The sequence below is a fragment of the Micromesistius poutassou genome (assembly GCF_964030765.1).
Source record: "Micromesistius poutassou genome assembly, chromosome: 13".
Classification (NCBI taxonomy): Eukaryota; Metazoa; Chordata; class Actinopteri; order Gadiformes; family Gadidae; genus Micromesistius; species Micromesistius poutassou.
Window position 1 is genome coordinate 8,864,192 of NC_140283.1, and position 140,398 is coordinate 9,004,589.

General features: G+C 44.5%; 15 protein-coding genes, 1 non-coding gene and 1 pseudogene across 24 annotated transcripts in view; 7 read left to right on the forward strand and 10 right to left on the reverse strand.

Moving 5' to 3' along the window:
* Positions 1-2,508: 2,508 nt before the first annotated feature.
* On the reverse strand, positions 2,509-3,373 carry LOC311357930 (annotated as a pseudogene). The gene has a single exon. The product of its transcript is annotated as an uncharacterized misc_RNA (transcript).
* Positions 3,374-12,636: 9,263 nt separating this feature from the next.
* lsm14aa (LSM14A mRNA processing body assembly factor a) lies at positions 12,637-20,408 on the reverse strand. 5 transcript variants are annotated; one of them, XM_084477208.1, is made up of 9 exons: positions 20,135-20,408; positions 19,315-19,475; positions 18,701-18,860; positions 18,336-18,551; positions 17,557-17,736; positions 16,286-16,460; positions 15,954-15,992; positions 15,437-15,674; positions 12,637-15,232 (listed from the first exon to the last, which is right to left on the reverse strand). In XM_084477208.1, the coding sequence occupies exons 1-9, from the start codon at positions 20,253-20,255 to the stop codon at positions 15,209-15,211; spliced, it is 1,314 nt and encodes a 437-aa protein (XP_084333334.1). In that variant the 5' UTR covers positions 20,256-20,408; the 3' UTR covers positions 12,637-15,208. The 5 variants fall into 5 exon arrangements, with proteins under 5 accessions (XP_084333334.1, XP_084333333.1, XP_084333331.1 ...); XM_084477207.1 differs by having other exon boundaries at positions 17,557-17,739; XM_084477205.1 differs by having other exon boundaries at positions 18,207-18,551.
* Positions 20,409-21,110: 702 nt separating this feature from the next.
* Positions 21,111-36,367, forward strand: LOC311356974 (transcription initiation factor TFIID subunit 4-like; the record flags this gene model as incomplete). Of its 2 annotated transcripts, XM_084476841.1 has the most annotated exons (16): positions 21,127-21,155; positions 22,016-22,290; positions 22,743-22,909; positions 23,592-23,681; positions 24,169-24,366; positions 25,103-25,225; positions 25,349-25,438; positions 27,602-27,781; positions 28,243-28,318; positions 28,578-28,680; positions 28,850-29,019; positions 29,574-29,704; positions 30,007-30,132; positions 30,510-30,566; positions 32,620-32,742; positions 36,148-36,367. In XM_084476841.1, the coding sequence occupies 16 exons, from the start codon at positions 21,151-21,153 to the stop codon at positions 36,310-36,312; spliced, it is 2,079 nt and encodes a 692-aa protein (XP_084332967.1). In that variant the 3' UTR covers positions 36,313-36,367. The 2 variants fall into 2 exon arrangements, with proteins under 2 accessions (XP_084332966.1, XP_084332967.1); XM_084476840.1 differs by having other exon boundaries at positions 21,111-22,290.
* Positions 36,368-39,306: 2,939 nt separating this feature from the next.
* LOC311357325 (BTB/POZ domain-containing protein kctd15) lies at positions 39,307-45,876 on the reverse strand (the record flags this gene model as incomplete). The annotated part of the gene is made up of 5 exons (XM_084477229.1): positions 45,793-45,876; positions 43,793-43,968; positions 42,088-42,232; positions 40,292-40,594; positions 39,307-39,468 (listed from the first exon to the last, which is right to left on the reverse strand). Exons 1-5 carry the CDS (start codon positions 45,817-45,819, stop codon positions 39,307-39,309), a joined length of 813 nt encoding a protein of 270 aa, XP_084333355.1. The 5' UTR covers positions 45,820-45,876.
* Positions 45,877-48,146: 2,270 nt separating this feature from the next.
* LOC311357384 (carbohydrate sulfotransferase 8-like) lies at positions 48,147-85,706 on the reverse strand. Its single transcript, XM_084477319.1, has 4 exons — positions 85,413-85,706; positions 71,936-72,150; positions 50,675-50,715; positions 48,147-50,182 (listed from the first exon to the last, which is right to left on the reverse strand). Exons 2-4 carry the CDS (start codon positions 72,123-72,125, stop codon positions 49,121-49,123), a joined length of 1,293 nt encoding a protein of 430 aa, XP_084333445.1. The 5' UTR covers positions 72,126-72,150; positions 85,413-85,706; the 3' UTR covers positions 48,147-49,120.
* Positions 85,707-91,503: 5,797 nt separating this feature from the next.
* Positions 91,504-96,018, forward strand: hdhd5 (haloacid dehalogenase like hydrolase domain containing 5). Its single transcript, XM_084477921.1, has 8 exons — positions 91,504-91,751; positions 92,089-92,292; positions 92,376-92,488; positions 92,688-92,781; positions 92,853-92,886; positions 92,999-93,173; positions 94,194-94,382; positions 94,854-96,018. Exons 1-8 carry the CDS (start codon positions 91,653-91,655, stop codon positions 95,293-95,295), a joined length of 1,350 nt encoding a protein of 449 aa, XP_084334047.1. The 5' UTR covers positions 91,504-91,652; the 3' UTR covers positions 95,296-96,018.
* A 188-nt stretch (positions 96,019-96,206) lies between these two features.
* On the reverse strand, positions 96,207-98,897 carry LOC311357692 (ras-related protein Rab-19-like; the record flags this gene model as incomplete). The annotated part of the gene is made up of 4 exons (XM_084477721.1): positions 96,207-96,484; positions 96,796-96,979; positions 98,051-98,239; positions 98,847-98,897. The coding sequence occupies 4 exons, from the start codon at positions 98,895-98,897 to the stop codon at positions 96,207-96,209; spliced, it is 702 nt and encodes a 233-aa protein (XP_084333847.1).
* A 953-nt stretch (positions 98,898-99,850) lies between these two features.
* ccdc34 (coiled-coil domain containing 34) lies at positions 99,851-102,688 on the reverse strand. 2 transcript variants are annotated; one of them, XM_084477426.1, is made up of 7 exons: positions 102,620-102,688; positions 101,971-102,270; positions 101,548-101,680; positions 101,261-101,368; positions 100,971-101,129; positions 100,634-100,769; positions 99,851-100,425 (listed from the first exon to the last, which is right to left on the reverse strand). In XM_084477426.1, the coding sequence occupies exons 2-7, from the start codon at positions 102,252-102,254 to the stop codon at positions 100,220-100,222; spliced, it is 1,026 nt and encodes a 341-aa protein (XP_084333552.1). In that variant the 5' UTR covers positions 102,255-102,270; positions 102,620-102,688; the 3' UTR covers positions 99,851-100,219. The 2 variants fall into 2 exon arrangements, with proteins under 2 accessions (XP_084333552.1, XP_084333553.1); XM_084477427.1 differs by having other exon boundaries at positions 100,312-100,425; positions 100,537-100,769.
* Positions 102,689-103,777: 1,089 nt separating this feature from the next.
* slc15a5 (solute carrier family 15 member 5) lies at positions 103,778-107,475 on the forward strand (the record flags this gene model as incomplete). Its single annotated transcript, XM_084477868.1, has 9 exons — positions 103,778-104,165; positions 104,533-104,749; positions 104,961-105,130; positions 105,308-105,528; positions 105,675-105,861; positions 106,019-106,207; positions 106,840-106,971; positions 107,121-107,229; positions 107,334-107,475. 9 exons carry the CDS (start codon positions 103,778-103,780, stop codon positions 107,473-107,475), a joined length of 1,755 nt encoding a protein of 584 aa, XP_084333994.1.
* Positions 107,476-108,528: 1,053 nt separating this feature from the next.
* On the forward strand, positions 108,529-110,002 carry tmem17 (transmembrane protein 17). The gene is made up of 5 exons (XM_084477029.1): positions 108,529-108,666; positions 108,835-108,938; positions 109,091-109,204; positions 109,364-109,507; positions 109,888-110,002. Exons 1-5 carry the CDS (start codon positions 108,552-108,554, stop codon positions 109,963-109,965), a joined length of 555 nt encoding a protein of 184 aa, XP_084333155.1. The 5' UTR covers positions 108,529-108,551; the 3' UTR covers positions 109,966-110,002.
* Positions 110,003-110,848: 846 nt separating this feature from the next.
* agbl2 (AGBL carboxypeptidase 2) lies at positions 110,849-118,613 on the reverse strand (the record flags this gene model as incomplete). The annotated part of the gene is made up of 22 exons (XM_084477869.1): positions 110,849-110,919; positions 111,092-111,282; positions 111,424-111,460; positions 111,929-112,072; positions 112,503-112,596; positions 112,733-112,787; positions 112,933-113,015; positions 113,155-113,232; positions 113,380-113,446; positions 113,561-113,661; positions 113,843-113,943; positions 114,046-114,172; positions 114,555-114,714; positions 114,815-114,957; positions 115,059-115,469; positions 116,313-116,568; positions 116,735-116,885; positions 117,133-117,240; positions 117,771-117,956; positions 118,073-118,201; positions 118,426-118,483; positions 118,584-118,613. 22 exons carry the CDS (start codon positions 118,611-118,613, stop codon positions 110,849-110,851), a joined length of 2,781 nt encoding a protein of 926 aa, XP_084333995.1.
* AC3HAE_027818 (transfer RNA alanine (anticodon UGC)) lies at positions 115,522-115,593 on the forward strand. The gene has a single exon. It is a non-coding gene; the product is annotated as a tRNA-Ala (tRNA).
* Positions 118,614-119,092: 479 nt separating the features above from the next.
* On the reverse strand, positions 119,093-126,215 carry fnbp4 (formin binding protein 4). 2 transcript variants are annotated; one of them, XM_084476844.1, is made up of 17 exons: positions 126,074-126,215; positions 125,544-125,627; positions 125,315-125,436; positions 124,930-125,110; positions 124,642-124,789; positions 124,305-124,407; positions 123,857-124,201; positions 123,558-123,750; positions 123,301-123,425; positions 123,098-123,202; positions 122,720-122,853; positions 121,515-121,651; positions 121,103-121,386; positions 120,748-120,865; positions 120,420-120,613; positions 120,133-120,290; positions 119,093-119,785 (listed from the first exon to the last, which is right to left on the reverse strand). In XM_084476844.1, the coding sequence occupies exons 1-17, from the start codon at positions 126,195-126,197 to the stop codon at positions 119,695-119,697; spliced, it is 2,646 nt and encodes an 881-aa protein (XP_084332970.1). In that variant the 5' UTR covers positions 126,198-126,215; the 3' UTR covers positions 119,093-119,694. The 2 variants fall into 2 exon arrangements, with proteins under 2 accessions (XP_084332970.1, XP_084332969.1); XM_084476843.1 differs by having other exon boundaries at positions 125,315-125,439.
* A 129-nt stretch (positions 126,216-126,344) lies between these two features.
* On the forward strand, positions 126,345-128,808 carry LOC311356874 (seipin-like). The gene has a single exon (XM_084476729.1). The coding sequence runs from the start codon at positions 126,634-126,636 to the stop codon at positions 127,783-127,785; it is 1,152 nt and encodes a 383-aa protein (XP_084332855.1). The 5' UTR covers positions 126,345-126,633; the 3' UTR covers positions 127,786-128,808.
* A 1,521-nt stretch (positions 128,809-130,329) lies between these two features.
* lrrc10 (leucine rich repeat containing 10) lies at positions 130,330-131,154 on the reverse strand (the record flags this gene model as incomplete). Its single annotated transcript, XM_084477870.1, has 1 exon — positions 130,330-131,154. One exon carries the CDS (start codon positions 131,152-131,154, stop codon positions 130,330-130,332), a length of 825 nt encoding a protein of 274 aa, XP_084333996.1.
* Positions 131,155-133,044: 1,890 nt separating this feature from the next.
* Positions 133,045-139,527, forward strand: cnot2 (CCR4-NOT transcription complex, subunit 2). The gene is made up of 15 exons (XM_084477453.1): positions 133,045-133,078; positions 133,955-134,082; positions 134,183-134,255; positions 134,627-134,774; positions 135,013-135,195; positions 135,360-135,439; positions 135,666-135,791; positions 135,950-136,074; positions 136,259-136,379; positions 136,728-136,884; positions 137,018-137,079; positions 137,462-137,511; positions 137,624-137,724; positions 137,964-138,108; positions 138,272-139,527. Exons 2-15 carry the CDS (start codon positions 133,966-133,968, stop codon positions 138,356-138,358), a joined length of 1,575 nt encoding a protein of 524 aa, XP_084333579.1. The 5' UTR covers positions 133,045-133,078; positions 133,955-133,965; the 3' UTR covers positions 138,359-139,527.
* The window catches only part of washc4 (WASH complex subunit 4), a 16,663-nt gene continuing 14,842 nt past the window's right edge, over positions 138,578-140,398 (reverse strand). The window contains exon 33 of the mRNA XM_084477452.1: positions 138,578-140,398. This exon is cut by the window's right edge and continues 555 nt beyond it. The gene's annotated coding sequence lies outside the window, so the exon portion shown is untranslated.

Sequence of the window (140,398 nt, forward strand, 5' to 3'; positions counted from 1 at the left end):
ACACCACAAGGACTGCTGCGCCTCAGATAGCCGTCAGACCTCAACAGCAGACTACCATTAAACTTCCTCCAGGTAAGAAAAAAGAAGTGTACCGCCGGTAGATCAGTGCTGCTGCTGATGCAGGTAATATAGGTCACCCATATGTGCGTTCTGTCATTAAAAGGTATCAATCTATGGCAAACTCTGTCTGGAAACATCACAATCCTTAATCTCAAAACATGTAACTGCATCGTATTATACATTCACTGATCCTTCAAGACATAGACCAGTGTTTCCTCTAGGATTGGTTACACTCTTTTAATTAGCGGGTTATGTGAGTGCCAAGCTCCTAATGAACTGAGTTAAGAAGACTATCATACTGTAATGAGACAGATTATTAAGAAAATGTTAATGGTTGTCACCTAGCCGTTTTCCCACCTAAAATGAGATGAGTCTTTCCTCCCAAAATAATTGCATCTTTGTTGTGATGATGTGCTAACATCACTTCAAACTGAACGGTACAGAACAGCTTGTCTCTCTCCCTCCCCTCCCAGGCATGGTTCTGGTGCGTACTGAGACGGGCCAGTTGGTGATGGTCCCCCAGCAGGTTCTGGCCCAGGCCCAGGCAAAGAGCCAACAGGGCCAGGCGGTGTCCAACATCTCCCCTAGGCCTGCCACCCCAACAGCCGGCGCCACCATCCGAGTCAGCGCCCCCAGTCCGGTAAGGAAAGCATATCCCCTGTGTGTGTCTGTGTGTCTGTGTGTCAGGCTTCTATAACCCTCCAGGAGTATTTACAGTGGGTCGTACTGTGTATCAGACAAAACTACAGCCCTCTAGTTCTGACATGTAAACAGGATGAAAAAAGAAAAATGCTATATGCAAACAACAGCACATGCCTATTTGTCCAACATTCCTTTATTCCTTGCCATCTAACTTCACCTTGGGGAGAAATGTGCACGTGGTTGAGAAGAACACGCAGCAGCCTATGCACTTCAACGTCCCCTTTACCCAAACGTCTTTTGGCAAAAAATAAAACTCGGACCAATTGCATGATGTTGAAACAATCAAATATCACAATATCATAACGGATAAAATTGAGCAAAACCTGGCCTTTCTGGGGGTGTTTATATGAATGCTTGTATAACATATTTATTAGCACAGGCTTAAACATAAATATGATGAAAGATTTTTTCTTAAATGCATTCACTCACTGAGAAGATTTGAAAAATATAACACATTTATTATATTGTTAAGAAGGAATGGAGACTTAATGTAACAATAAAGAAATAGGGTTAGGGTAACCAAATCTCTGTCAAGAGATGTCAACATCACATGCAAAGCAAAAGACCTATCCTTGAGTGTATGAGTGATGGCGTTTTTGTCCTCATTCCATCCTCCTCTCCTCCTACAGCTTCCTGGTACAACCCAGACTGTCCGCCTGGCCTCCCCAAATCAGCCCAGAATGGTTCAGGCCGGTTCTCCCTCTCCCTCTGTTGTACAGGTGCGTGCATTTGTATAGGTAACACTCACATCGGATATCAACAGATCAAGTTAAAGTGATGGAAAAACATCTTGAAGCAATACGAGGAACTAGATGGATTAGAAGAAGAATAATTAGAAGAATTACCTGAAATTGCAAGGGTAATCTGATGCGTAATGTACACCTTTATAACCCCCAACAACTTAATTAGAAGTAAATTACAGATTTCTGTTGTCATCACTTCAAGATTTAGGAAAAAGTGCATCGCTAGATCTACCACCCGTTCTGAACTCTCTTCAAACTCCCATTTTATTTGAAAAATTTATATCAGATTCCTGTGACCAGTATTTACAAGCATGATATTTAGAGTCACTGCGTATCTCCGCTTCTTCCCACGCAACTCTTCTTCCCTGTGAGCCACTGCGCTAAGAGCTGTGCCTGCTGACACCAAACTGTGGATCTCGTTCTATCCATGGCACCATCGTATCATTGTCCCATCTCCCACCAGGCCATCACAGTGGCGCCCGCTGGAGCCGGCGTCTCGGGGAAGATCAGCAACCCTCCCCCCATGCCCGGAACGGTGATCACTGCGGGGGGGCACGCACTGGCCAAGCCTGTGGGTGTCCAGCCCGGCATCGCCATGGCCGGTGGGACGCCAGGGATGGGCGTCGCCCCCGCTGCCCCCTGCACACCCATAGTGTCACAAGTACGTACCCACACCCACAACATGCCTTGTTTATGAATTTGATAATTGTAATAATTTGGGCTTGACCCTGGTTTTGTAGGATGGAGGACACACATGGCCCTTGTTTCTCCTCGACAGAAATTGCAAACCTAACCAAAGCAAGCCAGATTCTCTACATGATCGTATTGTCAAAGAACAGTTAATAAGCATTAGTTCATGGAAAATTAATGGTCATTGACAAATAGAAATGGCATATAGGAAGACCATGGTATTCATACATTTCCAACCCACTTTAAGTCCTTGCTTTTGAAATGTGGTCCTCTACCAATTATGGTCTTTGGTTTCAATAATAAATAATAATAATAAATTTTATTTGTAATGCACTTTATATTTAAGCAATCTCAAAGTGCTACAGTACAAGCTTAATTTAAAAAGGGACACAAGTTAAGAAAAGTTAAGAGAAGACAAAGTGTACTAAAATTTAGCAAAAAGCTTTCCTGAATAAATAGGTCTTCAGGTTTCGTTTAAAAGCATCAGTGGTCTGTGGGGCCCTCAGGTGGTCTGGGAGGGCGTTCCACAGCCTTGGAGCTGCAGAGCAGAAGGCCCGGTCACCCATAGTGCGGAGCTTGGTTCTCGGGGTTTTGAGGGTGTTTGAATTAGCGGATCGGAGGGTGCGTGTGGTGGGGTGGGGGGTGAGGAGTTCTTTGAGGTATTGGGGGGCATGTCCGTGAATGCACTGGTGGGTGAGGAGAGAGACCTTGTACTCAATTCTGAGTGGGACAGGGAGCCAGTGGAGGGTTTTGAGGATGGGGGTGATATGATCGTATTTGCGCACCCTCATCAGGATCCTGGCAGCGCTGTTCTGGATGTATTGCAGTCTCTGTAAGCTCCTGCCAGAGATCCCGATGAGGAGTGCGTTACAATAGTCCAGCCTGGAGGAGACAAAGGCGTGGACGAGCTTCTCTGCATCAGCCAGGGTGAGAGTTGGACGGAGTTTGGCAATGTTCCTGAGGTGATAGAATGATGTTTTGCAAAGATGTTTGATGTGGGTGTCAAAAGTGAGTTGTGGATCAATTTTGACACCTAGGTTGGTGACAGAAGTGGAGAGGGGGATGTTTTGACCGGTGAAAGTGATGCTGGTGATGGTGGAAGAGTGGAGTTGATGTGGAGTGCCAACTAGAATGGCTTCTGTTTTGGAACTATTGAGTTGAAGGAAATTTAGCTTCATCCACGCCTCTATCTCCTCCAGGCAGGTGGTCAGTGTGGATGTTGGCAGGGGAGCAGTGGCAGTGGGATTTGTGCGTAGGTAGAGTTGTGTGTCGTCAGCGTAGCAATGGTAGGCTATCCCATGCTTGCTGATGACCTTACCTAGGGGAAGCAGGTAGAGGGTGAAAAGGGTGGGGCCTAGCACAGATCCCTGGGGGACACCACAGATGACCTTGTGGGTGTTTCACTCTACATATTAAGTAATATGGAAATGAGCAATGTATATGAAGCCGCCTTAATGTGTTAAAACTAAGTTGCAAGTGTTTTAAAGTAATTTCCTTGGAGGTATTGAAATGTGTTTCACATAATGAGGAAGGGTTTGTACACTCATGACTTTTCATGAAATGTAGAACTCAATATAGTGCATATAGCATTCAGTACAAATTGTAATTTCGCTACCCACCCTGTCAACTTTATGAAAACAATGTGTATCTATTCTCTATTAGGTACCCTCATGCCTTTAGGTCAAAGAAATATCCTGTATTTCAGTCTGGATATATATCTACAAAGGAGAATGAACTGTGCCTTGGTGCTGGAAAGTTAAATGTGGAATGACCTTTTTAATTTGTTTAACTCTGATGTTTCACATTACAGGAGATGCAGGAAAACATGAAGAAATGTAAAAACTTCCTGGCGACGCTGATCAAGCTGGCATCCCATAATTCCCCCTCCCCGGATACCTCCAAGAATGTGAAGACCCTGGTGCAGGATCTACTCGTAAGGCCGGAGCATTACCCTTTAACCCATACCATTAGTATTCAACGGACTGAGGCTTTTATTGTGAAGTTAGTGCCTTCTGTGTGGTTGTTCCTGTTAAACGGCCTCTTCTTTGTTCCCCAGGATGCGAAGATTGAGCCCGAGGAGTTCACCAGCCGACTGTATGCTGAACTCAAGTCCTCACCTCAACCCTACCTCATCCCCTTCCTCAAGGTACTCCCAACAAAGACTCTGAAGGAATAAATAGAGCAACCACAAATGACATACATTGTGTTTGTGTTTATACTCTATATGCATAATGTATTATTGCATAAATGCATAAATAATTATTGTGCAAACTTTTTATTTTGTTTTAGAAAGCACTGCTTTCCCATGTGCATTGCTAATCATTCCTAAATGCCAGCTTGAGTTATGTTGCGGTCATTTAATTTGTGCCATATCAAACTGTAAGAGTAGTATAGGAAATGCTATTTTGCCTAATAAGAATCTACAGAGTTGAGTTGGCTGATCCTATTTTCCATTTGATTGGTTGGTAATACATAAATTTCCTGGTCACCAAAATCTATACATGGAAATTTGGTCATAAATTTGTTGTCCAGGACAACCGTTCTCCTTAATGTGTTTAAACTACCAGGAAGGAGATTTTGCACGCACACAGCAAAACTTTTAATTGTTTGTTAAAGGTTTTGCTCACAACACTTATTATGGGTCTTCTACTGTTATATGCCAGGGCAGTAGGCTGATCCCCACAAGTTTAGTCTACTTCCCATACCCTGGTACATCATTTGTTATTTTATAGTTAACCAGGGAGGAAATTGTTTTCCACAAAACTGTACATCACCGGGAGTAAACCAACAATACACTTCACACACATCATGTCACAACAATAACCTACAGTAACTGTATATCAAGGTTATCCTAAGGTGACGCCTCTGTTAAAAAGAACAGTCTAGTATGCCAGCCAATCTATGTCAAATGTTTTGTCAAGGGTGTGGGACCGGGACAAGTCGGCTAATGTTTGTGATTGGTCAGGCTTATGATTAGTGCCATTGGTCAATTAGGTATGAGGTCACTTCAATTGGAGATATCACAACTGTATAATATCCATTTATCGATACATATATATATTTTTCTATGCCAGTATCTACAGATTGCCTGGAAAACATTAGTTTCACTTTGATTATGCACACTTGAAGCCAACAAGACCAGAACAAACCTAATTCGAAGCAAATGGCAGATTTGGGCTCAGATTTTACCTGCCTGTGTATTTGTGACAGTAGTATAATGCATCGTTAACGCAGGTGTGTTTTTGTAGCTGTGCTCTTATACATATAAACACAGGTGTTTATATGTGGCACTGTTCTTTATCAGTGATATGATTTTGTTTATTGTGGGCATCCACAGAAAAGCGTCCCCGCGCTGCGCCAGTTTCAGCCCAACATCCAGCAGTTTCTGCTGGCCTCCGGCAACGCCCCCAAAAGGTGCTGGTTTGAGCCCCTGATAGCCACTGTCTACTTGGTGGACTCCTTGAGCAAGATGCCTAATCCATACCTGCTCATCAATTACTGAGCTTAAACAAATATTCGAAAGCCCTTTAAGATATTTGGATCAAAGGTAAATGGTAATCGATTGAGTAAAACAACAATTTGATTGAAACTTTTGTTGAACCACAGTATAAAAGGGTGGATGGCAACGTAGCTCTCTTTGGTTGTAATGTCATGGTGTGTGTCCTGTCATGTGACATTTATCCTCTGCCCTCTTAGGATCTTAGGAGACAAGGACCCACGGCAATCTAGTCCCTCAGAACCCAAGGTAAATGCATACAGGCACACACACCCATACAGTCTGATTAAATGGCTTAATAATAGAATGGTTTCAAAAACAATATATCATATAATTCCACATCCACTATCTATGGTAGTACACAACATGCACTATTGTCATAGAATGCAGCCAACTATCACATAATACCAAATCCACTTTCTATCATAGAATACATCCCTATCATGGAATACCACATCCACCATCTATCATAGAACACAACACACCCTATTATCCTAAAATGCATCCAACTACCTACCAAATAATACCACATCCAACAACCTTTCATAGAGCACCACATCATAGAAAACATATATAATGGCATACCACATCCACTTTCTATCATAGAATACTAAATACACTATCTATCATAGAATGCCACATCCATTGCCTATCATATAATTCCACATCCACTACATATCATAGTATACCATGATCCTTGAATACAGCCAACTATCTATCATGTAATACTACATCCACTGTCTATCATGGAACACCACATCTACTATCTATCATAGAATACATCCCCATCATATAATCCCACTATCTAACATAGTAAAACACACAATACTATATACTAGAATGCAGCAAACTATCCTACATATATCAGATTCTTTGTTTGTTGTAAAATCTTTAATTGGGAGTCTGTTTACCACCACAACTGACTTTTTGAGGACAGTGCCTCCTCTGCTGGACATTGTAGACCATTGCTTAGTAGTAGAACATACAGTCAAGGACTTTGTCTTGACCGCCGGAAGCATTAGACCATTGCTCAGTAGTACAACTTAGACAAGCTGTTTCATCAGACCATATTGGTTTCCTGGTGGGATTCAAACCATGGACCTTATACTTGACAACCCCACAATCAACAAACCAACCAATCAACAAGGCAGGAGGAGGTGCGAGTCAGACCCACCGCCGGTATAAAACCCATGTTCAGAGGCTTCTCTTGTTCTGCAGCTGGTCTAGGTCACAGCTAAGACACATGGTGGTTTGTGTATTTAGAAACATGTGTATGATGATTAATAGTGATGTTTTTTCTTTGTGTTTTGAAATCAAGACCATGAAAAAACAAAGAGTGATCGAGGTCCAGGGGTACCTCCATGAAGTATCAGAAATCCTGGAGGAAGTGTCCTCCAGAAGGTACTTCACCGCTGTCCTCCAGCAAGAAATGCATCGTTCCAGGTTGGTGGTGTTTGACCATCAGTGGCATCCATGGTACCAGGCTGCCGCGAAGGACCAGTGAGTGATATCTAATTAATTAACACATTTACACAATTGTGGGTTTCTGTTTTACTGATTATGTGAATTCCTTATCTTTAAAGCACTGCCATCAGCCTCATTAATGTGAGACGGGCTCCTTCCCACCATCATATAAGCCGCCTGGAGATTCTAACGATTAGGACGTGCAGAGCCAAACGCTTGCCCCATGTGGACTTTTCTTATGACTCGCAGATGCACGATGATGTCCCTCATAGGGACTTGAAAGAAGTTATTCTCAGCCCCAGAAAGGGACAAATGGTAAGGCAATGCAAATTTCTTTCTTAAATGGGATTGCACTAAATATGATGGCTGTATGCTTTGAAGTTGTGAATGGTGAAGTCTAATGTAGCATATTGTTTTTCTACCTAACAAGCTGTATCTGTAGCCAGCTGTAGGCATTAATGCTACTTGTGTATTGATGTCTATTGGGATGTATTCTTAGGTCAACATCATCTGTCGGCTGATGGAGGAGTGGGAGAGTGGCGAGAGAACTACCCGGGCCGGACAGGTGATGCAGAAGCGGGTCTTTGCTGTGTCTGATAAGACTGCATCCCTGCTTCTCACAGTCTGGGGTAGAATACCACTGAAACTTGGCCAGTGGTATGTGGTGGCCAATGCCTCCGTCCGCATTTATTCGGGCAAGGTGCTACTTACCACCACACCCGAGACTGTCTTTACACCTTCCAGTGATGCTGGGGATGCTTTCCCTGTGGAGGAAGATGTGATTGACATTGTCAGGGGTGAGGTCGCTAGTGGTAATGTGGTCAGTGAGCATCTGTGTCTCAATGGCCACAGCTTGCCTCAAATTAACCCAGATGCCCTCATGACTTGGTGCCAGTTCTGTGACTGCTTCATCAAAAATACAAAGTTGATGAGGCAGTATAAGGGAACCTTAACACTGTTGGTTGGGCAAGGGGAACAGAGGACGTTCTACATGAACAACTCTGTTCTCCAAAGCAGCTTGCATCTGGTTGATGTCGACACGCCTGAGCAACTGACTGCTCAACTACTGGCACATGATATGGCAGAGGTGTTATTGGCAGATAACGGTGTCAAGAAAATTAGATTTGGACTACCCGACGATAAGGTACCTGCGATATCTGACGCTGCGACATGCATGAGGTCAAATGTCAGTGTTAAGGTTGAAAACTCCTCTTGAAAGTGGCTACAAAAAAGACTTATACTGAAAACATTGATGCATCTGATAGTTTTCTGTTTTTGAAATAAAGTTAAATAAAGTATAAAGTTGGATAAAGGCAGATTACTCTTGTATTGCATTAGCCTCAAAGGTCCCTATACTATATGCTGTTTGGGAGAAGTGGTGGCATTGTTCACATTTAAGACTAAGATTGATAGCCTCTTTTTGGAAATAGCTGCTTCAGACTCTCTGGTGATATGCAATCTAGATATAAACACACACACACACACACACACGGACGAAACCCCTGACTAGTGGCATTTGGAATGAGTACAATCAGAGAATACTGAAATATTTCTTCTCCTAACTTACTTACTGCCATATTTAATAAACCAGTAACAATGTTTTCCATAAATAGACCTATTGATGAATTTCATGACCAGGATTGTCATTCTGTAAACCAATAAAATAAAATGTTCACACAGGAACACACCGGAAAATCTTTCAAGTTCAACCAATATATAAATCTTTAGTATGCTATAAAGCCCAGTTCAGACCAAAGATTCGCGACGCAACGACTTGCAACGAGACGGTTTTAGAACGTCGCAGGGGAAAAGTTGCAGCAGTGTGAACTGGTCGTCGCAAGGCGTCGCAAGGCGTTGCAAGGAGTCGCCAAAGATTGAACATGTCAAATCGCCAGGTCCAGTTTTAGAACGCAACGATGTGGCTATTTCTCTTCAGCCAATCAGGACACAGCACAGAACAATTTAGGCTTATTAAATAGGCCTACAAGTTGTAGATCCTTATCTTTGGTTCCAGAACAACGATTGTAGATAACGTTAGGCTTGAGCTGATTCATTGACATTATTTTAACGGGACCACCGTTACCGTTACACGTTAGCCGTTGTTATGGTTACATGCTGTCAGTCCGACGTGATCCCATTCCTACAGTCCTGTGCGCGTATGCAAATTAGCCATGTGCGCCAAACAGAAGAAGGGCCCTATCTTGCGCCCTGCGCAATTTACTTTCTACACCGACGCATGTGTCGTTGCTAGTTTGCACCCGGCGCAAAGCTGATTTTCCCCCGCAGCAACCAGGCACCACTACACTTGCATGTTAAATATTATGATGTCAAAGATTATGCATATTTTGTGAAACTGCATAGAAATAGCGTGTGGATTGTGGAAACATTTTTTTCCATAGGGCTGCATGAATGAACATGAATGAAGTATAGTAAGCTATGCCATGCGTTAAAATAATAATAATAATGATAATAACAATAATACATTCGAGAAAGTATATTCCAGGCTTCCAAAACAAAATCTAGTTTTAGGGTAAATGATTGGTTAAATGATTTGGGAAAGAACAGCTGATACAGCGGTAAATTGTAGGCCTACTTTTAAATCAATGCATCTGCAAACACCTTACAGCAAACACATATGTTCTTGACAAAGACATCGTGTACAAGCCCATTTCTTTTAGGATTGATGAGTATTTGATCGTGAGAAAACATAGTTTTACCGCGAGTGAGTGTTTAAAATAATGAATGAATGCGGGTGATGCTTGGTGCGTGTGTGTGTGCACGCCCATCTGTCTAAACACACGCAAATTAAACACGTAAGTGTATGAGAAGGAAATCGAGTCAGTCGACCTGCGATAAGCAGCTGATTCTGAACGAACTCGTCTTCGAGATGGACGTGTTCTAACGCATTTTTAATCAATGAAATGTTAACACAACAGTATATATCTGACCATTTAATTTTCGGGGAATTTTAGGGGAAGCCGAGCTTCCCTTGCAGTCGAGAAGTCGCCACTACGAAAGAATGCAATGTATCCAACTAGCGGGATCTAAACAAACTAAGCTCCAGCGAATTACTACAATGCAGAAGTAGTGGAGAATGGCGAAACACAGCAACTCTAGCCGACTCTCAACCAAAATAAAACTAATCGCAAACCTAAGTTAGGTTACTTTTTAGCAGGATGGAAGTGATGCTGATGCGGCTCTCAGCTGTGCCAGAGCGTTCACAGTTGCTAGGGAGACGCCCGGTGCAGCAGTGTGAACTGCCCCGTTTTTAGAACGTCTCAGCCCGTCTCGCCGCAAGGAGTCGCAAGGAGTTGCGAGTTGCAAGCAGTTGCGTCGCGAATCTTTGGTCTGAACTGGGCTTAAATGTTGACTGTGGGGGGGGGGGGGGGGGCGATCGTGATTGTTGACGGGGGGGACGGACGGACCGACGATCGGGATTGACGGGGGGGGGGGGACGGGACGCGTGTTTTTTGTTTTTTTGGCCGTGAGAAATTGGATGTGTGGCGTGTGTAAGCAGGCAAAAACGTGTGTCACACGGTGCACCGTGCAAGTTGGCAGCTCTGAAATGTATAAATCGAATTACGTGGGAGCCAGAGGGAACCAAGCTCCCAAAAAGTCAAAAAACTGAGGGGGTCTCTCATATATCTGAAGGTGTCTGCCATATTTGGCATTGTAATTTCATCTCATTATCGCTCATTATCCACGCTCATTATCCATCCCCGTGCGGTCTTACCTATTATTAAATAATAATAAAAAATAATAATTATATATATATATATATATATATAAACAGATTAAAAAATATATATAAAAAAAATATGAAAAAAAATTATATAAAAAAATTATTTAAAAAAAATAAAAAAAATTGGACCTGCGCACAAATGTTTTTTTTGGTCCTGCGCGCGCATCTTTTTTTTTGGTCCTGCGCGCGCATCCACAACCAATGCGACCATTGGTTGTGTGTTGTGTGTTTGGGTTCCTTAGTCTTACCATAACAGGCCATCTGTGTTCTCCATGGGAGGTCAGGAAGTCAGTATATATTGATATCAAAGCTTTTGATACAATCAATCATGACATTTTATTCAATAAATTAGAAAGGTATGGGATAAGGGGGATGGTGTTGGGTTAAAAGCTATTTTAGCAGAAGGCAGCAGTTTGTGAAGTTGGGAAATTGTTCATGTTTGGACATTGCTTTCACCCAGGGGTCAATGTGGGGTCAGAAACTGTTCATCTTGTATATCAATTTGTAATGTTTCCAATGCCTTGAGGTTGGTTTTTTGCTGATGTCACTAATATCTTCTGTTCTGGGGAGAATTTAAAACAACTGGAAGAAAACATTACTAAAAATGAGCAAAATAAAAACATGGTTTGATAAAACAAACTCAATAAACTTAAGCAAAACAAATAATGTTATTTTGTAAGTATAGAATGACATGTACAGATAAATGGATTTGAAATTGAAAGAGTTTACCAAAATACATTTCTTGGGGTTATAAAAGAGATTCAGCTGGAAATCACACATTACACAGGTTCTAGACCAAAAATCAACCCTTATTCTCTACTGTTCAATGGTCACCATACCTGAGTTACTGTATGGAAGTCTGGGGCAACACTTAACAAAACTTCATTACATTCACTAACTATATTCAAAATGATTTAAATTCACAGATCTAGTGGAATAATGTTTAAGGCTAAAATGAACATATAACCTTTACATATTCAAAAATGATTCGGTGATTCTGAGGGGGGTTATACTTTTTTGGGCGGAGGGTGGCCTAGGAAGCTCTTTTCTAGCCTCATTTATCAACCGTACTTACGCACAGATTTGTGCGCAAGGAGTGCGTACGAACCTTGCCATGCAAAGTATGGAATTTACCAAAATGTAAGTATACGTAGGAGTGTGTGTAAATATAAGCACAGCTCTGGCCATGCGTACGAACAGAATCTTGTGGTATCACGGTTGATAAATGGGGGGGGGGGGGGGTTGGGGTGGGTCGTGGCCCCGGTCCACATCGCCCTCTGCTGGATGGCCCGTGTCAAAATCCAAAATGGAATGGACAAATTACAATGGGTCAAATTAGATGATTAACGTATGCATCGATTTTGTTAAAAAAGAAAAGTGGTCTAAAAAAGAGCCTTTGCTTGTTTTTGTTTATTTATAGGATTGCAGAAAGCATATTTTATTTTTTGGTTTACAATCAAGCCCAAACGATTGTGAATGCTTTGCTATGTCAAAACTGATATAATCCCAATATATGCATGATCAGTTTCACTAGCGAGACGGGTAGTTTAAATGAAGTATAAATATATATATATATAGAATAATTTATATTTGTATTTATATATAATATAAGACTATATGCAGATAAATATTTTTACCCTGTGGCCAATGTAAAATATACAAACAACCATGTCTAATTGTACTCGTATACCTAAAGGTACCATGAATGTAGAGCAGAAGACCAAAGCAAACACACCACATTGTAATGAATTGCTGTTTATTGTATGCTCTTGATAAAAACATTGCTCTACCAAAAACCACAGAGCAGCACGTCATGCTGAGTTTCAGGACAAAAAGGTGTTGCTGGCACCCCAAGGAGCAGTGGAGGCAGCAGGGTCAGAGACAGGGCTGTGGCCTGTCAGAGCAAAACCTCCACATGATAGCATTCAGTTATTGCAACAGAATCTCTCCTTTTTGATCACATAAAACAGAACTACCATGCAGTGTGGTGCCCATTGTACAGCACTGTTTGTGTGATTTATTATAAGTCAGGCATTCAACACCATCTCTCACTCACTCACACACACATTTGTATTTGGCCATGGCATCAACAGTCAATGCTCAAACGTTTTAGTTTTTTGCTTTTTCAGTTTTTCTTTGTCAACAAGAGTGGTATACATGTGTGGTATACATTTTGGTTTGCCCATGTACATTTTTTTGTTTGCAAACATTTTCATCCCAACAACACATGAATAGAGAAATAAAGATTTAAGGACCGCTTTCTGCAAAGGTGGTGAAATGTGATACTTTCTTGCTGAAATGTGTTGCAGCACTGAAGCAGTTAAAAATACTCTTCAGGTAATTCTTGGGACTATTGAGCTTTTAGTAAGATCGCCGAACAAATTGGCAAGGCGTCTCTACTCATCACAGCAATACAATGGCTATGATCTATGGGAAATTATTAAACATGGGTTTTATTGTTGGATCACATAATGTTGACATCATCCAAAGTTACGTGTAAAACTGGAATTCTATCATTGTTTAGTGTCTTAACAGAATAAATAAATACTTTATAAGCCAACAAGTCATAGTGGCCATTCATTTAAGTAGAAACTGCTTTTCAATTACTGTGGTTCAGTTTAATAAATCATACAAAAATGGTTCATCTTGCCCAGTTCCTAACTAAAATCATGAGTTGTATAGCTTTAAGGCAGATCAAGGAAAGCGTTGCACATCTGAGTATAGTTATGTACTTTAAAGGTAGCTTTGCATGTCAAGTTGACATATTTTCAGAAAATGTGAGTATTTTCCCCTTTCTGGTGCAAAAATGTATGCAGACATCTTCATAATAAAGCAAGAGTAGAATCAAGATGTACAAATACAGAGCGGGTCATTAACAGGACATTAGCATTGGGCTTTTCAACCCTATCATTTAACTTATAGAGATGCTATGGTACAACTTAACATTTTTGAACCAACTAAATTGTCTAATGGTATAATTACTTAATACACTGCGGGGGGGGGGGGGGGGGGCATGAGGGGATCTTATCATTGTCAACGTTTATGCAATCAATCATTGCATTGGGGCCAAAACACTCAATGTTTCCAAAATAAATATCCACATTGCTAAGAAAATGCACTTGCTACATCAATACAGAATAGTCTTGCTTATTTGATATATATATAGTTCTGTTCATCACAGTTGTAAACTTCACCACTGTCAACTACCGCACAGTACCATTATGTCAAGCTAGTGTCCTTTCTAAAAGGAAAAGCAGTTTACTGTGCAGGGTACTAAATCCAGAATCAAAAGGGCCTTACTATGTGCACTTTCAGTTTGCTGTTTGATATACAAGGGAATAATTAATCCCAACAGTTTATACAAGTTATTGTGCCTGTAAGACTTCTCCAATTACAAATAATGGTACTGTATATGCAAAGAAAAAAAACACAATTCCCCGTTCACAAAGTGCAGTCAGCTTCAACTGGCTTATTGGCAGGGGAGCCTATTGAGATGATCTGCTCTAGCTTGCCATTTAACACCAAACTATCAAAAGAACAAGCTACTGCATCTCACCCCGGCCGCATGTTTACCAGCGGGGCTTAGCTGTAGCATATTGACCATTGACACAGGACCCCTTATGGCCTTGAGCCTAGCTGGTTGTAGACTACAAACAAGTAGAACAAATAGACAGCAGAGAACCTGTGAAATCATAAAGGAAGTGCCTTCCTATACCATAATGCGACCAGTAGTGAAGATCTATCCTGTAGTTGATACCATAAGTAAATACATGAGCTAAAAGAAGGTATATAAACAGTATGGGCAGCATAGTTTGGAGGATCTGGTGAATAAAGAAAACCAGGACTGGAATTGAGGGTAGTTAATGGGGTATTAACTCAAGGTTAAAATATGTAGTTGAGAAAAGAACATCACTGGACTCAAGAGATTTAGTTAACTTTGGGAGTGACATTAGAGGGGCTTATCTTACTTTAAAACAAAATAAATGGTTTTGAGTACACGTCTTAACAAAAATACTAACATCCCTCGAAAATATGAGATAACTTTTCAGTCCCCTGGAAATATAAATATTTGCAGAAATCGGGACTTCAGTTTGTTTCCCGATGGACAGGCGTCTTTGAACTATAAGGAAAGGAAGGCTTCATTCGAGCAGTCTGCCCCAGTGCTGGTGACAAATATATAGCTAGTACACAATCTTCATTCTTTTAATCAAGGTTACAAAAAGCAAAAACCAATTTTTTTAAAATTTTTCTTTCTCTGTGGAGGAAGTGCGAGGGGCTGCACACCTCTGCGTGGATCCTTCCTCTCTGGGGCTACGCAGCCACTTTACTGTCCTTCTGGGGCACAAACACAAACACACCAGGGGTTACTACCATGCAGAGCCAACACTTTAGCAGGCAAGAGCCTTTACATTTTTTGTTGTTTTATTTAGCATACGGTTAACTTCATTCAAGAGGCTAAACCCTGTTCCATCCCTCATTAGAGATCGGGACACAATAACTAGTAAGAGCAGTCTGCGAGAAGAACGGCTAACACATTACCCTGAATTCCGGGAGGTCGCCAAACTCCCGTCCGCCCTGGCTGCCTCTGTAAATTCCCCTGTATCCTCCTCCGTGGGGAGGCCCGAAAGACCCCCGGCTGGCCGAGCGCCCCCTGCCCCCGCGGAACCCCATGCTGCCGCGGCCTCTGTAGCCCCCGCGGCCGCGATTCGACCGCATGGGGATGCCGAATGTCTCTGCGTTCATCCGTCTCTCCTCTGCCCATGTCTGCCGCCGTTCCCTGCAGGAGAGATTTCATTTCATTTCAAACCTTTATTTATACTCGTAGGGCATTGAGGTTTCCCTCATTTACAATGTCGACGAGTTTACATCAGAGGACATGCAAAAATAAACTAAGAAAGTAAGATAGGATCCAGCGGTGGATTAGTGATACTGCTACCATCAGCCTGCTATTGGACAATGTCTAAGCAGTTTGGCTGTCCAGCAGGGACTAATTAGTGTAGTAGTACGAGGAGCTGTTGGCTGCTGCCACAACCAAAGCTCTAGGATAAAACCGTACCTTGGGAAAACAGAAATGCCAGATTTCTCGTTCGCCTTTCTGTAAAAGAAAAAAATAGATATTTGTAGACACGTATGTACAATCAATGTCAATCACTTACAAAATTGTTCATTTAATTGTGACATGATCTTGATGCTCGGCTACCATTTGCCATCCCACAATGAAAATCACACGTTAATACCAGTATCATGAAAATGTAACATGGCATTCGCCACAAAGTGCCAATAGCTCAACTCCATAAACTATAAAAAATAATGTGAAGGATTAGAAGATCGATACCAATGCCGGAGCCCTAAATATACCGGTGGTTGCATGTCTAGTGTCGGGTTTACCTGGTGTCGTCACAGGAGATGTTGTCGAAGAAAGACTTGGTCTTGTCGTAGTAACAGTTGGGTCCCAGTGGATCCCCCTCTTCCTCGGCAGGACCCTCGCTGGTTTGGGTCTCCACACCGGAGTCCGGCTTTTCCTCTCCGTTCACCGCCTTTTCCGTTTTGACGACCTTATCGTCTGGGCATAAATCACATCTTAATGGTGAGCGGGATTCCCCAAAGGGATGTACAGCACAGCCGATCAACCATGCAAAAACAGACCACTTTGAGAAGCACTGAAGTAGTGCTGGGCGGTATGGCCAAAAATTTATATCACTGTATTTTTCTAAATTCTAACGGTTTTACGGTATATGACTGTTTTTTTTTCATGCATTATCAGGTGTTCACTAGTGCTGCCACTAAGGACTAATTTTATAACGACTAATCTAAACGATTAATTTAAAAGAAATTGTTTAAAAAAACGATAATTAAAAAAAAGAAAATACACACTGAAAGCAGGCAGTCACGCAGCTTTGCTGCTCGCGTTTACACTTGCGTGCATGGTGTTTAAACATAACTTCCAACGTAATATTAAGTAATATAACGAAGGTGCGCAAGGCAGCCACAGGAGACACCAACATTGTTTTCAACCGCTAGGTACCGCGCTGTATTGAAAAGAAAGTTTTGAAAAGAAAATAAAGTATTTGAAGCGAATAAGCGACGCTGTTTTCGATTTGTTTATTTGGTTTCGAACAAATATTTTTGAGTTGGTTTGGTACTTTAAAATCGCATACGCTTGCAACACACACACGATCTTCAATCAAAACAACATTAGGTAAGTGATGCCGCACTCAGTCATACCATGTGTGTTTAGAAACGCAACATTGAAAAGAGTCCCGTCTGAAACAGTCGCGTGGTGCAGCGTTCCAAACGTTGTGTAATCAAATACCGGTATGGCAGTAAATTAATATTATAACGAAAATACACACCGGTATACCGCCCAGCACTACTCTGAGATTTGTGCAGCCCCCCCACCGAGCTTCTAGGACCTCGGAATGGCCGGCCTTCTGATCTCACTAAGACTTCTGAGAACTATAACCCTTTATGGATTGTGTCATGTACATGTATACATTAGAAAATGATTTGCTAGTCATCTGTGCTAATAATAGTATGACCGATTAGGGCTCATGACAGTTGGTTGGTGGGTTACCATTCTGGCATATCGCATCTGTTGACCCCGCCTATCAAATTCTTGGAATCAAATATCTTAAATTAATTTGACAGCCATGTTGTACCTTTCAGCTTGAGCTTGCTCTGGAACTCTCTGTCGATCTCTTCCTTGTTGAATTGGGCGTTGGCGCTCTCAAAGTCAAAGTCTTTCTCAAACTTCACCGGACCGTCCCGGCGCACGTTGAAACGCCCCCGGCCACGGTGTCCTCCCCCTCGCCCACGGCGGTTGGGTGGGGGTCCTGCAGCTGCTGCGTAAAGGCAAAAGTATTGTTACAAAAGATAGCATTATAGCATTATAAATCATAAAAAAATTGTATGATTTGGGTGAATCCTCTCAGCAAAAGAGTAGGGGGTTGAGAAGAATCAAGGCCGCTAAGCAACAGCTCCTGTGAACTTAAAAACTAAACAAAAGTGGATCGGCAATGGTATGATTTTCACTAAATTAAGAATGAGTACCATCTCCTGCAGTTAAACCTTTTATATGGTTTACCTGCGGAAGGTGTTCTGCTCAGGGTAAAAAAAAATTAAAATCACTAGGAAAGGCCCTGCACTGGGCAACCACAAGACAGCCCGAGCCTCCTACCGTCAGACTCTTGCCTCTTTACCTGTCAAGTGAAACTTTGAGACATCTTATATGAGGTTCCTTTCTGACCATGTAGAGTTCGGTCGTGATGCATTCATGTGTGAGTATGTGTATGCCGAGCAGAGGCCTCACCTGACGAGTTAAAGAAAGAGTGGAATGGCCCTGCGGTGGGAGCCCTATCTACAGCAGGGGTGTGAGCTGCTGAGGTGGGGTGGGGTGCAGGCCAACCCTGGCTGCTGCGGACTCCCCTGACAGGCTCACCCCTCCTTGGGTCCAGGCGTTCCTGGTGTGGGGCCTTCTGTGTGCCGTGGTTGGCCATGGTGGGCGCCGTGCGGCCATGGGCCGGGCTCCGGAGGGCCAGGCCGGGGGCTGGCAGCACTGTAGTGGAGGAGGAGGTGGGGGCTGAGGAGGTGGCCTGCACGGCCTGCTCAAGCGTGGGGCTCTTCCTCAGGGGATCCATATTGGGGCTGCTTCGGCCTGGAGGAGAGCAAGAACTAGACATGAGTGGGGATGCTCAAAATACTGGTTCAATGAATGGAATTTAACACCAATATTGGTTGAGGCGGGCATTTCCTGTTTGGGCAGTCGGCTTTATCGAACACATCGATAGCCCTACTGGTTCTTACCGACGCCAACAGCTCCAAATTGTGGGGAAACCAAGGCGCCACTGCTGAACTGGTTGTAGGATGGCGCAGGGGCCCTGTTGAAGAGGCCATAAGAGCCGGCGGACTGGAATGGGGCAGAGGCAGTGGCTGGAGCAGGTGGTGGAGCAGAGCCCAAGGAAGACTACAGAGAGAACCAGAGTTACTAAGCCATCTGAATCTTGAAACACATAAACCTGTTTTGTCTTGTGAATCCGAGTTATGTTAACTGATTGCATTTAAAATGTGCTGTATGCTAGATTCAAGAGCTGTAAAGAGGCAGAAAAAGTTTGTTGGTGAGCAACATTTTCATAGTTGCCAAAGAGAAAACATCCCCCCTCTCTCTCTCTACATTTCTGTTATTGAGAAGTGTTCCATTTCACACACCTATGCCTGACCGGCTAGATTTATTCCCCCGAACCAATTAGACGCGTTTAGAAAGAAATCAGGTGGAGGCGTCGAAAGGATCGTATTGTTCTCATACAGAGGCGGCCGCAGACGGATATTCTCAAAGCGCATTTCACGAACCAAATAGCCAACGGGTGGCTTGCGATTTCAAATCCTACCTACAGCACGTTTAAGGCATTAAGACTACAAACCTGGACAATGGCTGGATCCTGCGGAGGAGCACTTGACTTCGGGGGCTCACATACGGTGAGGTCCTTGATGTCACTGCCTCTGAAGATGATGTACTCAAAGATCTCATCTCGGGGCGGGATAGGCCTATCGGTGGGGCGGTCTTCAGTGCCAAAGGAACGAACTATAGCAAAGGATGAACAACACATTTAGAAAACGTTAAGTCATACCAACCACAATAATGTTTAGCCGGATATGAACTTACCACCAAGTTATGTTTCGTTAAGTCTTATCATATCATATTCTTATGATAGGGTAGTAAAAACAACTATGATCAGGGGCTAACTTGGGAACACGTTGTAGAATAGGCTGCTTCGCAGACAATATAATAGATAGTAAAGGTGGTGGGAATGTGTTTCGAAAGGAGAACAATGTGATCAACTTCAACAATACACCTGTGCTCGGCCAATTCCCCTGCGTGGGGACCATGCCTATGTAGACAAGCTGGCTCGGGTTAGCAATGGTTCTTAATCCTAGAAAAATAATGCTAAATACGTTAGCTTGTAAACCATATATAAATAATCATGGTTGCAGTTGCATTCTCCTTTGAACCACTGGTTTTACTTTGCTAAACACTTGGGATTGTAACAACTACAGTATCTGTCACTTCCAACTTATTACTGACGCGAAATTAACCCTATGTGCCCCAGACAGCTTATCCTGCATGTCTGGCACAACAACGGATGCATAGCCGTATTTAGAAAGCCGATTACATATTGGCGGTGTTCAATGCTAGTCGACTAACGTAAGAAGAGAATATCTCAATGTGAGCCCATGAGCTACCTCTCGCCAGTGCGACTGTGGAGTTCTCGGTATCGATGGTGTACAGAATCCCTTCGTAGCGGATCTCGGCCTTCGACACCAGGCTGATTTTGCTGCCAAGATAAGGCGTTCCTCCGCTCATCGTGGCGCTCTATCCGACAGTCTCGTTCAAGAAGAAACTCGACGCTTGTCCCAAACCCCGCAACAAAATCAAAAAATATTGCTCCAACTTTCTCCAATTGCTGCTTCTCCAAGCCCCGATTTTACCACTTCAACATGGCTACCTCATTTTCCATCGAATCGTTCTCAGCGCGGGGGTTAATGGGAAATCATAATATCGCGCGTTTACACTCTCGGTGGGAATATAGAGATACACATGTTAGAAAAGACGGTGATCTGCTCCATATTATTTTTGCAGGCAAAAATAAATCATATATTTGTCTACGTCTGTCGAATGCCACATTTTTGAATATCAGGAATGGAAATGATGTAGCTATATTATAAGTGTTACCCTATTATAATCATTATTTATCCGAATAGGGAAACAGCTTATCTCAACCAAAAATATGAGGGCTAGGGTATGACTTGAATGAGTATTGTATATTAATTATAAAGTATTTAGCTATGAGCCTATTGAAATGTATGGATAATACATTGATAAAGGTGCATTTAAATTGTATTATTTAAATATATATTTCATATTGAAATATTTGTATTTTTATATTTTATATCATATCCTATGTTTCATATGTTTTTATATCGTGTTGGTGCATTATATCGTGTTTTTCCATTTAGCGTGTATATTTTGCCTCTATCTAATCAATTAATTCAGACAACGGTCATCATAACATACACAAAAAGCAACGAATGTCTTCCCATTTCGCTAAAAGAATGTGGGTTCTTCTATGTGTTGTAATTCTATAGCCAAAAACAACACCGTTCCTGCGCGCATGCGTACATTCTACGATACGATTTGCACAACGGTCTAACATCAAAGATGGCGGGAGCCTCCGACCCACTGGAGGACATGCTCTTCAATGAGGTAGATGAGAAAGCAGTTAGCGACTTAGTTGGCTCTTTGGAATCACAACTTGGTAATCAAAAGACTTCTACTGCTTCGTATTCCGAGAATAAAGGAGAGGGACCTTCGGGCGCTGTCAAACAGTTCTCAGGGAAAGTGCGTGATCAAGTGGGGTCTCTGGAGCAGCCACAACAAGGGCATCCAAAAGCGGGGTTAAATCAGGAACCTAGCGCCAATGAGGCTCTCCCGAACAAAATACTCGCATCTACTACCTCTTCCGTTACTACCGGGAGCGTAATAAACGCTGGATCTAATTTACAAACACTTGGGGCATCTCCTACTATTTCTCATGTACCCGGATCCGTAACTTTGGCGACTCCGTCTGCAGCTGCTAGCTTCAACAGGGCTACTGCTCTGGGTTCGGCGGGCACATCGGTAGTGACCGCTCCTAACCCAAACATCATCACAACGGCGGGTCTAAGGGCTGCTTCCCCTGGATTACAAAGTTTAAACGGCAACACCGGAGGTGTGAAGTTGGTTAACGCACCCGCTATCGCTTCCCAAGCCGGAGCCAACAGTGTCATAAGTACTGTTAGTGCTGGTAGCTCCAATATTATCGTGTCCATGTCCTCACAGCCTAACTTTACTGTACCACAGTCGTCGGTGGCTTCTCCTACAATCACATTACCGAGACACCCTAGCCCATTGTCCAGTGTGTCCCAGAATGGTTTAGACCCCAAGGGTTCCCCTCTCATTACCCAAGGTGTAGCTTCCTCTACGGTCACTACACCTCAGGTCATGAACCACAACAACCCTCTCATGCATACGAAGATGTTGGTGCCCAATCAACCTGTTTCTGGGAACTCTGTCATTCTCGGCAGTACTCCGCCACCTGCAGCTAACTCCCCCATCAGCCAGACCGTGACCAGTACCACTGTCACACTTGCGGCTGGTATGAAACCAGCCGTCAACGGAGTTGGTCAGCCGGCGGTGACCATCGTGAGGCACCCCACAACGCCTGTAATGGCAACGTCAATCCAGCAGCAGAGACCAGGGCTGGTCGCAAACACCACAAGGACTGCTGCGCCTCAGATAGCCGTCAGACCTCAACAGCAGACTACCATTCAACTTCCTCCGGGATTTACCATACCTCCAGGTAAGAAAAAAGAAGTGTACCGCCGGTAGATCAGTGCTGCTGCTGATGCAGGTAATATAGGTCACCCATATGTGCGTTCTGTCATTAAAAGGTATCAATCTATGGCAAACTCTGTCTGGAAACATCACAATCCTTAATCTCAAAACATGTAACTGCATCGTATTATACATTCACTGATCCTTCAAGACATAGACCAGTGTTTCCTCTAGAATTGGTTACACTCTTTTAATTAGCGGGTTATGTGAGTGCCAAGCCCCTAATGAACTGAGTTAAGAAGACTGTAATGAGACATATTATTAAGAAAATGTTAATGGTTGTCACCTAGCCGTTTTCCCACCTAAAATGAGATAGTCTTTCCTCCCAAAATAATTGCATCTTTGTTGTGATGATGTGCTAACATCACTTCAAACAGAACGGTACAGAACAGCTTGTCTCTCTCCCTCCCCTCCCAGGCATGGTTCTGGTGCGTACTGAGACGGGCCAGTTGGTGATGGTCCCCCAGCAGGTTCTGGCCCAGGCCCAGGCAAAGAGCCAACAGGGCCAGGCGGTGTCCAACATCTCCCCTAGGCCTGCCACCCCAACAGCCGGCGCCACCATCCGAGTCAGCGCCCCCAGTCCGGTAAGGAAAGCATATCCCCTGTGTGTGTCTGTGTGTCTGTGTGTCAGGCTTCTATAACCCTCCAGGAGTATTTACAGTGGGTCGTACTGTGTATCAGACAAAACTACAGCCCTCTAGTTCTGACATGTAAACAGGATGAAAAAAGAAAAATGCTATATGCAAACAACAGCACATGCCTATTTGTCCAACATTCCTTTATTCCTTGCCATCTAACTTCACCTTGGGGAGAAATGTGCACGTGGTTGAGAAGAACACGCAGCAGCCTATGCACTTCAACGTCCCCTTTACCCAAACGTCTTTTGGCAAAAAATAAAACTCGGACCAATTGCATGATGTTGAAACAATCAAATATCACAATATCATAACGGATAAAATTGAGCAAAACCTGGCCTTTCTGGGGGTGTTTATATGAATGCTTGTATAACATATTTATTAGCACAGGCTTAAACATAAATATGATGAAAGATTTTTTCTTAAATGCATTCACTCACTGAGAAGATTTGAAAAATATAACACATTTATTATATTGTTAAGAAGGAATGGAGACTTAATGTAACAATAAAGAAATAGGGTTAGGGTAACCAAATCTCTGTCAAGAAAATGCCAACATCACACGCAAAGCAAAAGACCTATCCTTGAGTGTATGAGCGTTTTTCTCCTCATTCCACCCATCCTCCTACAGCTTCCTGGTACAACCCAGACTGTCCGCCTGGCCTCCCCAAATCAGCCCAGAATGGTTCAGGCCGGTTCTCCCTCTCCCTCTGTTGTACAGGTGCGTGCATTTGTATAGGTAACACTCACATCGGATATCAACAGATCAAGTTAAAGTGATGGAAAAACATCTTGAAGCAATACGAGGAACTAGATGGATTAGAAGAAGAATAATTAGAAGAATTACCTGAAATTGCAAGGGTAATCTGATGCGTAATGTACACCTTTATAACCCCCAACAACTTAATTAGAAGTAAATTACAGATTTCTGTTGTCATCACTTCAAGATTTAGGAAAAAGTGCATCGCTAGATCTACCACCCGTTCTGAACTCTCTTCAAACTCCCATTTTATTTGAAAAATTAATATCAGATTCCTGTGACCAGTATTTACAAGCATGATATTTAGAGTCACTGCATATCTCCGCTTCTTCCCACGCAACTCTTCTTCCCTGTGAGCCACTGCGCTAAGAGCTGTGCCTGCTGACACAAAACTGTGGATCTCGTTCCATCCATGGCGCCATCGTATCATTGTCCCATCTCCCACCAGGCCATCACAGTGGCGCCCGCTGGAGCCGGCGTCTCGGGGAAGATGAGCAACCCTCCCCCCAAGCCCGGAACGGTGATCACTGCGGGGGGGCACGCACTGGCCAAGCCTGTGGGTGTCCAGCCCGGCATCGCCATGGCCGGTGGGACGCCAGGGACGGGCGTCGCCCCCACTGCCCCCCGCACAGCCATAGTGTCACAAGTATGTACCCACACCCACAACATGCCTTGTTTATGAATTTGATAATTGTAATCATTTGGGCTTGACCCTGGTTTTGTAGGATGGAGGACACACATGGCCCTTGTTTCTCCTCGACAGAAATTGCAAACCTAACCAAAGCAAGCCAGATTCTCTACATGATCGTATTGTCAAAGAACAGTTAATAAGCATTAGTTCATGGAAAATGAATGGTCATTGACAAATAGAAATGGCATATACGTATAGGAAGACCATGGTATTCATACATTTCCAACCCACTTTAAGTCCTCGCTTTTGAAATGTGGTCCTCTACCAATTATGGTCTTTGGTTTCACTCTACATATTAAGTAATATGGAAATGAGCATGGAGCCTCCTTAATGTGTTAAAACTAAGTTGCAAGTGTTTTTAAGTAATTTCCTTGGAGGTATTGAAATGTGTTTCACAGAATAAGGAAGGGTTTGTACACATAACTTTTCATGAAATGTAGAACTGAATATAATGCATATAGCATTCAGTACAAATTGTAATTTCGCTACCCACCCTGTCAACTTTATGAAAACAATGTGTATCTATTCTCTATTAGGTACCCTCGCGCCTTTAGGTCAAAGAAATATCCTGTATTTCAGTCTCGATATATATCTACAAAGGAGAATGAACTGTGTCTTGGTGCTGGAAAGTTAAATGTGGAATGACCTTTTTAATTTGATTAACTCTGATGTCTGATGTTTCACATTACAGGAGATGCAGGAAAACGTGAAGAAATGTAAAAACTTCCTGGCGACGCTGATCAAGCTGGCATCCCATAATTCCCCCTCCCCGGATACCTCCAAGAATGTGAAGACCCTGGTGCAGGATCTACTCGTAAGGCCGGAGCATTACCCTTTAACCCATACCATTAGTATTCAACGGACTGAGGCTTTTATTGTGAAGTTAGTGCCTTCCGTGTGGTTGTTCCTGTTAAACGGCCTCTTCTTTGTTCCCCAGGATGCGAAGATTGAGCCCGAGGAGTTCACCAGCCGACTGCAGGCTGAACTCAAGTCCTCACCTCAACCCTACCTCATCCCCTTCCTCAAGGTACTCCCAACAAAGACTCTGAAGGAATAAATAGAGCAACCACAAATTACACACATTGTGTTCGTGTTTATACTCTATATGCATAATGAATAATTATTGAGCAAACTTTTTATTTTGTTTTAGAATGTGCATTGCTAATCATTCCTAAATGCCAGCTTGAGTTATGTTGCAGTCATTTAATTTGTGCCTTATCAAACTGTAAAAGTAGTATAGGAAATGGTAATTTGCCTATTGAGAATCTACAGAGTTGAGTTGGCTAATCCTATTTTCCATTTGATTGGTTGGTTGGTAATGCATAAAGTTCCTGGTCACCAAAATCTATACATACAGGAATGTGTTGAAACAACCATGAAGGAGACTTTGCACGCACACAGCAAAACTTTTTTGTTAAAAGTTTTGCTCACAACACTTATTATGGGTCTTCTACTGTTATATGCCAGGGCAGTAGGCTGATCCCCACCAGTTTCATCTACTCCCCATACCCTGGTACATCAATTGTTATTTTATAGTTTACCGGGGAGGAAATTGTTTTCCACAAAACTGTACATCACCGCGAGTAAACCAACAATACACTTTACACGCATCATGTCACAACAATAACAGTCGGTAACTGTACATCAAGGTTATCCTACGATGATGCCTCTGTTAAAAAAGAAGGGTCTAGTAAGCCAGCCAATCTATGTCAAATGTTTTGTAAAGGGTGTGGAACTGGGACGGTCGGCTAATGTTTGTGATTGGTCAGGCTTATGATTAGCGCCATTGGTCAATTAGGTATGAGGTCACTTCAATTGTGGATATCACAACTGTATAATATCTAGGGATGCATCGATACCGATACCAGTATCGGGTATTCGGCGATACTTCATTAAAATACTCGTACTCGTATTTGTTTTTTAATTGCCGATACCACGCACCAATACCACTATGTCAGTAATCTGAATCTGATCAAGACTATTTCCTGATTCCCGGGAAAGGTTATGATGGGAAATAAAATTAAATAAAAAGCGCAATGAGTGCGCGACTATTGTTGTCATACGGTAACGTTGATCGAGGCGAAACTCAAGCCCTGGTAAAGGAACGACACAAAAACGAAACAGCGAAACGCCGATCCGTGTCCCCCTCGGGAGCGGGTCTGTGGATTCTAGCCACGCCGGACACACACAGTCACTGCGGTTTCTCACTGTCCATGGTTCTGAAGTCTGTCGGTGCTGTGTGCGCGCTGTCATGATACAGCGTGCACAGCATTACATGAAATGTTATGCACATTTACCGTGCATAATGAACGCTGAGTTGGTAAATTTTCAGATTGACTGGTAATTCTGCACAATGACCGTTTTCCCATATAAACCTTAACATACACAAAACAGTGGCAGAGGCGGCCAGAATAAAATCAGTTGGCACGGCGGCCTATACGTTTTTAAATAACTTACCCTTTGATCATCGCATTACTTGAAAACAAAGTCCATCCTCCTGTCCTTTTGGATGAAGTGGTTGATGGCGACTGATCCTTTGCTTTTAATTTAATTTACTTTTGCTCCTTGGTTGATCCCGTCATCCTCGGGTATCGCGTATAGTTGGTGGAGTTGAAATGCCTTTCAAAAGCTTTGGTTTTCTGAACCAATTTTAGCTCTGGTGTGGGTCTTCCTGTTCAGACTAACTCCAACTTTTTATTAAAAGTTAACCTAGAAAACGGCATAGATAATAAATCGGAAACAATGTCCTCCTCACTAAAATTGCACTTCTTTCATAGAGACCAAATCTAGAAAATATCTGTACTCGGTATCGGCAAGTACACAAATAAAAGTATCAGTATCGTATAGGTTTGTAAAAAAGTGGTATCGGTGCATCTCTAATAATATCCAGTTATGAATATATTTCTTTTTCTATGCTAGTATCTACAGATTGCCTGGAAAACATTAGTTATCACTTTGAATATGCACACCAAAGCAACACCAAAACAAAACTAGTTTGAAGCAAATTACAGATTAGGGTGACCATGGACTTTACACACCTGTGTATTTGTGACAGTACTATAATGCATCGTAAACACAGGTTTGTTTTTGTAGCCGTGCTCTTATACATATAAACAGAGGTGTTTTTTTGTGCCATCAGTGATACGCTGTACATTAACCCATTCGTTTTGTTTATTGGGGGCATCCACAGAAAAGCCTCCCCGCGCTGCGCCAGTCTCTGCTCAACAACCAGCAGTCTCTAATGGCCTCCGGCAATGCCCCCACTCAAGTCTCCCCCGCCGCCACCTCCACCATCAGAGCCAGGCTCCCCGCCAGCCCCGTCATGACCCCCGTCCGGACACCCACGCCGCTCGCAAACAACACCACCCTGGTACCCTCAATCGCTGTGACGCGGGTCTTAGGGGTTCGGACCTTACACTAAGGAGGGGTTTTTACTGCGGGACTGAGTTCAGTGTAGTGGGGCAGGCATTGATCCAAAGCGCTGAAACCTGAAGTTAGTGGCATGATAGTCTAGTAAGTGGTGAGGGTGAGTCGGTCTCCAGGCAAAAGCTGCTGTTTCAAGCTCCTTATGGCCGCAGTCTACTTGGAGGTATCCTTGAGGCAGACGCCTAATCCAAAAAAAAACAAATATGGTAACGCCCTGTGAGATGCTTTAAATATAAGGGTCTGGTTAATAGTTTAGTAAATGGTAATCGACGACTGAGTAAAAGAGATTTGATCGAAACTCTTGTTGAACCACCGTATAAAAGTGTGTGTGGCCACATAGCTCTCTTTTGTTGTAATGTCATGGTGTGGATCCCGTCATGTGACCTTTATCCTCTGCCCTCATAGGGTGTCAGGAGACAAGCGCTCCCGGCAGTCCAGTCCCGCATGCCCATGGTCATCACCCAGACCCTCAGAACCCCAGGTAGAGACGCACGCACGCACGCACGCACGCACGCACGCACGCACGCACGCACGCACGCACGCACGCACGCACGCACGCACGCACGCACGCACGCACGCACGCACGCACGCACGCACGCACGCACGCACGCACGCACGCACGCACGCACGCACGCACGCACGCACGCACGCACGCACGTGATAAAATGGCTTCATAGTATAATGTTTTCAAAAACAATCTAAGAAATTGCAGATTATTAATGTGATTGTGTGTTGTTCAGGTGCAGTTGTGAGGGGACCTTCTATCATCGCAGGTAAAAGTCCTGCTAACTTGGCAGTGCAAGCCAATCAGAAGAAGCTGAGTGACCCAGGGGGTGGTTTCAGGTGAGTTCATCTATGTTTAGCTCTTATTTTTTATTTTTTTAGTTGCACAGAACAACCACTAGAGAGCGACCTCTAGCCATCAGGCTCATCCCATAGGATGTGTAGTGACCTCTTCTGTCAACCTGTATGTATGTTTCATGTACCACCCCTGCCCCCCCTCTGTGCTCAGAGATGACGACGACATCAACGACGTGGCGTCCATGGCCGGGGTCAACCTCAACGAGGAGAACGCCCGTATCCTGGCAACCAGCTCGGAGCTGGTGGGCACCAAGATCCGCTCTTGCAAGGACGAGGCCTTCCTGCCCACGGGCCTGCTGCACCGCCGCATCCTGGACACAGGTGTGGGGAGGGCTCTGTGGGACACGGCCCCCGCCACAGTATAACAGAGGGGTCATCCTAGGAGGGTGTAGTTCCAGGGTTTACAGCAGCACCACCCGTAAACAGAGTGTGCAAACAGTGCAAGTCCGTCAGGAGAAGGCGACCACAATAACATCAATGCATATGTACAACTGCTGTACAACATAAATCAAATAGAAAAAATGAATGTGTTAAATATATGGCAGTTACACTTCCCGCTAAATTTAGAGTGCTATCTTGAATGCAGGTTTCATTGATGGCCCAACCACTAATCAGAAAAAGTTACCCACTATCTCAATGATGATGGAGATGAGCAATAGGGAATGGAGAGGTTGTGTCTTTTTTTTTTTGGTCAAAGTTTTGCAACAGAATTTATTTTAGTTTTGCTTTTTCCAAGGAAATTCCCCAGGAGGAGGATAGCTTTTAAAATCTGTTTGTCTAAATGTTGTAATTAACCCACAAATTCATCAATTAAGAGACGTATGAAGAACCCTGCTGTGTTACTTGGTCTTCACTGTGCCCGTCTCTGTCCTCAGCCAAGAAGTTGGGTGTGACCGAGGTGCCGGCGGAGGTCGTGAACTACATTTCCCATGCCACCCAGTCGCGACTGCGCTCCTTGCTGGAGAAGGTGTCGGCGGTGGCTCAGCACCGCGGCGAAGGCGGGAAGGTATGTTCATGTTGTACGCTTAGAAGAGACTCAAACCCCGACGCCACTGATAGATTGGCGGGCATTGTAGACGACTCCCTCTGTAGGTTAAACACATGCTATTGCATGCTGTCCTGTGATTGGCTGATTTAATGCGACACCACCTATGCTCTGCTTATCAATGCTGAAATGAAGGGGCGTTTATAGGGGAACCGGCAGACCTGCCCCAGAATGACACAAAGTCAAAGGTGGGGTCAGAGTATTGGGTATATTGAGTATTGAGTATCTGTTTAACCTTTCACAACGTTCTATTTCTTTTCCAGGATGAGGAGTGGGCGGAGCAGTCCTCGGACGTCCGCGCTCAGCTGCGCTTCTTCGAGCAGCTGGAGCGCATGGAGAAGCAGAGGAAGGACGACCAAGAGCGGGAGATTCTGCTCAAAGCAGCCAAGGTACGTGGAAACACTGAAATCAAAGGGACGTGCGCTACTTTTGAGAAGTTTCATAGATTCCCATTTGTATACACAAAATAGGAGGTTAAAAAAAAAAGGGGGGGCGGTTGACTTTTTAAAGATGCACGCATTTGTTGTTTGTCATCGATAAATCCCCCTCTATACATGTGGTGCAATGACGCCTTGACGCGTGCGTAGGGCAGACGTAACCGTTTCAAACAGTCGTAGCACTTAGTTGATGCATTGCCTGTGCGGGAAGGATCTGGACGGATCACGTGTGCCTTTAGGAACAGGTTGGGATGTAGCTTCCCTCAGGTTCCTCTAGGGGGAGTGGAGGAGCTGCTCCATGTGACATCATGTTCATTTCCCCCACACAGAGTCGTGCCCGGCAGGAAGACCCGGAACAGGCCCGACTCAAGGCTAAGGCTAAAGAGGTAAGTGTGTGTGTGTGTGTGTGTGTGTTCGTGTGATTGTGAGCGTGAACCCAGTGGGCCGCTGGCGTCTGCTGTGTGTTGCTGTGCCCGTTGCTCCATCGTGGAGGGAGTCGTCCCAATTCTCAAGTCCCACAAGGGGCAGTAGAATACAAATGAATTCAGATACTTCCTGAACACAACCACTCGCCAACCAATCAAAGGACACCAGCCAATAGGGGAAACGTTGATTGTTGCCTTCTACGGCTCCAAAATAGTCTGGGACATACATGGGACATACACACACACACACACTGCGTCATCCTCTTGTCATTCTCACTGTCCTACCACGTGTCATAAATTGGACTGTCCAGTACAATCTCCCATCACACACACACACACACACACTCACACATACATGCGTTATACGAAGCAGGGGATGGGGTTTGGGGGGGGCAGGACAGTCAGGGTTTTTCTTGACAGAGCTACTTCAGGCTGGCCCTGGGGAGCCCAGAGGTCAAGGGCCATTACCCATAAGTCCTTCTGCCGGGCCCCAGGGGCCGACGTGGTGGGGAGTCCAGTCCAGACACGTTAATGTCACCTGGAAACCAACACAGCGACACTACCCGAGGGGAAAAACAAAAAACAAAAAAATACCTCATATTGTACGGTGCAGTCCATCCTAACTTTACAATTCGGGAAGATGTGTATAACCGCAGCCTACCAGTTCTCTCCCCTGGATCGTTCCTGCAGGAGTCCCCTCCAGTGCTGCCCCGCCGCCCGAACAAAGGCTGGGTTTCCCTCCGTTCCCTTCTATTCCCCCGTCCCGTTCCTCCAGAGCAGGCCACGCCGCGGGCTACGTCAGCCACTTGAGACAGAGCGTTGCATGCAGCCATTTTACATTTAATTTATCAAATTGGTAAAGGTTGGGTTAGTTTTCACCTGTTTGCATTGTGCAGAGCACATGATGATCCATAGTTTTTTTTATTATTGAAAGCTTTGATCAGACCAGGTCTACTCTGATTCCAGCCCAAGTGTTACCTAGTCCAGTCTAGTGGGTTGAGTTCTCCACGGCAGAGTAGTGTTGCTGGGCATGGCCTTCTGCCACCCCAGGCTTGATCATTTCATCCCAGACAGGGAGAGACAGGAGCCCCTGGCTCAAGTCTGCTTAAGTCAGCATGCAACCTTTGCTCCCCAGTGATATCTGCCCTATCTTATCAGACTCTCGTCTGCAGTGAGGTCCATCGGAATAGAGTGCTTTTTAATAAGGACTCTTATGTATATGTTCTACGTACCAAACACAGAGACTGGCGGTGCATGTTTGGAGCAAACAGAAAGGATAAACCTGCTGGTATTGATCATGATGTAAGACTATAAAGCCAGGATTCTTTGGAGTTGTTTGTAACCATAACGCAACAGTTTAAAATACTATGCGTCATATGTGTTCGTACACAAAACATGAAAATCGACTGAGCTGGCCCCTGGCAATCGACCTTTGTCCAATCATCGATTCAGCTGCCCAGCACCAAGATCCTGTCTGCACAAGTGGGGGGGAGGGGGGCCATTGTATGTGATATAGGTTTTTTGTGTGTGACCACATTTGAATGGCACTTGGCTACCTTATGGGTGAATGTTGCCATGCCAATTACATCTCCCCCCTGCTCCTCCATTGCACTGCAGGGGGTCGGGGGGAAGAGGGGGTCGTATGAAAGATCAGAGCTGTCAGTAGAACCGGACAGGGCAGGGGACAGACGACAGATGACATTGTGTCAAAGGTCTGATGTCAGAAAAGTAATTGTCTCAGCAGGGAAAGAGTCATTGTCAGGGGCCAGCTAAAACAAGAATTGAATATTTCACTTTGAAGAACCAAATACCAAATGTTCAAGCTCTTTTGTACTCTAATTGCACGATATCTCTGAGCAAGTATTATAAAAAATAAACTATTACAAAAAAAAGATGCAGAAATGTGCGTCTGACCATTGTGTAAACCTTTGAATCTGTATTTTGAAAATCATCGTTGGGTGAAAACACATGCTCAACCAGTAACCCGTGTGGTTGTTTTCTGTCCGACCCACAGATGCAGCAGCAGGAGCAGGCTCAGATCCGCCAACGGGACGCCAACCTCACCGCCCTGGCTGCCATCGGGCCCCGGAAGAAACGCAAGATGGACTCACCAGGGTCCTCCAACGCCGGAGCGGAGGTACAGGACACACTCACACACTCACACACTCAGTCACTCTCTCCCTCACACACTCAGTCACTCTCTCCCTCACACACTCGGTCACACACTCGGTCACACACTCGGTCGCTCTCTCCCTCACACACTCCCTCACACTCCTCACCATATAATTGGACAAAGCGAGCTTTATACTTCCACTCCACTGTTCTTAAAGTGTGAGCTCTCATTTGTCAGTGATACATGTGTGTGTGTGTGTCAACACTACATTGTTATTGTGGAGGTTAAAGTGATGCTGATGTCCAAAAAGTGTTGTTCTCTTCAGTCCTGTTTACACACAGTCTGTGTGTTTACTGTGGAAACACCGTTACCATCTCGCCTGGTCTGCTGGCTTCCTACAAGCGGCTTGTGCATGAGTCCTGTCTAGAGTGAGGGTGACCATAGTTGAGTGAAGGGGGCCAGGCTAGGCCCCGGGGCCTGGCTGTGGGTGTGTCAGCCTCTCCTGTCCCTCCCTCTCCCTGAGGGGCAGCCATAGATTTAATCTCTACAGAGAAGAGCCCCAGGCACCACCCGAGGTTAGGGCTACTTCAATGTGACCCTCCCCCCCACCCCGTCCCCCCGTCCCTCCCCTCCCCCCTCGCTCACTCTCTCACGCACATATCAGGCCTCAGGCTCGCCCCCCAGCAACCCCAGACAAAGGCCTATGTGCAAAGAGAGACAGAGAGAGAGAGGGAACAGGATTAGGGGCGGAGGGGCCTTGGGCATATCAAGACTGCGCAAGGTAATGAACTTTAGGAGCTGTTGTGTTGCAGTAGTGCTGTATAGAAGTACTAGTCAATTTAACCAGACTCAGAAACAGAGGCTGAAGACTCACTGTGTGTGTGTGTGTGTGTGTGTGTGTGTGTGTGTGTGTGTGTGTGTGTGTGTGTGTGTGTGTGTGTGTGTGTGTGTGTGTGTGTGTGTGTGTGTGTGTGTGTGTGTGTGTGTGTGTGTGTGTGTGTTGCCATGCCATGCCTACAGGCTGTTGTGGTGCGTGCGTGTGTGTGCAAGCACCCGCCCGGGGCCTCATTCCTATCCTCTAATGTCAGCTCAGCCCTCTGGTCCTGGTGCCCCGGCAGCAACAGTAGCACGTCTGTGTTTCTATGCAGAAGCTCAAAACCAGCAATCGCCAAACTGCAGCAGAAAGCGCAAGCACGGATGGCCCGGGCTTAGGTTTAGATAACCGGTCAAGATGGCTTCCTAAAGAGAACTCCTGGCCATTTGTGCCACCTTTGGCTGTATAGGCCAAGGGTGGAAAAAAAATGAAATGTTAAAAATAATTGAAATCTGAAATTGAGCTTTAGCCTTTACCCCCCCCCCCCGCCTCCAATTAAAACATGCCTCTATCCCCAACACAACGTCCTTGAGGGTTTTTTGATGTTTAATCACAATTAGTTTAGTTGGGTTGATTCTAGCTATTCTTTTCTGGTTAGTGTTAATTGTTCCAATAAGCATTAGCAGCTCACCCACACCTCAAACAGAAATAAGCTCAGAAGATATAATTCACATTTCAAACATATTAAAAGAAATGTGGTTCACTTGTCAATTCACCCTGAAGGCTTAGAAAATACAGCCATAGCCTGGATCTGTGCTAGCGTTCACATTTGCTTCTCACGTACACGCATTCACTTCCAATGGGCTCCTGAGCTACAAACCCAGGGGCGTCCATTGCTCTCACTCTTTATTGACCGTCCTACTGCAGACCCATACCGCCATACATGTGTTCCTGTCGGCCTCTACTGTGACGTTTCTTGTAAATGCTCAATGGCACCTGGGGCAAGCGCCAAACAATGGGAAGAGATGCTTGGAGTTATTGCCACAGTGAGCTTAATTACTGTTCCCAATTCCTGTGGAAGAGGGCTTCTTTCAAAGGCTTTCAATGTATTACCTTATAGAGCTTAACATTTTCTTCATTTTTGGCCTTTTTAAATAATTTTTTTTTTTAAATAAATTAAAAAATGCCCTCCTTGCCCACATTTTACTCCGGGCTTCTTAGTGTATCTGGTCTGAATAGGAGCCTGTGAATGCCTCCATGGCCCCAATACATGATAAACACCTTTGCAAATAATCTTGACTTGACTTGCCTTGAGTGGCTGTCCCGGGGGTGGTGGATACAGTGCAGGGCGGGGCTCCCGCTCACGGCTATTGGCGCACCTGTTCTAATATAAATGTGCGGTAAGCCCTGTGCAGGTCTAGGCTGGGCTAGCCATTCACTGAATGCAGTGGAGTTGAAGGCTATGGCGGCGTTGGTAAAGATGGGTCATCAAGCTGTGCAGAGCAACGCTGCAACAGCAAAGTGTGTGAGGAATGAGACACCTTGGAGCCGGGCGGAACCATGACGCTGTGTGCACATGATTTAATTCAGCTCCGTGCTTGTCATTTGCTACCCTTTGGCCTCGATCATCTCCCCCTTTTTCCCATTCCATCTCATGCATTGAGGCCCATCTCGTGAAGTGCAGTCACCTCCAGTGCCTGCAGATACAAGGGCTGTTTAAAGGGGCAATGGCAAAGGTTTTCTTGTAAATAACTGTTTTATGAGTCGCTATCTATTGCCGAATGGGGCAACACAACAGGGATCGAGCCTCTGGCCCTGAAATGAAAGCCCTGTATTTGCAGTATTGAGAATGTTACACACTGCTTGTCAGTGGTGAGGCTGTTTGCATCTCTGGGGAAAAAAAACTACTTATCTCCAACAAAAACACGAAACGGAAATCTTCAAGATTGCAAATTCAAACCGTCGCCATGCAAGAGCTGCACTTTCTGTGGCCCTGTGCAAAGGGGCACAGAAAGTGTGACCGCATACAAATTATGTTTTCCTCCGATTGGAGAAGCAGCCACTGTGCATCATGACGACCATAACAACACAGAGAACGTTCCCTCTGAAAACGGTCAATACCAACTAGGGCTTGGCCATTTGGCCTAAAAAATAAAATCCCTTTTTATTTTCAAACCAATAGACAATTTGTTACTTGTCATAAAGAAGGTCTGCTGAAAATGCTGCTGCCAAGGTTAGCTGCTTTTTTGCCGGCACTCTGTGGCTTGAGCTGGCATCTGCAATTGAATATAAAAAAACGCCACGCCCTACTACCTACTGCGGATATTAATGTGTTGCCATTTTGTGTCATCTAGGTGTGTGTGTGTGTGTGTGTGTGTGTGTGTGTGTGTGTGTGTGTGTGTGTGTGTGTGTGTGTGTGTGTGTGTGTGTGTGTGTGTGTGTGTGTGTGTGTGTGTGTGTGTGTGTGTGTGTGTGTGTGGATAGATCTATATGGTGTAATAGTATAATGTCAGGGCTGTACGCGTAATGGTCCGCGTGCATCACAAACGCTCCCCCTCTGGCCGCACCTCACCTCTGCTCTGTCTCCCCCCACCCCCCCCCCCCCACCCCTACAGGTGGCCTCAAGCTCCGGCTCCGGCAACTCCCCGGGGGGCGGCTCCTCGCGCCAGCAGCTCCGCACGCGGATCACAAGAGTCAACCTCAGGGACTTCATCTTCTGTCTGGAGCAGGAGCGGACCACGTCCAGGTCCCTGCTGCTCTACAAGGCCTTGCTGAAGTGAGGCGTCCCCCCCCTCAGCCCCCCAGCCCGCCTCAAGGAAGTGGACCCCCTCTCCCCCCCCCCCCCCCAATTCATCCGCAGAAAACTAAAAAACCGGGAACCACCCACCCGCCCACCCCATTAAAACACAGATGCAGTTTTTAAAAGATATTTTTTTAGATAAACATTGATTACGTTGGCCTGTGTCCTGGAGCTATGTGTGCCCCCCCTCGCCCCCCACCTGTACTTCGACGCTCTCGGTTTGCAATACACCCCCCCCCACCACCACCACCACCCCCCTGTTTTCTGGGATTGCTTTCATTCGCCCTGGTTTTTTCGGCGCATCAACACGAGCGGATGACGGACCGCCTGCGACGCATGGGCTGCAGCTCGGTATTTGGAACGTCTTATTTAAAAGAGTAGTCCCGGTGCGTAGGGGGGGGGGGGGGGGGGGGATGGGGACGTGAGAGGACAGAGCCCGGCCTGGTCACACCGCTGCTGGTGGTGGTGGGGTGTTGGGGTCCACGTGAGGCCCCCCCCCTCCCCCCCGCCGCCCGTTACCTCCAGAGCTGCCTTCAGTCTATGAACTCTCAACTCGGCAAACCTGATCATGTTTAGGTGGGGGATGATTCTGTCAGGGGTGCTGTTCTAAACCTCCACCACCCACTCGCGGATGTTCCTCCATCCTCTCCCCTCCCCACCCCACCTCAGGAGGCTAGTTATTTTGAAGATGATCATTTTGTTTGCCCGCCCTGGTCAGCTACTTGGTGTGGTCTCCATCTTACGTTTTTTCTTTATTTTTTTCTTTTCATGTTAAAGTACTCGGTTTGACTCCATTTAAGTTGTCTACAGGGTGAACAGAGTGCTGTGATGTGAACGTCGTTTAAAGTGCTGCCATGTTGTGAGTGTCGAATCTGGACGGCAGTGTTTCCCCCGGCAAAGTACATCCACACAGTATTCGCATAACAAAAATACACATGATTTTAACTGCTTGGCAATTCGTCTCTAGATGCATGTAAGTATTTTTATATGTGTGCGTGCGCGTGCGTGTGTGTGCGTGCGTGTGCGCGTGTGCGTGCGTGTGTGTGTGTGTGTGTGTGTGTGTGTGTGTGTGTGTGTGTGTGTGTGTGTGTGTGTGTGTGTGTGTGTGTGTGTGTGTGTGTGTGTGTGTGTGTGTGTGTGTGTGTGTGTGTGTGTGTGTGTTCATCCAAATTCATCCAATCGTTTTCCAGAATACAGTTCCACATCCCTGACTTTTAAGATGGACACAAACACACACACACTTGGGTAACCCTTTTGTTTCAACGAATCATGTGGCAGTACACCGGGAGCTGGCTCTCTCACGGACAGTGAACTCACTCAGGCTAGTAAACGATGAAAGACAACAATAACACAGCTACGGTCCGAAAAAAAACAAGTTCCTTCATTACCATCATGTTGTGTGTGTGTGTGTGTGTGTGTGTGTGTGTGTGTGTGTGTGTGTGTGTGTGTGTGTGTGTGTGTGTGTGTGTGTGTGTGTGTGTGTGTGTGTGTGTGTGTGTGTGTGTGTGTGTGTGTGTGTGTGTGTGTGCGCACGCGCGCTTAACATGCTATTATAAAACGCTTCAGAACCTCATCACAAATACAATCTCTTTAAAAAAATATATTAATTTTGTCTTTGTAAGTTGTATATGAATTCACTTCACAGTGTCGAAAGATTGTTTTTAAATGGGTGTATTTTGGAATAGTGTACATTGAAAGTTTTAACACTTTAAATGTCTTTTTTTAACTGTAAGAGACATTTGATTTGTATAGCATATAGCTCTAATTGATTACTAAAGATGTGGAGTGTTTACCTTACTGTCGGTTCACAGCCCGGGGTGCGTCACCCAGCAACAGAATCACCCATTGGAAGGATACAATTTTTTTGCGACTATTTATATTTCCTACATACTGTATTCAAGCCTGACACAATTCAGGCAATGCAATTTTACTATTGTTTGTACCTTTGCAGAAAAATTTAAATAAAGAAAATGAGTAAAAGAAGCTTGGCTTGTGTGTCACTGGTGGGATACAGTGTTTAATTGGTTGGGGTGCATAACTGCAGTCTATAGTGCATAAGAGCAGTCTGAGCCTCGTGGGTATTGGGGCAGTCAAATTGGGCTAAAAATCTTTGGATTGTGTCATAATTATATTAATTGATCTGATTTTATTTATTAATGAAAAATTGTTTCCAATGTGAAGAATGTGTATCTGATGCGGGATTGAGGTGGTGTCAGGAAACATTTAGTTTAAGTGGCTTGTCAAGCACAGGCTTGTCTGATCATTTGAATATGATGAAGTTATTGTAAATAGATGGTAGTGATGCTAAATGACAGACACTTTTTTGTTTGGTTGTTTATATCAATTAAACTGTACAAAACAAGGATCCTGACACAAAGATAACAAATACATTAAATATACATCACTTTTTTTTCCAAAATAGTTTATAAAAAAACCAAATTATATTACAGGTTTGGTGCCACCAGGTACATACAAATGAGGTTTCGATCATTTTCTTCCCCCATGCGCACTGATCATTGTGTTGGTATCAAAACGCATTCTGACACGTATAACAAAAAGGTATTTAATCTATTGAGGTTGACATTTTTTATTTACGTTTTAAAACGGACCGGCTATCTATCTACACACTATATCAGCTTCTTTATTTTTTTATCCAACTTTTGTCTTCAGATTTTTCAAACCTCCAAAATAAAGTTGTCAAACATCGCCATCAGAGTCACAGTGGAAGCTGTTCATTTCAAACTGAACATTGCTCGTTTCATTCAGTTTGGCAAATTCTCAAGAAAGTCTAAAGATCCCAGTTCTGTTTCAGCCTTCCTTTGTCTGCGTCTGGTGTGAGTCTGTTGGTCGGAGACCTCAGACTGTGTGGTTCCGTTAGCGTTAACGTTCCTTCCCTCCCAGCGTGGCCGAGGATGTTTCCATCCCGTCGGCGGTCTCGTGGCTGGGCTCTCTCCACGCCGCGCGTCAGCCTGGTCTAGTCCAGTGGTTCCTGTTTGATCCGGAGGGGCGTGCTGGTGATGGACTGGCTCCGGAGGAGGTCGCGACACATGACATACTCGCTGAACTGGGAGGAGTCCACGCCGCCGCCGCACGACCCCTTCATCGTGAAGCCCTTCTGGAACAACCTCTCCAGCACCTGAGGGAAAGGTCAGAGGTCGGTTCTGGCATTGCATAAGCGACTTGTAGCTTGAATTTGATTCTGTTTCCCTCTCTGAAATGGTTGAATGTGTTTATTGTGCGTTCATTAACGTAAGTCGCTTGGGACAAAAGCTTCAGCTAGATTAATGTACTGTAAAGAAACGGTTGTTTAATACGTTTCGGTTTGATTTTGACTAGTTGAGTCCTTTTGCTACACAAAAGCTCTAACCCTAATCACAGCCATTATTTCCCTCTGTTGTGGGGGGGCTGTGCTCGGCTCGCACACGCACGACCAGACGTCACACACAGTGGACACAAAGGAACAAGTCTAACCCGAATCAAGCATGTAACGCTCTCTGGCCGAGGTCCCGACCTCTGTGACCTCATCGCTGGATAACGGGCACGGGCGTACCCAGGGTTTTATTATGTCCTCGTCATACCAGGGTGGAGCACTATGCGCTAACATGTTGAAAGTGACACATTACACCACCAGGCGTGAGTGTGATTAGCCGTTACAAGCCGTTTTCAAAATCGGCCTCCGCTGACATCACAGGTGGGCGTGTCCACCTAGATGCGTGCTGGATATATGAGCAACGTTTGCTACGGTCCACTGGGTAGGCCAGTAGACTGATCTATCCAGCACACATCTGGGTGGACACGCCCACTTGTGATGTCAGAAGAGACCGATTTTCAAAAGGGCTTGCAGCGGCTGATCCCACTCACACCTGGTGGTCCAATATGTCGCCTTTTAACGTCGCCCCTTGCAGCCAGCCCGCCTGACACTCCCATCGGTGGTCCTGACAGAGAGGGGCGCGGCTCACCTGCACAGAGTTCAGCCGGCAGTAGCCGTTGAGGGGGAAGCGGATGACGTGCGTGGGGTCCTGGTTCCAGCCGGCGTTCACCGAGTTGCACATGACGTCGCCCGTCTCGGGGAAGATCTCCTCGATGAGCACCTTCTCCCCGCTGAGGGCGATCCTCTCGCCCAGGTCGGGGGACACGCGGACCACCAGGCACTCCACCGGCGCCGTCCGCTGGGCCTCGCGCTCCACCTGCCAGCGCTCCAGCTCACGCACCATGGGCGTCAGCTGGTAGTAGCGGGCCTCCTCGTAGAGCTGCAGGAAATCCTGCCGCACACACACACACACACACACACACACACACACACACACAGAATCGGGTCAGCTCAGTCTTTGACAAGGGGATGAGGGGAGGACGGTGCGTTACAATGCATGGAGAGGGAGACAGCGACCACTGCAAATGAGCTTGGGATGTTTAAGTTCAAATCATTGTGCTGAGATCATGAGGTGTCAGTGCTGTGGATATGATACAGTTAGAGTTCAGGAGTTGCTAGTTTAAATGCAAGTGGGCTCTATAGCCTGGCTTATTGCTACAGACAAGGGAATATATTTAGCAGAGAAGAACGAAGAAGGAAGCCCTGTTGCTAAAGGCTCTTTTCTACCAGCTAACGCCCCCTGGCTTATCCCATAGTACCCATGTGACATTTGGAGCCACTGCACCGGTGCAAATTCCCAAAAACACAGACAACACCATGACATTAAAACATGCATGTAACAATGTACATACTGCCATTAAACCAACACAATTTGATATTTATATTTACTATTTTCCAGTGATCTCAAACCTCATCTCCTCTCATCTTCCACACACAAGATCCTACAAACCCGATCCATCAAAGCTCTGCAGTGAAGCATGCCATGCTCGCACAGCACTCTGCAGACCAATACATTTGTAATGACTGCGTGTGGAAGGAATACAGAAATACAGACAGACAGACCAACAGAAAGAAAAGAAAAGGTGGAGATAAAGAAGCTTTTTTCCACTCCTTTCTTTTTTTTTTTTCTTACTCAATGCTGATCCTGACCTAGAGCATGCACACACTCAGCCACACACACACACACACACACACACACACACACACACACACACACACACACACACACACACACACACACACACACACAGAGCATGCAGAGGCGTTGTGGCCCCGGGGGCAGTGTGCTGTATCAAAGCCTGCGCTCCTTAGCTCCCTTCCCTTTGTTGGCTCCAAGCAAAGGATAGATGTGTTTTATAAAAAAGGGTCTCTGACTGCGGGCTGTTGTAGTCATCCTGAGCAAAGGCACAGAATTACAGTTTCCCTGCTGGCTAAGTACAGAGAAGGAGACGAGAGCGTTTCAATATGCACACAGACTAACACAAACGCACGCACAACACACTGGCTGCCACGTACACACACACACACACACACACACATACATACACGTACACATATACAGTACATACATATGTTCGCCCAAGAACCCCATCCCCTCACAAGTTAATTTTGTAAAATACACAATCATTTAGAAACCCCACACCACAATATGCATACAAATGAACACACACACACACACACACACACACACACACACACACACACCTCTCTGAGCCAGGAGACCCTGTAGCGCTCAGACAGTGATTCAAAAGGGTGACAGAATTTCCTATACTAAATGACTATACTGAAACACTAAATACTCAAGCAACATAGAGCTACATCACTGTTGTGGAGGCTGTGATAGATCACCAGCTCTCCGGAGCGGGTACGGGGGTGCCCTCATACCTTGAAGTCCTCGGGTAGGAGTAGTCTGCAGGTGCGCAGGAAGCTGAGGATGTAGCGGAAGATCTCCCCGTCCCGGTCGATGAAGTAGTGCTGCTTCAGACTGTCCAGAACGATGGGCTCTGTGCCGTTGAACAGGCGACTGATTCTGGAGGAACGAAAGCGAAGAAAACAAACCAAGAGTTAAATCATAGGAAACAACGTGTAGAACCATGGTTTGCCATGATGTTTAGTAGTAAAGCGTAATTGTTGTAGTTTGTAGTATAGCAATGATAGGATATGAAAATGGGTGGCAAATAGTTGTAGTTGATATTGGATGAATTGTATAGATTTATATTAGTGAGTCTAAGGTAGGTAAATAATATATTAGAAAAGCAATATAATAAAAGAAGAGGAGGAAGATGGAAAAGGAAAAGAAGAAGGATAAGAAGAAGACATCAAAACTCATGTTGGGTATAAACCTTTTGACTCTTTGTTTAGTTTGCCTAGTGTATTATTTGTATTTTTTCTATAGCACTTCAAACATGCTGCAATTGCTAGCCTCTAGGCACTGAGTCAGACTAATACACTGGGAACAGTTATTATGTTACTGACAACGCCGACAGCTGTTTGGAAGTTTGCTCCCTATTACTTTATGTCTTGGCTGGTTACGATTGGATTTTGGGGTATCTGTTATAACTGGTTGTTTTCTCCAAATTTCCTACACTTCGTAAACATTTCAAACATGAATCAGTAGATATAATATAATATAATAATAGTAATAATAATAATAATAATAATAATTATTATTATTATATATATATCTCAGTACATTGACTCAGTATAAAGGAATGGTTGTATATATGCATATAAAGTAACACCATCATAAACTCTATTAGAAGTCGACACGTCTTGACTTGTTCATTATCCTTCCATATATTAGCAGCCTGTGCTACCTCTCAGTCTCTTTCCCTCAGTCAGTGAGTTGAAGCTGCCCTCTACTTTATCTCCCTGATGCTCTTGCAGGAGACTCAGCCTCCAGCTCGTGGCTAACTCCGCCCCCCTGCCCTGTCCTCCCAAACACAATGATATTCAATTCAACTATACTTTGTTCTTCAAAGTGTGTTTATGTGTATGTGTGTGTGTGTGTGTGTGTGTGTGTGTGTGTGTGTGTGTGTGTGTATGCGTGTATATGTACAGTATGTAAGTGTGTGTGTGTGTGTGTGCGTGTATATGTATGTATGTGTGTGTGCATGTGTGTGTGTGTGTGTGTGTGTGTATCTATGTTGTAATTCCATCCATTGTGATTGGCTCATTGTGAGCCACATCATGGTCACTTCTTTGCTTGTTTGCTTTCAGATAGCTTCAGGTTGCGTGGTTAGTAAGTTACATGGCAGAGAGCGAAGATGAGTGTGAAAAGACTAGAGACTAACAAAGAGGCTTCATTTTGTTAATAATAGTGCATAATCATGAACATAATTTGGTTTAAAACTTGACAAATTGTGCCCCCCAGATTGTTGTGATCTCCCGATTCGTAATAACAAGGTCCCTAGTTTCGGTGCCACGGGGATTAGAACTCGCAAACCTGGGACGCATCACTCCCTCGCCCTGCCTCGCCCCACACTGTTTTACACAGGGCAATCACACCAGCACAATCCCCCCCACCCGCTGTGTTCCACTCAGGTCCTTCCCTGACCTGGCCCACCCTACCTCTGGGCGGGGTTCTCACCTGGACTCTGGGTACTTGGTGAGCGTGGCCAGGCTGCTGGTGTACATGTGCCCCCCGACGTCAATGTGGACCGGGGCGTTGGTCTTGGTGAGCTGCGCCGGGGAGGGGATGCCCTGGGTGCTCATGGGAGACACCGGGGACCTGCTCAGAGACATCCGGGACATGCTGCGCCCGTCCTGCCAACGCAAACAGGGAGACCACAAGAACACAGACACACCGGGTGAGCATCCTGCACATCGACAGCCAATCAGCACTTGGGATCCTGCCCCCGTTCAGAATCTCTTCAGTGTTTTAGCCTTGTTTGTTTATTGGACACATGAGATCAACCAAATCAAACCGCATCCTGATGCATCAAGGATAACAAGACGAAGGCATGCACTTATTTTCCCTTTGGTCCCTGATGCTAGTGTATGTAATGTAAGTGTTTGATAGGATATTCTTTTACGGCACAGCATTGAACCTCAGGAGCTCGTAAGGTGCTGAGAGTTAGCTTGAAACATTCAATGCTCTTGTGATACTACCAGCCCAATCCCAATTCTCTCCCCTTAACAAGAACACTTGCTTTGAGTGCCCTTAGCTCCAAGTCAGCTACCGAGCTGGCTTGCGTTCAAGGGTTGATTTTAAGGGGAAAACAGCACTCCCCCTTGCTCCCTTAAGTATTGGGACACCCTATCTACCCCTTCACGGGAACGCATTAAATCTAGGGTTAGGGCTCAAATCTAGGGGAAGGGGGAGAATTGGGACAGGGCCTAGGTCTGGCAAATGAGTTCCTTAACAAACTGTTTTGAGGTTTTGTTTCTCATTTTAAGTGACTTATTTCGCACCGTATTGCAGGGATTACAAGGGAGGCCTGTCTGTGTCTGTGAACAATATTCATAAGGCGACTGCGGTTGAGTGTGCCCACATTGAAACAGAGGGCGGCTATGGCCAGGGGGCGATGGAGCCAGGGCAGATTCTGCCTTAATTGACCCATCCCCCCCCATTGAAAGTCTCTGGCAATTGTTAGGGAGTTCGTTGAACCATGAAAGGTGAACAGGAGGCGGACTCGTGGCTCTCCCCCCGGGCCCAGCCTAGAGCCCCGGGTCTGGGTGCAAACAGCCCAGCAAGCACAGGGCATTCTGGGTATTCTGAGTACAGACAGCATCTTAACAAAGGTCAGGTCATACTATATACATACATACAAACATACATACATACATATATACATACATACATATATTCATACATACATATATACATACATATATTCATACATACATACATACATACATACATACATACATACATACATACATACATACATACATACATACATACATATATTCATACATACATACATACATACATACATACATACAGACATGTAAAGATATAGACATATATACATAAATCCAAACAAACATACATATATACATAAATACATACATCCATACATATACTGCTTTCTGTACATACATCCATTCTTATAAAGATAGCATATAGGCTACAAACGTACAAATTGTACACACACACGTCACACACACAAAAGCGCGTGCACACCAAAACACACTTGGCCATGACCCAATACGACATTGCGATCTAAACGGGATAGTAATTCCGCTTCAACCAACGGTACAGGTTTGAAACCAGTACGTTGTTGTTGTTGTTGTTTGTTTGTGTGTATGTGTGTGTGTGTGTGTGTGTGTGTGTGTGTGTGTGTGTGTGTGTGTGTGTGTGTGTGTGTGTGTGTGTGTGTGTGTGTGTGTGTGTGTGTGTGTGTACGCGCGCACGCGCGCCCGGCAAAAAAACAAGCATTGAATCACATTGAATAAAGGCAAATAAATGCTGGCTTCTATGTTTAGCAGATGTTGAAAAGCGATCCACAACGACACAATAACGAGGGCTAGGCTACAAACTTCTTAATCTAAAACACGCTTGCATCGTGTGTGACTGTTCTGTCTCTGTCTGGGACATTCCCGGCATCGAGACACCGCGATGAAGCAGGCGACGCGCGGACTTACCTGAGAAGACACCGACACGGACGACATGGATGGGTCTGGTGTGGAGCCGGCTGGGATTCTTTGGAATAACTGTAGGATCGCAGTTTCTTTTTAGCAAACGGAAAAACAGTCCTTCCTTCGTCTTTGCCTTCCTTCCGTTTAACAGACCCGTCGAGCCTCGATCTCCGCGCAAAGAAGCCAGTCGTCGGACGCCAACCAGGGGGGAGGCTGGAAGAATGTGGGCCCGGGGCGATGGGAGAGCGCCTCGGGGCTGAGGATTAGGTTACAATTACTTCGTCTCTCTCTCTCTCTCTCTCTCTCTCTCTCTCTCTCTCTCTCTCTCTCTCTCTCTCTCTCTCTCTCTCTCTCTCTCTCTCTCTCTCTCTCTCTCGCCCCAACTCGCTGGAGGAGAAATACGTGATCCTCTGTCCTAATAATAAAGATTAAAAATAAAAAATAAAAATAGGGCTGATACTCCGTTTGCACGATAGGTGACTTTAAATGTCTCAGACACTATTTAACCCGATTAAATTCATTGCGGTTCTGTCAAAACTCGATTCTGCATTGGTCAGAGATGTTCCACCACCATCCCCACACGGACACAAACACACAAATACACACACCAAAACAATGTAAGCTCTGGTCAAAGGTAGATCTGTAATGTGTGCAGTATGGAATTGGAGTTCGTCAGCGCACGCTGCTATTAAGGGCTATACGTCTGCCTTATGTCAAGCCTCCTGCACCAACATCCCCTCTACTAACGACTCATATTTTACCAACATCCAACTTCCCCCGGGCGCTAGAGCCAAATGACGTCTGTCGTCATGCATGATGCCACGGCAAAAAAGCGCCTTTTCATGGGCCCGGGGCAGAATGCGCCATTTCGATGATTGCGCACTGGGAGATGGAGATGGGCGCCGCGAGGGCGTGCTGCTGCAGACAGTTATATTAGGTTTTAGTATTCTCATCAGCTTTGGTTGTCTCGTGTTGTATTTCAGATATCAAAGGCGATGCATTCATTGACGATGTGTCACTCACACAATGTTAAGTGATCAACCTATTGCGTTCAGACGCGCGTAATAGTCCGCCTGCAGACCGCCAGTTTCCACCGGACAGGTCAAGCTCGCCCTACTGGTCAGATCGTAGAAGGCTTGGGTTCTCCTTTGGTTCCTAGGCGGTTTTGTAGTTATACGTTAGTTCAATAGCATAACTCTCCTTATAAGGACAGCTAGTGGCTGGACATATCCATGATGTCCTGACTGCTGCTCCATAGCCAGTTTACTCCGGTAACCCCCCACACCTCAACACACACAGATTATAACTTATTTTATTAAGACAAGTTGGTCAATCTTTATCCCGTGAGCTAAATCAAGCAGGGAACTAGAGCGACACATACACACCGTCTGTTGTGCACCAAGACAACAGCATTATCTGTTCCAGCCCGGGGCCGGGGCTGCGTGCAGCCTACTGCTGCCAAACCCTTCCCGATTGCTCACCATTCTTTCAAATTAAACTACAGCTGCTGCTGCAGATGTAGTTTAACATAGCCTTCATGTTCAACATAGTTGAACATATCACATGTTACATAATTGTTAATGTAGGCTAAGCCTGCAAAACATGTAAACTTGTAAAGCCATCCACAACGCTGATAGTTGCAGAATGTTTAGTAGTGATGGGTAAAGCAAGACCAACATAATGGGGTGGTGTGTTTATCAACAGTATATCCTCCATTTTTTTGAAGCGTTGCATCAGAGCCAAGGGCCCTCATCGCCGTTTTAAAGTGATAGCCCAGCGATGCGCCCAGTGATTAGGGCCCCTGCACCACGGGAGCCGGTCAGATCTATGCGTCATGTTTATGTGGACATAAAGGGTCCGTGGAAACACACGACACATTAAGTGTATTTATGTCAATAAAGAAAGGCGCTGGGGTTTGTTGTGGCTGAGGTGGGCTGCCTGATCCCCCCGTCTCTGACACTAGTCGTCTCTGCCTTCGGGGGGCTCACGGGACAAAGGCGGGGGGACGGGCGGGAAGGGCGAGCCTCGCGGGCAATGAAGGCGAGACAATGACGCCTGTCATATGGAGGTGACGCACAGCATGCTGGGAGCGTTCGCAGCAGGCCTTCAATGTCTGCTCTTGAATGCAGACATTGATTTAAATAAATGTTTACAATTTATTTATATTTATTTATTATTATCCTCATGAAAACAGGTATGGAGTCCTATATTTAGGCCTATTTGGATTTAAGTCTACATTAAGTCATAGTAGGCCTAATTGACAATAGTAGGCTATATTCAATGAACCTATATCTTTAAACCTATTCATCAGTAAGTGCTAGTGGACACACAAAGGGTGAAATGATCAGCGAAAGGCTATCAATGTGGAGGCTACTTTTATTTACACAACTTCTTCAACATGACATTTAAATGCATTAGGCAAAATGGCAGTGTTAAGGCTGAAAACTCATCTTCAAAGTGGCTAAGACAAAGACAAGTAATACTGAAAACGTTGATGTGTCTGATAAAGGTTTCCGCTGTTGAAACGTATAAAGTTAGATAAAGGCAGATTACTCTTGTATTGCATTAGCCTCAAAGGTCCCTATATGCAGTTTGGGAAAAGTGGTGGCATTGTTTAAATTTAACACAAAGATTGAAAGCCTATTTTTGCAATTAGCTGCTTCAGACTCTCTGGTGGTCTGTAATCTAGATATAAACGCACATGGACGAAACCCCTGACCTAGTGGCATTTAGAATGATTACAATCAGAGAATATCTAAAAAAATAATTCTTATAATTTACTGCCAGATTAAATAAACCAATAACAACAAAGTCTCTAAATATGGCCGAAGAAGGCCTAACGCTGAATTTCAGGAACAGGATTGTCTTTTCGCTTACAAGTAAACCAATTAAATCAAAAAATAATAATTAAGAAGGACACACAGGAAAATCTTTCAAGTTCACCCAGTACATAAATCTCTGGTATCTGATTAGGCAACAATAGTAATGGTACAGGTGCAGACATAAGAATGCAGAATGATCTAGACGATGCAGTCTCTAATGTATGTTCCCATATTGCTTCCTGCTATTCAAGGGTGGGACTTTGGATTTCAGTGGTGTGGGTCATTATCCTGCAGAACCAGAATCAGAGTGAAGATCATAGCCAGATACTGAGGCTTCATTTAATAACCAATTCAGTCCTGCTGGCTGGCTCTATGGAGGAAGTAGACCATAATTCACTAAGGTACATTTTAAAAGAGTACAATTATTTGCTACAATGAATACAAAGTCGCTTCCCCAAACTGTCCTTGAGTTCAGTCAGACTGCTACAATCAAACAAAGTCCCGTTCGGCCCTTAATGCAGGTCCTTAAAGGGCTTGGGGTAGTTGAACATCAGATAATCCATGTAGTAAAAGTCGTAGATCTTCTGTCGCTCCATTGAGTTCAACTGTGCAAAGTAGCTCTGAGTGATCCTGGAGGAAGTCCTCTCGGCCAGGGGGTTCCTGTCCTTAAAGTGGGGGAAGCTGAGGTTCCCCGGCGCGCCCATGTTCTGCAGCAGGAAGTTGGCCTCCTCCTCCATGTTCTCAAACTTCCCGATGAAGTTGTAGCGCAGCAGGCAGGGGTTGCACAGCTGACTGACGGGCTCCCAGTGGATGTCCATCCCCACGGGCCGGTGCACGTCCAGCAGGTACTGGACGAACTCCCGGAAGGTGACGCCGGCGCCGGTGCGCAGGGCGCTGCGCGAGGCGTTGGCCCGGTACTTGGAGATGATCGGCCGCCCGAACACGGGGTGGTAGTAGGAGTTTGGACTCTCGAACTTGTCGCGGAAGGCCGACACCAGCCGCTCGAAGGGCTCCCGCACAAACAGGAACTTGGTGTAGGCGTGGAGCCGCTCGGCAATGGCGGCGCGGTCGTAGCCGTCCAGCCGGCGGAGGCTGTTGGCGTTGTGCGCCGCCTCGTGGGGGATGTCCCCGGGGGACGCGGCGCTGCCCCCCAGCACCATCAGCACCCGCTTCCAGTTGGAGCAGCCGGCCTTGGGCACCTCGCAGTACAGCAGCCGCGACCGGTCCTCCACGTAGACCCGGGACACCTGCCGCCGTGACAGCAGCCTGTTGGCCACGCTGGGCTGGTATTTGGCGCACATCTTCCTCAGCTGGTGTCGCCGGATGGCCTGCGCCAGTGCAAGCTTCTGGTGGGGGCCCCCAGCAGCCCCCCCGCCGGCCGGGTCCGAGAGGTCCTCCAGGAGCCGTAGCTTGGGCCTGGTGGCCTGGTCCTCGTGCGACGCCGCGGAGGCGTTGGAGGGCTCCTGAGGGAGGGGTGGGCGGAGGGTGGGGTAGGAGGCTCTGTTCGCCAGGCGTTGGGGCGAGTCGTAGCCCCGGTCCACGTCGCCCTCTGCTGGACGGCCCGTGTCAAAGTCCTGAAATCCAAAATAGAATCGACAAATGTCAAATAAGATGATTAAGGTATTTATTCATTTCTATTTGTAATATAAACTTGATTTTGTTCAAGTATTGGTTTGCAGAGAGTATATTTTATATGTTGTAAGATTTTTGGTCCAAGCCCAAACGATTGTATATTCTTTTCTTTGTCAAAACCGATATTATCAAATTATATGCACGATCAGCGAGACGGATACCAGATTGGTTAAATAAAGTGTAGTACACCAAACAGCCCACAAGATGGCATTACGCCGCTTCTAATGAATTATGTCTAGCCTAGTTTACATATCCGCCCACGTTTGCTTATGCTCAAGACATTTTACAGATCGTATCACACAAGTTTACATACATTTGAATCATCTATTAACAATGACCATGTCCCTGGCCATTGTCCCTGGTACATAACAAAAGCAGACCCATAACTCTTGTTAAGAGCTTTGTTCAAACAGTGCTGTAATATGAGTGCTCACCTTTTCAACAGGCCAACTAGGTGCAACCACCGAGTTAGTTACTGTGGAAGACAAATCAGAAAAACAACTGTCAAAATAGCTCCTTCACAAAAGTGACATAGAAATGTATAAAGTGAGCAGTTATACACTTAGTTATATACCCCTTCCCAAGCATTTTGTTAAATTGAGCCCCTATAGATGCTCTGAATGGCTCTGAGTATTCTGGTGAGCTGGTGGCCAACAGAAAACACTTGGAGGACAGAGGAGTGCATTGCCCAGATATGTTATCAGATTATCTTCTGATAAATAGACCAGGGTCATGTGCGAGTGTGTGGGTGAATGACAGATAGAGATGATGCAGACAGTATAACAATCAAGAACCGGCGAGTCCACACTTTTTACTTCCACAAGACGCAGCGGAAAACGTCCCCAGGCGAGTCGTGCTTCATACCTGCATGATCTAGCCACACACCTACTCTATCATACATTTATGCCTAATATACCATCTACTGTGGCTGACAGTGGTGCTTTAGCTGAAGATTGGACCTATTAGGCCTCCTATAGACCTCATTCTAATTCTGCAATTCACAACATATCGCCCCAAATAAAAAAATACTGAATCAAAAATGTGTTGGTCGAATAGCATTATCAGCTTTTCCAACCTCTCTTTTCTTTATGCTAATATCTGGAGTGACCGAGGGGCCAATTCCCCACTTGTGAAACTAAGTATCGACATGGGATTATGTGGAAAAATGAATGTATCTGACATGGATGCCGGGCAAGGGTGCCTGATCAGCCCAATCCAAGTTTATTTAGGCAGATTGGCCTCATCTCTCCCACATGATTAATTACACTTAAAACACCCCGTCGGTGTAATTCTGTTGTTCTTATTGCAGTCATTCGAAAATGTGCGTGTGTCTGTCAACAAATTGAGGCTCTCGTTGGCCAGATCAACAACATTAAAGAAGGCGACAAAACTTTCCTACCAGATGTCATTTTTAATTAATCTGTATTAAGCTGAGATCCATTTGTTGAGCAGAAGAGCAAAAAGATAAAAGTCTCCTATTCGTAGATTCAAAAACAGATATTTTTCTGAAGGGAACATAATCAAATACGTCACTTTTGGTTGCATTGATTATCATTTGGGCAAGTTATGAGCTGAATATTACCTTATGTTCTAATGTAGGGGGGAATGTTATGTAATATTATCTCATGGCATTGAGATCATTTGTTTCCCAGTAAGGTATTTTACTAAACCTCCTCCCAGAAACACTTCACAGGTTAATTCCACTTCGAGGAGCAACTCAACCATTCTGCAATTACTCGACTTCCTGTCAATGCGAAGTATGTTTCACTTCAACGTGAAACAGAAAGTGATAGCTCAGCTCATGAACAGGGTAACAGTAGGATATCATGACCCAACCCCAGCAAGCCTTTTACACAGACCATCACATTTAATTACACATCACCAAAATATATCGAGACCTTGTCTCAAAGATAACATTTCACTATGAACTAACATTTCACAAACACACACACACACACACACACACACACACAAACACAAACACACACACATATACACACCCACACACACACACACACACACACGCACACTAACCACAATATTTTCCCACAATAGACCACCTGCAGATATGCAAAATGAAGCCACACACACACACACACACACACACACACACACACACACACACACACACACACACACACACACACACACACACACACACACACACGTACACACGTACACACGTACCCAGACGTCATGCTAATGGTGTATGCATTGGCCGAGGGTGTGTGTGGTGGGGGGAGATCCAGATGGCTCCCCAGCAGTGTCTCCGGATCACCCTGACACCGAGGGTGAGCCACACACCCTACCTGGTGTGAGACTGCGCCTCACACACACACACACACACACACCCACACACACACACACACACACACACACACACACACACACACACACACACACACACACACACACACACACACACACACACACACACAGTCGCTCGCCATCAGGCCTGGTGAGATGTCAGTGTGGTGAAAAGAGTGTGTGGGTGTGTGTGTGGGTGTGTGGCTAGTTGAAAATTGGGTCTCAGAGGTGCAACCCGAATAGAACGGTAGTCGCTCATATTGCTGGATCTGAGCATTGGGGTGAGGCTGTGGTTTCTCCACGGACAACAATGACTCGTAACGTATACAGTTACGAACGAGCGGTATACTCTGAGGAAAGCCTGCTACGGGGAGGCGTGTTAATCACCATGTCACCAACATACGTTATACCATGACAGGGTTGTAAATCATCAAGTGCTAGGCGAGAGCACATAAGCGGTGGCACATGTTAGCTGGAACCAGCCGTCATATTATAAAACATGAACCCACGACCACGGCAGGAACATGTTAAGCATGGCTGTAGGGCTCACCTACGCCATAACAGTAACGGATCTATTGCAGAGACACTCCAAGCTCACACCTGCCTCCCCACGCCGCCCACCTCCCCGCCCCCACACGCCCCCGGGAGACTGAGGAAGGGAAAAAACAAACATAGCCCCACTTCAAAAAACTCTCAGAGGATTACTCCCGCTTCCTGTCACCACACCTTGATGTGGATGGTTTTAAAATTGAGCTCAACCCACAGCACATTGCGCTCCATTATTGTCCTCCATGTTGGATCAAATTACGACACGGTTTCAGAGTTGGGGGCCCCGAGGTTCTAGCAGCAGCAGCAGAAGTGGAGACTGATTGCTGTTTGAGGGGATGTTGGGTGCTGTCGGTGGAGCAGTGTGTCGAGTGTGTGCAGTTGTGTAGTGTGTGTAGTGTGTGTGTCAACGGCGATGCTATTAGTTCTGCCACACTGACGTGAACCAACCGATTTACACGTCAGGGCCAATGGGCTCAATTGGGAGACAGCAGCCAGTCCATGCTTGCTGGCTATGTGTGTGTGTGTGTGTGTGTGTGTGTGTGTGTTTGAGTGCCTGCGTGCGTGTGTGTGTTTAAACAAAGTGCTGTGCATGGTTTTTCACGTGTAAACTGGGTAATTTGTTTAGGCACCTCTGTACACAAACTAAAGGCCCATTGTTCATCGTTCCAGAGAGGAACCTCGTCTGGAAAGTTGTACTTCTTACGAGTGGATGACACAGCGCCGTCTGTCCTCGCTGATCTGCATACGTTAGCGCATATTCTCCTCCAACGGATGGATCGCATCATTTCTCACATACACACACAGACACACACACACACACACACACACACACACACACAGACACACACACACACACACACACACACACACACACACACACACACACACACAGACGCACGCACACAGACACGCACACACACGCACACACACACACACACACACACACCTTCTCCCACAAAAACACAAAAACACTCCTTGCACATCGGTCAGCGGACGTTTCAACAAACATTGGGGCTGGCAGCTGAGAAGAGCCGACAGTGCAGAACGGTGGGTGGCGGGGGCAGGGGGGGGGGGGGTGGGCGGCTGGGGGGGGCGGTGGCGGGGGGGGCAGGGGGGGCGGGGGGGGGGTTCTCCACAGTGTGGGTCCTGGATGGATGGATATAAGACAAGACAGTCCGAGAGAACACACCGGCACAAACATCCACCCCGGTCCGCCTCCGTCACTCCCCGCTCAGCCTCCCTGTCGTCGTCTGCTCCAACTCATCCCCGTTTTACCCGACATAAAGAAAAAGTTTACTACTCTTTTTTTTCCTTCCGTAAAACTGCTGCTTGTGACATATTTTCCAAGTGCGGCTATAAAAGTGCTAACAGTAGCTAAACATCGGGCCGGGGGAGGGGACGCAGCCAAATCGCCGGCTAACAGGTGTGTTCACTGACCCGCTCCTCCGGCAGCGCGCCCCCTCCCCTCTCCTAGGAGCCTAATTAATTACACAGTGGGCCGGCCGTTGTGCCCAGCTCAGCGCCTACCCGACCGGCGGGTCGACGTACGCCCACGGCTTAGGTCGCTGACCTGGGAACACACACACACACAAACACACAGGCACACACACACACACACACACACACACACACACACAGACATACTTCTAAATATAGTATTTCATTATTGTATCAACGTAAGCATGCAGGGACAAACCAATTCACTCACACACACACACACACACACACACATACACACACACACACACACACACACAGACACACACACACACACACACACACACACCTCATCCACTGAAGGATAGGTCGTGGTCAACTTTCACGAAGAACGGCCCCACAATTGCTCTTGCTTTTCTTTTGCTAAAGCTAGCCCTACGTGTCGGAGCGTGTGTGTGTGTTCTGTAGTCCTCATGCGTGGCACAACTCGGGTGACACGAAACAACGCTCACGACGCATAAACAAACAACGCCATTCAACAGCGATGAGGTTTCCACATCAAGCTTTCTAAGGGGTCTGAGTAGTCAATACTTTCTGGAAGATGAGCTGTATCCGCTGCTGCAAACAGCCCCCTGCGCACCATTATGAGACGGGCAGGTGATAGAAGCAGACTTCAAAGGCCCCCTGTTCTGCAAGAGATAAAGAGCGGCGTAATGCATACTGTACTGATCCTATCAGATGCACTCCGTACAGCAGGAATACACAAGCAGGGCTTTTAGTCGAGTGGTTGGCGAGAATGGACACCTACGGTATGACACCAAAGAGCAGTCCGCTGCACATAGTTCATGCTGTACAGAAACAACACACTTGCTTTTAGACACATGCTCTCTCACACACACACACACACACACACACACACACACACACACACACGCACACACACACAAAGATGATGAAGTGTTGCGTAGCCAGAGTTTTTATAAGCTAGCACACAATCAAATCTGGGGAGTTTCAAGCCCAAAACTTGGGGTTATCCAGACAACTAATGCAATAACTCAGGGGAGCTGCGAGGCTGAGCTACCCCACAATATACTGCCGACTCAGGATTTGTGGGGGTCTTATTATCAAACTGAAAAGATGAGGTCTGTGGTGCACCTTGACATTTGATTCCCCACAGTCGTGCTAAGAAAGGGGATACCTCTCCCAACTCTATTACTGGCTGACTGCTAAAGAGGCCAAGGGCAACACTGTGAGACGCTTAGAGACTGCAAGGTAGATCAAAGGCTCCAGAGATGAACCACTTGCTGCAATGTCAAAACACACGCCAGAGAAATATTGATTCTGAGAGGGATGAAGAATGACAGCCAGGTAGGAGACATGCATTTGAGTTGGACTGCATGTTCCAAAGTCTATGAAACGTAATCCACTTATGATTGAATAGAGGACAGCCACACTACTGGACAAAGATACTGATGAATAATAAGTGACAGCTGCAGACAACACCTGGCCAATCAGGATTCAGGACACGACAGGACCAGACAAAAAGTCGGGCCAATTTATTGTGGCTGAATAATACATACTCACTTGATAACACCTTTTAAGACCTACCTAGGCTTTTTGTGCACACCAGACAGTTTTTAGGTTGCTTGCATAAATATTTACATATTGGAAACCCACAGCGAATCACACTGATCCATAAGAAGTCCATTCAACAACATCAAACTCCACGTTAGACTCTTTGTAAACACACGTTCCTACTCACCCTTTCAACCTTCAGTTTTCTTTTAGTAACTTTGGTAAACATACTGTTAACTTTATTTGTTCAGAGTTAAATAATCAAGTCATGTCCATTGTAAAGCCCTTGATGACAGGTACAGACTCAAAGAGCTTCCCAGGCCCAAATTATACATAACATCCGGACCTCAAGCCCTCTAGAACTCCTCAAATCCCACAGAAGAGGGATCCCTCCTTCAACAGGTAGAATATGAAACACTTGAATCATCCCCAAGGCTGAACCCGGGTCGGACACCCATAAGTGCAATAGGTGCGGAATGGGAAGACATAACGGTTGCAAAAAACACCCAAAACAAAGGTTACAAAACACTCAGATATTGTATAATCCAATCATATCCAAGATCAAGAAGGACGGTGCCGTTCAGTGTAGCTTATGTTAAAGTGTAGCTTCTGCTCAAATACGATGCCAAGCATGTTTCAGCATAACAAGATCATCGCCATAAGCAGTTTATCCTCATTTCTCAGGAATGATTACACCTAGCACAGGGGGTGATTTAAAATCAGAATCCTCACACAGAAAATATTGCCCAGGCCTTCCAGATCCCATGAAGACGACAGCTCTGTGCCCCACGTAGAGGGATGCCCAGCCCAAAGGTCATTACGTTGCCTTCTTGTTTTAATGCCCTTTGCATGGCTCCACTGGGTCCACCATTGCTGACGCTGGCTTCCGTGCTCCAATGCTTTTGTATCGGCGTTGGGAAATAAAGGGGTCTTAAGTGATATTGCACTATCCATAGATATGCTGTGTGTGTGGTTGTTTGTGTGTGTGTGTGTGTGTGTGTGCGTGTGTGTGTGTGTGTGTGTGTGTGTGTGTGTGTGTGTGTGTTTGTGTCCTCACGGCTTACACGTTTTTTTGTATGGTTTATTGCAGGTGTTTTGAATGTGTTTCTTGTTCATGTTGTTGGTCATGCCTTTGGCTGTTGTTTACCAGGAATTGTCTCGTCCATGATGGGCCATGAGGCGATACTGGTGGTGTAGGTTATTAAGGGATGTAGATCTTTAGACCCTTTTTGAAGAAGGGAAGGTTTTTAAATATGCATATGTTGAATGAATAGCTTGAATGGAATAAATGCAATACATGTAAACTCTGGAAGCTTACCCTGGCCCTGTACCGTACCTCGGTTTTTAAGTCACGGTTCGGTATGTTTTTCGGTACAGCAGTTTTTATTATAATATATATATATATTATTATATATATATATAAATTATATATTTATTATTTTAACAATTAGATTTTGATTTGATTTGTTAAATTGTATCAAACAAATGCCTTACACAAATGAAAAGACATCAAATACAATTGAGGATAAAAACACAGTAAAGTCCAGGACTTATTTCCATTGTGGTCCTCAACACAAAACATCAGGACAAGACAAGACACTAACAGAGTGTGTGATAATCAATAAAAACTTAATTAAAAAAAAAAAATTATATATATATATATATATAATTTTTTTCGGTACGTACCGAAATGAAACGTGCATCGAACCGTTAGACCCGTACCGAAATATTTTGGTTCGAATACGCGTATCGTTACACCCCTAAAGTTTATTCATCTTAACCTTGGGCCGATCTCCGGTGGTTTTCTGCTGGGAGTCGTCAGGGAGGGCATTGAGAATACTAAAGATACCACAAAAAAAACGAACGAGTAAAACCCTCGCAGCTGCCAAACTGTGAGGCCCCACAGCCCGGGGTGCAGGGGTGCTAGGAACGACCTGCGCCCCAAAACCAACCGCAGATCCAAACAATCAAAGAGACAAGCCATTATGTCATGGTTAATACACATGGATCACTCTTAAATAGCCTACTGCAAGCATGGGTTAAAACACTCTTATCAAGTGTCTGTATGGAAATTGCCTTTTAGTGAATGTCTCGTTAAGATTATTGTTAAGGTCAAATGCTAATAAGATGGAAAAAGGCTTGGATTACGTTTTTGATAACCCTAAGGAGTTGTGCGGGGAATTATCCGACCCAATGAGACGACAGAGAGAATTCCCCACTGTGGCCGTGGGCGGAGTTATCTCAGAGCACACCTGCTATGTGCCAGGCCTGCTGCAGGTGAGGCTCACAGCATGAGTTGCCATGGTAACTAAACAGAGGTCAGTCTAAAGCTTGGTAGAAGCTCGGTTTACACGCCCTGAATCCTGACTTCACATATTCGGTTTACCTGGAAATCCAGTTTCTTGAAATTGGGGCATGGAGAAGCAGAACAGGCTCTTCCAAAAATATATATGTTTGATTCAAAGGGAAGAAACATCGTGTTCAAAGTAGACCAATTAAAAGGAAATTAAGGAATAGTACATTTGGACTAGTCTGCTTTATAATAAGCTAATACAGGATATCGTATAAAAGCGGTACAAAAGTGTGGTATCAGAATTTGTATTTGAATAAAAATGACAAGTACAAAAATACCATAGTGACTCAGTTGTTCAGTATAATTAAAAACATCATAATGAGGCTATTCACCTCCCACATTTGAATGGTCTGATAAAACAACACGTATACATTGGCATACATTTGGAATATAAACCACCTCCTACATACATCATCCTGACAGGCGGTGTTGATGAACGCCGCTTGCTTTCCCAGACCGCGCGTGAACGCGCTCCGAGAACCGTGGCCCTCGGAAAACCTCGAATAAAACGTTAAACATCTTCAAAGCCCGAGCAGCGCATCTGATCGGCGGTGTTTTGACACGCTGCCGGGGCTGGCCCAGGTCTCTGCCTCCATCTGAGTGTCTCAACTTGTTACCGCAGCTACGGAGCGAGAGCCCTCGTGACAGGGGCGTTCCTCTTAACCAAGCTCCCTCTGGATGGCTTTCAAGTCATGCCAAAAAAAAAAAAAACGCTTCAAATATTCATAACCGCGCATCCATCAATAAAAGATACCTTTTAGTGGAGTTAGAAGAGATGTGCGCAATAATAAGCGGGAACAAGGAGCGCCACAGGGCAGGGGATGAGAGAGCGATGGGCAGAGGTAACATGTTTCAAAACTGTTGGGTTTCATTAGCGCGGCTCAGAGAGGAACAGCTGCTGAGTGGCTTCAGCGCAGGAGGCTTTTGCTTTGTGAACCAGGCAATATGGGCGACCGCTGCTCACTTTGATTTTCCGTCCTCCCGTCCCCGTCCACAAAAAAACAAAAACGAAAAAGAAGAAAACAATGTGTCCTCTTTGAGCCCGCTTACTTACATTCTGGTCGGAGCTCATCTCAAGACTCACTTTATAAAGTGACAACCGCGGCCTAGGGGAAAGATACCATTTTGTCCTCACATTACTATCTGCCCTACATACAGCAATGTGGGCTGTCTGCGAGTTGCTGTCAACTGTTTTCCAGTGCAGCAGTATTGTTTATTATTTATCTAGAAATAAAATGCACTTTCTCTGAGATGCTGGCCTGCCACCAGTCTCATTCAGAGTGAAGTACCATTCATTTGCAGAGGTTTAGCCTCCTTGCCAAACAGTAAGGATTGCATGGTGCAGCATGTCTAATCATGTCTATGCCAGGGAATCAATCAATTCATCAGCTTCAGTTTACCAAGGGTGGACGTTGAGAGATGGATGGCAGGTCTTTGATGCTTGTTATCATGTCATTAATGACCTTGGGCATTGATGACCTTTTGTATTCGATGAGATTTAATGGAGAAATTATATTTTTTCTCCAATAGTGCTAAACATGTCCAAAACAATGCCTCATGGCTTGCAAGAAGTGCACATCTCTCATTGGTCAGACCTACGGTCAAACCAGAAGCATAACAGAGTTATTTCAACAAAGTTTATGTTTATAAACAAAAGTCTCAAAACACGCAGCCCAACAAACAATCCCCCTTCGCCTTACGACATCTCTCCCAATATTTTGCAATCCTTAAGCAAACGATCCAAGAGGAAACTTAAAAAGGAGTGTTGTGGCAATCTCTCTCCAGGACGTCACTTCAAGGATGTGCTTCTGGTGCGCTCCATCTAAGCATCCCTACCCTGATCCCAAGGCCCAGCCCCCTGCTGTGTGTTTGTGTCATCATGAGATGCAGTGATCCTTCTCCACACCAACTGCTCTACTCCTGCGCAAGACTGCACAGACACAACTTTTTTCTCAGCTCCCCCCCCCCCCAGTAGTGCACCCAGTAAAACTTAGTTCTTACTTTGTTTGTCCAGTCAGTTCGTCAAGTCCTGCCTCCATTATCATTTATGAGGCTGTCTTTGACTTCATTGCGTTTCTCTGAATAAGGTATATGAAACCCTCTATTTATATATTCCTGGTCATTAACCTCTCATTTAAGAACTGGCATCAGGAGAGGACGATGCATTTGATTACAAGCTAATTTCATGTAACATCATGCTTGTATAGCAACCTATTTGCACCCCTGCAAACAAAACATTCAACACACCAACATATTAGGACAAAGATAGTGGAACAGTATTACCTTTTGTTTGTGTCTTCACAAAATGTTAGCAGCTTGGAGGCACACCCACACACTGTATCACGCACGCACACGCACACACCCGCACAAACACACACACACACACACACACACACACACACACACACACACACACACACACACACGCACACTGTATTATTCATTGAGCTTATTGTGTTATTCATAGCGCCCTGCGTCAGTTCAAGGAAACAACAAGCGATACCATGCCAGAGAGTTGTTTGAGAACAAGCTGATGAATTAAACAGTGGGAGAGAACTCATCTGTTTGGAACAAGTGGAGAATCGGTGGCTTGTCGCGTCACGCCACCGCCACACATCTGGAGGGAGGGGAGTGGGAAGGCGTAGAGAGGCTGTGGGTAAACGCTAGGGGTGGACATCCAAAACAACAAGGGATGCACTGCAGACATCATCTATGAAGATCTTTAAGGAGTTTCCTAGATGACCATATGCAGACATGTGGTATGTTTCCTGTACAATTGCTGTTTAAAAAAGTAATAGTATGTGTCTTCTTCACGGTCAAAGCCTACTGCTGTAGCCTTTATCCATTATCAATGAGGCCGGCAGGGAGTGGACACATGAGGCCCAGCACGGCTGTTACCCTTTATAGGACAACTTGCTACCCATCTTCCTTTACTAGAACCCGTCTTCTGCTGTTACCGAGGGCATAGAACAAGTGACTAAGCCTCTTCTTTGGAGAGTATTATAAATATAGATAGGCACTATAAGTAAATATTTAAAATATGTAAAAGCTGCTTTGCATTTTCAGCCGGAAGGCAGTCCCAGTCCTAGCTGCCATTTTGAAAGACCAATGAGTTCTTCAATGCCGTGCCGTGTTGTATTCTTTGCATCGTTCAATAGAAAAGCTCTTTCATGGCATTAGTACAGAGCTCAATAACATGATTCTCTGTGAATCATGTTAACAATGCATCTCACCTTTAGAAATAAGGCTAGCTCTAACAACCATTAGTGGAAATTATTCTTTTTTTTTCTGCTACCAACGAGCGTCTCTGATGCTGTTCTGAACCACCCCAGATGTGTTGATCTCCATCCAGGTTTTTTATGAGCCTCTCCCTTTCCAGCGCTAATGACAAAAACCCTGGGGAGGTATGCATACTTGATTTGGGGCCCTGTGTCTCAAACAGGTGAAAATGACGAGCAGGTCATCAGGGAAACATTTTGCTGCATTAAGGAGGTAATGGTACTCACAAATTGCCATCAGACATCTCTGTCATGGGGTTATAAAAGCGCCAGCGGGGTTCAGAGAACATCACTCCCGCAATCCAACACCCCCCACCCCCCCCTCAACAATCCTGTCCGCCCGCAATCCAACACAACAATCCTGTCCGCCCGCAATCCAACACAACAATCCCGTCCGCCCGCAATCCAACTCCCCCCCCTTAACAATTCCACCTGCGGTTATAATGTAAGCATTATAAGATTCTACAGAGTCTCACTCCGGCCAAAAACCAAAAGTTGCCAACCCTGCAGGGGGGCACCACACATTACCTGGTCTGTGGGAAACACTGAACATGTTCCTCGGTTTAAATATAGTTCTAATAGTTAATAGTTATTCTGTAGCTGAAACCATGAGTAACATGTTTTGCCAATTAATGGGAACTGGAAATATTTGACGATTTATACACTTTTTTCGTACTACTAAGTGGCTTTTAAAATCGACTTCCATTTTTATGTTACTATAGTTGTGCATAAATACTATTTTTTTTCCCCTACTCAGCTCAGAAAAAACCCTGCAAAAGCTGTTTTTACGTGTCCACTGGGTCAGAGATGATGTGGCTTTGATGGGCGCTGCCCTCCTGGAAGAGCGCGACGCTCTGAGATGAAATGCATCTTCCTCCCCCTACATCCGATCTCAAGTGACCAACGTGTAGGACGGGGCGGCGGCGGCGCCGACGATGTTCTGCTGTCGCTAAGGAAACGAGAACCCGTGATCACAGGCATTCAACACCGCCACTTCCTGGCCGAGACAGTAGCGACCTGCCCCCCCCCCCCCCCCCCAATATGGAGGCCTGTCTCGTCTCCCCCGACGATGTCATGTTTAACAGTTAGGAGGGAGATATTTTTTTATGCGATTCAGGGCGAGATATTTAATAACCCACCGTTCACCAGAATCCCTTCTTTTTCGCAAGTCTTGGATTAAACAAGATGCCAAGTGTTGATGGAAAAAGACAGTAAGCAAAATACCATCTGGCTAATACCATCATGCTAATCACTCTGCTGTGAGCCACACAGCATACATTAACCTGGGGAAACACAGCCACGGCTATTTATCACAACACACAACAACATCAACAGCTGCTCAACAGACAACCCCGACAGAAAACAGAAAAAAGAGAAAATAATAATAATATATATATAAATATATTTATATATATTTATATATATATACACAAACACACACACACACACACACACACACTAAACCCCCTCTTTCTTCACAATACGATATAACCTTGCATCCAAGGGGCCAAAGAAATAAGCACACAGCATCCAATTGCTCGTAATGTAGCCAAAACGATTATGGTTTCATAAAAGTGTCCCATTAAGTTCTTCATTCAGCTATTGCAGTTGGTCAGTCCGGTCATTCCTGCCTTGTTAAAAAACCTTCATGCCACAGGCCCCTGGTGCTATAAAGAAAACCACATCTAGGTGGAGTCAAAGTCAGAATAGACAACGCACTTTAATTATTTTGGTTGCTGTACCTCTTCTTTTATCAATTCCCAGGGGTGCGTAACAAACAAGCCTTCACATTGATCAGTGTCAGAGTCGTTCCCTTTACGGCCCTGCCCGTGCGCTCACCAAAACCTCAGAGGTAAGAAGAGTCGATGGTCAGGACAGCGAGTGGTATTTACCACACACACCGGGAAAAAAAAAGAAAAAAAAAGGAACTTTACGTTGGCAACGGTGTACTCTGTGGGCTCAGAGAGGCCATCTATAGATCGAACGGTTAATAAGTGAATCGTGTTCGTCACGGGCCCTTCTTAATGCAAGCACCGAGGGGGCTTTAGGGAGAGTTGAGGGGGAGGGCGGCTCAAGATGTAGCCGTGGGGATTGTGAACTCTGCTACTGAACTATGGGTGACCTTTGTTCAAATTGGGACGGGGGGGAGGAGGAGAAGGCTCAGAGCAGAGGAGTCTGGGAGGATCCACTGTGCTCTCTGATAGTGATCCCTCCTTGGCCGCTGCATTAGAGCTGGTTTCACAGAATAGCCTGCCTGGTTCACTCCGCTCCCTCTACGTGAGGCGGGGATATGAATGGAAGAATGTGGAAAGCCCACAACTTCTGGGCTTCACTGCGTCAGGAAGCTTGTTTGGCACAATGTTTTACCCGATCTGATTTCTCCCAGACAAGAATGACCCGCTTATAACATTGAAACATTTGCCCAATCTAGTTTATCTAGATACTTCTTAACATTTAAATAGGTAAAGTTGTGTATGTACGTGTGTGTGTGTGTGTGTGTGTGTGTGTGTGTGTGTGTGTGTGTGTGTGTGTGTGTGTGTGTGTGTGTGTGTGTGGGTGTGTGTGGAAGTCAGTGTGAACCGCCCCCGTGTTCAGCTCACTGTCAGCCACACAGTGACAGGTATTGTCCAGCCAATTAGCTTGCACACAGTGTACCACAGGAAGTGGGACTAGGCAGCCAGTTGTCAGAGCCTTCCCCGGGCCCCCGAGTGTAGGCAGGAGAGAGATGACTTCTTAGGACTGCCTGCTGGCACTTCAATGTTCCTGTGTGTGTGTGTGTATGTGTGTGTGTGTCTGTCTTTCTGTCTCTCTTCCCTTCTCTCTCTGTGGGTGGCAGCAGACAATGCTAATGCTGTCTAATATGCAGCCTGCCTCTGGACATTAGAGCATGATAATAATACTCTATAGGAGCAGAGGGAGGTCGAATAATCTCAACCACTGCACTTCTCAAGGAGGATTCCTTCGACACGGCACCTCTTGATAACAAAAATGTTATTGTCCTCCACATCGCCTCTGCCACGCACATTACAAACCAAATTGATAGAATTTCCTACTACTCCTACAACTACTACCACTCCTACCCCTGCTACTACTACATGATTATTGCGCTCTGATAATACACTGTATAATCCTTTAATACTTAAAACCACAGACCCCTGAGGACGTGGAGAAAACACAAAACCTGACCTTGGGGTGGATTATGAGGACCTCGGATCACATCAAAGTCTGTTCCCTGATTACCAATGAGCCGCTCCGGAGAGGAAGGGGGCGGGATGGAACGACCCCAGAGAGACCGCTGTTTACTTCAGAAGGATCTCGTCTGAGGGGCCCTGACCTTGGCTCCGGCGCTGACTCAGGCCCCGCTGGGATCTGATGTTTACCGGGCCCCGTCAGCACACCCACGTCAGTCAGCCCGGGACACTAATAACGGACAGAACGAACCACAAATATACTCCTCCTCAACCGATCGTTCACCGCCCAGCCAATCATATTTAGTCATTTTTATTTGTTGTCGTCGAGATTATAATCCTGCATTCATTTTTTGACGTTTCTTTTGTAATTATCTCAAATTGTTCTCATCATCTATTTAGCCAAGATATCTATATTACATTACTATTCAGATCCACATCTTTTGTGGCTGAAGAGGTCCCCTAGTGTATCAAAGAGGTCCTATTTTGCAATGCTTGTCCTTGTCCATTCAGCCAGTGTATGGCGAATTAATATGCATGGCCCTTCATTACAGCTTCAGTGTTAAGGGGCTTCGAGGGTCCTCATTCTGTTGAATTAGATTCAGTACGTCACTCCTCATTTTCATTACTCGCGCATTACTCTCTTGTCCTGCTGGTGCATCTAGCCAAAGGCAAAAGTTGAAATGCATAACATAATAAGTGAAAAGGTCTAAAAAAAATCAAAGTGAAATGTCCTTGAACCAATGATGAATATACATTTATACAACCTCAAATATTAAACCATTTTCTATTTCAATATTTGATCTCAGAATTTTCAGGCTGCTAATTGGATAATAATATCTCAAAGCTTCAGATGTCGGGTCGTATCTCGTTGGGGATTTTGTTGCTCTGCGTTGCGGGAAATCACATATTCACCTGCATAAGACGATGTCAGGCATGAAGCATTTGATTTGCCTCCTGTAACTACATCACAACAATATGTCACTGTAATGGCCGACATTCCCGGAACACATGCAGGTCAGTGCGGCGGTCACACAGGATTCAGCTGAAAATCATTTAACCGCCCATTTTTCTGCCAAGGTTGTGGCGAAGCGATCAATTGATCCTCGGGGAAAACAGCGACCCAGCAGTCATCCCGGAAACGGGTTCCTTCCATGACTCACTGACAATATTTATACACTGGCGACGGCTCCCCGTAAAAAGAAAGAAATAGCCCTGTTGGTTTAGACACTTGACGCTCTCACTGGCTCACTTACACCACACCCCCGCGCTGCTGTCCGACACCGACGACATGCAACTGACTTTTGTTTCGAGATTGTGACGCACGTCTCTGTTGGCACTTGGTCTTCTTTTTGTTTTCATGCCATAAAAACTTTTTCCAAATTGTTTATTTCAGTTGTTGTTGTTGTTATTGTTTATTTGAGTCCAAGCACACCGTGTCTGACACCAAGGGCTCCAATTAGCAACCTATTCGTGGCCAGGATATTTATACTGGCCGAAGCTCAGCCCTCTCCTTGGGAGAAAGCCCAGCTCCGACTATATAATAATTAGATGGGGCCCCCAGAGTACTTTTATGCTAAAGTTAGGCCAACACTGGAGAACATTAATTACACTGGACTGACAAATCACTCATCAGCTTGCTGTAACATGATTTCTTTAGCCTCAAATAGATAGACAGACACACACACACACACACACACACACACACACACACACACACACACACACACACACACACACACACACACACACAGACATACACCCTATCAGGTCACTTTCGGGAGGAAATTGAATCTGCTTCACATTGTGCTTGGGCCAGAGGTTTTATTTCATTCAATGTACCCTTCTTCTCCGAGCGTACCCCTGCAGTGACACGGACAGGGCGGCCCCCTCTGTCCTCACAGGAGAGAAGGATCATCTGTGTCACAGGTCACCAGCCGTCCAACACAGCAACGCTTTTGACAGGAAGGAGTTATGGCCGGTTCTACTAATCCAGAAATGTCTGGTCGTTCCAAGGTCACTTTGTGAGGACATTATATAAACAATTATTTTTTTACATTTTCATTTGAATTCATCGCAGGCATGCCTCTAAAACTACAAATTCAAGTGTTTTGTGGGAAGCAATCATTGATTTAACTGTGACTAAAGCAGAGCAGGCATCTGTGCCGTAAGCAAACACATAACACCAAAAAAGAACTAAATAAACCCTAACAAAGGGGGAAATATATATATATATATATATATAAATAGAATAACTCCACACTGCAGTGTGCAAATTATGATCGCTGCTTGAAATCCGATTGGGCAGCTCTCTTATTGGCCAAATCCCTGGCATGCTAATCAATCATTAGGTTGGTGAGACCCAGTCAGCCATAAGCAGATGCAACAGTTAAGCCGGTGTGAAGCTAGATGGGATCTGGAGATGTGTTTCTAATTTTAGCAGTGTCTCCGAGGTTAGGGCTGGGGAAGGCCAGCTGAGGCGGATCATAATGGGAGAATCAATGTTACGTGTAACATGATCTGCTTCTTCCAAAGGCAAAAGGGGGGAGGTGGAAAATCAATGTGTTGAGACGACCCGGCCTATGTAAAGAGACTACTGCCATCAGGCCATATCAGTCCAATAGTATTACATCGTCTCCATAGCAAAGAGTATACGTCGTCGGCCATCCAGCTTGTAGACGTGTTTCAATATCAAATGTTTTCCATTGGTTTTGTTTTACCGGAGAAAATACAAAAAAAAGGAACCTTCATTGTCTTGGAAGGAGAACCAACATTTTAGCAGATACATATCTCCACACCAGTGGCGATTTCTCTAAGACTGCAAGGGAAGCTCAGCTTCTCCTAAAATTAAAAAAATGAAATGGTCAAATATATACTGTTGTGTTAACATTTCATTGACTAAAAATGCGTTAGAACACGTCCATCTCGAAGACGAGTTTGTTCGGAATCAGCTGCTTATCGCAGGTCGACTGACTCGATTTCCTCCTCATACATTCCCGTAGCGTCACAGTGCATGTGCCTGTTGAAGCTCAGCATCCATCCACTTCAATGGGGCAGCATAGAACAGCTTTTTTTAGTGCGTCGAAAGTCAACGGTCATTGGATAATGTTGCAATTATGTCCCTCCCACGGACACTCAGCGTCTCTGGAGGTGAATGGGGGAGTGGGCTGGCCTGGACGCTGGGCTTCTGTGTGATGATTGGAGGGTCTGCGAAAGACTGAGTTGCCGTTTGATTGAGTTTGTGTTTTTGATCTATAAAACGTCGCCGGAGCTCTCTTCAGTTCTCCGTCCCATTGCGGATTTTGCAAGCGAGTCGAAAGACAAACTGCAACCTATTTCTTGATATTTGCTTGGCGACAATTTTCATCGTACATTTCATACACTTATACACACAATTCCTTGCTTCAGTTTAACAAAATTCCCACATTTCCTTGTTGAAGTTTAAAATCGTTTTGGTAGTTGGCCATCACTTTGATTCAGGGAGCCTGAGGTCTGAACTTCAAGTCCTGTATTCAGATCAGGACTTGCAGGGTGACAAAGCAGGGAAAGTTGTGTGATTTCTTGGTGTTCCTTAAAGACATGGAGTTGGACAGTGCAATGCCTCAGCTTTACTAACTGTTCTCATTAGTGGCAACAATTGGAGCTACATGTGCAGGTGTATAAAGGAGCTTCTCCTGTTTAAAGCGTCTCAAGTCCTACACCTAACACAATGGGCCAAGGCCGTTTAAGCAGACTAGCTCTGCTGGCCATTGAGAGGACACTGGTCAAGTCACTGGAAAAGACAGCTAGTTGGTATGACAGAGCATTTCCTTGAAAAGGAACAGAGAGGATAATTTACATATACATAAATTGACAATTTATCTGATGTAGGCCGGAAATGAGCTTCCCCTCTTTGAAAGACTAGCAGCCGCCACTGCTCCACACAAATAAAAGTGCATGCCTCTGCACATTTATTTTGGTCAGTTTCAGTGCTTCAGTTTTTTTTAATTCAAAGCCATAGCCTGAAAGTTATGTCTTTCATGTCCTTTCTTATGCTTGAGAGTGGAAAGCGGGCTTATTTTTATTGATATACCTATTAAAGCTGCTGTATGTAATCTCTCTCTCTTTCTCTCTCTCTCTCTCTCTCTCTCTCTCTCTCTCTCTCTCTCTCTCTCTCTCTCTCAAATGAGGAGGCACTTGGGGTGTGAGTGTGTGACTGTCCATTTAAATAATGAACGCAATAAACAGGAAATCTAGCACTCATTCTCAGGATGCACCAACAATCGAGGCAGGGTTAGAGGAAGGGCAGGGCTATTGAAAAAGTCCCTTCCCTTGGCGCAAACTTCTATTATTTGTCGCTGCATGTGCGAGTCACAGGTCACAGCAAATGGCCTAACGGCCGGCGTGGAGCCTTTCTTATTACATGTGGGGGCAGAGCCGGGGCCCTGCCCACCCCAGCCAGCCTCGCCACTCTCTCCTCTGGACGATTGAATATCAGCGTTTGCTTAAATCGGTGGTGGCATTGAGGAATTCAAACGGGAAACAGAGGCGAAGGCAAATGGAGACTTCACAAAAAAGCAATTTCAGGCTCTTTTGCTCTCCACTGCCGTCGGACCACACACAGAGGGACGCCATTAAAAAAAAAATGGCCTCTGATATGCAGCCTTTCGATTATGGTTATATTGATCTGAGAAATGACGTTTCCCCGGGTACAATGTGGCGGCCCCCCCTGGTGAGGCTGACCCAGTGACACGGTAAACGTTATCACTGGAGAAGTGGCCCACCACGATTACAGAGGGGCGGAACACAGAGACACAAGACAATGCTGATCTCCAAGCCGCAGACGTCTTCTGACAGAAGGACGCTGAATGAAGATGACAGGTAAACGCTTTCGGTGATAAAGGGCTTAGCCTTCATCATGGTTTCGGTGTGGATTTCTTTTATCGGCCAGTGCTGCCATTTTTATTTTCAATCAAAGTCATTCAAATAATGTGTTTGATGCGACTTCCCGGGTGTTGGAAATAAACAGGGAAAGTAACCACCTCCGGGCGTAAAGACCAGATTCATAGCAGGAATTACTACTAAACTGCAACTGGCATGTCATGTAGATGACTTGTCTAAATGTCCCTAAATGTGTATCCAACAAACCTTTCTGTTGACAATGGCTATGAAGAGCTGTCAGCAATGAGTTTGCATCGCAAATGGCAGTTGATGTTGCAACGGTAAATTAAATAAATGACTGCAGAGCAATATAAGCCATATCTAGGGCCAGGGACTTTAAAAAGTGATGTTTCACAGATGAAAATCCTGAATTCCAAAAACAGCAATCTCCTGTATATTCAGGCTTCCTTAAAGGACTGCATCGGGCTGGCTGTCTGATATTATGAGCTTGATACTCGATCTGCAGAGTGCAGTCTCACGTCACTGACTGAGGCACAAGATTTCACACTATATAATAAGATGCTTTCTATATTAAGCCTATAACTGTTTGACAGTCAAGCTGTTAATGTTTGCGCTTGCCATAGGATCTGTTACCATGCTAATGCTAACCCACAACACTCTTTCCAACAGTTAACGTTGCCAAGACAACGATGCAAACAATGAGCCGCATTAGAACCATGATCATCTGGGGAGGAGGATTGCGGTGAATGATCTCCAGCTATACTGTATATTCAAAGTCATTAACTATTTATTGACCATAAAAAATGCATAAAAAAACCAGCCTTCATAACGTATTATTTTATTTATAACACAAGGTATGGGCCGGGTCCCGATTGACTTGCCGTTCGGACAAGATGTCCTGCCATAGAGCATAATGCATGGACTACATGGTCCATAATACATGGACTACATGGTCCATAATGCATGGACTACATGGTCCATAATACATGGACTACATGGTCCATAATGCATGGACTACATGGTCCATAATACATGGACTACATAGATCATAATGCATGACTATATGGTGTCATAATACATGGACTACATAGATCATAATGCATGGACTACATGGATCATAATGCATGACTATATGGTGTCATAATACATGGACTACATAGATCATAATGCATGGACTACATGGATCATAATGCATAGACAACATGGACCATATAGCATGGACTACATGGACTATAATTCATGGAGAACATGGACCATAATGCATGGACTACATGGACCATAATCCATGGACTACATACATTGACTACATGGACTGTGATACTGTGAACTATATGAACCATAATGGACTACAAAGAATATAACAAAAATGGATGGACTACATAGACCATAATGAATTGATATCAATATTAGCATACCAATGGTGCTACCCATTAACTTTTGTGGGCTTTCGTTGTGATGTGATGAATACTCTGCAGTGCAGAGGATTGTGGGGCAAAAAAGCCCAAAAAGGTAAAAAAAAAATGGTACAACATCCTGGTATTTTCGGCATATTGGATTTTCCATACTGTGTATTGGGACATACAAAATAACATAGAGAAGGCAGCTATGAAGACGCACAGTGCAATGTTAAACGAGGGAAGCCATTCTCTGATGGATATATAAAGTAGGCTTTCCTCAGCGGTTCAGGGGTTATTTTTAATGGATTAACAAAAAGTCACAATCCTCTCCAGGATTAAAGAAATGCAAACTCTTGCATTGAAAGGTGCATCGCTGTTCAGTGTAGCTGTAAGCAGGGACAGGGATCTCACTAAATCGGTTAGATTGAATACATTTTCTTTTGTGCCCTGGTAATTGTAATACATTTGAACACAGATGATAAGAGTGTGTGTGTGTGTGTGTGTGTGTGTGTGTGTGTGTGTGTGTGCAGACGATCTTTAGGCGTTGTCACTCTAGACAGGGATGCGAGAAGCCACAATAGAGTTATAAATAAATAAATAAATAAATGCATATTATGAAAATCATAACAGGCACAAGGGTTCTGTGAATCATTTTTAAACATTGTAAAGTGGCACCCGACCAAAGTGGCACTTCCCCTGACATAGACCAGCATGCACGTCGAGTACAGACCTGGAGTCTGCTGCTGGACCATGATGGCGAGGTCGGGCAGGTGCAGGAGGATGAGCAGGGAGCCGGCCCCCAGCAGCAGGAGGCACCATAAGGAGCAGTACAGGGAGCAGGGCGGCTTCATCATCCCCAGAGGCAGCAGCCTCCTCCTGCGACACATGGCCTCCAGCAGCCTACGCTCCGCCCGGCTCATCCCTGGACGGCCCGGCCAGCACCACCTGAGAGACGGACACAGACGGAGCAGGCAGGGTAATGAGAGCTGGAGACGCACAGAGACACACGCAGAGACACACACAGAGACACACACAGAGACGCACAGAGACACACACAGAGACACACGCAGAGACACACACAGAGACACACACACAGACGCACAGAGACACACACAGAGACACACGCAGAGACACACACAGAGACACACACACAGACGCACAGAGACACACACAGAGACACACGCAGAGACACACACAGAGACACACACAGAGACGCACAGAGACACACACAGAGACACACACAGAGATACGCACAGAGACACACATAAAGAGACAAACACAGAGACGCGCATAGAGACACACACAGAGGGACACACAGAGACACGCATAGAGACACACAGAGACACACACAGACACATACAGAGACACACACACAGACACACACACACAGACACACACACACAGAGACACACACACAGAGACACACACAGTGTGCAGAGAGAGGGAGCAGGTCCGGAGACGGCGCCGGAGTGACATAGAAAGGAGCCAGAGAGAAAAACAAATACGAAAAGGTGATGGATGAAGTGATAGAAGTGATGGGGATGGCTGACTGATAGATTGAATCAGTGCGGGGTCAGTAGTCATTCAATATCAAATGTAAGGCCATGGTGTGCGACGGAAAACAAACACGCAAACCTGTGTGGACACCTCATCCGAATAATACACACAGACAGACAAAATGGACTTAACCGGTAAACAAAGCCTACACACAGGCCATCTCATCTCATCAGAGTGATTGTGGCCGTGGCGTGGGGAGCCACAGAAAGGCTGCCTTACAGCATCCACTCCACGGCACACGCACAAGAAATACAAAGTTCCTGATGAGTAATAACAGGAGGAACAGACGGAGAGGTCGGGGATCCTGGAGCGGGGACAGGGAGTGTGCGCGTCACACTCTGCGGTGGTAAAGCGCCCGGGCCAGAGCACAGCCGCGCTCTGCCAAGAAGTAGGGCTAGAAATATAGGACGGCCCAATCCACTGAGGTCCGGTCAGAGGCAAGATCGCCACGGCAACAACAACATTCTTCACTTCTACTGCTTGTGACTAGATGGAGGGGGGGGGGGGGGGGGGCAGTGGTCTGAATGCCACACTAACTTGGTCAATTGAAACCTTCACCTGTTTTCGTTTTTTCTTCTGTTGTGACGGGATTCAGCATACTTTTAGAGAGAGATCATAACATAAATTCAGACCACTAAAAATGATAAATAGAAGAATATACTAACACACCAATCACACCCACTAGGAAATGTAACGCCCCAAATAAGAAGCATTGTTTCGTGCTACTCCATGTGCCATGAACCATAGCATACAGTTCAGACCCTAATCCAAGGCTGCAGCCATCGGCCCTAATACCATCCTTACCTGTTCTAGGTGTGAGAAAGGATGATTCGCTTGTATGGATGTTAGCCCCCTTCCTCCCTCTCTCCTAACACAGATAAGATTCCCAAATGAATCCTAAAGAAGATTCTGCTGATGGAATTACCTTCACGGTTTGATTTATTGTTGCAATGTGCTACTGAGCCATGATTGTGCCATGAAGTGTGCAGCACACCCAAGGTAAGCATTATCCACTGGATAGCCACAATGAGCAGGGGAAAAAACATTGTTTCTCTGGGTTGTTTCCTAGGAGTTGTCAACAACAACAACAACAACAACCGAATGGGCCCAGTGGGCTTGTCCTTTAAAAGTTGGAACAGTCACAAAAGGTCAGCAACGATTCATAATAAAGAGATGCTTGTGCCCACTTGATCAACTCATCGACCGTGATGGCCGCTTCTGAAATGTTCACGTTTGGCAGCTGGTAGTTAATACTTACTGGGCAATCAGAAAACATTGCTCGGCACTGGATTCTTGTAATGAAAACGCCAAATCATGTTACAACCAAAATCTGTTACACTAAAAAGGTTATTTGTGGATAAAAGCCCCAGCTTAGTGCCTAAAATAGAGTTCAAATGTTTCTCCCGCTGCTTCTGTTCTTGCACATATCCTATTATTTGCTGAAACGGCGACCCATTTCTCCCAGAGAGTCTCGCTTGAAATTAGCTGAAGGGAGGTCTTTGTGTCTGGACTGAAATCAAGCTCCTTCGGCTTCTACGAGACATCAGACACCCTGAGATTGCAAATCTCACCTCCAATAGCTGTCATCCACGACAGGACTTAAGATGCCCTCAGCAGACATCCTCCATTTGAGATCACTCTCACACACACCCACACACACACACCACGCACACACACGCGCACACGCACACACGCACGCATATATGCACACACACGCACACCCACATGGAACAGCTCAGAGAACAGACTGGGGAGGTGAACAACCGCGGCTGGCAAATCGTACATACACAGTGCTCTACCTCCCAGTGTATTTGAGCATAAGTGCATATATATAAATCTGGGAAGTTCTTGTGCAATGTCTATACTTATCTCTGCATGTGTAGTGTTTGTGCACGCATGCATATGTGCACATGTGTGTTTACTGTTCATATTTCCTGTGGTGGAGGATCCTGCTGACTGATCTGGTGGGCTCCTTTGTCCCCCCAGAGAGCAGGGAGAACATCTGCTCCTCTGGATTCCTGTCAAAATGTTCAGCAGGTGTATACGCACACAGACACACACACACACACACACGCAATAAGCATTCAATACATTTCTAATTTTATCCTGGCACTGCAACCTTCCTAAGCAAGACAACTCATCATCAATAATGCACCGGAGTACTAACTGCATTTTAAACACCTTTAAACTCAACACACCCCGACCTTTCCCTCTGGCCTCTTTGACGGAGTGACTCTCAAAACTCCATGATGGAAACTAGTTTTGTCTTAGTCTTGGCCTTACACTTTCTAGTGTACTGTGTTCATCCAGGTATCACAATCTAAAGTAATAGGACTCCTGAGACCGGGTGGTGGGGGGGGGCAGGGGTTCAGGACAAACAAGGAGCACTGTAGTCTGCTGAATGAGAAAACAAAACAATGGAGCTGCCCAAGGAATGTGCAGCAATCTACGGAGCAATCAAAGCGGATTCTATCCAAAATAGACAAACAACGATGGGGAAGATTAACAGAGATCTGCATGGAAGGCTTTGCTCAGAGGAGAGTATTTTTTTGGTAAGTTATTTAATCTGATTGGCTGGCGTTTTTGACACAACGTGAGGCCATGCCCATATTTGGAAATTGCTCTGCCAAGGACAGACATTCCAAGGCCTGATATTCATTAGAAAAAAACTAACAAAAACAAAAACTTGAATGTGTGAACAGTTTCACAAGGATTTACAGCCAATAGAAAACATATTAAGAAGAGGGATTTCTACACTGCTTGTTCTTAGAATGGCCTTGAGGCGGTCTTTTGAGATAACTAGTTCAAACTTTTTCAAACAAATATTTCCCAACAATACCAATATGTACACAGAAATCAGATGGCGTCACACAACGAAATATCTCGTTCCTACTTCTGACCGAGACACACGGCCGACCTTTAACCTCAATACGATAATGTCCAAGCCCAGATAAGAGCCGTTTCGATTGGCATCGCTGAGAATAGTGCATAGAGTGGGGAGCCCCCCGCGGCGTCTAGATTATCATGACAGATTGAGACGTCAGACATCAATAGCCATCTACACAGCTCCCCCACGTAACCCCGCCCCCACCGCTCTCCCGCCCGCCCGCTGCTAACTAACAGACACAAACACGCCGCGCCGTCAGGACGCACCATCCATCACGTGCCGGATCCGCAAATGCCAGCTCCCCGAGGTCTCTCATCAACACTCTGAAATAGGAAACGATTGGTTATATTGAACTGCTGCGAGTGCGCTGCGCTGTATCAATATTGTGACTGCAGCAAAGTCATTTCATGGTGGGCTGGGGGGGAAGGGGTGTGGCAGGGGTTCAAGCTGATATTTAAAGTCATAAAAAAAAGAGTGAAAGTTTGAAGACCCGTAAAAAAATACCAGAAAGAACTGCAGCTCATCGCTACAGATGCTCCGCATGCAGGGGGACGATGCCGGGGGTGGTCTTTGAGGAATACAAACAAATGGAAAGGATTGGGGTGCAGTCGTGTTGCACCCTTCGTCCAGGGCCTACTCTGCTTTTGAAAATTACCTGAAGCTGTAGTCTATAAAAGGTGCAAAGTAGTTTAAACAAACTATTTTCAAGCTACGCGGTCTCTCCTCACACAACACTCACTCACCCGCCTGCGGCTGCCAAGTTTCCTTTTAATGCTGACCCCGCTTATGGGTCTAGGATAGACTATTGTGACCCACCTGAACTGTAGCGACTGCAGTCTGCCAGGCCCAATACTTAATCCTTGGTTTCCAGGCAACTGTTTTTAATAAACCAAACACACATGAAGGTTTTTTTTAATACATGCTTTCCCATACATACGATTATGGTTTCATCAGGGAATGAGAGACTAATCTACTTAACACACACTGAGGGGGATAGGGGCCCTTTATTGTAGTAGAGGAGGTGGTTTATCAATTCATCGGATTTACAGATTATAGGCCTATTGCTGATTATATTTCTGTGACTTTTACATTTGGTCCTTGTTCACGTCGAGCAGATCTAGCAATATATTTCAAGAGTAATATTCTGTTAAAGATTAGAGGCAGGGTGAGTGTGCGTGTGTGTGTGAGTGTGTGTGTGTGTGTGTGTGTGTGTCTGTGTGTGTGTATGTGTGTGTGTGTGTGTGTGTGTGGGGGGGGGTCCTGATGCACAATGAGAAGGACAGTTACATCAGATGCAGTTATAAGGCGACGCAACTCAATAATGATCAGCATCTATTGTCAGACCAATGCACACTTGAAAAAGAAAGAAGTAGTGCCGCACACTCCGAGTTAAGAGGTTTAATTGAGGTGATAACGTTTCGGCCGAGCTGGACTTCCTCAGATCACATGCACACTATAATAAAAGTATAAGAGAAATGAACGTGATATGGTTAGAGGTGAAAAGAGTAATGAATGTGAAATTATTTTCCAGTCCAGGCATACTGCCTTCCCTAAACGTTCTGTTATTATAAGCCACTTAAATCCTTATCGTCTTCAAAGCAAGTTAAAGTGGGTGAAATCAAACAGTTGTTTGATTTATTAGATTTATGTAGACTTGAGGACTACAATACAAGGCTACAGGGCATAGCCAACAGGGTTGTACAGGGATGGGGCCCTACCTCTCATTCGCTGCGACATGGTAACGAGTTTTTTCTCGTTACCATGTATATTTTGTATATTTTTTCCATACAAAATACAACTACAAAACACAAAGGTTTATTGTAATAAAAATAAGAGTTTTTTTCCCTGGCTACGTTGAGGAAACTACAGGAATAATAAAATACATCATCATATCTTGGAATTTTAGCAATTTAAGATAATTCAGAATTTACCCTCTGTTCTCCTCCCAGGCAAATGCTGAGATCCACTCTTGATGAATAAATTCCTCTTCTTGTATTTCATGGTGGTAGTAAGGAGCACTTAACCAAGAATCCAGTTACTCCAGTTAATCCAGTGTCCCTCCCTCGATTCACCGGTTGTCTAAAGATCACCGGCTTTCAGACTCGAAAGGATGGCCGTGGCATTACCTTTCCATCATTATTTTTTCCCCCTTTCAAAACCATTTTGGTCTACAATGACTGGACCGCTATGATAGGTTTGATAAAGAGTGTCCATTATAATCGGTTTGGTCTATACATCCTGCCAGTTTAAGCTTGGCGGTGATCAAAAGGGAAAAGCCTGATTCCTCCCTTTTCAGCTTGAAAGCCCACTGAGGTGTATCTGCAAGCTGGGCTAATACTGCTGTATCTGTAAGAGGTGTGGGCCAGATTAGTCCTCTGTGAGTTCTAAGAGGCTGAGTACCACCTTGCGAGTGGCTTAAAACATCTTTGGAAGGCCTGCATACGAGTCCCTGTTCCCCATTAGTTCTAAACCACAGCATGCTTAGTGAGGCAAGGTGCTCATACCTCGGTAATATCAATAATGTTTTATTTGTATTCTAATAAAAACAACCTACAAAGCAGCCCGCTTTGACATGATCCTAAAGTGAACACACTGCTTCCGCAATTAGCTGAGATCAATGGCAATTAGCCTGTCCGTGACCCAAAGGGAATAACACTGAATAGTTATTGAAAACTCAATGTGCCAACCACAGTTCATTTACATGTAGTACATTTAGTGCATTTAGCAGACGCTTCTATCCAAAGCGACTTCCAACCATTTTTATACACACACCGACAGCGGTGTCAACCTCGCAAGGCCACAGCCGGCTCATCTGGAACAGTTAGGGTGAGGCGTCTTGCACAGGGACACCTCGACACCGCTAGGAGGAGCCGGGGATCGAACTAACAACCTTCCGGTTACAAAAAAATTCCGATCTACCTACTGAGCTACTGCCGCTACTGCCGCAGAGAAGTCAATACTCTTACTCAAACACGCACTTTAGCCGTTTGGTTTGAGAGTCCTCCAAAACATGTTTAACAAATAATCAGTGGAAGGATTGACCTAGATGTAGGATGCATAGAGCAACAGAGCCCACCCAGTCAGCCCCCCTCCTGTGGACTCACAGGGGGTGGGGGGCACCCAGCCACCCCTGGTGGGACCGCAGGGAGCCTTTAAAGCATCAGCACACAGAGGAGTTGCGTCGGATGTAAAAAGGCCACAGAGACCCAACATGACGAGCCTAATTGCGCAGCGGCGGCGGCGGCGGCGGCGGCGGCTAGCTTCCAACCACTCTGCGGAAGCACAGAAAGCCATTAGCCCATACCACTAAGAGATGCAGCGCGACTCCCCGGAGTCCTGCTTCTTCAGGAAGGGAGAAAGCCACAGCACACATCATCCAGCCGGAGCTGGGCCTGTTCACAGTGCCCATCCCAGAGGAGAGGGGGGGGGGTGCATTATGCCCACTGTGGAAAAGGTCAGCTAAAGACACAGGAGGGGAGGGGGGTGGGGGTCCGGGGGAAAGGTCCGAAAGGAGGAATTACAAAAGACTGTATTCCTCCTTTTCCTACTTTTTCTATACATTATTAATGGCTCCTTCGCACAAATGTCTCCCCGTCGGAGATCATTTGACGTCACTGTTGAATAATCCAGAGCATGGTTTATTTTCTCATTAGCGTAGGAGCATGGAGATATGGTTTCCTAGCCGAGAGAAAGAGCAGACCTACAGTGAGATTAGAAGTGCTGTGAGTAATTGAATCCTTATTCATATCAACTGAAGAGTACAGCTCAGAAAGAGCCTAATGGAGATCTTAACCAGGTGGCTTACAGCATAACCGTTGGTTTTGTTTTTAAAAGATGAATGAATGCCACACCATCATACAACCGACTTGATGTGTGTCCTCTTCTGTCAAAAGCAATATAAAAAGAAAGAGCAACCCTCAAGTGAGTTGTTAGTGCACTTGCTGAAGGCTCAAAAACTGCAGCAAATATATTTGCATATTTTCAGATAAAGATTAAATAATACCCTGGGGATGCCTTCAAACTGTCACATAAGCCAGTATCTGTACAGGCAAATACAGCGTTCTGAGCTCACAGAGCAGCTTACAATGGGAAACAATGCACACCAAAGGCTGAATAACGTTTATTCATGGTCTAAACTTGTGAGCAGAAGATTATCTGCTTGTAATAATTTGTGGTCATGACCGTATCTTCTTAATAAAAGGCACGGGAGGTAATTAACAAGGTCTATTTATTTCACGCTCGTGTAACAACTGCGCCGACCTCCTCGGTCACTTTACACACCCATTTCACATATCCATACGCACGTCACATTAACAAGTGTATCAGTGCGCGGCACTATATACTACATCCCCCTTTCTTAACATGGATGTTAACCTTCAACACTGGTATTGCTTACCCATCTATAATGAAATCATGTGCTGTACTAATAAACTCAACTTAGTATGTTTGGTATTGTTCTTCCATTTGTGAATACCTCCAAGACACAGATTGAATAACATCTACATTGTGTCAACTTCTGTATAAGGCATGTCAAATACAAAACTTTTCTGCTTAAGAAACACATAAGAGACTTCAAACATTTCTCTTTAAGATGTTACCAAACAAACATCATTTCACATTTTGTTGTTTCATACACTCTTCATATATTACATTATCTTTTTTTTTTTTTTTTTTTTTTTTTTCACAATTTTCAATTTAGCAAGAAGTGGTCCATCACTCAAGCTATTAGCGTTGACCCATCTGAAAGTCTTTAAACCTCTCAGGCGGTCTGACGACTCTCCCACTCCTGGTGTGAGTGGAATTCAGCGTGGATGAAGGCTGAGAGTCCATACTCTCTGCTGTGCCCGTACCTGACAAGTCTGTCAGGTCCTCATCGACAACGTCTGCATCAGAAGTAGCCTGAGTACAGACTGGCGTTTTTCTGAGATGGCGTCTGTTGCGTCTGTAGTGCTGCCCAGAAGACGCCACAATGTTGTAGGAACGAGGTTCACCTCGCTCTTCAGTGACCACAGCCGGACGCCAGCCCTGTGCAGTTTCCATGTGCACGGTGGTGCCAGGGCTCAACTCAGGAAGCCGCCTGGTACCTCTGTTGTAGTACTGTTGCTGTCTTTTCTGCAGGTCTTGGAGAACAGAGTGTGCGTTCCGGGGTACTGCAGGCTGGAGAATGGAGCTGGAGCTAGGCAGAGTGCTCCTCAGTACCCTGCCCATGAGCATCTGAGCAGGAGAATATTCCATACCTGTGACAGGCGTGTTCCTCAGGGTGAGAAGTGCAAGAAGAGGATCTATTCCTGTTTGTTGTGCCTTCTTGATCACCTGTTTCACAGTTTTGACATTTCTCTCTGCTAGGCCATTAGACTGTGCATAGCCTGGGCTAGAGTGAGTGAGTTGAATGCCCCATGATGTTGCAAAGCTATGCATTTCCTGACTAGCGAATGGTACATGGTCACACACAATCTCTTTTGGAATTCCTAGTCTGGAAAACACTGATTTCATTTTCCTAATGACTGTGTGTGTTGTCTTGTCCCTAATGTTCAGTACCTCTGGGTATTTTGAGAAATAGTCCACTATCAAGAGATATGACTGACCTTGAATTTCAAAGATGTCTGCTCCCAACTTGAGCCACGGAAGCTCAGGTACGTCATGTGAGATCAATGGCTCTCTTTGGTTTCTTGGCTGGAACTGTTGACATGCACTGCAGGTCTCAACCATTTGCTCAATGTCTCTCATCATTCCTGGCCAGTAGAAGTATCTTCTGGCTAGGGCTTTTGTTCTTTGCATTCCTTGATGTGCCACATGCAACTGATGCAGCATTTCTTGTCTGAGCACGCTTGGAATGATTATCCTGTCACCAGCAAACAAAATGCCATCTCTCACTGACACAGTGTGCCTGACAGGCCAGAACTGTGTCATACGAAGGTCCACCTGTTTCTTGTGATGTGGCCAGCCCTGTCTGTGTCTGTTTTGCAGGAGCTGTAGGGTCTCGTCTTTCTGTGTTTCCCTCTTGAGCTTTTCCAGAGATGCTGTGCTGAGAGCCTCCGTGGGCTCCAGAGTGTAGATCACCTTCTCATCAGCCACATCATCTTCTATCATGTCTTGCTCTTGTATGACAGCTCGAGACAGTGTATCAGCAATCAGCAGCTCTTTACCTGGCTTGTAGAAGACATTTAGGTCGTACCTTTGCAGCTGGAGTAACATCCTCTGCAGTCTGGACGGAGCTGTGCCAAGGGGCTTCCTGAGGATATTCTCCAGTGGCTTGTGGTCTGATTGAACATTCACTGTCACTCCATAAACGTATTGGTGAAACTTTCTGACAGCAAACACAATGGCTAATAACTCCTTCTCTATTTGTGCATAATTCCTCTCAGAAACGGTCAGTGCTCTTGATGCATAGGCTATTGGGTGTCCATCTTGTAGCAGACATGCTCCTAAACCATCTTTGGATGCATCAGCCTGTATGTCAAGCTGTTTCTTTGGATCAAAGAACTTGAGCACTGGTGCATTTGTGAGGGCAACTTTGAGCTTTTTGATGGCTTCGTCGTGTTCATGTTGCCACAGCCACACCATGTCTTTACGCAGCAGCTGTCTCAAAGGTGCAGTAAGGGTGGCCTCACCTGGAATGTATTGTGCAAGATATTTTATCATGCCTAACATCCTCTGTAGTCCTGCTTTGTCAGCCGGTGGGGGCATTTCTGTGATGGCTTTGATTTTTGCTTCATCTGCCTTCACCCCTTCTGCAGTAACAACATGTCCCATGTATTTAACCCTGTCAACTTTAAACTGTATTTTGTCTTTGTTGAATTTTACGTTTGCTTCTTTTGCTCTCGCCAGCACTTTCTGTAGTGTCTCGTCATGTTCTGTCTCTGTAGAAGCCGCAATGATCATATCATCGGCTATGATGTGAACTCCTTCTATGTCTCCAAAGGTTTCACAGTTGCGTTGCTGAAAAACTTCACTTGCTGATTTGATTCCGAAAGGAAGGCGTTTGAATCTGTATCTCCCCCATGGGGTGTTGAACGTGCACAGCAGCGATGATGCTTCGTCCAGCTTCACCTGCCAGTAGCCATCCTTTTCATCTAGCACAGAAAATATTTTCTTACCAGCCAGCTTGCTCAGTACCTCATCTGTTGTTGGAATGGAGTAATGCTGTCTCAAGATCGCCTTATTCAAATCACTGGGATCCAAACAGACTCGCAATTTATTCCTGTCTTTCTTTTCAGTGACCACAAGGCTGTTTACCCATGATGTGGGCTCTGTCACTCGTGTGATCACATCAGCTTGCAGCAGGCTGTCTAGTGTGTCTTTGAGTCTGTCCATTATTGCCAGTGGTATTTTTCTACACCCATGTATCGCTGGTGTGATGTTAGGGTCTATGTGGATGTGATATTCACCATCAAACTCACCAAGACCATCAAAGACTGTTGGGTGCTGGATGAGCAGGTCCTCCTTTGTTGCCAAGCGATTCACATTCAACGTGTCCACCTCCACTCTTTTGATCAGGCTCAGCTGTTCACATGCTTCTCTTCCTAAGATCGGTACTGAGGAGTGCTTTGACACATAAAATGTAAGCTTTGCTTGGGCCCTAGCTGTGGAACATGTGAGTATGAGCATGCCTTCAGGCTTCAGTCTCGCCCCTCCATATGCCGTCAGCACAGTTTCAGTGGGTTTCAGGCTAAGCTTCATTCTCTTCCCACGTCTGGCCTTCCTCACCATGCTTTTGAACACTTGAAATGGCAGGACATTGGCCTCTGCTCCTGTGTCCAATTTGAATTGGACGAGGGTATTGTTTACAGTTATGCTTGAAAACCAGGACTTGTCTGTTTTAGCATTTGGTTGTTCTGTATTCACTGTTCCAATAAACAGGGCATCAATTTCTGCATCTAATTCGTGTACAGTCTTTCTTGTCTGTATTTGATCTGTTCCACACATCCTTGCATAATGGTTCTGCTTACCACATCTGTTGCAGGCCACTCCATATGCTGGGCACTGTCGTGGCTGGTGTGACTTCCCACAGTTTCGACATGTGTTGTTTTGTGCTTTGCTTTGTGTCCATTGGGCTGGCTGTTGCTTTATTTTATTCTGTGGTTGCTGATCTTCTGGTTTGCGCTTGTGGAGCACATGCACCGCTTTCTCCTGGTTAGCTGCTCCCATTGCTTGTATCTGCGCTTTTGCTGTATCCGAAGCACGACATGTGTCTATTGCTCTCTCCAATGTGAGATTAGGTTCTCTCAAAAGTCTCTCTTTCAAGCGCTGGTCGTTCAAACTGAACACGATCTTGTCTCTAATCATATCATTTTCTGAGGCGCCAAATTCACAGTCCTTACTTTTCTGTCTCAGTTCCGTTACATACTTTTCAATGGAGATTTTTTCTGTCATTGGGTGCGCCCAAAACTGGTGTCTCTCAAATACCGTGTTCTTCCTCGGCAAGCAGTATGCCTTGAAAGCGTCCAATATTCCACTCACCGTGAGGTCACCGTCTTCGCCGACATCAACATCCAGCGTGTTGTATACCTCCAATGCTTCTTCGCCTATTGCGTGCAGCAGAATAGCCACTTGTACCTTCTCATCCTTTTCCTCTGCACCACTCGCGGTCATGTATATTTGGAAGCGCTGTTCCCATCGTCTCCAATTTTCACCCAAATTGCCCGTTAACACCAGCGGTGACGGTAGTTTAAACTGTTCCATCTTCAGATAGCTTCGGTGCTTGTTTCTCTAGGCAAGATGACGAAATGGACCAACTTCTGACACCATGTAATAATTTGTGGTCATGACCGTATCTTCTTAATAAAAGGCACGGGAGGTAATTAACAAGGTCTATTTATTTCACGCTCGTGTAACAACTGCGCCGACCTCCTCGGTCACTTTACACACCCATTTCACATATCCATACGCACGTCACATTAACAAGTGTATCAGTGCGCGGCACTATATACTACACTGCTAAAATAGTATTTAACATTACGGTGCTAATAATTAAAGGGTGTCATGGAAAATCGACCAAGATAATAACAAGTGAAAATGAAAAACGTGTTTTTGAACATGTAAAAATAGTCATTCATGCGTGTGTGCGTGTGTTTCGGGAGTACCAAGCACCGCTTCCTCCGTCCAGAGTCTTTGGAGGTGCTCAGGACAACCGCGCTATTTATAGCTCGAAACAGAGAAATAATTCAGTATGATCGCAGAGAAGCTCATTCAGCCACACCTTGACGGGGGAGATGAGGGGAAATTAAAAGATGGACATCCCACCACTCTCCCGCTCGAAACTTGACAGGTGGGGTGTGATATATTTTTGGATCAACACCTTTTCCATCTGCCGTGGCGTCCAGGGGAGCACTTTCGAGACTAGAGATGGAGGAAAGTTCAGGCGACCCGCGGAGGGCTGACTTATGATATTTAATACATGCCGTCATAAATATTTCCTGAGTGAGAATCTGCGGCTGACCAGTGGCTGACCAGTCTCTGAATGCCCATATACACTCCGTCGTGGCCTATCATTTCCGATCAAGTGAAAACATGATTAAAACGTGCAAACATAACCATTTCACCATCAGGAACTCATTTGATAAATGTTGTGAAACATTTACTAACCCGACGGACAGCCTGTTAAACCCGGCGAGAACAGGCTACCCCTTCAAAACTTAGGCTACTGACGAAAGTACCACCCCCTATTGGAATGAAGCAAGACCCCCGTTTGAAAGTGTGCACCGACACACCAGGCTACCAGGGGTTTCATCCAAAAAGTCTAAATAAATAATACCACCATTACCTTTGTAGAAATCAGCATGGACGCTGCCTGGAGAGTTGGTCCGTGTGCAGGAAAGTCAGTCCCTGGCGATGGCTCATCATGACTGGCTCTGCGCTATCGGAACTACAGGCTGGAGAAACCCCATCCACACTTGTTAAGTGGTTAATATTTAACCGTATGCATCCATTTGGCTAGAAACGGTCTGCTTTAGCGAGAGAATGGGCAAAGAGACACGAACTTCCAGTAGGAAATAGTTTACTGGCTGCTGGAGAGACGCGAGCCAGTGGAACCAGCAGCACGGAGGAACAGCTACTGCGGAGTGCGCGGCGGGGAGGTGCATGCTCCAATGCGCGTGTGTTGATATAGAGAGCGAGAGAGAGAGATAGAGAGAGAGAGAGAGAGAGAGAGAGAGAGAGAGAGAGAGAGAGAGAGAGAGAGAGAGACACACACACACACACACACACACACACACACACACACACACACACACACACACACACACACACACACACAGCGCAAGAGAGAGAGCTGAGAGATACAACAGCAGAGAGGAGAGCTCTGGTTCTATTTCTTGCCTTCCACCGACGGTCCCAAGGGAGATACGGGCCGCTAGTACAGTCGACTCTGCCAGGCAACAGCACACGACTTAACAGGAGTCACACAAGGGTTTTTGACACAACGTTTTATTTCAGCTGTTGAAGAAATTATGCGATAGGGCTAAGTTATGACACACACCTGATGCAAGGCATATAGGCCTATATGCTATGTAGACATGTTAATGTGAGCCCTTAAACAACAAAGATAATTTTAAAAAAAGAATGCAAGAAAGAACCACAGACGTAAAAACAATAATGAAAAAATGCATGCATATATTCAAGTGTGTTTCCATTCCCAGATTGTTGTAGCCTATTAAGGTATTCATATCATACATATTCATATATAAACTCCATCGAGTCCGTCCCAAGTGTAGCTTGTAATTTGTCGCCCTCTGTGAGTGTTAAGATCAACAACAACGATGCCCGCACATGTCCGTATCGATGGGCGGGAAAATGGGAATACTACAACAGCCTGTGACCTCTTATTATTAAACAACATCAATTCTTGGGACAGTACGGAGAGCCATTTTGTGGGGATGGGCTACAGAGTGAAAGTCCAGTTGTCCCGAGTTCATTAAATTCCACACGAAAGGCCAGAGGGGGGAAATAATAGATTGTGGAGCTCTGGTGTCAGGTATTGATTGATTGATTGGTTGAACTCTCAGCGTAGAGGCTAATCCTTGTTTTCTTTGCCATTGTCTATTGTTGTGTGTCCGTCTTTAGGGGGGGGGGGGGGGGGGGGGGGTTGCTGACATCGCTGGAACACATATTGTCTCAAAAGTAATGAGGAGGTTATAAGCGTATGGTGGCCAAGCATCCTAATGTAGGTTATAGGCCTTATATTGATTCCATTAATAATCAATAGTAGCCTATACCTGTCACATCCTTCAGTTTGGTCAATTTATCAGCACAAGCATGCATTTATAATTATTTACTATTTGTTGTCAATATTTTAATAGTTTTTGTGCTGCAGAAAAAAGCCACAATCCTATCACTGACTGTCCTGCAGCTTCGAACGGTTTCGTTTGTTTGTTGGTTTTTAAAAAGTAGCCTATAGTTACTGAGCGTTTTACACTAGATTGAACAACAATGAAAGCGGTAAGAAAAAACGAATTGTATTATTTAGCCTACTTTTATTTTAAAATATATTATATAAATATTATATAAATGAACAATCTATCCTAGGCTACAATGTATTCGCTGATTCTCACATTTAGTTACACAATTAATTGTGTGGTAGGACTATGTGCTACCTTTTTGCTTTAATTCCTTCAATTTGAGTAGCGATGTGTTCCGTCCTTAATTAATCAGAAGTATGATGCCTAAATAACTTGGTCAACACACTGGTGGGGGGTTAGTGTAGGCCTAGTCACAGCCAGTGTTTGAGTAACTTTTCAGCCTTAAGGGATTGGTTCAGGGGCCCATGTCCATACACTCTGTAAGGCATCCTTCCAAAACCCTCACTAAGAAGCTTTGGATGAAAAGGGTCTGCTAAGTATTTAACAGACTTGCTACCCTAAACCGACCAATTTCCATGAACTTTGTGTGATCACTGTCTGCCACAATTCAATACATTAATTTGGATTATTTCTCCCTGAGCCCAGGGAGCAACGAGGGAGGACTGTGAGTTCGGTTTGGCTTTGGTTAAAATGCCGAACTGCTCAGCCAAAAAGCAGCCAGCCCGGGAAAAGAGAGCGTTAATGCTGGCTGACGTGCGTAAAGGAAATGTCATAGAGCCGGGCACTCCCACCCATCAGCAGCCCCTTCTAATGCACGGCCTGAGTGTGGAACAATACAGGGTGGTCTACAACACAACCGTCGAGCCCTGGGCCTCCAAGAGGCGGTCTTCAACTGCAGGGAACAAGTTTACCGCACTGGGGAGAGACCTGAAGTACAAACTGTGGATGGCGGTGGACCGGCCGAACCTGGAAGAGGTGGAGGTCACGGCTGAAGATGGGCGCGTCGAGATCAGAGTGGCGTTCGACCCTCTTCACCCGGACATGCACACATACTGACTCAATGGGATACAAATTATATTATGTTTCATGTGCAAACATGTTTTGGTTTCTTTTTTAATAATCTAGTGTTGGCCAACCAATCCCAACCTCCGTCAAATGCTTTTCACGGGATAGCCTATAATCATCAAGATTAAGCACAGCCTTACGCACTGGTCAGGTGATTGTATTATATGCAGTATAGACCTATACAGTCCTTCAACAGCGTTAAAGCCTTCAGACAGAACGGACTGTCACAAACTGTCTAGCACCCTGCCTCTCTTTGGAAAAAAAGGATTAATATGCTTTGCAGCTTGATTTTAAAGTTAAAATATTAATGCTGAATTCAGGTCAATCTTTTTTGTATTCTTCTGTTGAGTTAGTGGAGCTCTCTCATCTCGATGTAGGCTTCTCTCAAACACTTCTTTGGTCAGTTCCCCGTGACCGCCATTTCCTACATTCCATGCATTCTTTATAAGACATGAGAAGAATGATTACTTAATTGCTGGTAATGAGTGACATACCAGGTTCTAACGTAATTTTCAGCAGAGCAAAAACGAATCAATAAAAAATGTAATAGGATTATTAGGTAGGCCTACATTTAAAAGCAGCGTATCTATTTCACACATGTGAACATTACATTGCAGGTTATACATTGCGGGTGATATATATAGGCTATATAGCCTATAGGCAGCTATTCTTCCTGTGTTTTGAAACTTGTCGTAGTTTGCTCACGTCCTTTGTCATTCGTCTTCGAGCAAAGTAGGCCTAATTGTCTGACACGGGACAGGTAGAAAGTTGGTCCGATGTAAATGCCGAAGTTGGGGAATACCAGGAAAACATGCACGAGTTTACATTGCTCAGGAGTAATATCCCCATTGTGGCGAGATTGAATGACAGCAATGAAGGGAACCAGCAGCACCAGAGGCGCATACGCCACTAGCGCTGGCACCATCACGGCCAGAACATTTTTCAGAGCCCTTTTCTTTAGGGCCCCGTTGTTTGCGGAACCCTCACCTGGTCCGCTCTGACGAAGCACACAGACGATGCCGACCAAACAGAGCAGCATGAGCAAGAACAGCACAGATATGATGAGGGCCAAGTACAGGATCATGGAGTACACCCCGTAAAAATAGGCTAACAGCGCTGCGGCCAGGGTGACGACCCAGGCACAGGCGCACATGGCGGCACGGTACTCCCATTTCCCTAGCTGTATGTAGGCCACGGGGCGCGCCACGGCCAGGTAACGCTCAACACACATGAACATCAACAGCAGCGGGCAGCCGACCACTTTGAGCATGGCCAGCGCGTTATTCACGGAAAGGATCTGCCGGGAGAGTAGGCCCATATACAGGTGTTTGTAGATTTCCAGGGGTAAACAGAAGCAGGACAGCAGGTCCAGGACGGAGAGGTTCAGGGCGAGCACTTCAGAGTGGGACAGTGGCTTCTTGGGACTCAGCAGAATCCACATAAAACCTGCATTAGCAAGAAGGCCTGTCAAAAGAAAAAATGACTTTATCCCTACCCACACCATCGTTTCGTTCTCTGCGGGACACTGGGCCATTATCGCATCCAGGCTACTCATTGCAAAAATGTTCATCCAAAAAGACGCTGCACCACCGTTATTGGCCACCAGGGATCCATTGCTGCCAGAGTGAATGCTGCTGGTTGAGGAAGACGATGCTGTGCTGTTGTTTCCCATTGCTTTGAAGTTATCTGCAGTGAGGATTTAGCAACTGCAACATCATTTGGTATAGATGCAAACACATTAAACAGCACCTCAAGCACAAACTGAAACTGGAAATTGCACAGAGAGATAATGTGTGACTCTAATGCAAATATTCCAGTGACATATAAGTCTTTACATTCAAGGACAATGAAATGCCCTGCAAGATTGTAAACAAAATAAACAATTCTGGATATTTTTTCATTTTCATTTATGAAAAATGTCCAATGCATAAGTCAATGCAGTCAATGCAATATAGAATACTGAAGGAAGTTCAAGCAATTACTAACCTTAGGGGACCTGGAGTGGGTTAACGATTTCAACTGAAAATCACTGCAATGTGTTCTGGTTTCTCTCACTATATTGCGTTTTTTTATGGAGAAAAAAACCCACCATACCCCTCCCATTTGTAGTTTGCATAGACCGCGGATGGACCACTGGGCTTGTGAGCAATAGCTTTATGTAACTACTGCCCATATGGAAGTTTCTCGTCAAACATTGTTTACTTTGCAAATGTTCAGCAGAAATAATAAACTAGTGGGCAAACTCACAATTGTAACATTTACATTTTTTTCCCCCGGAAAGTGCCATTCTAATGAAGGATGACACTTTGTCATTCTAGATACGTTTGAATATGGTACATTTGGTCATCCTTATTTGTATGAATATAATACATAGGATGAATGTGGCAGGTATGTAGTTAAATGTAGTCAAAATGTGTGCATGTTGGTTAGGATGAACTTTAAAGGTGACCTAAAACAAACAAACTAAGCGACTGGTATGAGACAGGTGTGTGTGTGTGTGTGTGTGTGTGTGTGTGTGTGTGTGTGTGTGTGTGTGTGTGTGTTATGCAAACATACAGATAGCAGCCGAATGACTGACAGGACTGGTGGTCGATATCTCCTGGAGCACAATCATTAAAGGAAAGACGTTGAAATCCAAAGTTATAACTAAATAAGATGTTTTCTTAATATGAGAGAGAAGTATGTTGGGGGTGGGGGGGGGGGGGGGGGGGGGACGTGGGTGATTGGTGGTATTGAAAAAGTAAAGGCTTCTTCATAGTCAGTGATAACGTATTTGTTACAAACCAAATTGAAACATTTTACAAGTCATCAAATCTAAAGCTACAATGAAATGTAGTGAGTGAAAATCATTAAAGACGATTTTTTTAGGTTAAAATATTGTTTAAAAAATAAAAAAATATTATATATATTTTATTAATATATATATATATATTATTAATATATATATATATATATATATATATATTTTATTAATATATATATATATATATATATATATATATCAAGAACATACATCTTCATTCACATGCATTTGGTGGATCAAAAGACAGTATAGAGTATTATATAGAGTACAGAGAATGATGATAACATGATGATAATGATAACGGTTCAAGTTTTGTCATTGAATTACTAATTTTAAGTAAATCGAAACCTAACATGATAATGCGCGTGCGTATCACAACATTTTTTGTCAATAAATGGTAGATAAATTTAATAGAGGGAGCCAACCCCCAGTAGTACCGTTCGATGAAAGGATGAGGTCGAGAAACCAGACTTGGAATTCTGGGGTACAAACGACTTCTAAGGACAAGCAGACACAGTGAGCATTATACATTATAAAACATTATGCAATAATATCCTAGCGAGGTGATTGAGGTCTGTTGCCTCGCTCCGCCTGTCCGCGGCCATATTTGACACGTTTCAGTGAATGGAAAGTGGGCGGAGAGTGGAGCACAAACACACTCCCTCTTTTTTATATATCTATATATTGTGGGGTGCGTTATTCTTCGAGTTACCAATGCTTCAATACTTAATAGAAAAGCCTACAGATGGAGGAGCTTTTATAGTTAACACAAATAAGTTCGCTCTGCAGAAATACTTTGTGTTTACTATTTGTACATAGTTTGTTTAATCTTACAGAAATGCAAAGAATACAATCTTTCAAATTGGGTTGGCAACTTCTTAATTCAGAAGCAAAGCAAATCAGCATTTCACCATCATCTCTTCGAAAGTACAGTCATGTGAGTGCAATCATTTGATTTCGTTCTATGTGCATAATCACTGTTGTGATGTGTTTTCAACTGTTGTATTGTACCTGCGTGTATGGTTGGTGGTAGCCGACTCAATACTCTGTTTATAAGCAACTTGATTACCGCAATGCCGTTGATCATTTATGTTCTATTTCGTATTGATATCTAGCTATGTGTACAGCCTTTAACGTCGTTGATATAAAGACATTATATAACTATATCGGTGCCTGGACTAATATTCAAGCCTATGCAAATAATGACATTCAAACCTCAATGGACTTTTGTACAGACTAAAACGTCTATAAAGAATATGATTGCTCTCCTATAGGGTCCTGGTTCCTTTGGTCTTCTCTTTGACATCGATGGGGTGCTGGTGCGGGGCAGAACACCCATACCTGGAGCCAAGCAGTGCTTCAGGAACCTAGTGGACCGCAAAGGGAGGTACAAGGTGCCAGTGGTGTTTGTCACCAATGCTGGCAACTGTATGAGGCAAACTAAAGCAGAGCAACTGTCTCATCTTCTGGAAGTGGAGGTGAGTAGCATTAACGTTAGCCTACTTCTCCTTACTCCTGTTGTGCATGTGGCTGACCTCTGCACACACTGCCGTCTCCTCAGGTTTCTCCAGACCAGGTCATGCTGTCCCACAGTCCTTTGCGAATGTTCAACCAGTTCCATAACATGTGTGTGCTTGTGTCCGGACAAGGTCCCATAAAAGAAGTGGCAGAGAAGTATCCTTTCCTGTTTCTCTTTATCCAATACAAAACATACATGTTTTTTGTATTGTATATATTTATGTGTAGTGTAGCACTGTTATTCAGTGATGTGCAAGCATTTCTGTGCCAGTCAACTACAATGACCTTGTATGATTAGTATGTTTGTTTAGTGTTTGTTTAGTGTTTGACATCACCTGTTGTCACCAAATTCCAGTTTGGGGTTTCAAAATATCGTCACTATAGATATGCTGAGAGATGCATGTCCACTTTTGGATGTTGTGGACCACAATAGAAGGCCCAAAGGCTATGTAAGTATACAGGTTAAAATGACTAATGTTACTTCCAGACGGAACATTTTCTAAGACTACCTATCTTGCAGGTTCCAGAAGACAAAAGTCTACCTCAAATAGATGGTAGGTCTCTTTTTTACAGAGTTGAATTAAAACCTTTCAGATTTGTCAATGTATAACCAAATGAATGATATTCTTATGAACCTCTCTTGCTTTCCCCTGTACGTCACACCAGCGGTCATCCTGTTTGGTGAGCCAATCCGATGGGAGACCAACGTTCAGCTCATCATCGATGTCCTTCTGACCAATGGGAAGCCAGGAAATGCCCTGGGTCCTCTGCAGTACCCTCACATCCCAGTCCTAGCCTGCAACATGGACCTCCTGTGGATGGCCGAGGCCAAAAACCCCAGGTGTGTTAACCAGAGGATCCACAACTCAAATCTCTACATTCCTCCTACAGCTTAAGCCTAATCAGTTAACTTAGAAATGAGTCTTGTCACGTAGTATTCAAGTATTCATCTTGGATCAGTAAACTGCAAGGGTCTTGTTTTCTGTTTGGTAATATCGATATTCTACCACCAAAACTAATTTGTGCTAGGGGATTAAGCTGTCATTTTAGAAGTGTTTTTCTGCAGTGGCCCATCTACTGGTGTAGATTTGAAACCTTTACAGACACTTCTTTACAGGATTCTTGACTCGAGATAAGATAGGTTAAAACAAATATGAAGAGAAGGAAATCGCCCGTTTGCCCAAATTTGAGCCTGTCTCCCATCAGACATTAGCCTGGCTCCGCCCGCCTCCGTACTTCCGCTCAATTTTAATTTCCCTTCAGTACTATGTCTGGGTTTGTGGTATTTTCGCAGGTTTTCTGCAGCCAATTTTTTGGCCGTCCAATCAGCAAACGAGGGAGTGGCTGAGAACATTGACGTTGAGGTTGTGCGCTAGTTTGAGTTGTAGTCAAACGTCAGCGATTGGTTATGGCAGATCCAGAGTGGCACTGGGCAGATCTAATAGTTTCAAACTAACAGACGCTCGCCTTCAAGTGAGTTAACGTTTGTTAACTCACTTGAAGCAAACTTGAATCAGCAAACGAGGGAGTGGCTGAGAACATTGACGTTAAGGTTGTGCGCTAGTTTGAGTTGTAGTCAAACGTCAGCGATTGGTTATGGCAGATCCAGAGTGGCACTGGGCAGAACTAATAGTTTCAAACTAACAGACTCGCCTTCAAGTGAGTTAACGTTTGTCAATGGAGAAAGGCCAGACTCTCTGTGCAAATGAAATGAAGTACGAGATTCTGGTAGGACCAGGCTAATCAGACGTTAGATTAGCCATCTAAAGTCTGACATTGAGACAGCACACAAGAGCAGCGATTACCAAGAGGCCATAAGAGAGGCCATGTTGCATTGATACCTCTGTTGTTATCGATTTAGGTTTGGCCACGGTATGTTCCTGGTATGCCTGGAAAGCGCATACAAGAAGATAACGGGGTATGACCTGCAGTACGAGGCCCTGATTGGTAAGCCCAGCGTGGTGACGTACAACTACGCAGAGCTGCTGGTCAGAAAGCAGGCAGAGAGTCTGGGCTGGACGGGGCCAGTGGAGACACTCTATGCTATTGGGTAAGTGGAGACGTTTCACCCCCCCACCCCTTTTTAATCTGGAGATAATAGCCTGGTTGACGCACATCTACTTCAAGTCAATATTGAGATGTACTGTTTATTTTCGAGGTGGAGGAGTGATACAAAAATCCATTCTTGCCAAGAGGAGTGTCATGAATCGTGTGCACTTAACCTTGCTCGTCCATCAAATATCACCATTCCAAAGGCTATGGGGAAACCCAATGTGTTTTAAGACACGGGTATCCAACCTTGAGATGTCCACATTTAGCATTAACGCTGTTATTGCTGAATTACCATCAACCAAAATGGCAAATATTGTGTATTAAGGCTAGCCATTGGAATAATTGGGATTGAAGAAGGTCCTGTTTGAGAACAGCCGTCATACAACGCTAGTTTCAATTGTGAATTAGAATCCTGCGTATCATGGCTCCTGCATGCTGTAACGCCCCCTCCCCACCCTTCCCATCACAGCGACAACCCAATGGCAGACATATACGGTGCCAACCTGTACAACCGATACCTCCAGGCATGTCAAAGAGCCCGGACACGGCTTCAGGTCCAAGGCTCAGTGAAGGACGGCGGCGGCGGCGTTGAACCGAAGGAAGTGGCGATGGCGGAGGAACCCCCCGCGATGACCTCCAAGGAGCTGGGCGGCGTGTCCGGGATGTACGGGTTAGAGGAGCGCCTCCCGGAGAGCTGCCACTCCGTACTGGTGTGCACGGGCGTGTACAGCCGGGACCAGCAGCAGGAGCTGCCCCGGGACCCGGCCTGCACGCTCACGGAGCAGCACGTCTTCCACGGCCACAGGGACTTCCGCTTCGACCCCAGCCTCACACAGCCGTCCTTTCTGGTGCAGGACGTGAGGGAGGCGGTGGAGCTGGTGTTTCAGCAGGAGGGCTGCCCTCTTGAGTAATATCAGGGGGGCGAAAGAAGCTCTCTATGCCCAGGAGCCAGCAAGGCCGGTCAACCCTCCCTGTTGCTGCCAACCTGACCTGCGCCCCGAGGCCTTGGCTTTTGCTGTTCTCCATTTTAGATGTTTTATTTAGCACTCATGTTCTTGTTTATGAGCTATGGATGGAAGGATGGGAAGCCTGGAGCTATTGAGATGAGTTTAGTTTAAAGAAGGTGCTATAGCAACAATAGCCTGCAAATCGTCAATATAGAAGGTCATTCTGGGATTTAGGATATTTTTTCAATACACTGGACTTTGGTAATGGGTTTGTTACATTCATTTTTTATTTGGGCTTCAGATGAGTCTAAATGTCTTATGGCAATAACCTTTTCCATTGTAACTTGGACACGAGTAGTATTTTAATACATTTTGATGGATGTCCTTGCAGAGGTGTATGTCAGTGTTAAAGGTTCGAAAATGGTACATTTGGGAAACGACAGCCATGCTTATGTTCTTTTTAATATTCAAAAAAATAAAATACAATCGGAAAGGAAATGATCTGATGAATGAAAAGATATATCATAGCAGTGATACTGATTCCAAAGCCCCACAAGCGATGTGTTCATCTTGATTTCCCTGAACAAGTTTTCCCCCCAAAAGAACACATACAGTATGTTCATTTAATGTTAACTTCAGGGACAAGAGGACCCAATAAAAGCTATTGTGTGATAGTCTTTAGTATTACTTATGTCTGCAAAGCCATTATTTCACATACCTGACACCAAATAAATAAATAATCTGAAAATCGCATCTCCATCCCCCGCCCACTGATGCAGCCCACATTTGCACTTACGCTCGACGGTTCAGCAACGAGCCACTCAATCACACCTCCGGAGACGCACTGCTGTCAGGGCCCTGCAGCCTGCGGTCGCTCAACACCCACACTTCTTCTCCAAAGACTCGCCTCCGACGATGGGATGCGATGAGGTCCCGCCCAGTGCGAACTGCGGCGTCTCCTGGGACAGCTCGTCCGTGATGGGCATGCCGTTCCGCGCCAGCAGCTCGCGGGCCATGAGGATGAAGGCGGCGTCCACGTTCTGGGCCTCCTTGGCCGAGGTCTCCAGCGCGGCCAGCACGCCTTTGTCCTCCGCCAGGGTGCACGCGTCCTCAAACAACACCTGTCTGTCGTTCTGGAGGTCTGACTTGTTGCCTTGGAGATAAAGCCAAGCAGGAGACGGACATGAATTAGAATGCATCTCTTGTGAGCAAGTACACACAAGAGTTTATGATCATCAACATTTCACTTTTATGTCAGAAGAACAAGATTCACTTTATTATTCCTTCCTTCTCTGCATATAACCCATTCTAACTTGCTAGGAGCAGTAGGCTGCCAGAACCTAACTGCAGTTGTGCTAAGTGCTGCTCGTGCTTAGCCCCCCTATGGGGAAGGCAGGAGTGTTATCACACACGAGATTGTGAAACATTCCAAACTGTAAGACACCCAATGGCCATTTGGCTCACCAATGAGTATGAGCACCACACCAGCGGCTCCATAATGTCTGATCTCGTGGATCCAGTGAGGCACAGATTCAAAAGTGGGCCGGCGCGTGATGTCATAGGCTACCAGGGCCCCATGGGCACTGCGGTAGTAACTCTGGGTGATGGTGCGGAAACGCTCCTGTCCTGCCGTGTCCCACACCTGCATCTGAAATGAGGAGGAGAACAATGAGACACCTGTTCAACATTCATTGATATCTGTAATGGGAAAATTTAATTTTCACATTCTGTTTCTGTAACTGCCCTTTGTTGATTTCAAGGGTCAAGGGGTCCAACTGAGAAGTCACCACATTATAATTGTCAATGATCAAATCAAATAATGTTGTACTTAAAGGACAGAGTTTTCTGTATTCTCATCAAGGAGAAGAATGCATAAGGGGATCTCTGCCCCCTTGTGCCCGCCGGTATACCCCAGGCACAAAGCTTAACGTTAGATAAAACTAGGAACAAGTAGAGTGGCTAGACAGTGCAAGGAATAGGAGACAGAGCTTACGATGATGAAGGGTAAACATATGGATTTTTCCATCACACATCATGTGTGGAGCAGAGCTGTTCTCAGCACTTCTGAGACCTGTGCCACTGTATAAGAAGTCCTTGCTTTTGTTTATTGTTTAATGTTAGTTTGTTGTATGTTATTGTACCGTTAATATGTACCGTATATGACCATAATTGTTATGAGGTCGGATGACTCATTATTCTACCCAGTTTAGACAATTGTGATTGACATGGTTCCAGAATTCCCACCACAGATCCAACACGTTTTATATATGAATGTTTGAGGTGAGTTGTATTTGAATACGCATGGTGTTTATCCTTTTTCCACACATGGCATCTATCTTGTAAACTTCTATTTCGTACTGGGCCGCTTTTTCCTACCCCTCTTCTGTTTTTTTTGCTTGACCCATAACGTCAACTATACTAATCTATTCTTCACACGCCTAGAAACCTAACACAGCAGTCGGGTGTCTGCTGAAAGTAGCTCTTGGCCACTCCCCATCCTCAGCTTGCATAGTGAATTTTAATAACTGATAGGCTGCTAGGCTATTTGCTTTAAAGGAGTGAAAACCCAGAGGATAACAATTGACAATATTACAGTTCTTATTACAGTAGATAATCTTCTCAAATTAAACCACCTAGAAACATGTGCATCATTCAGGACATGTGTGTGTATTCATATGTACATGCGTGCACACCTGTATATACATGTCATGTTTCTTACCTTAATCCTTTTGCCATCAATATCTAGAGTACGAACAGTGAAGTCCACACCAATGGTATTTTGCTGGTTCTCTGCAAATATTCCAGACTTGAAACTTTGAACCACGCAGGTCTTGCCCACGTCTGAGTCCCCCACCAGGATGATTTTAAACAGGAAGTCAAAGCTGTCCTCATGCTCAGGCCCTGTGGACTGCATCATAAGACGAGATGCACACAAAGACACCCAGACTTAAATGCAGGGACCAGGCCTTCTCTGCCCTGAAGCAAAAAAACTAAAACTGGTTCTATCTTTGTTGTGTCAATATTAAATGTGTCTATGTGAACAAGCCAGTCACATCACTTCCATCTAGTCTATGAATAATAATATTCAAACGTTTCCAATTGTTGGAATTGAGGCCACCCCATTTGAGGTTGAATCTCAGTCAGCGATTATGACATTATACAGTGAATACACTTCAGCTGACACAGAAATGCATACAAATATTAAACATAAGAACCACAAAAGAAAAGAAAAGTTATGTCCTGTGTGCAGGGGCCTTGCTCTTTTCGTTAATGTTCCCTGACAGAGAAGCAGATATCCTTAAATGTCCCTCCAACCGTCCTCTTGACATCTTTCAAAATGTGCACAATTATTCCAAAGAACAGGGTCCATTGTCTTCAATCTTTCTTCCATTAACTTTACAACTCGTCCATTGTGTTGAATAGCACAGCCGTTTGTGGCAGAAAAAAAAAAGTAACCTCTTACTTCACCTGCCCTCTGTTTCCTTCCAAAAGTCAAGTAAGACACACCTCCCTACCTGTGTGTTTACACGCGATATCCAACTGCCGGCCAACCTGCACCACTGCATTATGGAGCAGGAAGTTCCAACACAGGGTCCTTCTTAAGAAACAAACAATTGTAGAAGGCACGCTTAAACTGTAATTGCAGGTGCTTGCACGTGTTTTACGTGAAATTATACTGTGCACGGAGCACACCCGTGCTGTTCTTATACCATTCCCAATAGTGGTGTTGATCTACAAAATGGTTATTTGGTGTGGTGTGTAAATTAAGAAATAAGAAGTGTTATTTTTACGATGTGCCAGCTAAGGCTCTTTCATTCTCCACACTAGTTACTGTAGGATTATATGCTGTTTACTCAGAGTGGTACAAACATGGCCCACAACATAGACATCCTTTGATAAACAACTTTAACCACACCTTGTACGCCTGAAGTGCTTGTAACTAAATGTAAACATGACGCCTTGGTCTCACCAGCTGTCCTTTGGACTCTAGAGTAAGATTAAATAAATGACACTCTCTTAAGATCTGCATGGAAGTGCATGCCATTAATAACATACATGGCTTTGGCCAAATAACTAAGTATCATTTATAAGACTAACATGCAAATCAATTATTTTTTACAAAAGCTAAATCTGATAAATCTACTAAATCAATCAAGTCAATCAATCAAGTTATATTTACCAGTCAGCCTTCATTAAATGACTTCGGTTATGGCTGTGCACACAGCAAGAAGTGAACGACACTGAATGTTAGAGACCCCCGCATCTTGCCCCGCCTCGGCCCACATGCTCTGTTGTGTCGTCATCTCAGCCCACAAAAGAACAAGTCACAGCAGGAGACAAAGCCCTGTCTGAGTGTGTGGGCGACGCACTGGGTCTGCCCCATCTCTTTGCTTTGACCCAAGTGAGCCGCCAGCTCCCTTTGTTCGTGGGTGAGAGTAGGCACTGCCAACATAAAGGCTGCAGTAAAACAGCACGTATATATATATCGGCAAGTACAAACAGGATTTATTGTCTTTCTTAATCCAAAGGATCAATGTACAAAACTGATTTCATGTGTTGGATGTTATCACACATGTCCTATCAGTCAACACACATTGACACTTATTATGGAAATAGCATTAAATCTGTCACACATCATTATCCAATATACATACAACGCAAATGTCTCAACTAAGATAAAAGTGGGACACACATTTTGAAACCGGCAAATCATTAACAAGGCTTTACAGTGTGTACAACCGCTCAAACTATTTAACCTTGACCCAACATGGCTTCATTATAGCTGGTACATTATTAACAAGTCTCTGGCTCACAATCACCATGTAGTTGATACTCGATAGGGCCACACTGGGTGCACTGTGGATCGGGACGGTCTGCGTGTCGCGGTCTACCTCCTCTGTAGCAGCTGTGTCCCACTAGCACAATGTCTTAGCCTTGATCCGGTGGCGCTGCCGCTGAGGCGCTTTGTGGGCTGGCCGCGGGGTCTCCTTTGAGAGGTGTTCTTGGCGGGAGGCTCTGGTGGTGGGGTGTGGATCGGCTTCCATGGGACTGGGTTGTAGAAGCTGGGAGGTGGGTAGCCTTTGTCATAGGGACCTGGAGACACGCAATAAAAAATACAATTTAGAAAAGATTCCTTGAAGAGGCATGTAGGTTAATGATAGTAGCCAATCACAAACATCAGTACATGAGTTTGATAAACAGCACCTTGCATTAACGTTCAGGCTAGTACAGCTACATCCGGAATGAGAGTTTGTTTTAAAAGAATACAGAACACGTTTCTGTGCTTGCTCCTCGATCTCACTTTTTGGATGAAATGGTGACTTGGAGTTGGGACTGGCTCTGGTTTTCGCATTAGAAGAGGCCAGCCACTGTTGAAAGCAATCCTCGGCTGTCTGTCGCCGCGCTCTCTCCTGCTCCTCTTTCCTGTCAGCCTCCTCCTGCCACAACAACGTTGACATTTCATTACACGAATCGCCAAGATAACAGCGCCGTGGCATCCAGATGCCAAATCAAATCATCAGTGACTCAGCTTCAAATGAAGAAGTATAATACAAAACAAATATTGACCAGACGTGGAGTAGGTTAAGAAGATGGACAGATGGGTGACAATTGAGGGGGAAAAAAACGAAATGTATTACTTTGTCCTTCTTTTCCTTCTCCAGTTTCTCTTGGTTTTTCCTCCGTAGCCACTCTTTGTATTTCTCCTGAGCTCTGCGTTCGATCTCTCTCTCTTTGGCTTTCTCCTTCTCCAGCTTCACCTCCTCAGCGCTCTGCTTCAGCTCTCTCTCCTGCTTCTCCTGTGGGGAACACAAAACTTTTTCAGTGATGACCGCAGAAATGCACTAGATGCATCATTATAAACCAACGCAATACAAATGAAAACACTTCAACGCCCTTTGGTTCGGCGGGGTAGAGTGAGTGTCCCTACCTGCTCTCTCTTTGACCGCAGCCATTCTTGGATCTTCTCCTCCACCACAATTTTCTTTTGTTCCTGAACTCTCTCCTGTTGTTCTATTTTCTCCTGCAGCAAGCGTTCCTAATGCAAAGAATGGGAATAATGTCTGTCACTGCCATTTTGAGCACATTGCCTAATGTCCACATGACTAGACAATTTCATAACAAACAAAAAGGTTTCAATACACGTTAACTCTGCAAGTCACACAGCATACACCACAGAAAGAAAAACATTCTGCAATAAAATAATTTGTGACTTACCTCCTCTGTTTTCTTTTCTAATTGGAGACGGTCTTTCCTAGCTTTGTCCAACAGCCAAACCTCCCAGGCATTGAGGCGAGGCGAGGCTGCACTTTCCACAGTCTGCCTTACCTGTGCTTTTGGCAACTCACATCTGAAACATACAGAGACACAACAAATAATGGCATTGCTAAATCACGACAAATAATGTAATTGCTACAGATGCTGTTTATGTTGACAGGTTGATTCAGGCATAAAAGATTGGATACAGACTTGTACTTTCATACACTTGGGGCAAGTGGTTTCCATTTCTTTACTACACCACCTTACAGTACTCCTGATGCACATTTTATTAGTGCTTTTTCTTTTTCTTTTTACAACTCAACTGCATTCTTCAAAGTGTGATGCTACAATGAAGTGAATTACACTGAAGTGTTGAAATACCTGACGGGTGAACTGGCACGTCTAGGGATTTCCCACTGTGTGGGTGAGGTATCTGTTCGATGTGGATGCTCAGTTTCTGAATCCAAGTCTTCATCACTTTCAAAGCTGTCATGGTAGATGGGTGAGAGGAGGGAGTACGTATCGTCTTCCGATAACACATCCGATCCACTTAAGACCTCCGCGGTTCTGGAGACGTTGTCTCTTTTGATTTTGTTCTTTCGAGGGGTTGAACTGAAACCCTTTGAGGCAGAGGAAGGGGATCTTGGCATCACACCTACAGACATTGCAAGCTGAATATAGCTGCAAACCAATGAACAAAGCAAACATGAATGAAATGCATTAGTTATAAGTTACCTGAAAAACACAAGCATAAACACCATTGCAACAGGTATGTTTGCTTATATAAACCATAAAGCAGCAGACATAAACGGTTTTAATTGAGTTAAACGCTATTTTAAACTCAACTTGAACTTATCTTGTATAAAATAGCTTTCCTACGAGGGAAAATAGAATCGACTTAGCATCTTAGCTACGTTAGCTAGCATCAAGTTTACCAAACGCGTCTTGAGTTGATCAATGACAAATGCTTTGAAACAACATAAAACCGAATTTGAACATCGCTTGATTTTACTCTTGAAATAGTCCTTACCAATTCACACGTGCAACTTCAGCCCTCTAAGAAGCGACATAAACAACTTTAAAGTTGCGGTCTCCCACAATACAACACGCCCCTACGCGCAAAACGACGCTGGTTCCGTTTCCATAGTGATTCAAACCGACTCCATCCCGCGGAGTGCGTGGCCTGTGACCTGCAGGCTTCATTCGTAGTTCGTAGTTCATTCGAGTTTTTCTCGGTAATGGGTCGAATAAAAGTGTACATTTCTGGTCCGTATGTTATTGGCCTCTAAGAAGTCATTATGTGGCTGCCAGCGTGCAATGATTACAAATAAAATATGGTCCAACCCAACTGGATATTGGTAATGCCTTGAACAGACACCAATTGTATTTTTCTTAGGGTAGGCTATTAATGCTTACATTCATGTTAACATAATACCTAATACGTTTTTTGCTGTGATTTTGCTCAGCAATGATTCCAACAACGAGTTTCCCAGAAATTTAACTGTGCAAGAGCAGAATGCCATGCCTTTTATTGGTATTCACCCATCTAGTATGTATTCCTGACAAGTTATCCAGCTGATGAACTGTAACACACACTTCACATTGTCAACCTAATGAGCAGCACTTCTTCGAGGTCAAGTCAAAATGACATGTTAAACTGAAAGAGCACTCTCACAAAGTGGTGTCACATATTTTTGGTTTTTGTAATCACATCTGAACATCTGGCCAACATTTTGCGTATTTTCCCCTTCTTTGCTAAAACAATTTATTTTCCAAATATATATATTTTTTGAAATTTTATTTTTTGAATTTTAGAATAAATAACATGTAGGCCTATAGCAAAAAAAAAAAGAGTATGTTGAATTGAATTAATGTTGTTTTATATGGTTTTTAATCACAATACTAGAAGCGTCTCAAATCATAATACCGCTATAAATGTAGCCATAGGTTTAACTCCACACAATAAAGCTAAACAGAATGATGACACCTAACCCTAACGTGCAGAATATCGGGCCAATTGTCAGCTCCACTTCCAAAGCATTAACAGTAACCTGTGGAATTCCATTCTTGGGTGCCTCAGTCAGTGTGCTATCAGCTATAGCTCCCATTCCGATCCCTGACCATATTCCACCCACTGAGTATAGCACTCGTAACGGCCAAGCCCAGCACTCCTCTCCACCCAGAGGGCATGGCGGCAGGAGACCAGCCGCAGGGGCTGCCAAAGGGTAGCGAGAACCAGCACCAGCGACGGCTCTCCAAAACCCCCCGGCAGGGGGACTGGAGACCCATCCGGGACCACAACACAAGGCGCAAGTCTGGCAAAAAGCTCCAGGCTATCATCTGCATTCTCCTCGTGGAGCTGTGCGAGAGGTTCACCTTTTTCGGCATCGTCTGCAATATGATGATCTTCTGCACGGTGAAGTTGGGCTACGGGAACTACCTGGCTGCCACGGTGAACCTGTGCTTCGTAGGGGTCAGCACCCTCACCCCGGTGCTGGTCGGTTGGTTTGCAGAAACCTACCTGGGGAGGACTAAGGTGCTCTACTTCTGTGCCTTCCTTCATTTCTTTGGTCAGTGTGTTCATGTTTTAAATTCAAATGTAAAAATATTTTTTAAACTGGCATTGCATCATTGGAAAGTGTTTAATTCTTCTTGAAATAGATAGAATAGACCCTATTAATCAGCATTGATTTACTGTTAAGTCTCCTTTCTCGAATTTCCCGTATGAAATGATTACAGTCCATGTTATTTTAAGAATAACAATACTTCCTTAGTTTACTCTTCACCATGTAAATTTGTATTGTAATATGTAAACCATTTGAAAATGGTTAAATCAGTGGCAATTGTAGTCAACAGACCATCTACTGTTCCAAAGTGTTTAGATGTCTGTAAATAACCAATGTGGCTTGACTTTGCCTGTGCCCCTGTGCTCTCTAGGAACAGCCATGCTGCCTGTCGTGGCGTTCCCCTTTGAAGACTTCTACATTGACACCCACCACATGACCCACCAACTGAACCGAAGGGAGCAGCAGATCCTTTTCTACACAGGCCTCCTGGCTGCTGCCCTGGGCATTGGGGGAATCCGGGCCATCCTTTGCCCGATGGGGGCCTACAGGCTGCAGGGATACAATCAACACCAGCTTCTGTCCTTCTTTAACTGGTTGGTTTGGTACAAAAAAATGAACATGTAACTATTTACTATTTGTGTGTCTTTCTCAAGTAATGTATAAACTATTTGTAACTTGTACACCTCCGTTTTCAAACTGTTAAGTGTCATTCATTGAATTAATTAATGTAATGATTTATCTGAATTAATTAACTATTAACTAACTATTAACCTCAAAATCACCATTTGTACATTCTTTTTTTAGGTTCTACTGGCTGGTCAACTTGAATTCCACCATTGTATTTCTGGCCATCGCCTACATACAGCAGTCCGTCGGTCAGAACTTGGGGTTTCTCATCCCCTTCACGTCTGTGCTGCTGGCCCTGATTGCCATCCACATGATACGTAACCAACTCACCTTCAAGCCAAAGAAAGGTACAACATTGACTGAAAGAGAAATACACATATGCATCCAGCACACATCCGTGTCTGCATACAAGCTACAGGCCACACTCATGCATATGTACATGTGCAGCACATGAATCAAAAACAAACAGGGATCACAACAAACAGTGAACCCGTCTCACTGCAGCGCCTTTGTCTCTCTCACAGGTGGTTCACTTCTGACCACGTTTGGAGTTTTTCTCAACTCTTTCAAAATGTGCTGCCTTCATACTCGACACCTGAGTGGAGATGTCACATCCTGGCTCGACCGGGCCAAGGAGAACAACGGGGGACGCTACAGTGAGACCCACGTCGAGAACGTCAAAGTGCTGGCCAGGCTCTTCCCTCTTTACAGCCTGCAGCTGCTGTACAGAGCCTGCATCTCACAGGCAGGGCCATGGGATCACGTCAAGGCCTCCTTTGTTCTCATTGTTGTTTTGTACAATAAGCAACTGTCTACTATCTTGATCTACCTTGGTGTGCTTGATGTTTCTGTGAAACATCAATTTTTATTACTGTATACATTGCCTTGCAGATAGCTTCAGGCTACTACATCCAGACCATGCACTCCAACCTCCACCATAAAGACTTCCTCTTGCCCATCGGTCTCATGAACGTCATCAGTATCCTGCCTCTGCTGCTCCTGGCCCCACTCATAGAGTGTGTCACTACCTGTTACCTCTCTGCGGAGAAGGTTCCTCTGGCTCCTGTCAAAGTCATCAGTAGGCACCTCGTAAATCCCTTCATATCTACACTAACAAATAATGATAATAATTTATTTTAAAAACTTGTTGTGGTATGTCTCTTTTCTGGGACTGTCTCCAACCCGTCTATGATCAGTATTCCCCCCTCCCATCCCTCTCCTGTCCCCCGCTGCAGCCCTGGGCCATGGGTTTGCAGCCTTGTCCGTTCTGGTGGCAGGTCTGAGTGAGCTGCACAGAAAGGCCTATCCCCTGGTGGAGCAGACTCTCTCAGGCAAGGTGTTGTTGGTGTCATCTATGCCTTGTTTTCAGCTGGCTCCTCAGTACATCCTGCTCGGTCTGGCGGAGGCCCTCGTCACCCCGGCTTGTGAGTAGAACCACCTTCAAGTGGGACAGAGACTGGATCAGAATCCACTTATTATTTTTTTTGTGTGAATATGGTCTCGTCTCTGTTAATTGATACTTGTGATGTAGTGTATGGACCTATCTATGTTTTTTTGTTTTAGATTTAATACCCGATAGCTTTCCACAATGATGCACTCAGTTATTTATTTATGTAATCTTAACAATATAGATTGTATTGTTAAGATTTAACATCCTATAGTTTTCCACAGTGTTGCACTCAGTTGTTTATGCTATCTTAACGAATACAGATTGTGGTATTGTTTATTATTCTTTACCAATTTCTTATTGAGTTAGTTTGTAACTCTTGTTTTTTGTTTGTACATTTTCCTCTGTATCCTTTAGGGTTTCGTTTTATCCTTCCTCATTCATGCACGACATCCATACTAATGATGTCATTCTCATATTTTTGCAGCACATCAGAGTTTTAATGTTCTGTCATCCCTGATAAAAATTTCAGCATTTCTAGAACATTGATAATAATTGTTCATGCCTGCATTAGGCTTATAATTAAGACATAGACAGGCATTAGGCTAGCACAAACTACTAGAGGGTCTGACTGCTTCCCCACTCTTTTCATCACCCAATAATTGGCAGGTACTCTTATATCTTTTCAACTGACTCCTAGTCACATCAGAGGGATCTCCCTGCACTTTCTCACTCTGTCCTATGGAGGGGGCTGTTTCCTGGGGGCACTCATCACGCAGCTGTTGTATTTTATTTCAGGGGGTAAAGTAAAAATGTATTATTTACTAAATTATTCAGGAATATAAATTGTGGAATATCATAAAATAATGTATTAACGAAATTCACAAAAAGATGGATGTTTGCCAAACATAGTTAATAACTATCTTTAAATCATGTGGACTCAATTCCAGGGAACTTCTACCCATCTTTACCCCATGAAGGAAATCTCGAAAGGTTTTTCTTCTCCTTGGCCACATTAATGGCCATAAACGCCCTGGTGTTCTGGAAGATATCCTACAGGTACATCACACCACCTGATACAAATTTAGCTAGAACTAAACGGGTCCAATTACAATGATGAGCTAAGTCCTGCATGCTTTTCTGTTTCTTTTTGTCCACCCAAGGTACATAGACTTGAGTGTCCAGGGCAGGGCACTCACAATCAGCCCACTGGCTGAGAAGTTGCTGCGCTACAAGGCCTGTCTGAGGTTCTATGACACCGTGGAGCACTCCTATGCAAACGCTTCCATTGAATCCATCTTGTGAATCATGAATGCTCTATGTAGTGCGGGCGCTACAGAACCCTACAGCTCCTACTATTTGTTTGATATGTGTTGTTGAAATTGTAATTTGAAGCTTTAGGGAGACTTGATACTAAACTTTGTTGGGGGGGGGGGGAGATAAAGGTGTGATTTCAATTATGGAATCGGTGTTACTTTGAGCCAGCCCAGGAGACTGCAGTTCTGATACAGAGAAACTGGGAGGATATTCAAGGGGGAATCAAAGAGACAGAGTCTAGAAGATTGTTAATGGTTTTACAGTGTTGGGATGACAGCAGAACAAGGAAAAAGAACAAGGGTGCAACAACAGCAGTGCACAGCTAATGCACAAGAACAAAAGCAGAAGTCTATGTGTTTAATATACACTTTATGCTGTTCTGTTATATTTATTTTTACTATTATTAAGTAAATTATTTATGACATTATTTATGATAAGCTTTCAATAAACAAACCCAACTTATTCGGTCTATGCCTCATCTATATTTGTATATGTGTATGGTTGTATTTTTTACTTATTTTAATTGTATATATGAAGACCTATGCTATACATAGTATATGCGATTATAATACCACAATTATTAATGAATAGGCCTAGAGACAGAGAACTTAATACATTCCTAACTCGACCACGTCTACATGAAGGCTGACCTTAACAGTCCAGTCCAATATTGGTTTGCTTAAAGTGAGCAACTCTCATGGCACCTGGAAACGTAAGCCTGTTATAGAAGCAGCTGGCAGCGGCAGCCTACATTTTTCATTTATCTTTACAATTATTTTATTTTTTTTATTTTTATTTTTTCTATTTTAAAGTATCATTTAAAACGAGCAACACACATTTTTTTTCACGGCAGATTGTGCTTATGTTCACCCGTTTAGGCATCCTTTAGTAAGGATGGAGTAAATATCTAAAAAGACTCAACACGCCAAGGAGGACAAAAAAACCTTAACATGCGAGATTTCGAAGAATAACGCGAGATGTATGTCGTCACCTAGAAACAGTGCAAGTGTTTGTTTTTGTCTGGATACCACCGATGCTACCATTTCGTATAGCATCGTGCGTAGATGGATTTACCGCATCCCATCAGGAAACGTTTAGAAGATTTCTCCCGAAGCGTATTTAGTGATCCGGGCAGGACTGAGCTAACCCCCGAAGACCATGGCACGTTTTTGGAGCCCAGTGAGTGAAATTTGAGTTGTTATGGGCTAACATGCATTCACTGCCCTCCTTAAAACATGTAACAGTTAAGCGTTGCCCTGAAAGTAAGATTAGCGTACTGACCTATTATTCAGCTGTAGAGCCGTTTCATTGGAATTTCACATTTGTTTGGGTTTTGATTATTCTAAGGCAAACAAGTCGTATCGAGTCTCCCACTCCAGATGTCTCTGTACTTCAACATGTGGTTCTTCCCCTTGTGGTGGATCAGTGAAGTTGTGATGCTTCAGCTCAAGGTACACAAACACGAATATTTCCGATCCACAATAAAATGTGTATGCTTACCAATATCAAAAATAAAGTTGGTAATGTATACATATGTATTGAGCTCCTCTTACGTACATCTGTAAGCTGCCTTTGTTTTGACGTGATTGCATTTTCTTTCCAGTATTCTGCCCTTCCAGACTACTACAAGTTCATACTCGTCACTATCATTGTTGTGATGACTGTGATAGAGGCTATACGACTCTATCTAGGCTATGCCGGGAATCTACAAGAAAAGGTAAAACAAACTAATCTCATACGTAGGCTGTGAAGTGATCTAGAAATGTGATTTGGTTGTCCTAATATTGTTGTCTATAGACAACGGAGTAGTGATTTACACAACATATATTGTTGCGTCAGGAGGCTTATTTCTTATTAATGTGTCTTGTCTCTTTAGGTTCCAGAGCTGGCAGGTTTCTGGCTGCTGAGCATCTTGCTGCAGTTTCCATTGATCCTCTTCCAGCTTTTCAATGAGTCCATTCTTATTCAGCCTCTGGAAAGAGGGGTTCACATAGTCCTTAGCCTCTTTCTCCTCACACAGGTAAGATTGCATGGATCTTTAGATTGTATGACCGTAATCCTTTCCTTGTAATATTTCAGAAATATTTAATTTAATTTAATGTAATGTAATTTCATTAAGAATGTTTGTTTATTAGTTCATTTCTTTGAAATGGAATATTAACTGATTCAGCAGAAGACCCGCAACATGAATCACACTAACATTTAAATTAATCTTTCATAGTGGGGGTGTAGGATAGTGTATTAGCTATCTAGGGTGTTGGATTCCCAGCCTAAAGGTACTTGGTTTGATCCTACAATTGGATGTGTGTCAGCTCAGCAAGTAAATATTAGTTGTTGTTTTTCTCAGTACTTCTCATCAATGCAGTACATTGAGTATCCTCCTTCTGTTGTCCCCCACAGGCTGTGTCAGGCTTTGCAGCGCTGCGCGAGATGGTCAGACACACAGAAAGCCAGTTCCACCTTCGTCAGTTTGACTAAATGCTAAATTTCTTGACCATTATCCAATGGACAAAGCACAGTACATGGCAGTAATTATTATTGTTTTCCACAAAATATGATGTCAAAGAACAGTGTTATTTGTTTTATAAAATATATTTTTGTATTTAAGTCTATGTTGTCTCTGGATTTGTTATTGGGCCTTTGGATTGGGGTGGAGACATGGTGGTGGTTATAACAACAGCAATAGCCTGCTGATGCAGGTAATATTCATTATTGAATCATCATATATAACTTCATAAGACTGATGTCTGCTGCTGGAGTACAATAATACTTTGAATATTGTTGGTCAATGCAATATTTTATCAGATCATTGAGATTGGGCATGACTTAATTTAATCATTGTCAACATCAATGTTATTATATTACAGGTTGGGTATATGAATATCGTACCAATTCAACAACCCAGGCGTTACATTATTTGTTTAAATTCTACGAACAGCACTTTCTATCCACATGTAAACGGTGAGTATCAATATATGGGGGATGTGTTGGGTCTATCGTCTTCCCAACACCACCTGTACACTGCAGGAAGGGACTGAACCTCTCAGTGTCTGGAGTCACGCTGCCCTGTCTCCTGCCCTGCCCTCCGCTGGGCTTCTGTTGCCTGTAGAGTCTGCATCAGCGTGTTCCACATGCTGAAGGTGGAAAAGCTTCTTTCATATCCAGCTCCAGGGAGGGTCTGTCACACAGAACTGTTGGCCAATTAGGTCTGTTGTGTCAAGTTCCAACATAAAAAAGATACTAAGCACCGAAGTTATTGCTGTTTTAACAACAATGGGTCACACCCAAATCCTATTATTTCTGATCGTCCCAGTCCTTGGGAAACTGGTTTCTGGTGGGATGATCCAGGATGGCTCAGTGGCTAGTGAGGCTCTCCCGGTCCCTGTTCACCAAGCCCACCGGCCCGTACCCCACCGGCCGCCAATAGGGTTGCTAAATGATTCAGAAAATAGAATAAAAAAACACTTGTTATCCCACGCAAATAGATAAATATATCAAATATATATTCATTTGCTACATTTAATTCTATATTCATGATGAAACCCCTATTTTCAACACGTTTGGCCATCTTCTGTATGGTTTAAATCAGTAATGTAAATGTCACCTTTTGAGGAAAAGACTCTGTGATTGTGTGGGGGAGAATAGGTTATATTTGTTGAAGGGGAGATGAAGGATGAGGGATCGTCGGCTGGCAGATTCTGCACTGACACCCTGCTGTGCTTGGAGACCCACGGCTCGGTGCCTCTGATGGACAGTATTTCGGGAACCACCTTGAACTGGATGCCAGAGTAAGGCCTGGCACAGACACACAATCCCCTTCAGGCAGTGCTTTCAAATTCCACTTCTTCTTCTACAATTACACTTCTTCACCATGATCAAGTTTGAGCTCTCATTTCTGCAAACAATTTGTTCATTTAAATTATTAATCAGAAAGACCTGTAGGTAGTCGGTGCCCGAGGAGCCTGCTGCCTGCCTGAAAGGAGGAAAAGCCTTTGTGTGAATTGTACACCCATTTTGTCAATGTACTATTTTACTATAAAGTACTTTCACTTTTTTTACTTTCAAAGTCTTCCAAAGTGACTTTGAGTGTATTCAGAAGATACAGATAATTATGGAGCAGGGAGGAGTTGGGTATTTTGCTGGAGGTTTTTTAGGTTGTGGACATGTCTTAAAGGGGACATATTATGCCACCAGGTGTGAGTGTGATTAGCCATTACAAGCCGTTTTGGAAGTGTGCCGCTTCTGACATCACAGGTGGGCGTGTCCACCTGGATGTATGACGGATAGATGAGCAACGTTTGCTACAGTCCACTGGGTAGGCTGGAAGACTGATCTATCCAGCACACATTTAGATGGACACGCCCACGGCTTGTAACGGCTAATCACACTCACACCTGGTGGTATAATATGTCCCCTTTAAGGAAGGCATGCTGACACCCACCTTGTAGGCCTTTAAGATAGAGCGAGGACAGCAGGGACTGCTGCTGGGGCTGCCGGTCGCTGTCGGTGACGTCTGACCGCGAGGGAAGCAGGGCACTCAAGTAGAGCAGCTTAGTTGTACACACGTGTCTTTCTCTATGGTCCTCTGTGAACAATAAGAACAGAAACATCTATTGTTTTTTTATCACATAATATACCAGAGCTGAACTGGAATCTTGTTATTGATTCTCAGACAAATGCTAAATTAGAAGATTAGGGATTTTGGTGTCACTGTGTGTTTGTGGATTTGTTTAAACCCACTTTAATCAGATGGAATACAACCAAACATATTTAATTTATCTACCTTTCCCTTGCCATTTTTCAATTCACTTCAGCCGTCTATTACCAACTTCTGACTTCAATAACCTACTTACTACTAACTTATTATATTATAACAAACATACACATTATTAATTCTGTTTTCATGTGAGAAACCCCAAAACAATTGTAGGGTTGAAAATGACCGTCTATGAGGCAGTGGTAACCTGCACTGCATGCATAGATGAGGCCCTCAAACTGACCATGGAGGTGGCTACCTGTATGAGGCACTATACTGGTGGATGTGTTGAGCTGGGGACAGGGTCTGTTCCTGCGATGCATGTGGGCCCTCCGAGCATCCAGACATTCGTTCTACAAAGAAACAAACTAGATCACTAAGCCACACATCACAGCAGAGATGAACAGAACAATCATTGAAGTCAATAGTTTCACATTCTCATGTAGTTGTTATTTTCTTAAGTATTCAGGATAAGTGAGATAAGTGTACCATGACTGGCTCTCTGCCCTGCCACAGGGTCACGTGACTGATCTCCCGTGTGTTACTGGATGGTCGTAGAGGGAACGCAGACGGGCCAATCACCTTCACAACAGAACCCTTGAAGAGTCACAGGAAGGAAAGCTTGTGACGTGTGCCTGCTGTTGTTGCTAGGGTTCTGTGTCTGTGCATCCTCAGCTAACTCTAATCACACCTTCTCTTTCCTTTTGTGTGGCACCACAGTCTTCTCCTGGCTCCTCTCCTTTACCATGGCATCAGGGAGTGGGCTGGGCATCTTGAAAGAAATACAATTAAAGACCAATCACTCCTTAACAGCGGACCATGGCTGCAGAAGAAAGATGCATGGTTAGCTTTTTTCCATGTCTGTCTCCGTGAGTTTCTCTCACAATGTCTCTGACAGCACGCTGCGCTACCTGGGCCTGTGTGTTCTTCATGATGGTATCCTGCCGCAGTCGGTTCCTCTCTCGGCGGGTCAGCCGGTGTTTCTTAGCCTGTGTGGAGCAGTGGTGTTTGCATGGCGATAACCAAGAAGATTAGTAAAGGGAATGCCTTCAAATCAGCCACTGATCACACCATGAGGTTGGATTCATACAACTATTTATACTTAATATAATAATATATATAATTTATTTGTGTACCACAGTGCCTTGCTTCAGTAAATGTAGTGGCAGTCCGTCCGATTCTGAGCTATCTGACCCGCTGGTGCTGTGGAATCGGATTAACTATTATTTGCATTTGAATATAATATAAAATATAGAAGTATATATCACAATGTCTCCTTCTCGGCACACTGCATTCTATGTAGAAATTCATCGTCACCTGGATTCCAGGTCTGAGACAGAGATGCTGGCGTCGGAATCTGACCGCTTGCTCACCCTCTGCCTGAGCAACGCTGTCAGCTCAGCCAGACAGAATGCAGTCTGAATAACAAACAAACACGCACACACACACACACAAACACAGTATTAATGTGTAAGGATCAGAGATGACAACCATGCTTATACTATACTAAATACCTGTCTGACAGAGAGAAACTTTAATTTGACTGATGGTTTAGACATAGCTGACTGAGCCCGCTCAGCGTGGTACTCATCAAGTCACCTTGGTTGTATCCGGGTCACAGTAGTCCAGCAGGGTGTCACAAAAGCTGTAGCCAAAAGACTTCAGGTCCTGTGTGGTGAAATGGGTCCCGCTTCGGCCACCTAGGGTCCAGACAGTTTTTTATATATGGTTTACAATCACTCAAAATCCCCTAAACCTACAGGGAGTATACAGAAGAACCACGACATGCAGCAATAACTCACCAAGAGTTGAGCCTCCAAAGGTAGACTCCATGGTGTAACTGTTTCTGATGCCTAGCCGCCACATGACGACCCGCCCCGTCCCCTCTTTGCTCTTCTGCACCCGGAACTTGCAGCTCCTGAATGAGAACTGAGAGGCACTCAATACATTAATACTGACTTTATAATAATGACTAAATCATTAAGATTGTATATATATTTGTGAAGATTCATTTTTGCATTTTTATGCTTTGTGATAGAGACAGGAAGGTATGGGACATAGCGGGGAAGACATGCTGCAAAGGACCACAGGCAGGAATCAAACCCAGGTGGCTGCGATAAGGACTGTGACTTAATGGTACTCGCTCTACCCGGTGAGCCAACGGGGCACCCCAAGATTGTATATTGACACCTGATGATGTGGAACTTGAATCCGTAGAGCATTGCACACATGTATAGCCTACATATACTAAAGTATTTTGTTTGCCTTTCAGTGAAAGCCATGATGGAATAGGGACAATGCAGAACCTTACCATGTCTTTGGTGTTTTTGCTCATCATTAGTGGGAAGACCCTCTCGTGAAGCTGCAGAGAAGGCTTGTCCCGGTCGTTACAGCCGTACATGAACACGTTGTTTTTCCGACTGTGTCCGTGGAAGTCGCAGTAAAGAACCACGTCCATCTGTGCGATTAACCTGTGGAGACCATAAGAAGTCTCACCCAACCGACTCACAACACTTCAACGATCAGCGTGTGAGCGATGCAGCCTGTGGCCCATGTGTGTCCTACCCTCACCTTTTCACCATGTTGCGTGTGTGCCAAACCGTGGGGAATGCGCTCTTTAGGATTGTCCTGTAGTTCCTGTTGAGGTCCCTGCCGGCCAAAGAGCAGCGGTAATTCCCAACCACCACGCCGTCTGGGTTAAGCATGGGCACCACCTGCAGTGGCCAGGAGGAAACAGCAACACGATCAGATGAGGTCAAAATGGGTCGTCTCTTCCAATGGGACAACAGGGCACTTTTACGCTTTCTTCCATCACCTTGAAAACAAAGGTGTCCCTGAGCAGACGGGCGTCGTCCGAGTCGCCCAGCAGGAAGTCCAGCAAGCCCTCCATCATCCAGGACCCGTTTGTCTCCCCGGGGTGTACCCGGGCCGTCACCACCACAGCTTTTTTGGCCCTCGGGCCCTGAGCCCCTCGGCGGCGCTCCGGGGACGTGATGGTCAGCACGTGCACGGGATTCCCGCCCAGACTGTGGCACAGCACGCGGAGCTTGCAGTAGGCGGTGGTGCCCGGGTCGGAGGTGAGGCGGCCCAGGTAGCGCTGCAGGCGGGAGTAGGTGTAGGGGTAGCAGTGGGCCAGGTAGCACGTGTCCGCGTCGTGCGGGAACTGGCAGGTCCAGGTGAGCGAGTGCAGGGCGGGACCCTCGCTGCCGTGGTTTTCCAAGTTTGTCTGACAGGAGAAAGGATGTGTGAAATGTTTGTTTTTGTTAGGCTGACAGCAAGGGGATGTAGCTCAGTGGTAGAGTGCATGCTTTGCATGTATGAGGCCCCGGGTTCAATCCCTGGCATCTCCAAGATGTGAACTTAAGACCAACAGGACTTCAAAAAAACATCTTAAGATCAATTGAACATCTCATAATAAAAAACGAATGAACTCAAAAAAAGTAATTTTATCTTCTCATTGTTGCTGCTGTCCCTCTCAAACAAATATCATTTAATTTCTGTTAAATTTGGGATCCATTTTATGTTTTTACAGAGTTAGGGGTGTATAATGTGGAATCCTTTGAAACTGTAAATGTTATTCAGGACTTCGATGTAGTTGAGGTGATGGGGCATCTTGAGCTTAAAAATGAGCAGACTTACATCAATCCATTTGAGAACAGCATGTACATCTCACAATTCCTTGCATTGCACTGCAAGTTTTATTATCTAATGAGCTTAGCTGATGCGGCTTAACAAATGTAACCAAGCACCCCTACTTAAAATGGACAACTACAAATTAGTAATGGATAGCACACTGTGCTTAGCCTCTGGTTTTAACAAAAGATGAATCACACATTGAAAGCTCTAGGGTTTGAGATTCTCCATTACACCACAGTGCACACTAACAAACTGGTAAACCAGCTGCTCTAAAACGATGAAATAATAAGAAGGTATCAGCGTAAGTAATAATGGGAGCAAGATGTGAAGCATACTTAACAAAAATAGACCTTTAGTATTGGCAAAAAAACACAGGATGCCTCTGTGTGCAAATGAGCATGAGGTGACTTGTGACCCCAAATGACCCGCCCACCTGAGGATAGTGGCGGTAGTACTTGATGTTGGATCCAATGCGATGCCAGCCCATCCCCTTCTCCTCAGCAGCCCTCTGAGAGTACAGTAGAGGTCTCATCCCCTGGGAGTACAGGCTGTGGCCCTTCATCAGGTTCACTATGGTGAAGCGGTAGGTGACCCCGGCCTTCATGCCCCTGACCCGGAAGTAAAACCACTGGGTGTGCTTGCTGGTGTACATGTCTGTGCGCAGGGTGAGCTCATAATTATTGGCACCCCTGTGTGTGGGAGTAACACAACAAGAGGGGGAGAGAGGGGAGGCGGGTAGGGGGAGAAGAGAGAGAGAGGGATTCCATTACCCTAAAGATTTGTTCAATAATTAATGGAGTAAATAGCTATTTAACTGAAACCACACACTAAGAGTTAATGGAAACACAGACATACACTTGAATGGCCTTCTGCAGGTTTCCACTCTCAAAGCGCGACTCAAAGTCTAGGGGCGGGTCCTTCAGACACATGGTGCGGGCCTTGGCGTTCTTGATTGGCCCACGGCTTCCCCCAACACGAGAGCATGTGAAATACGGCTTCTTAGTGGCTACAAAGGAAACAATGTGATGGAGGGATAAGGAGGGCAATTACAGACTTCATTAAAAGGGCAGAACTCGGAACACAGGCTATCAACGTTATCCAAAGAAGAATTTGGTACTGGTGTTGTTGTTGTTGTTGTTGTTACATCTTGAGTCAAAAGAAAAGCAGGCATGCAATATCTGAGTCAAATTCCTTTTACTCGTAAAATACATGATTGTGATTGTGATGTGAGCGTGTTTTTGTTGGGCACTTGCCAAGGTCAATGCAGTAAACCAAGATCCCCCTATCCTCCCCCACTGGGACGGGGGCGCTCTCGAGGCCCGTCGGGTGGTAGAAGGGCTCGGGCTGCGGGGGCTCCCAGTCTGAAACAACACATCCGACAGTAGCACTCTAGCAATGATTGGCATTGGATGGATGATCTTTGGATGGATACATGTACATTTTTAACTCTGTTACCGAAAATATTAGACTACTGATGGAACTACAGTTTATTATTTTATTAGTGGAAAATGGTGGGTATTAAAGGCTTTATTAAATTTATTCATTTGTATGATATTGTTGGACTGTTGTACCTGAGGGTAATGAGCTATGACCTTATAATTACTTTGTTAACACCGGAGGAAATTCAGGCTGAAGTACAACAAATATTGTCATCCTATTATCAATTATGCTCTGTTGATGCAAATATATTGTGATGTCTTAGCATCACAATATTCATTGATCAGTGATGATGTCACACTTCGTACAAATAGTATAAACAATCAAATATCCTACAAATATATTAGTGTGTGGATGTTAGATTGATTGGTAATCGTTATGGCCTTCTTTCATCGTGTCCCTTTGGGACGTCTGGAGCGAACAACGTGGATGCGTACATAACCGCAACACTAACCGATGTGCTGGATGATGCCATCGATGACCTCACTCTCCAGTGGCCAGCGGACCCCCTGAAACGGGTACCCGGAGGAAGGGAAGGTGAAAAGGTCCTGAGGCTCCCTGAGTTTGAATTTTGGTCGGCCGTCATCGAAGTCAACCAGCAGCTGTCTGGTTCCCAAAGCCTGGCTTATTTGTACGGACCCTTTATAGAAATGCTTAAATCTTAGTCTGCTTCATAAAAACATAGCCCAGCCAAACAAGATTTGTAACATAAATAATACAACATTATTTTGATATGTATCAATGAAAACCACCGACATTGTTTCATCCATGGTGAATCCTGTTTAACATCTTCTGAGATGGACTGCTTTTTTTCAGGGTTTTCCACAGGGTAATCTTTTCTTTGGCTGCTGGCAAACAAACTGCGTTGAGACGAGTTATCTCTGCCTGAATGAAATACACATAAATGCAATGATTTAAATAGTTTAATTATTAAGGAAATAAATGCAGACAATTGTAACTGTTTTTTAACAGTTTTAACTGTAGAATACATTAGTAGAACCCTAAGCCAACCCAGTATTCTGTATTTCATTGCTTCATGGCTGAGATGTAGAGGTGGTTAAACCATTGAGCTCTTTGAGACAGTGAATGATTGAGGTTTCTAAACTCACAGGCAAAGTTTTGAAGACGGTGGAAAACAAATCTTTCGTATTCGTCTCCGTTCGTGTTCTAAAAATGGGAATTTAATTAATCACTTGATTGTACATCATTTTTCAGTCAAGACTAGATAAAACAAGGACAATGTCACATCGTCGGTAAAGTTACTCACCACAATGTAGTTCTCCTTCATCATGTCCATGGTGTAGCCTACATTCAACAAGTAAGCTTTCGAGTCACCGCATGGTTTCGGGATGGCTTTTACTTTGTATTTATACGAAATACACATTTAACTAAATCTCATGAAGATAGGAATCCACCTCGCTTACATTTTATAAAACTGCACCGGACACAAGGCCTCTCTACATTCATGGTAGCGGACCAAAGCTAGCAAAACAATCTTTTACATACTAAGTTGCTTAGCAACCACATTGAACAGCGCTGTTACCATGGATGTCCGGCAAAGAGCATATTCCGGGCCCATATATAGGTTGGCTATACGTCCATGTCTGGTTAGTTTTTCACAAGCAATTCTAATTAAACATTCAAATTTAACAGAAGAAAACAATCAAAGCAATAGGCCTGAATGGCTTAACTTGAATGACATTTTTAAAAGAAGTTTAAAAATAAATAGTAAATAATGGAATTAGGGTCAAATCAACTGAAACGTGAATTAAAAAATGTGTTTAATAACTTTTTACAACAATATACAAGTTCGGGGACACCATCCATCCAAAAACATGACTATGCCCATTGACTTTGGTTAGAAATAATCTAGGTTGAGTAATAAAAACTCAATAAAATGGAAGATCCATTTAACAGATTTAGGTGGCCATGTCAATTGTGTGCATATATCACATTCTCAGGATAAATATAAGGTAATTTGGCACATAATTCAATCTTGTTCATCATGCTCAGACTAGGAAATATTGAAATATAACTGGCTGAGTTGGGAAAAAAAAAAAAAAAAACACTTAAAAAAATATTTATGTTGAGTTCTGTTACATTAAAATAAATGACTATTTCGATTGCAAACTGCAGTGTGCAACTCATATCTGGTATATCATAGTTGTGTTTTGTATGCAGAGAAACAAGTAGATGAGTCTCCGTCATTAGTCCTATACCTTCAACATGGATATCTTCAGCGACCACAGCAGTATTCTACATCTTTTATTCAAACTATTAAAAGTATGGACAAAATGTCCCCGTTGATAACATAACATCTGTGGAGGGCAGGCATGAGGGCGGAGCATTCGCTTGCAGTGTATCCCTGAAACAATGCTTCACATGCTATTCGTCTTCTTCCTCTTTTTCAGACGTTCCCGCCAGTCTACAGGGAGCGCCTCAAAGTTGGCATTCTTATTCGATTTCCCTCTGAGGAAAGGAGATTCAAATGAACAGTTAGAGTATGGACATTAACGAAAAAGCTAAAGACTCAGCTAGATGTCTCCAGAGAGCCAGATCACCTTCAACAAAATGTCCAAGGAAAACAAGACATGGTTTGCATACATTCAAAAATGCTTATCAGGTTTGCTTTGTTTGGAATTATTAACATAGTCAAAGGGTGTAATGAACGACATGAATGTTTTTTCAACTTAAGGGAAAATACAGTTTAATACCGCTCTGAAACCACAGAAGGGTCATAGTTCAAAGTACTATTATTCACAGCAATTCACGTTAAAGCTAGTGTGCAAGCCTCCTGTAAGTGTGTAGCTTCTTACGTCAGCAGCATCTGAGACTTCCACTCCTCGATGGTCCGCTTGTTGAGCTGGTCCCGGTCCTCGTCGCTGGAGCTGCTCTTGTCCTCCTCATCCAGCTCCTTCTGGATACTCTGCCACTTCTTCACCAGCGATGGCATCTTAGTCTTGGTCTTTTTCGACTGTGGAAGAAAAGGAAAACGCTGAAGAATTACAACAAGAAATACAACTTGGGTGTATACAATACTGGTCAATGATTTTCCTTTATAACACAGCACAAAAATAAAAGTTATAATAGTATCGCAACCAACCTTGTCCTTTTTCAGCTTCTTGCTCTTGTCTGTCGGCAGGGCCTTGGCTGTGGAGGGCTCGGGGGGGGGCTGGGTTAAGGGGAGTGGTGGTTGGATGGGTGGCGCGGGTGGAGGCGGGGCAACGACTTCAGCGGGGATCGAGGGAGCACCGACCGTGGACACTCCCCAGTAGGCGTTCGCTGTCATGACAGAAGCTGTAGATGCAGGGGCATGCATTCAATTCAAAACATTTCTGACAGTTGCTCAGAGACTATGCCGTTTAAAACGACACACCTGGACAATTTTGCAGTGCTTGATGGAATATCTTGAAGCATTTATTTTTTTCTACCTGCACTGACGGTGTTCTGGGTATAGAGAATGGCACTGCTGCCAATAGTGATGGCCTTGTTCAGCTGACCGGCCTTTCGTTTCTGGCCTTTCCCCAAGGAAGTCGAGGAATCCAGGGCCTGCGAAAGGCAAAACGACACGAAAGATACATTATTCAAGCCTCCTTCACTTAACATGCAGCTCCACTGACGGCTTTTGAATCATCTCTCTTCAATATGTAAACGTTTTTTTTTTTCTATGTTTCTGAAATCCCCAAAAAGTCAAGTAAATAAAACCATAAACATTTACATACACACGGATAGATAATTGATTGAGGTGAATCTCAGGGTTAGGGGGAATTCCCCTGCGTTGCGTACCCTTGCTGGGACACACGGTAACGGGGGCCTCCCGCTGCCGTCCTCCTCTGTCCCGGGAGCTGGCGGCTCTCCGTCGTCGTCATCCATTTCCATCTCCACCTCCATGATGTCACCATCGCTGTCCGGGGGAGGAGGAGGGGGCGGGGGAGAGCCTGGCGGTGGCGGGGGGGGCGGCGGGTAGTCGGCAGGCGGGGGTGGGGTTTCGGGAGGGGGGGGCTGGGGCTGGGCTGGGGGCCAACACGGTGGGGGTGCGGGCGGGGCGGCGGGGGCACACGCAGTAGACGCTGCAGGGTGGGGATGACAGGAGCCAAATTATCATTCACACGGTGTAAACTTTAAAGACATCAACCACAACAGGCTCCCCCAGGATTGAATTGCTATCAGTCTTTGAGAGACGCCAAGAGGTGCTAACCTGTCTGTGTGGTGTTGGTTTCTGCCTGGCTGGATGTCTGGTTGTCACTGGGTTCATCCTGCAGCTCCTCTTTAGTTGGGAAGTCCCACCGGGAGACGTTGGTCCGGTCATTCACATAAAAATACCGCCTGTGCTCTCTAGAAGTGGGACAAGAGAGATAGAGAGAGAAAACAAGTTTCAATGGTTTGCTCTGTAACTGGCTATGCAGCCTGATGACCCAAGGCAATTCGGGCAGAAAAGCATTGAAGGAGAGACAAAACAGCCACAAGAGGGCCGTGTTGTTTTAAAGGGTGGATTTTGACCATTCTTGAGAGCCGAATTAGAAAGCAGGCTGTGGATGTGGACAGTGGAACCCACCTTCTGCTCAAAAACAAATAAATCATAAACAAATCATCTTTGGTCCTGAAAAGGCTGTTCAAAATAGTAACGCCCACAAGTTCACACCGTTGTTGTTGTCCAAAATGTATTCATTTTAGACAACCACTCCCTTCCAAAACACATACGCACAAACACACATGAAGATTGCAAAGAGAATTGTATATATTGTTGTCCAAAAATAAAAAAATAAAGCTGAAAATAAAAGCACATGTTAAATCGTATTTTTTGTTTTTACACATCAGATTATCTACGTTCTGTAGCAAGAGAATAATGAATTACAGGAAAACATGTAATAGAGTTGGTCTGACCTGCTGGATCCCGGTCAATGCTCCGTCTTCACCTTTAATTTGATGCGTCCCTCCCAGGCGGCTGTGTCAGCATTGCATTCAGTAGGGGATGGGGGGGTTTGCGGTCCTGTAAAGTTCAAAGTCCTCCCACGCAACCAACCCCCCTACCGTAACCGGACATCGGGCCCATCTTATTCATGTCCTCACAGTAAAGGGCTGGGTAGTCTGTGCTATTGGGAGAGCAGGTCCTCTCTCTGTGATGTTATGTATACCGGAACACAGGCTGGCCCACAGTGGATGCTCCCTTATTATTATATACAATAATAACATAAGGCAGGTTCCCGGGATTGCAACCCAGCGGGTTTCTGTCGTGGATTCTGATCCACTCGCAATGGTTCTGCTTCCTTTCCAAGTCATGATAAACAAAGTCTACAACCCCGGCATTGTGGGTGGTGGTCGTGGTGGCGTGATTCTGGTAGTCACACGTAAAGATTGCTGGGGGATGGGGGTTTAGAGATGTTAAAGGTAAGGAGCGCGTACCTGTCCCAGTGGCAGGACCAGCCTTTAGGGGTGGCGTTAAGTTCGTAATGTTTAATGTGTTGGGCGGCTTCCTGCAGCCTGCGGCGGAGATAGAGTCCGTTCAGAGCCCCCTCCCTCCAGTCAGCGATCCGTGTCTGAAGAGAGGCAAGAGACGGGAAGCACAAGGAGGAGAGAAAGGAAGAGAAAGGAGAGTGACAAGGAGAGAGGAGACAAGAGGCAGATGAGTAATGAAAACAAAATGGATACCCTTCAGCGGATTATAATGAACATTTTAAATATTAAACACTGGTGGCATATGGCTCTGAGGAAAGTGTCATGAAAGAGAGATGAGACAATTTAATATTTATACATTGATAACTTTAGCCATTCAGCCCTTACCTCCGTTTGTAGCAGAAGCAGCTGAAAGTTTGAAATGGCTTTTTTGTTTATCCCCAAAAACTCCATCTTGCTGGTTAAGGTGTTTGCTAGTTCTCCAATCTGAAACTACAAAATGCATTTCAGCATGAGGCAGAGGTTTAGGCAATTGTGAATTAATCAGTATTCATGTTGTAGATATTTTAAGAACTTTGACTTTTCTGTACCCTGAGCTCGGGTGTTTCAACTTCAACATCTTTTGCGAGAACTTTCACAACTGATTTTTCCTCTGCTTTGTCCGCCTCCATTACCTCTGCTTCTTCAGGCTTCTCTGGGGATTTTAATTGAGATTCTGGAGACAAAAGGAAAAATATATAGCTAGCATAATTGGCAGTAGGAATACACCAAGTTAAAAAAAGGTAACAATTTGCTATGTACGGTTTGTAAACCTACACAACTTCCGGCTACATCTCTTTGCTCTCACCTGTCTCTACATTCTCCTGTGGATCAGAGCTTATGCTGTTGGAGTCTGGGCTGGCTGCGATGATGAAGGCCGTCTTCCATCTGGACTTCTTCAGAGCAGCCCCTTGCAAGCCTGGGGCTTCCTGACTGGTCTCCGAATACGGGCTGGAGCCCCCTGCACTACCATCGCCTTCCTCCAAAGCCCGCAGCTCCGCCTTAAAAAGGATAGAGGTTCGAGGTAAGTCTAAAGATACCAAGACGGTGGCCAGTCAAAAGTCAAAATGTAGCGGTTCGTAAACGTTCCCCCCCCCCTCCATTCACCTTTTTCCTCTCGAGTGCAAGCTCCAGCTCCACGGTGTCCTCCTCGGGCTCCTCCTCTGCGTCAGAGCTTTCCTGCGACTGGTTCTTGGAGCGAGGTTCTTTCTGGGCCACGGGCAGGCTTTCAGAGTCCCGCAGAGGGGTGGAGGGGGAGCCCACCGGCCCGCATGCCTCCCCATCAGAGTCCATCCCGTTCTCCGCCTCCTCGAGGTTGCCCAGCAATCGCTTCCTCCACTTCTCCTCTGCCATCTTCACCTCCGGGGGGATGAGGGCCGCGAGGAGGGAGGCGGCTACACCGTGGCGCTCCTCTTCTTCGCTGGCGAGGGCTACGACACTCTCCATCACCTCCTGCAGCCAGACAAAAGGATCGTATCACTCAATAAATTCTTATTATTGGCGCCAATGAACAAATACATGATGGAATGCTTATATAACCCGAGGACAAACTTGCCTTCACTTTTGCCTCTTTCTTGATAGCTGGGGTGTGGGCAAGAGCAGGTTTTTGTTCAGGATGATACGCTGCTTCCACGGTATCGTTGCCATTGACAGTGGCACTGCAATAAGAAGCAGGACAAGAGAAAAGTTTTCATGTGACTATCCCCTCAAAATGTATTTTACTGACCAGTATGTTTACATGGAAACTGGCAGCATATCTTTCAATTATTCTGGTGGTTATGCAATGTAATTTAATTACTGATCTGAGACACCGTACATACTCTACACTTTGTATGTACTGAGAAATGTGTGCGAGTGTATCCATTATGATGATTGTAGTGATTGGTACTTGCCTGTTACTGCACTGCAGCAGGCCTTGCACCTGGGTAGCCAGGTAACCAGGTAGCTCCCAGGACACTTCATTGGTTACAGTACTCCAGTAGTAGTAACAGCCAGAGTTGTCATCCCATACCTCCTGCCAATCTCCCATCTCCACCCCCACTGCAAATAAGGAAAACAGCGGATGTTTATATACAAATAACAATTCACAGAAGATTCTGTTGTACATGTCAAACATGTTAAGCAGGCTTAACGTGTTTGCTTGTATATGACACTTGTATAATAATCACAGTAAAGTTTACCTCCAGCTAAAGAGTCCTGGGTGTTGTATTGAAAGTCTGCCTCAGTACTCGGCTGCTCCTGCCCCTTTGTGTGCACTCCCTGTTGAACGTTATTCTCAGGTCTGGGAGGGGTGGGGGATGGAACTGCAGGATGGGGTGAGGCGTCCTCTGAATTTGGCTGAGTTGTGATTGCATCAATTTCCTACACAGAAAAAAAACTAAGTGTTATTCCATCACCTTAATTTATGTGCCTTGGTGTAGTTCCAGGAATAGCTGACCCAATGACACATTGAGGTGTACTAATCATCGCCAGAAATATCTGCAATCCCTGCAGGTTACCAGTACAATTTTTGCAATTGTGATATAGTTCCATTTCTAGAATGCAATAATGTGTGTTAATACATACCGCCATAAAGTTGGCCAATGTGCTGTCAATATCTGCTGACTGGTTATGCTGCATTTTTGTTGTCTGTTGAGAGTCACTTTCTTCTTCGTCGCTGTCCTCATAGGCCCCAAGTAGGGACAACCCTTCTGATGAAAAACCACGATTAATGCAATAATTGACTTGAGGTATTTGCGTTGACCTATGAGAGTATGGCACAGAAATCATACTGGCAGACACGCCGATCACTCACCTGTGGCCTTAATTACGGGCCCCTTCATATTCATGTTTACGTTTCCGTCTCCTATAAATTTGTGCCCATCACTTTCCAGCTCGTCTGCAAGAAACAGTGGATTTGTTAGGGAATAATGATGACATTACGGATGTCTATAATACACTTATTATTTGCGTACACATTATTTCAAACTTCAATGGTCTTCGCTTAAATGCTTATTTTGAACAGTCTTTAGCTTCCGTTAGTAGCATAGTTAGCTTAGCTACTAGCGTTAGCCCGCTGACGAACACATTACGAAGTAATTACAAGCCAGCTGCTAGCAAATCATAAGCTATGTGAATCAGGTCGATTTGAATGCCTAGTCTCGTATTTTAAACACATGCCGATTGTGCTGTAAAACGATGACGTACACGTGCTCCTAATGTGTCTAGACTGAAATGCTGGAATGATAGCGCTAGCTAGTACTGTCACGAAAGGGCCCTTTCCACACCTTCTACACATTTGCCACGTCAAGGAGCAAAAATAATGTTATCAAGTTTAAAATGCACCTTCAGATCCGGAGCCTCCTTCTTCCCGTAAATGAGATGTCCCAACGCGAGTACCAGGCGGCGAGAGCTGCAGTATTGTTCTGCGACCGACCGTTCCTCCTGCGATGCGAGATTTCTTTCCCATCCCTTTTACCCCTGCTGGTTCGGGGAGGTACGGAACCCGGTGGGGAGGAGATCCACAGCGGCTGCGCGGTTGCGTCACACCGGTGCCACGGTCACGTGACAGAAATACATAAACTTCCGGTTCATATGCGCTGCGATGTTTGGGGGATTGAGCTGAGAAGATGTTCTGAACCTAAGTAATTTGTCACGGCATTCCGCATGACGTAAGCCATCGGGCTTTGGTTTGTGTTGTGAGGTCTGGTCGCCTGCATACACGCCGTTGTGAATATGATTGACTCTTTGTGCGTTAAAGGAGGGGATAAACAAAAAGAAACGCCTTAAGAACCTCCCACCGGCCGATATATAAGACGAGGACGCACCACCAGCTAGTAACTGCCAAACGCCGTCCAACCTCTTGTGCATGGGACTACTAGTGACATAGGATCGATTCAGAGACTATGGGAACCGCGATGGGGCCGGTTCTGATGTGGTTGCAGGATGTGGCAGCTTTCACTCTCCTCAAAGCTCGTCGGACTCTGCTTCAGGCTCTTTTACTGTTTTGTGTCATAGTTCTGCTTCTCTGGGTGTCCATTTTTCTGTATGGAAGCTTCTATTACTCTTACATGCCCACTGTCAGCTTCTCCACTCCGGTCCACTATGAATACAAGACTGACTGTGATCCTTCCGGACCTCTTCTCTGTTCATTCCCGATTGCCAACGTCTCCCTTCTGAAGAACGGGAGAGACCAGGTAATGGCTAATGGCCTACCCTATAGAGTCTCTTTAGAATTGGAGATGCCAGAGTCTCCAGTAAACGAACAGCTGGGGATGTTCATGGTCAAGATATCCTGCTACGCAAAGGGAGGTGAGACTGTATCGTCAGTAGCACGCTCCACAATGCTGCACTATCGCTCCACTGTCCTCCAGACCCTCAGCACACTTTTTTTCTCCCCTATTTTGATGACTGGAATAACCGAGCAAAAACAACTGGTAGATGTTGAGCTCTTCGCAGACTACAGGACGAATGCATACCTCCCCACCGTTGGAGCCATCATTGAGATCCACTCCAAACGAGTACAGATTTACTCAGCCCAACTACGTATCCACGCCTACTTTACCGGAGTACGTTATGTCCTCTACAACTTCCCCTTAACTTCTGCATTCCTCGGTGTAGCCTCCAACTTTGCTTTCCTGAGTGTCATTGTGCTCTTCAGCTACCTGCAGTTTATTTGGGGTGGCCTTTGGCCTCCAGAGCAAGTTAGAGTCCGGGTGATGACGGGAAACAATGCTCGTTTTCAGCGAAGAGGAGAATCTGCTCGGATGCGAATGAGGAAGGTTTCCGCAGAGAAGGAGTTCGAGGAACCCACCGTGATTGGTTCTATGAATGAATCATCTGATGTACCGGGAACTGACACGCTACTAGAGACTTCCACAATGGACCCCTCAGACATGCTGGAGGAGTTCCCCGGCATTGATGAGGAAGACCAAGATATTCAAGATCCTCCTAATTCTACTGATCCTGCGGCCCTGTTGGAGATGTCACGCGACCCGAGTGAAACAGTTCTGCGACAGAGACCTGGAGCTTCGGTGTCCTCTGAGGCATGGTCTTAGGTGCATGCAGTTACAGATATGCTAACGATTCCCCAAACTCCCCATCCTCTCTACACAGATGGACAGTGATGGTGAAAGTATTTGTTTTGTGTTCATAAGCTAGTTTTTTCTTGTCTATTTAACATCTGTCCCCCACCACCAAAAAAACGTTTGTCTATGCGTTCATTTAAGGCCTCATTTTTATGTGTCATAGATTTATTTTCATGAGATGTACTCTACGGGTTTGCCATCGATTCAATATTCATGGTTGTTAAATAATTTTCATGTCTTGACGTTTGACTTTATAAGATGACGGTCATGCTTGATTCAATCCAGGGATTAAAATTGCATACTCGGTAGTTAATTGTCACACCCTCCTTTTCTTGGCACCAATGCAGACTATTGGAATGACTGGGTGTATTATTTGTGTACTCCTCCCATTATGAAGCATGTACCATCTTGCAACTAACTTCTCTGTCAGCACACACTTAATTGTGGTGCCTCTTCACACCGAATAAATAGATTAATGTGAACGTCTAATTATGTCTTTTATTGAGCTTTATGTTGACTTAGAGGGAATATGGCTATGAGGTATGCATGTAGGCATGCATGTACTTTTCCCATACCATACACAACTGTAGTGAAAAAAACTATACTAGGGTATCCGGTATTACTGGTATATTTCTTGAAATCTCCAACCAACTTCATTTCCATATTTTGCTGTTACAGGAATAACTTGACTATAAAGTTTGGTTTCTCCTGCACAAGTTGTGTTGTCCTTTGTTTGGATATAGATGGGGAATGTATGACCAAGTTTTGTTTAGTACAGGTAATACAATTTTAAATGACTTAAAGTAAAATAAGTTTGGGATGTCAGTTTCTGAAGAATGAATATTGTGTACTGAGAATAGGTTTTGTTTATTGAAGGATGTGGGGGAAATGGAAAGACCAAAGACGTTGTTAGGTAATTATTATGACTTTTAATCTTCGCTGCAAAATGCGATTGTCAATGTGTGCGCATCTCATAAAAATATAAATGTTGTACATTCTCTGTTCCATAATAAAAGCATATACTAACATAAATCCTGTTACCTTTTCTTTTTTTAACAAGTTGCTAGTTTTCCAATAGCACTCATACGTGGCTACAAATTACACAATTACGTTATTATCCCATTTAATACATATTTACTGCATAACTTTAAAAGCATTAAAACAATTGTGTTAGCGCTGGCAGAAATCTGTGTATGTATGCATTTATGATTTATTTTCGGAAGACGATATCTTCAAGATAAATGGATGGCAACAAAATCAGCATATTTCATAAATATCCACAAACAATAATCAACACCTTTGTGTACAACCTACTTCCTTTATATGTTAAGTTACCCTTCATTGTCCCTTTTTGGGGGAGATTCTTTCTCTGCTTTTGATCCAGCGAACACCCAGAGCAGTGGGCAGCCGCAGTGCAGCGTCCGGGGAGCAGGTGGGGGTTTCAGGTGCCTTGCTCAAGGGCACCTCATCCATGGATGAGGATGTAGAAGAGTGTTGCACAACCACTCCATAACTCGACAACCATATTTTTGCCTACTGGTCGGGATTCAAACTGGCCATCCTCCGGTTACCGGTCCAACTCTTTAACCAGTTGGCCACGGATGCCCACCTATATATTATAAACTAAGCACAGCACTGAATACAAATACACTCTTATATTTAGATGTGTAATAATTCAATTGAGCCTTATATCATAGCCCTTTTACAGAACCTATTAGCAGTTATATTTAAAGCCATGACTGCAATCTATCAAATCAATTATGCATTGGTCTGAATGAGGAGCAGCATGGAGGACCTCAGCCATCACTCGAATGCATTAAATATATCCCTGTACTTAGCCTTTGTGCTGACATTTTATCACACCCACACACTTTTAAAACACACGAAAATAACTCACGAGTTGATATATATTGTTGAATATATATTTGTTAGATGTGTATACAGTTTTGGATGATATACATTTCATTATATTAATATACTTTATATACTTTATATTATCTTGGCTTGGTTGGACCTATTGTCTATCCACAATACGAATCATTTCTGTTTCAAATTTACAGATGTAATTTAAGCTATCATCAGAAAGTGGTGAACATTTAAAAAATGTGACTTTATAAAAAATACGTTAATTTATAACTAGACACTGCACACTATTAATAGCATAGAAGCATCAACATTTTTCCACTCCAAAGCAAGACATGCATGTGGCCTACAGCCAGGCAATGTTATGAGTAGTTAGATGATTAAGTTTTCTGCTCAAGGACATCAAAACAGCACATGCTGTTCTAAGGCTATACCCACTGAGCTACTGCACTGCCTAATTCCAGTTTTCATTCCAAAATAATACCATTATCTTTTCCCATATTCTTAGAGTGCTTGTATTTCTCATGCAGAGTAAATTGGCCGCTCTCCAAACAGTAATCCACTGTTTCACATGAGTGGCAGCCATGAACAGCAGTTCTGAGTATTGCCAGAGCTGAAGGTCAGGGGTTTCTTCAGCCTTATCAGTGTGCCCTATCCCTCGTCTGTTTGTCCTTCCTCAAGCTCTGCTGTCAGTTCACCCGGTAGTTTAGGGATGTACTCGTCTTCCTCGTCTTCCTCTTCATCTGAATTGTCTGCCCAGCGGCCGACCCTCCGGGCTCCATCGGCGATCACAGGGGCATTGACGCAGGGGTTGTGGTCATAGATCACAAGCTTCAGCCCCTGTAGATGAGACAGACGTGGAAAGTAGCGGATTTTATTCCTGTCCACGTCGACAACAGCTAAAAACTGCATTTCCAATAGCACTGATGGGAACTCGCTCAGCTGGTTCCCTGCAAGCCATATGCTGCGTAGCTCTCCTAGTCCCCCTAGTTCCCGAGGTAAACTTCGGATCTGGTTATAACCCAGGTGCAACGTTTTGAGATTTGAGAGCTCACAAACCACCTGGGGGAAATGGGTGAAGCAGTTAGTCTCCAGCCACAGAGTATTAAGCTCCTTAAGGTCTTCCAGTTCTCTTGGGAGTCTGTAGAGCCTGTTGTTGCCCAGGTAGAGTATATTCAGGTGGGTTAGCCTGCAAACAACTTCAGGTAGCTCATCAAAACAGTTGAAATCCAGGGCCAGCAGTTGGAGTTTCCTCAGGCTTTGAACTTCAGGGGGCAAGCTGTTCAGATTGTTGTCACTCAGGTACAACTTTACCAGCTCCCCAAAGACACACACAGGACTAGGGAGCCGCCGTAGCTGTCGGCTGCTCAGGTCCACAGCCCGATCAAACGGCATTTCTTTTAGGTCTCCCACCAAGAAGCGCTGGCAACGCTCCGATGGAATGAAAGCCATGACACTTCGCAATGCATTTCCCATTCTGCTCAATTACATGCTAATGACTCATCAGTCACCTCTGCATGAGTGTCAACCAAAGGGAATGGTTGAGGTTATTAAAATAAGTCCAGGAACGGTCTTTCAACACCTCTCTCAAGATATGTTCTCCTATAAAAGGAGGAGAACATTGTAATTAGTAAGACCACAACATTGTGATAGTACTCAAATAAACTAAAGAATTGCATCTTTCCCAAATCTGTTCCATACATTCATCAACTCCCACACTGATAAGATTTTACTCAAATTACTTTAAAAGCTATTTGATGTACTGTTACTTCTTAGCTTTAATTAAAAGGCAATATAGAATAAAAGTTTATCCTCAAAGACACATACCTTTAATGCCTTCCCAACTGCCCATGATTCTCCGCTTCTTCCAAGTAGACCATCTGTTTGTCTAACTCAATGAGCAGAATACATATTGTATCCCCTTGTTATGTATCCTCTTGGTAGGTATTCTCTTGTGCATTCACCTCACTCCCTATTGCTCCGAGCTTTTCGCTGACTCTCAAGCGATAGCAACCACTGGCAGATTTCTCCTCCCATCTGTGTCTGATGACTTTTTTCCCCCTCCTTACCCATGCCATGGCTGAGGTGTGGGAGAGAGAGAGAGAGACGGGAAGAATGCAGGTTTCAGAGTGCCACTGATAAGCATGAGAGTTGCACTGCGATTTAAAGAGGAGCGGGGGTCAACTCCATGCTCTGCATCCATGACGCTGATCTGGGTCCCATAAGTAGACCACAAAAAAACATGTGTGCATGACCCGTTGCAGGGGGGCCAGAAGAAGTGTAGGCTAGTAAAGCCATGTTTTCAGTTTTACTTATAGAAGTAATAGGGTGTAATGGTGGTTGTATAGCACAAGGATAGGCCTGTGTTTTGTCAGCACCATATTGTGATGCTCTGTTTGAGAAATGCACATGGAGCCTATAGTTTGATTCAAACAGGAAATTAAAGTAAACATAATATAAAACTTTATTAATCATGTGAGGCAAATGCAGGTTAATTCAACTGAAAATAGTCTTATTCACCCCTGCTCTCTCATAACCAGGGGTAATTTCTAACAAGAGAACACTGGGCAGGAACTTTATTTTCCTTATCTTTAAGGGGACCAGCTACCCCATCTCATCTCACTTCGGTTCACACACCTTTTTTTTTTTTTTTAGCACTTGTCCTTCTGCTAATCTACTTTCACATTGGGGCCCCTGACAGGCAATAAGAAAGCTTAGTATGAACAAACATTATGCTATCAACATTTAAATACGATTGTTTTTGTAAAAGGTAGGCCTATTTATAAATTAATAACAGTACATTGGGGCCTCTGACAGGCAATAAGAAAGCTTAGTATGAACAAACATTATGCTATCAACATTTAAATACGATTGTTTTTGTAAAAGGTAGGCCTATTTATAAATTAATAATAGTGCAAATTAATGTATAATGTTAGTGTTATTTTCCTGTGTGTGCCTTTAGATCATACACCTGTAATAATATATTCTAATTTTATTGGAATATATGTTTTTCATGCATGCAATTTTACATTAAATCACACTGCAGTTGTACAACGATGTACTTTATTAAATAAAATCTATGATATGATGGTTATTGTGAGTGAGAGAGAATAACACTATTCGACTGTTCGATTATGGAAGGGATACGATTGGGGAATTTAGCGTTTTGTTAACAAATAAAACGCTAAACATGATATCACAAAGCAAATGTGCTTTGAGATGGTATGTACAAAAAAATTATACATAGAGCCACAGAGATGTACACAAATGTTACAGACTGCGCTAACTCGGTGTACGGAAATGGGCAGCAGGTTCTAAGGTCAGAGGGTAAAGGCTATTCTCTGGATTGAGAATACACACAGCCATCTTGGATCAAAAGAAGAGAAGGGAAATTGATGCGGTGAGGATGTTCGTTTTTTCACCAGGATTTCATTGTTTAGAGAACATTAAACTACATAGAGTGGAATATTCGTCTTGGTTACCCCCCCGTATCCGTCCATTCGTGATTTTGGCGAATTGATGATTGAGCAGCCGACTGTTTGCTGCATCTGTTTAGTCTGGTGCTCGCTGCAAACCAAGCGTAAATGGAGACAAGAAAACGGCAGCTGGCCGTGGATAAATGAAGGCTATGCAGGCCTAGATTAATATATGATGTTGAAAAGGCTGCTACTGGCTAGATGTTGGTGTTTCTATTTACACGATTGTAAATGGTACGGTGTGTTTTTGAACACTACGCTGAGTAAAATGAGCATTTGTGGGTTAGCGTTGGTGTTAGTCCGCTTGCTAATTGACGTTAGCTATGCTAACGCGAAGCGACTGCACAACAACTAGCATTAGCTGCACTGTGTGCTAAACAGAGTTAGCTCGTTAGTTTGGGAAATTGCATCGTTAAATGGTTATTGCATTAATATCGTATACTTTTTAAAGTACTGTAAACCAACTGTGAAAACGGACAGAATAATGCTTTTGGAATAGCACCACAACTATAAAACCCATTATATAATGGACATAGGTCTCTGTCATCAATGGACCCTTACAATTACATTTTTTTTAGCACATGTTAACGCACCAAAACGGTCGGGGTCTTTGTTTACCTTTTGTAAAGATGTACTGTTAGGTTAAAACTATTCAAAATATCCGCTCGATCGAAGTACAATATCTATGAAGATAATGGGAGTTTTGAACATCTATTCTGTACGTTAAACAACGTTGGTACTAATTGTGTAGTAAAAGCTGTAACAGCACCCAACTCAAGCATGTTTTTCCTTTTATACAGGTGACGAAGGCATGTTCGGTTCTAGAAAGAAGTTTGTAGAGTTTGTCGAGGTAGTCGATAACGACTTTCCTGATGAAAGCATGTACTACAACCAGCCGTCGATGTTCCCACATCGGTCGGACAAGGATGTAAGTTTGAGCATCATTGCCTCTGCATTGCTTTTCACTGTTGTACTCATTTGTTTACTTTAGAGAGACCAGTACTTTCATAAAATTGTATTTGTTTCAGATGCTGTCGTCTCCTTCACCATCATCATCAGGTCAACTGTCACAGCTTGGTGCCAGTTTGTATGGTCCACAAAGTGAGCTTGCAAAGCTTAATTTGTTAAAAAGTAACAGGATAATTGTCATTGCAACACAACCTTTAGTGCGATAAGACTTCACCTCAAGGAGAGGAAGCGGTATTGTGGTTAAGTTGCGATGAGAAACGGGCTCATTGCTTGCATCAAAACAAAAATACTGCAACCGTGACGTGTTGCCGGTAGATTCGTTGGGCCATACTTACGGCTGATCTAACTTTAACCAAACAACAGCTCAACCCCGGGCCATAGCAAAAATGTCCAACTTTAGATAATTTAACTATTATAACGGTTTCCATTTCCCCCTTTCTTTTTTTTTTCTCTCTCTCTCTCTCTCTCTCTCTCTCTCTCTCTCTCTCTCTCTCTCTGTTTAGGTGCCCTCGGATTCTCGATAAGGGGAATGGGTAACAATACGCCTCAGTTAAATCGCAATTTAACGCAGGGCTCCCAGCTACCAAGTCACATTACGCCCACAACGGGGGTACCCTCCATGTCCCTCCATACCCCACCATCACCAAGCAGGTGTGTGATCACTGCAGGTGTTTTGCATTCTATACCTTGTTTCAAAAGTGCATCTCCACCTCCATGTTTGTGGAGATGCCGAATAATTTCTCATCCGCCATCGATGAATACTTGAATTCAGACCGTCCGTACAGCTTGGAGATTGTGTTACACAGGGACGTGTTATTGTTTTGTTTCTATGATGCACACAAAGGCGGGCAGATGCACCTGTTCAGACGTGCCTCTATCCCTTCCACAGGGGGACTTTGCCGATGAACTCGAGGAACATGCTGAACCACTCCCAGGTCGGGCAGGGCATCGGTATGACGGGTAGGACCAACAGCATGGGCAGCTCTGGGCTGGGCAGCCCCAACCGCAGCTCCCCGAGCATCATCTGTATGCCCAAACAGCAACCAGCACGCCAACCCTTCACCATAAACAGGTATGTTGGGTCCGACCTGTATGTGTGGACAAAAGTCATGCATAAATGGAGTAACAATCTTTGTTTATTGGGGGGCCACAGTACACTGTGGCAGTGTGCTGCCACCTAACAGCTGCTATTGGTTTTATAATTGTTTGAGATTATTATTTTTTTTGTGTCCACAGCATGTCAGGGTTTGGAATGAATCGCAATCAAGCTTTTGGGATGAACAACTCTTTATCAAGCAACATCTTCAATGGCACAGGTTTGTATGTTTTTGTAAATATTTTTTTCTGTTTGCCATAATTTTGTGTTTTCAATAAAACGGCACTCAGTTTTTTGTTATCTTGCAGCACTGCATTTTGTGTAGTTGAATACATTGAGTCCCTTTTTATTTTCTCACCACTGTGGACTCAATATCGGCTATGTAATTAACGCATGACAGCGATAAGTTAACGTGTGTAATACAAGTCCGCCTCTTCTATTTGCAGACGGGAGTGAAAATGTAACAGGATTGGATCTGTCCGACTTCCCCGCGCTGGCAGACAGGAGTCGAAGAGAAGGTAGCGGAAACCCCACACCTCTGCTCAACCCGCTGGCTGGAAGGGCTCCCTATGGTAAGGCGACCGGCTGGCCAGAGCCGCCTCTATGGCCACGCAACCGCCGTTAACATGTTAAACCTGCACTCTAGCCAGATGGCAAACTGCTGCTCCGGCACAAACAAAATGTAACTCCGGCCTCCCACTTTCCCTCCGTTTTCTTTTTTCTTCAAAAGTTGGCATGGTGACAAAACCATCCACTGAACAGACGCAGGATTTCTCCATCCACAACGAGGACTTCCCCGCGCTACCAGGCCCCAACTACAAGGACCCCACGTTGAGCAACGATGACAACAAAACTGTGAGTGGGGCGCGCAAGTAGAAGCCCTGCATTCTCGGTGACCCGGGGGGGGGGTCTATTTTTTTGTAAAAAAAAGAAAAAAAGAAAAAATGATTGTATCAAGTGTGTTTGCCCCTCTACATCCTATATTCTAATATTCATACATTTATACATTTGTAACTAACTGTGCCTGCTTCTCCCTCAGAACTTGAACTCTACAGGAAAGAGCACATCCAATGCAGATGGGCCCAAGTTTCCCGGAGACAAGACGGGCTCGGCACAGAACAACAACAATCAGAAGAAGGGCATCCAGGTGCTGCCAGATGGTGAGCTCTCTCTCTGCTGATTCAGACACTCCCATTGAATGGACATATGTGGATAGAGTTGGAGATGTGTATTCCCTGTACTGGTAGTATGCCATATAGTTAAATGTTTCCTTTAGTAGTGGTCAAATAATTGAGCGAGCAGCAGCATATTGGTGAACATCTTTTTGATTAAACTATTTATAGTTATATAATATATAATCATATTAGGTAATTGTCACTTACAAGCAAATTGGTGCAATCAGGAAGTATAAATATATAGTCATATAGTCGTCCATCCGGCCGTGAAAGGCCGTTTTAAGGTGTGTGTGCCCTTGTGCTAAACGTTTGCATAATACAAAAAAACTCTAGGCCGGGTGACGAACATTCCCTCAGGGATGGTGACGGACCAGTTTGGGATGATCGGACTGCTGACGTTTATTCGGGCGGCAGAGACGGATCCCGGAATGGTCCATCTTGCGCTGGGAAGCGACCTCACAACGCTGGGACTCAACCTCAACTCACCAGAGTAAGACGGCAGCATCAGCCCAATATCCACTGCATCTCAGCACAATGGATTCCCTTTTCTGGCTCATCTGCAACTCGTTTCTTTTTAGCACTTGTGCCTGATTGTTTGTGTTGCAATCCTGTTTCTTCGCCAGAAACCTGTACCCCAAGTTTGCATCGCCCTGGGCTTCAGCACCTTGTCGACCCCAAGACATCGGTATGACCTTTTTAACCATGAGATCCACACCTGATTTCACCCACTCCCCAGGAAACTGTTCAGATTGAGCCAAAGTCTCCAGCATTTCTTGGTTTGCACGCTAGTTTAACCCGCCTTGTTTATGTGGCTCGTCTCCGGAGGCCTTGTAAAGACTGCAGAGCACTACAGGGCTGCTGTTGAGCCTCTGCTGGCAGCACGATACATAATTAAATAGCCGTTGCTTGTTGCCGAAATGTTTGCCGGCCCTTTAACCGGCTTTAGTGTGGAGCTCAGTTTCATTTCCTCAGGATAAAAGCCTTGCTGTGGTGTGGCAACATATTGTGTAATTATATCACATAATCATCATAAGCTCAATGTGTGCGCGTCTGTTTTCTTCCTTCAGATTTCCATGTTCCATCGGAGTACTTAACCAATATTCACATAAGGGACAAGGTAAACAAACAGAACAAATATTTCATAACATGGAGACGTCAATGTAAATACAGACCAACATCTGAATCCTTTACCATATGTACTGATCATATTTGTATTTTATTTTGGCAAGTTGGCTTCAATTAAGTTGGCCCGATACGGTGAAGACCTGCTGTTCTATCTGTACTACATGAATGGTGGAGATCTGCTACAGCTTCTGGCAGCAGTGGAGCTGTGAGTACCACGTCTTTTTTAATTTGTTCCTTCTAAACAAACCTGAAGACTACTGCTTTGCCTTCTAGGTCTTCAATAGATGTGTAATAACAAAGTTAAAGGGTGGGACTTTCAATAGATCTGTAGTTGGGGGATTTTGGGGAGCAATGTCTTTTCAAGTCCAGCTGTTCTCTAGATACAGATGTGTGACCAGCTCCTTCTCTCTTCTCTTACCCCCCCCCCCCCCCCCCCCCTTTCAGCTTTAATCGTGACTGGCGGTACCACAAAGAAGAGCGGGTTTGGATCACAAGGGCGCCCGGCATGGAGCCCACACTAAAGACCAACACCTACGAGAGGGGAACCTATTACTTCTTTGATTGTCTTAACTGGAGGAAAGTAGCCAAGGTAACCGGACTGCCCCTCCCCCTTCAAATAGGGTTTTCCCTTTCTCTTTCCTCTTCTGTTCACACCTCAACACCACGACTTATCCCCGGCCTTCTTAGAAACGCTGCAGAGCGGTCGTGATCAAGTGGCGTCGTATCAAATATCTGTTTTTCTCCGTTTCAAGGAATTTCATCTGGAGTACGACAAGCTGGAAGAGAGGCCTCAGGTGCCGACAACATTCAACTACAACCCAGCCCAGCAGGCCTTCTAAGGCCCCGACCAGTACCAGTTACAGCTGTTCCTGCACACCACCCTGTCCTTGGTTTTTATTCCTCGAGGATTCGGCTAATTGACTTTGGGATTTGGGGAGGGGGGGGAGGGAGGGGGAGGGAGTGGTTGCCACCATGGAAGAGCGGAGCAGAATTGCCCTGCCGTTCCAAAAATTACATGCTGCCCAAAACACCAACACTTCTGTTCTGTTTTTAGTACCTTTTCTTCTTTTTTTTTTCCTTTTTTTTTTTTTCTCCTGTTTATTTCGTTTTGTTTTTGAGCAGGGTCTGTTATGTTTACATCTCTGGAGCCTTTTGTTGCCCCAAGGCAAGAGGACTGACAGTGTGGCATACTTAACAGAGACAGAACAAGGGTTATGCCTCAGACTTTCCAGCAAGTGTTAAGGACAGATAAAAAGGCGAGGACGGTATCGTTACCAAAGTGCCATCCTCTGAAGTAAAGTAAAAGGGTGAACAAAATGCAATGTTTATTGTTGCACTATATTTAGTAATAAAAGAACACAAAATCGGTTTGTGCTTTTTCATGTAATAACACTCCCACTTCCTTTTTCGGGGGGGCAAATACAACCATTTTATCCACATACATCCCTGATCATTTTCTCCAAACTTCCTGCCGAAATTTTCCTCAAGAACAACTCCTCAAATATGGATTTTCTCTTGTCTGTCTCTCGAGCTGTCTGACCCCCTTTTGCCTCTCTGTTGTTTGTGTGTTGACTATACCATGGACACATTAGGGACTGTGAGTTTTCATAGGCCAACCAGTCCTCCGAGGTTAACTACCAAGCGTCGTTTTACAGCAAGCAAAACATTTTCCAGTCTTTGTCACAATTTTGTAATAAATGTGTACATTTATTTTTAGTTTCTTGGCATCACATGAATGAGTATATGGATGTACGAATGTGTATATATGATTGCTATATATATATATGTATGTATATATATATGACATCTATTTTGGAAAAAAAATTGCCCAGCCTTGTACCTCGTTTTTATGAGGAGAGCATGGATGCAATATGTGGATATAACAGGACATTTCTGGATCTGCTGGACAGGGTGTCGATTAGTGTGGGCACTTGCAACAAAAATAATTCAAAATTAAAATGTTTCAAACAAGGAAAAATACCTTATTCTGGGAGGGTGGGGTGGTAGTTTAAAAAGCGATTACTGAGTTCAACGTAGAACGGCGTTTCATTTTAAGCTGTTTAAACAGCAATGTTTCATAGGAAAAGGAAAATTGACAATTTGAGAAAAAATACTCCAGACTGATCTTGTATTTTCTGAAGTTAAGCTTTTATTTGTATTAAAGCAGAAAAGGCTTTCCTGAACAACTTTGTCTTTTCTTGTTTTGCAACAGACAATATCCATATTCCGCTCATCAAATAGTCCATTTGAATGAACCTTTTCAGGAAAGGCAAAAATAATTACACCTAATCGTGTATAAAATACCATCAACTGACTTATTTGTTTTCAGTTCAACAGGGTTCAGGTTTGGAATCAACACACATTGAGTCATCCAGTAAATATTTACAAAAATTGTTATTTCTACTCATCCTAAATCACTTCAGTGAATAAAGATACAGGTCATTAAGATTGTCTAGGCACTAGACAATCCTTAATTTCAACATGGCGAGTCCCATCTCAAATCATTTTCTAATCTGGTGCTGTTTTAGGCTGCATATTACACATACTATTTCAGGGAACATTTATAAAAATGACAGTTTAGGGAGAATATTGATGGAGCATCTGTGCTATAGATAACTGCTTACTGAATGAGCAACCATGTAGCTACTTCAAGCAATCATGAATGAATGTCAACAGATTAAACAAGAGCACTCCAAAATCTCCAAAATGGCACAAACACAAATACGGCACCAACATAAGTTCAATGTGCAATTTGAGAACATTCAAAATGTCATACAAATGGATTCTTATTCCTCCAAAAAGTCATCACTTTAAGACAGGCTACCATACAATTATGAAATTCAAATGACATTATCTAGGCATGGATGGGTGAAAGTGTA

Bases quoted from the DNA above. Each gene is read 5' to 3' on its own strand.
- hdhd5 (XM_084477921.1), top strand. From the start codon at position 91,653: ATGCAAAGAATACAATCTTTCAAATTGGGTTGGCAACTTCTTAATTCA. The intron at 92,782-92,852 runs GTAAGTATACAG...CCTATCTTGCAG, and splicing joins ATAGAAGGCCCAAAGGCTAT to GTTCCAGAAGACAAAAGTCT. The intron at 94,383-94,853 runs GTAAGTGGAGAC...TTCCCATCACAG, and splicing joins GAGACACTCTATGCTATTGG to CGACAACCCAATGGCAGACA.
- tmem17 (XM_084477029.1), top strand. From the start codon at position 108,552: ATGGATTTACCGCATCCCATCAGGAAACGTTTAGAAGATTTCTCCCGA. The intron at 108,667-108,834 runs GTGAGTGAAATT...GATTATTCTAAG, and splicing joins TGGCACGTTTTTGGAGCCCA to GCAAACAAGTCGTATCGAGT. The intron at 109,205-109,363 runs GTAAAACAAACT...TTGTCTCTTTAG, and splicing joins CCGGGAATCTACAAGAAAAG to GTTCCAGAGCTGGCAGGTTT.
- lsm14aa (XM_084477204.1), bottom strand. From the start codon at position 20,255: ATGAGCGGAGGAACGCCTTATCTTGGCAGCAAAATCAGCCTGGTGTCG. The intron at 18,861-19,314 runs GTTTGTAGTCTT...TTCTCTCTGTAG, and splicing joins AGGATCCAGCCATTGTCCAG to TCTTCCTTGGGCTCTGCTCC. The intron at 16,461-17,556 runs GTACAACATGGC...ATTTATGCCCAG, and splicing joins GAGCAAGCTCAAGCTGAAAG to ACGATAAGGTCGTCAAAACG.
- LOC311356874 (XM_084476729.1), top strand. From the start codon at position 126,634: ATGGGAACCGCGATGGGGCCGGTTCTGATGTGGTTGCAGGATGTGGCA.
- cnot2 (XM_084477453.1), top strand. From the start codon at position 133,966: ATGTTCGGTTCTAGAAAGAAGTTTGTAGAGTTTGTCGAGGTAGTCGAT. The intron at 135,792-135,949 runs GTAAGGCGACCG...TTTCTTCAAAAG, and splicing joins GGCTGGAAGGGCTCCCTATG to TTGGCATGGTGACAAAACCA. The intron at 137,080-137,461 runs GTATGACCTTTT...TTCTTCCTTCAG, and splicing joins TTGTCGACCCCAAGACATCG to ATTTCCATGTTCCATCGGAG.
- LOC311357384 (XM_084477319.1), bottom strand. From the start codon at position 72,125: ATGAGCCGGGCGGAGCGTAGGCTGCTGGAGGCCATGTGTCGCAGGAGG. The intron at 50,716-71,935 runs GTCTGTACTCGA...TGTCTTCCACAG, and splicing joins GGTCCAGCAGCAGACTCCAG to TAACTAACTCGGTGGTTGCA. The intron at 50,183-50,674 runs GTGAGCACTCAT...TTTGGATTTCAG, and splicing joins CTAGTTGGCCTGTTGAAAAG to GACTTTGACACGGGCCGTCC.
- ccdc34 (XM_084477426.1), bottom strand. From the start codon at position 102,254: ATGTCTGTAGGTGTGATGCCAAGATCCCCTTCCTCTGCCTCAAAGGGT. The intron at 101,681-101,970 runs GTATTTCAACAC...TGTATGTTTCAG, and splicing joins CGTGCCAGTTCACCCGTCAG to ATGTGAGTTGCCAAAAGCAC. The intron at 101,130-101,260 runs GTAGGGACACTC...TGTTCCCCACAG, and splicing joins TGCGGTCAAAGAGAGAGCAG to GAGAAGCAGGAGAGAGAGCT.
- fnbp4 (XM_084476843.1), bottom strand. From the start codon at position 126,197: ATGGGAAAGAAATCTCGCATCGCAGGAGGAACGGTCGGTCGCAGAACA. The intron at 123,751-123,856 runs GTGAATGGAGGG...ATCCTTTTTAAG, and splicing joins TTGCACTCGAGAGGAAAAAG to GCGGAGCTGCGGGCTTTGGA. The intron at 122,854-123,097 runs GTAAGGGCTGAA...GCCTCTCTTCAG, and splicing joins TGCTTCTGCTACAAACGGAG to ACACGGATCGCTGACTGGAG.